Below are 144,179 nucleotides of genomic sequence, written 5' to 3'. Positions count from 1 at the left end.
CCACTCTCTATCTCTCCTTACAGGGCATACTGATAGCAGAGGGAGCCATTGGCTGCTGCTGCTGTCCATCAAATCCTATGACAGGGAGTGCCCTCCTTAGCAAGCGGCTTGATGGTGGGGGGTATTCGGCAGGGGGGAGAAACCAGGAGGGCCAGCAGGGAACTCCGGAAGAAGAGGATCGAGGCTGCTCTGTGCAAAACCATTGCATAGAGCAAGTAAGTATAACATGTTAAAACAAATGGGTCTGGTGTTCATTTAGTGGCCCATGAGCACCATGTATATTTTTTTGCTTATGCCACGTCCTATAGGTCATACATAATTGGATTTGAAAGAAAGTAATGGACTTTAAAGGCACATATAAAATTTAACAAATTTATTAGTCTACATAAAAATACAGCAGTACAGTAAAAAATATAAAAATATTAAAATACAAATTGTACTTAGATATATATCCCCAAGAAGATAGGAGGTTGTATAAAAAAACTAAGTACACCAAGTTGCTATATTGTTACATATCCTCAATTATTGGGGTATCACTTGCCCTAACTGTAGTGTCTCCTCAGCCAACACTGGCAGCCTTCAATGTACCGAGGAGAGATAGTATGTGAGGGAACGTCCATCACCCTCGGAGCGCCTCAGGTGTCTACTATATGGACTGTAGCTCAACTTGAAAATTCAGTGGACCCTAATTTTGGATCTATTGCTCTCTTTTTAAAACAATTCATCTGTTTAACTGTTCAAGCCACAATAAAGCTCCTTATGTGTCCCCACATTTACACAAATGAGACCCAAATAGCCTCCCTTGGGGGTTCTTTCAGCGTTTGGGAGTGAGTGCTGAACCTGCGACATCTAAAACACAAATCCTTTAAAGCTCCTGAAGAAGAGACAAAAGGTGCGAAACATGTACTGTAGAGTGGATTTCCTGGGGACAAGTGATACGCCAATAATTGAGGATATGTAACAATATAGCATCTTGATGTGCTTCGTTTTTTTTATACAATATCCTATCCTCTTGGGGCTATATATCTAAGTCCAATTTGTATTTTAATATTTCTATGTTTTCTACTGTACTACTGTATTTTTATGTAGACTAATAAATTTGTTACATTTTATATGTGCCTTTAAAATCCATTACTTTCTTTCAAATCCAATTATAACATGTTATTAAAAAGGTAAAGGTTTAAAATCACTTTAAGGAAAGACACATTGTGTGGGAGACATTTCAAAAGAAAGATAATATTATTGTTAATATATATTAAATCTGATTGTCTATTAAATACACTGACAAATGACACTGACAAATCGATAGTAATATTTGTCAACTGTAATATTGTTCTTGTATTTTTTTTTTTTTTTTAGATGTTGTCTATCATTCTATTCTTTTCACTGTCTGCTAATGAAGTATTATGACCTCTGGTGTCTGTGTGTAAGCTATAATTATCTCTGGGTCAGCTATTTACTGGAATCAGATATTATATGCAAATGGGTATATGCCCTTTGACTTTAATCCTCAAAATGTTTACTTGTATATTTGTGTTTATATTCAGGACCTTTTAGCTTTAGATTTATGCCTTTGTATTTTTACTTGTTTTATAGCCCTGATGAAGGGGGGGGGGGGGTGCATTTGCTCCCTGAAACTCATTGGCTTTATTCTGCTATGAATTCATTTTATCATTAAATTACTGTACCTTGGGCTCTTGGTTATTTGTTTGGTGCTCTCATTGGATTGTACTGTATGTATGCTGATCCTGGCATCACCTCTAGGTACATTCCTGATCTAAAATTAGCATGCAGCCAGTGTTGGGACACCTAATATTCACAAGCCTGCTCAGAGTCTCATAAGATTAAATCCGTAATAAAGCCAAAACCAAAAACTATAATAAATTGCAGCTTACCAATCCTTACTTTTTCGTTTAGGCTTTTTGCCCTCTGTTATCACCTGGTGAACTGGCCAGTACCACACCTCCAGTATTAACGTGTCCCAACTCTGGATGAAGGGCACAACAGAGAGCTGCATTATTAATCTGGGGGGGGGATTAGATGTTCTAGCAGATTTGGATACACTAACAAACATCAACATATATCAACATATTTTTTTTTATTTCAGGATAAAGGTCTTAAATGGATAACTAAAAGCTGATCATTGTGTAGCACGACCCTCATAGGAGTCGCTAATGTCCCGGGTCCCCACTGCTGCACAGCCAGTCACACTGCATTTCCTTCATACGTTCCAACTCAGGAAACAGTCCTTGGCTTGTTTTTGGAGTTGATAACATGGATGGGGTAGGGAATTATGAGATGCCTAACTTGAAAAATGTCCACAACTATGAACAAAGGGACATTTCCTCCCTATTTACAAAAAATCCTCTTCTTCCTTCCTTCCGCACAAACTTGGTTTTCACAGCACAGCACCTGTTGCTCACTCCCGTGAGAACTAACAGGATGTTACTAGTTCAGCAAAGGCCCATTATAGGCACAGACTCTCAGTCCCTTGACAAAGTAGTTTGAAGTGAGTGAAGAGCATGACATTCCTCCTTCTGCTTCCCTTTGGCCACTGATCCCAGCTCCACATGCTTGCAGAAAATGCTAGTCCACCTGGCTGCCACCAGCCACAGCTGGCTGTTCTTCCTCCCAGTCCTCCTGACTAACTTTCTGCCCCAGTCCTGTCCTGCCCGATTGGCACACACACATGGGGACCTCCCAAGGTTAGATGAAGACTTGGCACTATGCAGTCTTCAAGCAAGAACTGCTACTGATGGCTGTCCCTGCACCGTGCTGATCTACTCACTGTCTCTCCTTGCCCCTTGTTGCTGCCTCTCTGGTATGAATCCTTCCACTGCCTCCTGTGTTAGGATCCTTCCAGGCTAGCTTTCCTGAGCACTCTGCTCAAGGTAGAATCCCCCCCCCCCCCGTAAGAGGTCCCTCAAAGGCCAATGACAGCCTCTCCTCAGCACTACTTCTCCATCTTCCCCCAACTCCTCTGCTGGAATGGCCCATGTCTATTTATGGGGTTTTCTCAGCCCCCTGCCAGCCCACATCTGGGGATTGGCTGTGGCCCCATAACGATTCATGGCAGCTCCTCCTAACCCCCACCCTCTAGTTCCATAAGATTCTCCAACCTTCCAGATACCAGGGGGAGGCACCAGAGAGATACCAGAATGAGTCATACAGCCCTTGCCTTTAGTAACCCAGACCCAATTCAATGACTCAGGTTATTCCTGGCCAGAATATACTTTTATCTACTCTCAACACTAGTAGCACACACTAGAGGGTGCTACAATTGTAAACATCCCTGTCCATGGTAAATGATTTGTCTCATCCCTGTAAACTGATACATCTGCAAGAGAGCTTGTTCTTTTGAAAAACAACATACTTACTGGCTGGATCCCAATACTGACTGGGCTGCATGGACAGCTCACTCAATAAAGGCCTGTCATTTCTTAAATGTCCTACAGGACAACTTCCTGTCCCAATGGAAGGATTTCCCGACTAGAAATTATGCATTGCTAGATCTATTAATTATAAGTCACTCAGATCTGATCACAGATATGGAAATACGGGACAACCTGGAATTTAGCAATCACAGGACGATCACTTTCAGCATAAATTATAAGAAAAGGAGGCAAGAGGGTAGCACACAAACACTAGATTTCAGGCGAGCCAATTTTTCAAAACTGCACTCAATAATGAAAGACAATAGATAGGACCAAATCTTAGATACAATAAACACAGAAGAAAAATGGGAGTGATTTAGGAACATATTAATTAAAGGTATCGTCGAGTGCATTCCAATGGACAATAAATATAGAAGAACAAAGGTTAAACTAGGGTGGCTAAACCGTAATGTAAAAAGTCTAATTAAAGACAAAAAATGGCCTTTAAAAAATATAAAGCGAATGGTTCACTGTTAGCATTCCAACACTACAAGGAATGCAACAAGAAGTGTAAGAACGTAATCAGGGTGGCTAAGATAGAGCACAATGGACACAAAGCGGAGGAGAGGAAAAAAAAAATCCCAAGAAATTCTTTAATTATATAAACAGTAAAAAAGTGAGGTCAGTGCACATTGGTTGATGGCTTGCACCCGAGAGTCCTTAAGGAACTCAATCAGGTTTATAACCAGACCGCTATTCCTAATCTTCATGGACAGCATATTAACAGGAATGGTGCCAGCTGATTGGCGAAAAGCCCATGTGGTACCAATTTTCAAAAAAGGGCAGAGGTATATTTCTGGTAACTACAGGCCTGTTAGCATCACATCAATAGTATGTAAACTATTTGAGGGGATGATAAGGGACTATATCCAAGAATTTGCTGATGAAAACAGTATCATTAGTAGTAATCAGCATGGGTTTACTAAAGGTCATTATTGCCAAACCAACCTGTTAACCTTCTATGAGGAAGTGAGCTGCTACCAGGAAAAAGGTAGGCCTGTGGATGTGGTGTATCTGGATTTTGCAAAAGCATTTGATTCAGTCACCCACAAATGCTTAATCTATAAACTGTAGGCATGGACCATAGGGTTTGCTCTTGGATAGAAAACTTGCTACAGGGGCATGTTCAAAGGGTAGTGTTAAATAACGTGTGCTCCAGAGTGGTGAGTGGGGTACCCCAAGGCTCTGTCTTAGGACCAATTTTGTTTAATGTATTTATAAATTATATAGAGGATGGGATAAATAGCTCAATCTCAATGTTTGCTGACGACACAAAAATAAGTAGGGCAATAACATCACAACAGGATGTAGAAACCTTTTTTTTTTAAATCAGAAAGGTTTTTATTATGCATAAGAAACACAAATATATACCATACAGGTTAAAATACACAATGTATCTTGGAGTTCTCCCACATCACTTTATGGATACAGTTATCAGCTTCCCAAAGTTACTATAGGGAGGCTCTATTTACATTCTATCAAGGGTATAAACTAGTATATCTACTACTAGTTATCTTTTAAAAATAGACCCAGAGTGTCATATAACTCGCACAGAGTATGTATCTAGATGTAGTGTAATAGAATCACGTTCCAACTATGATAGTGTTACCGTGTATAATGAGAACACCAGTGATCTACAATAGCCTTGAGTTATAAAAAGAGAACATAACGATCATCTGACAAGATCATTGGGATCAACTCCACTACATTATGACTCTATTAACCCTGTTTAGGTTCGTTGTATTTAACTCAGTATAATATTCACTGGTAGAGGAGAAAAAGATAAAAGAGAAAGAAAAAGAGAAAAGAAAGAAAAAGAGAAAAACAGAAGCAAAACAAAACAAAACCATGCCATACATTACAATATAACATACTCTGCCTTATACCCCACAGAAAATGTATCGTCCTGTATATCTCTCTCCTTTGCATGTGCTCAATTTCCATACGACAGTCAGGTCTACATCAACCCAAGAGTAATCTGTCTTTAATTAATTGGTGTGGGGCCAGACCAGGAACGTCTAACCATGCCTGCCATATTGAAAGAAACTTTTGTGGGACCTTTCTATGTTGGTAGGCAATCTTTTCTCTAATTAGGAGCCTGTTAACACTGTCTATCCATTGCCTCCTGGTGGGAACTCGCGGAGTAATCCACCACTGAGCAATTAGTTTCCTTGCCATGTATAATAGGCAAATAAGCGCTATGAGAGTGGGTGGGGGTGCTAATTCATCATCTATTCCCCCCAGTAGACAAATTATTGCGGTTCTTGCAAGAGGTATCATATATACTTCCGAGATCGTATCCAGTACTTCCTTCCAATATCTGAACAGTTTGGGGCATTTCCAGACCATATGGAACAAGTCCCCATGGTCGCGTTCACATTTTGGGCACAGAGGTGAATCTCTAATTCCCCATTTATAAAGTTGAAGGGGGGTTCTATATGCCCTATGCAGTAAATAGAGGTGCGAGAGTTTCTGGGACGCAGATATTGATACCAGGGGGGCATTCACAAGGCATATATCCCAACTGTCTCCATCCATCCCTCCTATATCCTCCTCCCAACGCTGTCTACATGGTAGTCTAGAGGGGTCCTGTATTCGTGCAAGGAGAATGTTATAGCATCTAGATATCATACCCTTTTTAACTTCATCCAGAAAAACATCCTGAATAATCGGATGTTCTGTTTGTTGAATCCTGAGAGTTCTATTCTGAGTTTGCAGGGCATGACGCAGTTGGAGATACTTATAGAAATTATTATGTGGGATCTCAAACTCTATTTGAATCTGCTGAAATGATTTGAGGGTGTTATCTTGGTATAATTGTGAGATATATTTGATGCCTGCGTCATCCCAGCTCTTAAAACCTTTTAATTTTTGTATTTCTTTAAGTTGTCTGTTTCGCCAAAGAGGCGTGCAGGACAAAAAACCTGTAATGCCTAGCAATTTCTTAACAAAGGACCAGAGCAAAATCAACAATTTAATCGTAGGAGCTTCCGGGTCTAAGTGTAGGAATCCCGCCTCCAAATTTGCCAGTGCTGAACAGTTATTTTCATCTAATGTTATAAGCCTACGAATCGGGTCTTTTGGATCTAGTAAACCCCATCCTCCTAGCTATTGTAATTGGGATGCTAGATAGTACATTCTGGGATGAGGGACTGCAAGTCCCCCCTCCTCCTTGCCGTATTGTAGTGTCGATAATTTTATCCTTGCTATTTTTTTCCTCCAAATAAGCTCTCTAAATTGGGTCTCTATGTTATCGAACCATCTTTTAGGTATCCATACCGGGGAGTTATTAAAAATATATAACAGTTGTGGTGCCCAAACCATTTTAATAAGGTTAATTCTACCAACTACAGACAGGGGCAGTTTACACCAAGTCCTGCACTTTTCTCTGAATTTATTTAGCAAAGGTGTCAGATTCTGATCAATATAAGTGGCCGGATCCGAAGTCACCTGAATCCCCAGGTAGCGAAACGAGCTCACCTGTTGTACCATCTCTGCACCTAAGGGCAGTGGAGTATTCAGGGGGTCAAGCGGCATCAGCACCGACTTATCCCAATTGATGGAGAAGCCCGATAATTCTCCAAAACCCTTAATAAGGGACATGACTGTTTGTAATGTATCTTTTGTGTCTCCTAAATACAGTAAGGTATCATCCGCATACATGGACACTACATCTTTATCCATTCCTCTCTGGAAACCTGAGTCCCCTCTAATTTTTGCCCCTAAGGGTTCCAGGGCCAAGGCAAACAGCAGGGGCAACAATGGGCACCCCTGTCTGGTGCCTCTAAATAATGGAAAAGGTTCCGAAAGTTCCCCATTAATCCGTATCCTGGCAGTGGGTGCAGCATACAGAAGCTGTATCCAGCGAATAAAGTGTCCCCTAGTCCCATGTTCTGTAGCGTCTTCCACAGATAAGGCCACTCGACTCTGTCGAAGGCCTTAGCTGCGTCTAGTGAAAAAATTGCTCTGTTGCCTGTATTGTCCACTGGGAGTTGTAGGTTCAGGAATAATCGTCTTATGTTTTGGGCCGTGGATCTCGTGGGGATGAACCCGATTGTTCTCTATGTACTATTTTATGAATTACTTTGGCTAACCTGTTTGCTAGCATCTGAGCCAGCAACTTAATATCAGATGTGAGCAGTGATATGGGTCTATAAGAGCCAGGGGAGTTCCCGTCTTTACCCGGTTTTAATATGACAACTATTATCGCCTCATTCATCGAGTTTGGCAGAGAGCCCTCTCCTAATGCCTCATTGTAAACTTTCAGTAGTGTGGGAAGCATGGAGTCGACGTAGCGTTTGTATATCTCCGACGGGAGGCCATCTATACCTCGTGATTTGTTATTTTTAGTTTGGGATAAGGCAATGTCTAGTTCCTCTGCCGTTAAAGGGGCATTAAGCATGGTCCTATCTTCTATTGGCAGACTGGGGAGCTCACAACTTTCTAAGAAATCTTCTATTGCACTGTCAGCGGGTGTAACTTTGGAAGTATAGAGATCAGCGTAGAAATCACTAAAAACTTTTAGGATATCAGGAGTAGAGCATTTCAGAGTTCCCTGCTCATCGCAGATGGCGGGGATGAGAGAGGATGATTGCTGAGACCTTGCCATTACTGCAAGCATATGACCAGTTGTCTCCCCCTCCTCAAAGTGTGATTGTTGCAAAAAAAAAGTTTGTTCTCCACCAACTGTAACGCCAGCTGCCCAGACATTGTCTGCGCACTTAACCATGCTCTCCTGGTATCTTCTGTGGGGTTATTAGTATAAGTGTTCTCAGTCTCGGTGACCATATTCCGTACCAATAATTCCCAGGCCTTAGTATCTGTTTTTTATCTGTGATATTGTTTTGATAAGTTGTCCTCTCAGAAAGGCCTTCACTGCATCCCAAACCACCCCCAATTTAGCAGTACCAATATTATCCTGCAAAAACAGCTTGAGCGTACTTCGTATGGGGTCTGATTCAGTGAACAGCAAAGCCAGAAGGGATTGAGCTTCCAGATTGGGCGTCTGATCCTATTTGGTAGTGAAATGGTCACCCAGAAGGCGGAATGATCAGATACATGTCTATCTGCATATCCTGATTCCAATATTAAATTTATCATTTTGTCATTCCCCAGGCCCAAATCTATTCTAGATAATCCACCATATGAGGCTGAATAACAGGAGTATTTTTTGTCATCAGGATGCTTACACCTCCACACATCTATCAGTCCCATTTCTCCAAGCATTTTAGCAAAGGGGGTATTACCCTTTACCCGACATGCACTAGCAACGGGTACAGGTAATTTATCTTTGAAGGAGTTTAGAAAGTTGTTATAGTCTCCCATTGCCAGTAAGGGTACCTCTGGGTATTGGGCCATGAAACTTGCCAAGTGCCTGATAATCTCTGAGGTATACGGTGGGGGAATGTAAATGCTAGCAAGAATACATCTTAGACCCGAGATTGTGCATAAAAGAAATACATATCTACCAGCTGGGTCTATGCGTTTTCTGATACAATTAAATTGAACATCCTTCCTGATCAGTATACTTGCCCCCCTAGAATAGGTGGAGTAGGTCGCATGAAACTGATTCATATACAATCGTGGGCTAAAACTGGGAGCAGGGTCTGCAGAGAAATGGGTCTCTTGTAGGTAAACCACACTCGCATTCAGCGACTTGACATGCCTAAGGACCGCCATCCGTTTCACTGGATTACCCAGTCCTCTGACATTCCAAGTCACAATGGTCAATTTAGCCATCCCCATCTTGTTTTAGAAACATTGGCCAGTCCAGCGTATCCCCCATTAGGTCTCTCAAGTTGCATATCAGCATGACTCCTGAAAAAAAAACAAAAAAAACCCTGTATTGTACTTAATCTCTTCTGTCTGGAAATGTTTAGGTACCTGTAAACATGGAATCAGATTACAAAACAGAAAAAAATACTCTAGCAGGTTAGCGTATAAGCACAGAGGACAGTAAATTTTTAGCCTAATGTATATTGCTCTGTATGGCATAACTCTAAAGATCAGCAGTTCACGCAGCCGCAGCGGCTGCAGTACTAACTTTTCCCACACAACAGGTGTGGGGGGGGTAAGAGCCTTGAAAACTCCCAGTTAACCAACAGGTTAGTTCTTGCAGGGGTTTTACAACTGTGGCCGGCACATAGTCCTTCTTTAATCAAAAAGGAAAAAAAAAGGGGTTGAAATAAACAGTACTCCTCATCCTCCTGAGCAACGGATGTGAGTGCAGGAACTGTCCGCATCAATCAGCAAACTCAGAACTTAAGGCCCACTCACGACCCAGGCATCCGCCCCAGAAGGAAAAGCCGGGTCTTGTCGGCCTGTTGCAAATATAAGACTCATCACTTAAGCAGGAACATCTCTTTGTGGTCTGGCAGCTTTAAAGGCTCTGTCTTCTTGATCTAGCCATTGAGCCGCCATGTCCGGGCGATCAAAAAAACGAGTTTCCCCGAGTGCGACCACACGGAGGCGGGCAGGATACAGCATCGCGTATGACAAGTTAAGGTCCCTTAATCTTCGCTTAACATCCGTGAACTTTGCACGCTGCTTCTGGAGTTCAGCCGAGAAATCTGGGAACAGGGATATCTTGGAGTTGTCAACAGCTAGCTTACCTCCCATGATTCTGGCTTTAGCAAGAATGGCATCTCTATCTTTGTAGTGGAGGAGTTTAAACAGAAAAGCGCGAGGGTGATTGCCAGGGGGTAGTGGGCGGGATGGCACTCTATGCGCTCTTTCAAGCGCAAATAGCGGAGAGAGAGCCTCCTTTCCAAATGTAGTGAGAAGCCATTGTTCAATGAAGGTGACCGGATCTTTACCCTTTAACCTTTCCGGGAATCCCAAGGCGCGGACATTGTTGCGACGCATGCGATTTTCTAAATCATCCAGGCGAGCTGCATTCTGGTCTGTGAGATAACAGTTATACTTTAAGTCTCTCTGCATGGGTACTAAGTCATCTTCAATCACACTGACCCTACTCTCTATTGCCGCTGTGCGCTCTCTTAGCTTTTGCATGTCCTGTCTCACAAAGGATATCTCAGCTTTAATGCCTTTAACTTCATCTGTCAGAGTTTAAATGGATCTGATACATATAGTCACTGCTGAGAGTATGTCTCTGAGAGTGGGTTCAGCATTATCCGGGGGCAGGGATGGTGTCTGAGTGCCCTGATATGAGTGTGAAGCTGTACTCACTGCGGCCCAGTCAGCAGGAGATCTAGTGCCATCCTCCAGTGGAATAGTGTTATCCATCTCCAGCTGGCTTCCTTCCTCTTCACTAAGGTCGGATGTGGGTGAGGGTAGTTCCTTGGAGGTTTTATTACCAAATAGGAGTCTCTGGGCAGCCTCCTTGTATTTCTCCTTCTGCGATCTCTGTGGCAAAGCGCCATCTTGGGTCTGAGCCGCGGGCGGGCCGCCGCCATCCTTGCCCCGTTTTGGCATGTTATTCAGCCACAGATCGAGTGGTGAGATGGACCGGCTGATGCACAAATAGTGTGCGGTTCCGATCGGGGGTATCTTCGGGTTGGATTAGGAACAGGATTCTCGGCGGAGCAGAGGAGAAGTGCGTCCTGCTACATGCGCTGCCTGGCCACGCCCCCCCAAACTGGATGTAGAAACCTTACAAGAAGATTTCAAAAAATTAATGGAGTGGGCAAATGAGGTTTAATGTTAAAAATTTAAAGTAATCCACTTATAAATGCAGGTTACTTACTAAAGCCTCTTGGAGGTGCATCTTATTGAACACAATATACAGGGATATGGTAAATAATTATCTACATGAACGCACACACACCAACGTAGGTTGAACTGGATGAACTATTGTCTTTATTCAACCTTACCAACTATGTAATTATGTAACTATGAAATAGAAGAAAGAAAGCCTAAAAAAGAAAAGGGAAGCAGCCATCATATCTAAGAATTGGTAAGCTGCAATATAATAAATGTTTGCTTTTGGGTTTAATAACGCTTTAGGAACCCTCGAGCATGCATCTTTAAAATAGGTCAACATTAACAGCTCCCGTATTTTCATCCTAACAGCCATTTATAGCGTCCACAAGTTGCAAACAAAATATTTGTAAATTATAGAAAATTTCACAACTACAAACTATGGGGGTTATTTACGAAAGGCAAATCCACTTTGCACTCCAAGTGCACTGCAAGTGCACTTGGAAGTGCACTAAAAGTGCACTTGGAAGTGCAGTCGCTGTAGATCTGAGGGGAAGATCTGAAATAAGGGGAATATCTGCTGATTTTATCAACCAATCATGTGCAAGCTAAAATGCTGTCTTTTATTTTCCCTGCATGTCCCCCTCAGATCTACAGTGACTGCACTTGGAAGTGCACTTTCAAGTGAACTTGTAGTGCAAAGTGGATTTGCCTTTCGTAAATAACCCCCTATGTATTGAGTAATTAAAAAGCTTATGTTGTATTAGCCAAATAATGAAGGTTTTAGAGACACTTTATAGAATAACATTGCCAACAAATGTTGCAAACAGACCAAGAAGGGCTATGAGAATGTCCCTGGGTGGGAATGCAACTTTTCTGCCAATTCATATGTCCTCCATAATCTATTACACATAACCCCTGCCCCCTCCTTTCCGAATAATCAAAGCATTAATGATTCTAAAAGGGAAAAGGGAGGTCCAAACTGTAGAAAATTACAGTGCCTGCAAACAGAATTAGGTGGGCATATTTGGGAACATTAATTCAGCAGAATGGGGCTGAGGTGTTCCCAGAACATCAGATGATTTTTAGCAGCATGGTCTGCTGTATTTAAGCTGAGCCAAGGTAAAAAGCAGTAGCCCCAGGCAGCTGGTTTGGTTCCCCTGCATATACAGTATTTCCATGTTACATTTTCTGGCTTGATTGTAATGACATTTTTTATACTCTTGCCACTACCTAATCAGTTACATTAATGATCACACTAGTTGATTCCCAGCATCTATATTTCATTGTTTTATCTTAGCACACCTGGCTTCTTACAAGCAAATCTCATCTGTTCTTCTCTTTGATACTGCATTGCAGGTACAGTTTTATGGAGATCGTAAAGAGAAAGACTGAGAGAGGGAAAGTGAGGGAGGGAGAGCAAGCCAGGAAAATGTTGATTTGGAACAGAGAGAGAGAGAGAGAGAGAGAAACTGTATGAGCCAGCGTCTAGTATAAGCATGTGATCGAAGGGCAAAAAATAGTGTTCTCCTGGGAAATCTGGAACAAATATCGGTACACAGAACAACCTAATATATGAGCCTGAAGGGTAGAAATAGGAATAACATTTTATTTTACAATATTTTTATTGTTTATTTTAGAAAACAAGATTACATTTTAAGCTCACCATCAAATAGGTGATCAGGTATAAGGAAAGCTATAAACGTATATGCAACAGACAATTGTCTTAACAGTAATGCCCCATACACACAATAGGATTTTCCTACAAAAAACGTGTGATAGGACCTTGTTGTCAGAAATTCCGACCGTGTGTAGGCTCCATCACACATTTTCCATAGGAATTTCCGTCACACAAAATTTGAGAGCTGGTTCTCAAATTTTCCGACAACAAAATCCATTGTTGGAAATTCCGATCGTGTGTACACAATTCCGACGCACAAAGTGCCACTCATGCTTGGAATCAAGCAGAAGAGCAGCACTGGCTATTGAACTTCATTTTTCTCGGCTCGTTGTACGTGTTGTACGTCACCGCGTTCTTGACGTTTGGAATTTCCGACCAACTTTGTGTGACCGTGTGTAAGCAAAACAAGTTTGAGCCAACATCCGTCGGAAAAAAAACATGGATTTTGTTGTTGGAAAATCCTATCATGTGTACAGGGCATAATGGTATCATGGTAGGGCATCCACCCAATTTCGTGAACATCAAACACACTGGAGTAACATGTAATTTAGTAGCCTAGAGCTCCCAGAAATTCCTTTCAAGATCTGTGGGAAGATAGCACTGGGCTGCCAGCCTAAAAGATAGAGAGAAATCTACCTGGATGTTGGCTGATGCCGGACGCCAGCCCTGCCACCCCAATGGGAACTCACTGTGGACAGAATGGCTCCAGCCCCCCACACCGGATAAGAATTAGAGCTGGCTGGACAGACCGGTGAGACCACTCCCATCTATTTTGACTACTAAGTGGTGGAGACCTGATGGCCAGACTTGCAAGGAGTTCAGGGTGAAATAATACCCCGGTCACCTAGACATCCATGTTGTGACTTTTAATGTTCTACTCCACGATATGGAGATCTGTATCTACTGTAGAGGTTAAAAGATCACCAGCGAAGGTACATCTCAATGGAGAAAAACCAGGAAAGATGGTTTGATTCTGGGAGGAAAGGAAAGAGGAGGGGAAAGGGGATAGAAACAAGAAAAGGGGTGAAGGACACCTAGGGTTTTGAAATATGGGCCATACTGCCGCCTGGATGCCATGGAGTATTAATGAACGTAGCCCAAGGATCCCAGATTAAATCAAACTTACGGATTTTGTCTTGGAGAATGCTAACTATTTTCTCCTGGGCCATGATCCAGGAGATTTTGCGTTTTACTGCAGAGAGCAGTACCGATGGCCTCTTCCAGTTTCTGGCTATGGTCATTTTGGCTCCCAGGAGCATGTAGAAGATCAGAGATTGGGTATTTTTGGGTATTTCCTCAACTTTGTGGTTAAGGAGAGTTATTTCAGGAACTTGTGGAACCGATACCTCTGTGACCCTCCATAGCAAGTGGAAGAATCTGTTCCACAAGCTCCGTATTCATGGGCAATACCATCAGATGTGGAATAGAGATCCCAAATGATCGCAGCCCCTAAAGCACATAGGAGATGCGTCCGGATAAATTTTAGCAAGGATAGAGGCGGTACCAGCATGTTTGAATTTTAACTTTGGCTTCCATCAATGAAATGTTCAGGATGCCTTTGAATGAACATTGGAAGCATTGATACCACTTGTCCAGGTCCCATTCTTCCTCCAGATCCTGTTCCCAGAATCTGGCGTAAAGAGGTTTAACTAAAGCCTTGGCAAGAGAGGAATAGATGATGGATATACCCCCCCATCTGATCCTTGATGTTGGAGCACCAGGTTTCATAATCAGACAGTCACTGTAGGGGGTTCAAGTTTATTATGCCATATGGATTGTAGAAAGTGTGAGATTTGTGTTAGTCTATACCTCTCAGAGTTTGGCATCTCTAGTTTACTGATACAGTGCCTGACTGAGAGGGGCCCCACTGAGTTGAGAAAGTGTCCTATCCTATATAGGCCTTTATTGAGCCACCATTTGAATGCCAGGATGTTTTGGCCTGGGGGGGAGTCTGGGTTATGGAATAGGTGGGCAAGTGGTCAGTAAGTAGAGATCAATGAAGGATGCTTTTGTAGCCTATCCCAGAGTGCCAACGAGTGTGAGAGTGTCGGGGCTAGTATCGCTGGTCTAAGGCGGGAAGGGGAAGTAGATAATCAATGGTATATTGAGGTACTGCTTGTCTCTCTATTCGGAGCCAGTCTGGTTTAGGGCTGCATGTGTATGCAATGCAGATCTGTGCTATTTGTGCTGTCTGGTAATACCACCACATATTAGGAAGGGATAGGCCTCCCTGGGATTTAAGTCTAAAGAGTATGTCTTTGGAACAGCGCCTACCTTTAGACCCCCATATAAATTTCAGGATTGAGGACTGGAATTGTGATAGTTGAGGTTTTCTAATCAGGATTTGAAGGGATCTAAAGAGGTACAGGAGATGGGGTAGAAGCGTCATTTTGACTGAGTTCACTCGACCCAGCCAAGATAGTTCATGCTTGGACCATGTGGCCATATCTGCTACTAGCTTTTTAAACACTGGGGGGTAGTTACAGGAGTACAGGAGATCAAAATTAGAAGTTAGATTAACCCCCAAGTATGGTATGGACTTCGGGTTTCAGGAGAATGGAAAATGTACCCGAAAACATTCCAACAAGTCAGGGAGGACCGATATGTTCAGAGCCGAGGACTTCGAGACATTGACCTGGAGACCGGAGGCAGCACCAAACTGTTGAAGGAGGCTAAGAATATTGGGGTTGGAGATAAGGGGGGATGTAACAAAAGGAAGCAGATCGTCTGCAAATAGGGTGCATTTATGCTCCTGAGGACCGCAGATAATTCCCCTAATGTCAGGGTGGTTTCTGATAGCAATCGCCAAAGTTTCTATAGCTATGGAGAATATTAGGGGTGAAAGTGGGCAGCCCTGTCTGGTGCATTTTTCTATATCAAAGGAAGTTGAGTATCTGCCCTGCATTCTTAATGAAGCACTCAGGTTGGAATAAAGGGAGTGTAGTATGCCTAGGAAGTTGGGACCCAAACCCCACTTCTCCAGAACCCTGAAGCAGATATAGCGAATGAATTCGACATGATTTGGTAATTCGTTAAAGTTCTAATGAAACAAAAGGTCAACTCAAAGTAAATCTTACAGTCCAATCAGCTGATTAATTTTGTGCTGGAGGTTGGATTACTGGCAAAGTGCATTCCTGAGAACTGAGTGAGAAGGGTGTTGTATTGTATTTAAGCAGAGGAAAAGAGATATTGTCATTGTGTGTGTTAAAAGATTCAATAAACAAACGACTTTCCAAACTACGAATCATTATGATGAATATCTATACATACATAAATATCGAATTTCAACGAATACGAATGAAATTATAGCACATATAACAAATAAATTCGACATGATTCGAGATTCAGTATAACGAATATCGACACTCTACAGAAATAACGAATTATCCGAAAACGTATTAATGTAACATAACAAATATAACAGAACGAAATTATGTATTTTATGAATGACAACGAACTAAAACTAAACAAAATTTTCCGTTGTGCACAAGTCTAATTCTTATGGACATACTTGTCTATGAAGGAGTCTGTTTGCAAGAATTTTTGTTAAAAGCTTAAGATCAATATTGATCAAAAAAATTGGGCTATAGTTGCCAATCACACTTGGGTCTTTGCCCGGTTTAGGGAGCACCGATATGTATGCCAGGTTTAAGGATTTTTCTAATGGAGTACCCACATGGAGAGAGTTGAAGAACCGGACCAGGTAAGGTGATAGGATAACCGAAAACTTCTTATAATAGCCCACTGAAAACCCATCTGGGCTGGGGGCGGAACCCTGTTTGAGGGACTTAATGGCAATGACGACTTTGGGTGAGGTAATAGACTGTTCCAAGATGGCTGTATGGTCATTCGAGAGTTTAGGTATTTTATCAAGGAATTCTTCCAGTTGGGTGTGGAAGCGGGAATTATTGGCTTTATAGAAGTTAGCATAGAATTCGTGAAAGCACTCCATAACATGTTGGGGGTTCTGTGTTAAAGTCCCAGAGGGTGTGCAGATTTTGGGAAAAGCAAAAGAACATGGTTTGGAAGAGAGTTTGGTCACTAGTTTAGAGCTTCCTTTTGGGAATAAAAAGGTGCGCTAGACCATCTGAGGCACTTTTTTAGCCTCAGTGGTAAGGGCCAAGTTTAGGTTTAGTCGGGCTGCCTCCAGTTCATGAAGAGAGCCTTGGGTGGGGTTCTGTTTATGTCACTTGCTTATTGTATGAAATGCCTTGGTGAGTCTATCTATTGGGGCTTGATGCTCTCGTTTTCAGCATGATGATAACTGAATGAGCTTGCCTCTCATTACAGCCTTGTGAGCTGCCCGCAGAGTAGCTGGAGTAGTTGTGTCATTGTCATTCAGAAGAAAATAATCATTAAGGTCTTAATGTAAAGTCACCATGTAAATTCTCTGTTCGAATTGTTGGAATATTTCAGAGATAGCATTACCATGGAGTGGTCTGAGATGGGGGAGTCCCTAATAGTTGATTTAACAGCAAGCAGAATGTGTGAGGCTTGTATGAATACATGATCTATTCTGGCATAGGTGCTTGGCCACTATTCGGAGTGTAGAATGAAATGAAGGAATATAGTGTTCCATTAATCAACCTTTTACCAAAATATATCTGCCTGCGGGGTCCCTGAATACTGACGACATGGAGAAGTTCAAATGTTTGGAGAAACATATGCATACTCCATTTGTTTTCTTCATTGCATTAGAGAGGAAGAACTGGGGATAGTGTTGATGCAAAAAGGAGGGATTGAAAGAAGTGGGGAAATGGGTCTCTTGTAGCAGGATGACGTCTATCTTTTGGGATTGGTATAGCTTGAACAGTTTTCTCCTTTTGATAGGAGAATTAAGGCCCTGAACATTACAGTATGTGTGACTATGTGTGACTATGTGTAACGGTAGTGGTGATTGGTTTTCTATGTGCATGGATCAGAGAGAGGGGTAGTTGCACCATCTGTGTGTGTCTTACTGAGAGCAGACCAGAGGGATATTCAGTCCCAGAGAGAGAGCGACTTCTATGTGACCTAGGGAGAGGAGAAGAAGAGAAGAGCAAGTGGAGGAGAGGTGGACCTTCTGGAAAGAAAAAAGAGAAGCAAAACATGTGAACATCGGAGTACAATAGGCAATAAGAACCCAATCCCGATATGGTGTGAAGGGGCCTATCCCCTCTCACCATAATCCCTTTCCCAATAAACTTCCCACAGCAATGGGGGAAAGTTAGCAGTCACCGAGTGGGATTGAAAAGTATTTCAACTTGCAATAGCTGTGAAGTGTATAAGGGCAGAACCGCTAAATATCTAAAGGTTTTTGATGGGAAGGGCTAGTTCCGACCCCGGAGCCGACCAGGGGAATCCCCAGCTCGGATCAGGGGCCCCGACAAAGCCCAACCCAGCATGACATAGTGGGTGGCAAGTCAAGAGAAAACTCCCAACCTGTCACCTCAGCTGATTAAACAATTAACGACATGGTATAAAACTTTCTCTGCCAAAGCTATAAGTACGACTCTATATGTTAGGCATTAACCATAATAAACTTTGAGAACTAATTAGAACGAAATAAGAATCAGTTTAAGTCCATGGTCAGGAACAGCCTTGAGGACCTGAAAAAAAAAAAGAAGAAAAACATAAAGCAGTGCCTTCTGCACTCCCCCTTAATAGTGAAGGAGTGTGAAGGGCTGTGCCAAGCGCGGTTTGGCTCGCTGAGGAGAGGAAAAGAGTACTTCTTTAGGAGGATCCATCCTGATCAAGGAGAGTCAATTAGGGGCCTTGGATAGACCCGGGCAACAGACATGAACTAGGGTGGTCTAGAGTCTTTTAAATTCTTGGATTGGCATTTCTGCCAAAGTGGTACGATGGGACTGGACAGTGGTGGTCTCTTATAAGACGAGTTGGGACCCTTGGTGGTCGGAGCTGTCACAGTATCCTGAGAGATGAGGCCCAGGTGCAGTAGCAGTCTTTCGCCTTCTGCGAAGGACGAGAAGCCGTATGGTTTGTTGTGCAGTGAAAAGGTTAGACGGAAAGGGAATGACCATCTGTATGTGGCCGATTTCTCTGTCAGCATGAGGAGGAGCGGTTTCAGCGATCTCCGTTTCTGAATGGTAAAGGGTGATAAATCTGCAAAGATTTGTATGGAGTGCCCTTGAAAAGAGAGGGAACCCTCCTCCCGGGAGGGGTGCATAACTTCCTCCTTTACTTTGTAGAAATGTGGCTTAATGATAATATCTCTGGGGAGGCCATCTTGGCGGGGTGGTTGTAAGGCTCTATGAGCCCGGTCCATCCCCAGACTGTGTTCTGGGATGTTAGGGATAAGCTCCTTAAGGAGAGCGCATACTATTTGGTCGGGTCCTTGAATGATTCAGGGACCCCCCTAATTCTGAAATTGTATCTGCATGACCTGTTTTCAAGATCATCAATTTTTGAAAAGGCGATATCTAGCTGATCATGCAGTTCCTGAATGTGGGCTGTGTTTTGGTTCACTGTGTGTTGTCTGCTCCACTTTGGTTTCAATGACCTCAATTGTGGCACCAAACTGCTGTAAATCAACCTGGATGGCAGTGGTGATTTGGGCAGCGGTCTGGGACAGTCCTCTGGAGAGCATTGTAGAGAACATTGCCATCATGGAGGAAAAGTTCTGGGGCGTAGAGGGGAGGCCCCATGTGGAGGCACCACATCCTTCTGGGCTGTTAGTGATATTTTCCATGGGGGTGAGAGGCATGTCCCACAGAGTTCTGCCTATGAGAGATTCAGTGGAGGTGGGTGACAGATCGTGGTGATAGTGAGTACTCACTGCGTGGCCCGGTGGTCCGCCAGAGCAGACATCCTACTCTGCTATGGGTCCCGGTCTGGCATCCAGTAAGCGCAAAATATCCCTCCTTGCTGATCCCCCAGCCATCCGGGTGCTCCCTGTGTCTTCCCCTATCTGCGGGCCATGGCGTTGGCCGGGGTTCTGCCGTGAAAGCAGCTGCGAGGACACTAAACCGCCAGAGCGGTGCAGAGCTCCCGGATTAAACGTCCATCCGACAAGCATGCGCCTAGGAATAAATTGTTAAATTTAAGCCAACTCTAATGCTATTTAGCCCAGTTCCCTAGCCGAATCATAACACTTATAATTGAGATTTATTCACAAAGCAATTTTAGATGGGATACAGAGTAAATATTTCAATGCAAAGCCCTGAAATAAAATAAGCAAATGTAATATTGTACTGTATGAAAGGAAAACAAAAAAGAAAATGTACTTGTGTGTGTGTGTGTGTATTTATACAATATATACTTATATTGATATATACACATAAATATATATATGTACTGTATTTTATTTTTAAACATGAGGCGCTATAAAATATAGGTTAGCATTAGTGCAGCTTCCTGGGAACAGTTCAGGATGCTGGGATTTTCACATTGAGAAATTAATGAGCCACCAAGCCAAGGAAAGAGGCACAATATATTTCAGTTTCATCTCTTTTTTTTAATTTTTGCAGAAAAATGTACAGGGTCATATACAAAGAAGACATGTAAATGTAAATTCCCTTTAAAAGGGTACAGAGATAAATATACTACATTTGTATCAGAGAGCCTCCAGACAATGCAATAGAAATGGAAACAATACATACAATATGTGTATTCCTGGACAACTAAATGAAAATTATATTCTAAAAATGACATTTTATATAAAAGTGATGATGGAACTTTGTGTATTATTCTGGCATTTTAGGGATACACATCAGAGAAGCTGTAGGACTGTGGGAAGTTCAAATCCACCAGGCTGATCCACCCAAGGATCTCTGCCCCTCAGGGCACTTGTATTTAAGCATAAAGGAATAAATTAAGAAAAATGGAGTAGAAGAAAAGAAAAAAAGAAAGCATGTATAGATATAAACTCAGTAATAGAACTCTGCCTATCTTGTGGGATTTTGGTCACGTGTAATTATTAAGGTTGGGTAACTTTAACATTACTCCTATAGTCCAAATATGTCAATAGCCCAAGTAATCAGGCATGTATCATTAGAACCCCTAGGTTGGAATAGCATCCTTGCTATTTGATGAATGGTGCCTATCTCACGTATCCATCCTGTCAATTTAAGGGGTATTAGAATTTTGCAAATGTGGCCGCTGTCAGGAAATTACATAGTTATCTTTGTTTAATTTATTTATAGGATCCTGGTATCATATTCAATAAGCTAATTTGAAGGGTGTTAGAAATAACATCTCCAGTAAGATTGTTATATAGCTGAAAAATCTGTTCCAGAAAGGAGTGGTAAGTCTCCATATATGTGTCATTGTACCCTCAGCAGAGGAACAATGGCAGCAGATATCTGCAAGAGCGTAATTAATTTAATAAAGGATAGAAGGGCAACAGTAACATCTAGACAAGATCTTGTAATTTCACTTCTGAGCCTTTGAGCAGATCAACAACTTCTGGATAAAAACCAATGCTTTCTGGCAGTCAAGGTCTTTTGTTCTGGTCACCAGTAGCAAAGCTTGTAATAAAGAGGTTATAGATTGTAGAGATGAAGTGGTCAGGTTTGTTTGTTGAAACAGTAGAGATTTGAAGGGCATAAGAGGTCTACTAATTGAGTTCAGTTGAGTTGTTAGCGACTTTAGGAATATACAAACTCAACATTTCATATTCCTGATATGTGCCTGCTGTACCATGTACTTGTATGAAAAAGTATCCTTTTTCATATCCTGTTCTCTTTGCAATGCTTCCTTTATGTGAAATCCCTGGTGTTCCTGCCAGTCCCTCTGCTTTACTATTAATGGTGGTCAGTTCTCTGGCTGTGCTGGAAAATCAGCCTGCTCTCATCTAATGATCATACTTTTCCTGACATGCTCCCCTCTGCACAGCAATTCACTGGGAAGACCATAATTTCTATTATAAACTGAATGGGTTGCTTTACAAGGTGAGGGTTTACTTTAAGATAGAGGGAAGCCTGAGAAATTTTCAGCTAGGCTGTAGGGAAGTTATAGTATGATGGTAATAGCTGTGTTGATGAAGGAAGCTTTCTAGCTTGTAGAATTTGAGTAACCATGATGTCTGATCATTGTTATTTTAAAAGTGGGGTGTGCATGGCTGGAGAGAACCAGTGTTAATTTTGGCAGCAAATTCTGATTTAGTTTTAGTCTTAGGACTAAAATGGCATTTTAGTCCCATTTTAGTCTTCTGCAGTTATTTTAGTTTTATTTAATCGACTAAATCTCCAGTACATTTTAGTCGACTAAAATGTCCAGTACATTTTAGTCGATTAAAACTCATTTTAGTTGTCTAAAATCGAATGGGTGTAATTAAATTGTAATGCATTGGGGGTGTGGCTTGACACGCAGCGTTAATGGCAGCAAGATAGAAGAGCTCTATTTCACCCTCAGCTCCTACGGGCTTAAAGGCCAAAGCTATCTAGCTGTGAGATGAGGAGAGTCACTCGCTACAACTCCGGTAACCTATCTCGGCACCAAGCACCCCTCTCTGGGACTCGCAGCATCCCGGAGATCTTCAACTCACAGCCGCAGCGTCGAAAGGCCTCGGGCAAGATGGTGCTGCCTCGAAAGGATGATTTCAGTGAGGACTCCCAGTCAGCTTATGAGGAAGCAGGAGGGGATACTATATCACTAATACTGATATATGGCTATATCACTACAGTGGTCATATTTCAGCTAGTTAGCCACCAGAGTGGTATAACATGCACTAGGTTGTTACTTTAAATGTTATATTATGTTAAGTTGGTTTAATGATGTTTTTTCCTGGAACCCTAAGACCTTACCTGGGGGGAAGAACAGGGGCAATTACATGTCATGTTATGGTTTCTGGGTATGTCTAGTGTACCCCAAACACACGGTTACTTATCAGATCACTGTGACCTATGTTTTATTTTTTACTCTCTCTCTCTCTCTTTGTGCATACCTACCCAAAATAGGTGGGGCATATGTTGCCGTTTATAAATACACAATTTTTTTTTTCACAATTTTTCAAAAAAGCTTTACTTTTTGATAGGAGCCGAGGGGATAAAATGAAGCCCTCTCTGTAGACCTTAATGAATTTGCTCCCTTAATAGGTTAGTTTTTGACTCATGCACGTCCCTCCCACTACCCCGAAAGTGGGCACTGTGGCACTTATAGCTCACCGCATCCTTTCCAAAACTTGCATAGTTACTATTTACCCTCCCACAGTCCCAAATTCTTCATTGAACCTCTCGGATTCATTACCCAGAGGTATATTACAGGAACATTCTTCCTTTACTATTGATTCTTGGATAGGTGGAGCTAATCTCATTCCTCCTCCCCCCCTTTTTTTTCCTTTCTTTCTTTTCTCTGGAACATTAGTCCGTCCATAGTTGAACTCAACATGCCCTATTCCTCTCTGGGCAGGAGCCCTACCGTGTTCACACATAATGTCAGGGGGCTGAATTTACCTGAAAAAAGAAGCCTTAGGCAGGAGAAGCCGACCTTAGTGTATCTACAAGAAACACACTTCAAAACATCTTCAGTCCCCAAATTGACTGATAATTTTTTCACTAAAGTTTTCACGCCACTAATCAGGTGTCCAAGACTAAAGGTGTTTCCATACTGATAGGAAGAGACTCAGGATTTGAGCTTATGCAACAATTAGCAGATCCCGAGGGTCAGTATCTCTTACTTAAAGGGAAGCTGGGGAATCTTCCAATCACCCTAACCAATGTGTATTTTCCTGATACTGCATACATCTCTTTCTGTCGTAAAATAGTTCATGAACTGTCCTGGTTCGCCTCTGAATGCATTGTCCTTGGGGGGGAATTTCGATATTCCATTGGGTCCTCTTCAGGACACCTCCAATGGCAAATTAGCCATTGCCTTTCGCATACTCAAAAGAATCAAGGTAATGTTACATTCTCTGACCTTGGTAGATTCATAGAGTGTGACTAATCCACAAAGGAAAGATTTTACTTACCATTCCACGGTCCATAATAAATACTCGAGAATAGATTACATTTTTATCTCACAGAGGGACCTGATGACTTCAAAAGAAGACCACGCACCTACCTCGGTTTTATTACAACTGCATGATGCCCCTACAAAACCCTGCATGTGGTGACTCAGTCCCACTCTGCTGACTGATCCCATGACTGTGTAACCTATTTCAGAAGCCATACATATGTATTTTCACGAAAACACCTCTGATGGTGTCTCTGTACTTTCCATTTGGGAGGCACATAAATGTGTGGTGCAAGGGAAATCAATTAGCCTAGCCTCTCCTGAACAGGAACTATGATCTTTAATAGATAAAATATCCAAATTAGAAACACAACATAAGAGATCAGTAGCAAGTCTGCTAGTGAACTTCTGACGGCACGAAAGGAACTACAAGCCAAACTAGATCTCAAAGCTAAACGAATATTGTTCCTCAAAAAGGGACTTTTTTACGAGCATGGCAATAAAAGCAGAACATTTCTAGCTAGAGCATTGAGAGATATCCGATCCCCGACCCATATCTCACAGATCAAAGCCCAAGACACTAAATTGATACATGTCACGGAACAAATGGCGTCGGAATTCCACAGCTTCTATTCTAAACTTTATAATTTACCTTAACCCCACAAACCAGCATCCCTAGAGAGCCTAGAGAGCTCTAGGCCACAAATTATACAGCAATACCTAGAAGTGGGCTACCAAGTTTATCTCTCTCTGAGGCAGATGACATTGACAAGCCCATTGACATGATCAAACTTTTACAGGCAATCAAAACACTGAAATCTGGTAAGAGCCCGGGTCCAGATGGCTTTTCGGCCATATACTACAAAACCTTTACCCCGCTAATTGCAAAACCACTGCTTAACACACTGAACTTTCTAAGAAATTCCCAAGTTCTACCACCATCTTTCACTATGGCTCACATTACAGTACTTCCCAAACCCGGCAAGGACCCTACTGGCTGTTCCAGTTATAGGACAATATCCTTACTCAATTTAGTTGTAAAGATTGTAGCAAGGATCATAGCAATGAGACTTGGCACATACCTCCCAGATATCATTGGCCAGGAGCAGGTGGGTTTCATGCCGGGCAGGGAGGCGCATAATAATGTCACAAAGGCATTAAACCTAATCCACCTCCACAAGGGACACACTGGAGAGGGCCTTTTCTTGTCTACTGATGCGACGCAGAGAAGGCCATCGACAGGGTAGCTTGGGACTTCATGCTTTCAGTGTGCACGCACGTTGGGCTAATAACCAACATGTTAAACTGGATTTCAGCATTATACCAAAACCCTGCAGCCAGACTGAAAATAAATGGCACTCTCTCGGAACAAGTACGGATATGCAACGGTACCAGACAGGGGTGCCGTTTAATACCAATATTGTTTATACTCACATTAGAACCTTTCATATGCACTGTAAACTGAAACCTGTCCATCAAAGGACTGAATCTAGGCCAAGCACACTGCAAAATTGCCGCTTATGCAGATGATCTCCTTTTCACTCTTACCCAACTGCACATTTCTATCCCAAACTTATTGAAGGAGTTTGATATCTTTGGATACATTTCCAATCTCAAAATTAATTACATTAAGTCCGAGGCACTCAATATATCTCTCAACCCAAAGATGTTAAAAAATACCCAAATTGCCCCTTCAAATGGGTGACATTTTCACTTAAATATTTGGGAATATGGCTTACCCCTAATTTGGCTAACCTTTATACACAAAACTTCCACTCGATTCTACACAGTTTGAAACAGGATCTCCAAAACTGGAATTTAAAACCTTTCTCTTACTTTGGCAGGGCAGCAGTTGTGAAGATGACGATACTACTCAGAGTGCTTTATCTTTTCCACAACCTTCCCGTTATCTTACCTAAAAGGTTCTTTTCCCAACTGAATTTCATAATACGTGAATTTATTTGGGCAGGAAAGAGATCACGCATTAGTATACAGACTCTGGCTAAACCAAAAATGGCCGGTGGAATAACACTATTACTTTGCCACCCACCTGGTGCCTATTATTGACTGAAATTGTCACATTAACTCTAAAGACTGGGTACATGTCGAGGGAATGCAGACTGGGATACACTCTAAGGTTCTTACCCTGGATTCCCAAAACCACGTGTCCCGCCAAACTTAAGTCGCACCCTACCATAGGAGCGACTCTGAAAATTTCCCAAACAATAACCCAGAAATACAAGATAGCCTCTTCACCAGGCCCTTTGACACCATTGGTACACAATCAAGATTTTGCACTGGGTCATACCACGGCATCATTTCTGCACAGAGAAGACTCGACTCCCCTAGTAATCCATCATTGTATGGATAAAGGTAAACTTAAACCATTTGAACAGCTACGAGTGGAATTTAAATCATGACACTTCACACATTGGCAGTACAGGCAACTCCATGACTACATTTGCTGTTATGCAAACTGAAAACACTTCATGAGACAGATGACATATTTTGAGCAATTATGTATTGAGGGAGCCCCTATAAGCAAAGCGAAATCCCTAAATACAACTGGTTACAGTCCAATCTAGAGGACACCATTAGCAAACACAGGAAAGAATGGGAACTAGCTTTCAAAACTACCTTCACAGATGAACAATGGTTTAATGCCTGCACCCTAGCTCACAAATGCTCTATCGGTGCTAATATCCAAGAAACCTTGTACAAAATCCTGACAAACTGGTACCTAACCCCAGCCAAGCTTCATGCTTCATGCTTCATGTTGCATATATGGTGGGGGTCCCTGCTTACTTTTGGACTGACGTTTGTTCACAGATCCGCTCTATCACTGAGACGAAACTTACACTTACACCAGAATGCTGTCCGTAAAACGTATCTAATTACTCCCTACACAAACACAAAAAATCCATTATCAGGCATCTACTGAATGCGGCAAAATCTGACATCCCCAGATATTGGAAAACCACACAGGTGCCCTTGGTGTCGGAGTGGCTGCACTTGGTTGACTCCATCAACAAAATGGAGGGGATGGCAGCTATTGCCTCAGAGGACACAGAAAAATTCAATAAATTATGGAGGCTGTGGTTCCTGTTCAAATATTCTGATTCCTACGATAAATTGCGAACTGGCTGACTGGCTTTGACCCAAGGTTACCCACCCAGACTGTTTACCTCTAATGGTATTCGTATACTTAGCTATATTCTGAATTAGGTATACAAGTGAGTTTTACGCAGACAGAACATACCTTCCACATTACCAGACTTCCACCTGTTATTTGTGATTTACTGTTTTCTTTTTTTTTGTATTTTCCCCTTATTTTTTTTTTTTATTTATTCTCTCTTTTATGTACTCCTATTGCTTTCTATCCCACTTCAGAAATTGTAGAATATACTTAACACTTGCTTGTATTCATATTGTATAGCAGCTTTTCTCATTTGCACATGATACATGAACGCTATTAAGAACTGCATTATGTTAGGGTGGTGGATGACCTTGGTCACACCCCCTGTATGATCTGTAAGACTGTTTTTGTGCATGACTGTTAAATCTTTTCATATCTCAATAAAAATGTTATTGGGAAAAAAAAATTGTAATGCATTGGTTTACCTTTCTCTACAATTTCCAAACGCATTATATACTGCTGGAGTGAAAAATCTAATATGTTATTACTGTACTTATGGTATTGAGGTATGAACATGCACTACAGACCAGTGTTAATTTTGAAGTCAAATTACAATTTAGTTTTAGTCTTAGTCTTTTGACTAAAATGGCATTTTAGTTTTAGTCGTATTTTAGTCATCTTAGTTGTTTTAGTTTTAGTCGTATTTTAGTCAACTAAAATAGTATTCATTTAGTCTACTAAAATGTTTTCGTCATTGACTGAGAAGGAGGAAACCCCTAATCTTAGCAATACAAATTATGATTTTAGAAAAAACAGCAGAGAAATAAAAAGGAGATGAAAAGTAAGAATACTTGAAGTGTCCTTAGTTTTATCAGAGTTCAGTCGATGAGCAAGGTGTCATTGGCTCTCATAACTTGACAGATGTTTCTTGGTTGATAGTACATGAGAACTGTCAAACTGCCTTGGCATCTCCTTTTTCTCTGGGATCAAAGGGGTGTTTGCAGAGGCCATCTGACCAGATAAGTGTCTGAGTCGTGGTCATGGGATGTCACTGGGTTTGACAGTATCATGGCCCTCCCTTACACACAGTTTTATACTACAAAAGAGAACAGGGAGGCGGAACTTTAAATGAAATATGCAGAGGGTCAAGTGTTGTGTGGCATTATAATTGACATATCTATAATATATATAAAGGAGTAGGACATTTGTCTCATATTCGATAGAAAATTGATATACTACACATATAATTAAATACCTGCATGGAGTAGGATAATAAATGAAAACTTTATTTCGTACAGCAATACATAATACATAAATAATCCAAAAAATGAATGGCACATGATACATATAGAAAAGCCCAAAATTTCACTGTTAAAAAAAAAAAAAAGAAAAGCCCAAAATTGGATAGCACATGATTAGAATATAGTCAAATACATAATGCATGAACAGAATCCACAATGATGTGGTTGGATGAAGTATGCGATTTAAACACGACATGTGTTAGCTCAATGCGTTTCATGATTTGATGTCACTCAACAGGAGCAAGCGTGTACACGTGCAAGTTTTATATTACTATTAATACCTTCCAATATGTACCAGCTGCATTCTTGAAACTGATAGATTATGGTTCAGCATTGAATTTGGTGTCAGCGCATACTAAACACAGGGTATGTCAAGTAAGCTTGTCACCCAAGAGGTAGCTGACTGCTATCTCCCCTTCTGTATACTCTAGCTTAGTCATGTATGACCTTGATTTTTTATACTTATACTTAAAGCGGAGTTCCACCCAAAAATGGAACTTCCGCTTTAACCACTTGCTTACTGGGCACTTAAACCCCCCTCCTGCCCAGACCAATTTTCACCTTTCAGCGCTGACGCACTTTGAATGACAATTGCGCGGTCATACTGTACCCAAATGAAATTGTTATCATATTTTTCACACAAATAGAGCTTTCTTTTGGTTGTATTTAATCACAGCTGGGATTTTTATTTTTTGCTAAACAAACAAAAAAAGATGGAAAATTTTGAAAAAAAAAATCATGTTTCATAGTTTGTTATAAAATTTTGCAAACAGGTAATTTTTCTCCTTCATTCATATGCACTGATGAGGCGGCACTGATGGGCACTGATAGGCTGCACTGGTGGGCACTGATAGGCTGCACTGATGGGCACTGATAGGCACAGTTAAGGCAGCACTGATAGGCACAGATAAGGCGGCACTGATGGGGACAGATGAGGCGGTACTGATGGGCGCAGATAAGGCAGAACTGATGGGTGGCACTGATGAGCATTGATAGGTACCACTGATAGATGGCACTGATGGGCACTGATAGGTGGCACTGATAGGTGGCACTGATGGGCACTGATGGGCGGCACTGATGGGCACTGGTAGGTGACACTGATGGACACTGATAGGTGGCACTGATGTGCAGCACTGTTGATGAGGCACTGATTGTGGGCATTGATAGGTGGCACTGTGGGCACTGATAGGTGGCACTTTGGGCACTGATGGGTGGTGCTGGTGGGCACTGGTAGGCAGCACTGTTGTGTACTGTTGGTGGCACTGGCAGGTGACACAGGTGGGTACTGAGGAGCTGGCGGCAGGCCACTCGGGCACGGGAGGACATCAATAGACGTACTCCCGGCAAAGCAGGTCCGTGCTGTAGCCGTCATTTGGCTATAGCGCGGATCTGAACAGAAGGGAGGTGACCCTCTGACATGCTACATTTGGCATGTCATTTTTTTGGGAGGTCCCAGCTCCCACTTCCTCCCAGCGCACTGCGGCACCAGAAGGGAGATCACTTCTCCCCCCTCCCTCTTGGCAATCATCTTTGATGCATCACAGGTCCCAGATGATTGCCCGGCCAGTCACAGCGCAGTTACAATGCCGCAGAGAGAAGGGGGGGATGAGCGGGGCTTCATGCGCCAGCATCGCTGGACCCTGGGACAGGTAAGTGTCCGATTATTAAAAGTCAGCAGCTGCAGTATTTGTAGCTGCTGACTTTTTTTTTTTTTAAGCAGAACTACTCTTTAATATTATTGTGTCTTGGTCCTGTTTAATTCTATGAATTGTGTGTGGATTTTGTTGAGTTGTGAATTGGGCAGAGGTCTCCGAGAGGTCGCATAAAGCTTGACTGCTTTTTACGATCCCCATTAGTTCTGGGTAGACATTTAATGGCATGCTACGTAATCATAGAGCTTTAATTGCCCTATAACTATAGGTGACAGAACAAAGGATTTGGTCATAGTTTTACGATAGGACTGGTCAGCAGAAACAGACATCCTGCCAGAACTCAATTAGCTGTTTATAGCTCCGCAAAGGCACGTGTGCTAGTTTCTGCTGTCCCAAAGTTGAGATAACAGGCTCTTTTGAAGTGTGTTAAAATTAAGCCTATAGATTCCATAAATTAAAGGAGGAGGGAGGGGGTAAGATCACTGCTATTATGACAAACATTGCTGAGACCCGAACATAGAAAATTGAGTACTGTCCGTGAAACTTTTTTTATTTGAACTAGCATATCATTTTTCATGGATGAGCTTTTGGGGTGTGAGTACTGCTTGGACCTTGAAGAAGGGGGCACACCCCAAAAGCTCATGAAAAATTATGTTAGTGCAAATAAAAAAAGTATCACGGACAGTACTCAATTTTCTCTGTCACAATTGCACTAATACAGCTACAATCACCTCAAGTATGAGACCTGAACAAAATGGATGTGTCTTCCATTTTTCATGTGCTCAATGTGCACCACCATTACAAAGGGTGTGTCTATGTATCCTGGATTTTTCATGACTCCATACAAATGGTCTTATGAGACAGGTGACTTGGGAGAGAAAGTCTGATAGTGGCAAAATGGGGGCCATTTAAAAGAAATATAGATGTTTGGACAGGATGTCCATCTTGATTACTTTGATATATCCTATACTTTATATGAAAAACATGATTTGTCATATAATTTATAATATGCATGTATAAGACAGAGCAAAGGAGTATAATTCTCCACTGCTAAATATTGTGGAGTTTTGGGAATATTGATGCTCAGATATTTCACAGCAAACTTCTGCTAGTGAAATTAGAAATTCGACAGGAAAAGGGAAAGATTGTATGAGGGTATGGATATATTTAGAGCCTTCATTTTGTCAAAGTTAACTTTAAAGTTGCTGCTCGAGCCAAATGTGTCAAACTCCTTAATAATAAAGAAGGTCATCAGCATATAAAGGCAATTTATAGTAATGGTCCGCATCTTGAATCTCAGAGATGTCCTAGTTGTTACACAGTGCAATTGCCAAATGCTCCATAACAAGAATATAGAACAGCAGGGATAAGGGACATCCCTATCAAGGACCGTTATGAATCCTAATAGGGTCTGATAAAATTATTTTATTGAAAATTTTAGCAGAGGGGTTATGGAAGAGAGCCATGACATTTTATAAGAGTGAGAGGTAAAGACATCTAGGCCGGGGCTTTGGCTAGTGCCCACTTTTAAAGAGGCAATAGAGAGTGCCACTTTCTCTTCCCAAAAAGATTGCTCTGAAAATCTATGTCTAATGCTGGGATAGTAAGTAGAACCCTTTCCTCTATATGCACTATGTTTGGATTTTTGATTTGAGCAAAGAAGGATTCACATCCTCAAAGTGCCTAGATATAATGTAAAGTTTATCAATAAAATATTGTAAAAGATCCACATTTTTTTTCATATCATGAGTGAGAAAACCCTTTGGGCCTTTCAGCATAGGGATAGCCTTGCTACTATTTTTAGCATGAAGAGCTCTGAAGAGGAGTTTGCCAGGCTTGTCTCCAGATTTAAAGAGAAGGAATGGGTATGATCTCTTAAAAGTGCCCCGCTAGCGGCCAATGAAAGGGTTAAAAGCACCCTCAAAGCGCCGCTGCCGAAGCGCTTTGCAGACGCTTTGGCAGCGCTGCCTATTGATTTCAATGGCAGAGGCAGTGAAGCAGTGGTGCATAGACCACTGCTTCACCGCCCCAAAGATGCTGCTTGCAGGACTTTTTTTTTTGGTCCTGTAAGCGCATCACCCCAGTGTGAAAGCACTCGGGCTTTCACACTGGGAGATTTGAGGGGCATTTTTCAGGAGCTTTACAGGCGCTATTTTTAGCCCTAAAGCGCCTGAAAAATGCTTCAGTGTGAAAGGGGGTCTTAAGGTTTTTTGTCAAAGAGTTGTAGGAGTGATTGCCTGGCAGTGAACAAGTGTAGTAGTGTGTCCTGGTCAGAGTGCTTTTTGTGTGCTTTTCCAAGGTGATGAAGCAGGTAATTTATTTGGGTTCCAGGACTTTTCTTCAGACATGCAACGTGTTTATTAAATACTCCCCTAAATACACATTTGAGTGCTTCTCACTGTAGGGATAAGGAGGTATAATCCCCACGGTGACCTACGAGAAAATGTCTGATGGTGTCATTTATCTCACAAAGAGTATATTGTAAGAGGTTGTCATTAAGTTTCCATGTTCATATTCACTATGGTAGATCTGGGAGAGAAAAACTCAAGTAGATGCAGTACTTGCTCCTGACCTTTGTTCTCTGTGCGTTAGTTATGTCTGACCACTGCAATGCTTACCCCATAGCAGCATAGGCTCAGGTTTTATTTAACCATACCCATTTAAGCCCCTCTTATGCCCCGGACACACGGTCGGATTTTCCGACGGAAAATGTGCGATCAGAGGGTGTTGTCGGAAATTCCGACCGTGTGTGGGCTCCATCAGACTTTTTCCATCGGATTTTCCGACACACAAAGTTTGAGAGCAGGCTATAAAATTTTCCGACAACAAAATCCGATCGCGTCAATTCCGACCGTGTGTGGACAATTCCGATGCACAAAGTGCCACGCATGCTCAGAAGAAATTCCAAAACGGAACAGCTCGGTCTGGTAAAATTAGCGTTCGGAATGGATAGAGCACTTTCGTCACGATGCAATGTAAAACATGGTTTAATACAGCGCACTCTCTTCTTCTTTATAATGTGAGAAGAATGAAGTAGTTTTGCTGCTCATATTCACACAGAGTTCTCATAAACTTCTTTCTTTATTATTTATCGTGATTGCCTCAATATATTTTGATTTGTCACATCTGAGCAAATTTGTTTTTTGTATTTTTTTGGGGGTTTTGTATTTTTTTCAAGGCTGATGTTTTTTTTTTTTTTTTTTTAATTGGTTTTACTCCATAATATTTTTGGGTGTGTTTTGTGTGTCAAGTAACCACAACACCATTACTATCTTGTATTATTTAATCTCAAGAAGGTTGCTTGGTGTTGGTGTCCCTTGTTAATTTCACATTATATTTTTGAAATGTACCTGAATCCTCACAAACTGTTCTTTTTGAAGGAAAACACACATAGGCGAGTATAATTGAACCAAAAATTCCTTTATTAAGGGCTCAGAACCAAACAAAAAGGGAGGCAACGCTGGATAAACATCATAAATTGGCGAAGCCCTGGACCCCCAGGGCACACATCAATTATTTTACAGCAAAATTGGTGGCCTGAGGAGTCCATATCTAAGGGAGTGCAGTCTGGTCCAGAAGTCCCAGAGATCCTGAAAGCAGCAGATGACATCTGTGTCCCCAGGCTGTGGTACTACAAGAGGCTGCATCTTTTGCCAGACCAGATTGAACCCAGGGTCATCACTCTCTGGTCTTCCTTCCACGCTTCCTTCCCAGCTGTGGCTCTGGTGTTGGAGATGTGGCAGAAGGAGGAGTAGGACCTGGAGGAGGAGGAGGAGTAGGACCTGGAGGAGGAGGAGGAGGACCTGGAGGAGGAGGAAAATTAAAGAACTCATACAGGAGTCGTTGGCCCTCCTCCATCTGCATCATTTTGCAGGCAGTTAGACCAGAAAAGTCCTCCTCCACAGTGTGGGGGGTTCTCAGGGCCTCTGTAGCCTTCCAAAAGAGGCCTATGGCAGCCTCCTCCAGGTTACTCCTCTTCCTGCCACTTTGTCTTTGAAGGTGGAGGGTTGGGACCTGGGTATCGGGCAGCCTGCTTGGCCCGGCCACCTCCTGGCTGAGACTTCCCTGTGTATGAAAAAGGGACATGGCTTTAGTTTTTGCTTCATCAATCACAATCATAAATTAGCAATCCAAACTAACATATATTTGACATCATTGATTGGACAACCAGAAATATTTAGAAGAATGCTATACCTGGCTCAAGCTGGGCTCCTCCACATGTTGCTGCCTGGAAGGCCCAGGTTGGGCGTCAGAAGCCTCAGCTGGGGGGGAAGGAAGCGTGGAAGGAAGAGTGGAGAGTGCTGGCCTGGGTTCAGTCTGACCTGCCAGAAATGCAGTCTGTCATAGTACCACAGCCTGGGGACATAAATGTCATCTGCAGCTCCTGATCTCTGGGAATCCTGGACCTTCTTGTGCTCCCTTAAATAAGTGCTCCTCAGGTCACCAAGTAGGATCTTCAAATAGGTGATGTCTGCCGTGGGGATCACCGTCTTCACAAATTCCAACAAATTATCCAGCGCTGCCTTCCTCTTTGTTTGGTTCTTATAATCAGGGGGGTTTATCTGCCATAGACAGGGCAGCTCCCTGAACATATCAATGAAGATTGGCATAAAGTCCTTATCTTTCAAGATATCCATTTTCACTGCAAGACACAACACAAGACAAACCCTAATGTCAGCCTAAAGTCTTCTAAACTTGTGCAAATACAGGCCTCAATCTAGAAGCAGTATAGGCCCAATGTTAAATCTTACCTTCGCAATCACGACCGGTGCCTCCGTTACTCCTTCCTCCGCTCACAGATCGTACGTACTACGCACACGTGTTACGCTTTATGGACACTGCTCATGCGTGAAACTCCCCCCGCCCCTGACGTTCTTTCTAGTCTATTCCCCGCCCCTTCTCATTTGGCGCAGTGGGGGAAGAGCATATGGCAGAGTCATGGCAGGTGTCTGATAATTACACCAATGAGGAGGAGGGGGAGGAAAGCCCGGAGCCAGAAACGTCCCGATCCAGAAGGAGACGATTTAAGGCCTCAAATATGTCCTTTGGGGAGATGTTGGAGATGGTCAACATCCTGAAGAGGGCCGACTATGATGGGAAGTATGGACCTTACCCCAACCCCAATGTCCGAAAGGCCAAGATCATGGCAAAAGTGGTCAAGAGTCTGCACCAGAATTTCGGGGTACGACGATCGAAAGATCAGCTCAGGAAGTGGTGGTCGGACCTCAAATTAAGAGAACACGAGCACTACAGAAAGATCCGGAGAGTGCTGCAAAAAAGTAAGTAGTTGTGCTGTGTTCCTATTCTTTATGTTTATTACGTTCTTGCTGCTCCATGTGCTTTTCTTAACTGTTATCCAGTTTAAAATGGCAACTTTAATGTTCATGGGCACATTATTCGTTCGTATCAATCATTGTTTGTTCGGCCTAGAAAACACCATTGTTTTGGCCATATGCATTTGCCCACATTTTTTATGGCCTACTTGTCTGCAAATAATTTGGTTGTGTAGATGGGTTTGTAACTAGAATGAAATGCAAACTAGATTCTGTGTAAGGAGAGGACACTCAGCAGCAGTTTTCACATCTGGACGCTGGAACACTAGTGTGGGACACTAGAACACCCTTTTTTTTAGGGGGTCCCACACAGGTGCTCCAGTGTATACTATAGGGGTGTCTCCATCTGTGAAGCTTGTACAAAACAGGTAAAGTATTGAAGCTTGACAAAGGACACTAAAAATTCTACATCTTGGAACTCTGCCAAAATAGACAATTGTACCCCACTTCCAAGCAATATTTCATATTCCTATTTATGCCATGAAATATCTGTGTGCTAAGTATACCTATTTTCTTTTTACATAGGGGAGAAAAGACTCGGAGGACACCCCTCATCCGAGGAGACAACAGACCCCTCACCTCTGGAAGAAGGAGAAATCCACCCAAGCCAAGCAGAGCAGGAGGAGGAAGACGTGGTGGAAATTGTCACCACATCAGGTGAGTGTCTGCGACCACAGGCTCAGGTAAGAGATGGATGCCGGCATATTTATAATACATGGTGTGTTTTTGTTTCTATCTTTTTAGGTGATTGTGATGTTGTGGATCCAGGGCATTTCACCTCGGAAAGTGCACAGATCCTGATAGGGGAGATCATGGGGTGTAATAGGAACTTGGAAAACATCCTGAAAAACATCAATGATGTTCAACAAAAAATGAAGAACATCATTGATGTTTTAGGGAGAGTTTAAAACCCCTCGAAATCCCTATTTTTTGGGGGCTTTTTGTGACCTAAAAATTTTTACCATTTTTTGAGATATTTGAGAAAAGACAAATTTTGAAGATGCACACAGTGTGTCAACATGTGCTATCTGCTATCACGGGAGATCAATGGATGTGTTTTGGGGGTGCAACCCCTTCCTCAATAATAAAGTAGCTGTGAGGAAGGGGTTGCACCCACAAAACACGTCCCTTGATCCCCCGTGATTGCAGCTAGCACATGTTGACATTCGGCAATTGGTGTGCATCTTCAAAATTTGGCTTTTCTAGGGGTGACTTTACCCCATCTGAACGCAATATCAAACACAATTTATAAATACTCATGTCTGATAGTGCCTTCAAGTTCTACCAAATGTGAACTTTGTAAGTTCAAGATTTGTGTCTTTCTTGTTGGTTTTAAACATGCCTGTTTTATCTTAAATGGACATTTCTACTTTTTCTAATGTGACCCCAAAAATTGTTATACAACAAACACGTTGGTTTGTTTTATAAACCTTTTCTAAATGCACATGTGATTGTGCTAATATTAAAAAGATTGTTAATCAAGAATGTGTGGATTATTGTTTCAACGCTCCAACACTTTTGTTGTGCTCTAATTGGTGTTTTCAGTGACAATGGGGGTTATTTCCTAAGGGAAAATCCACTTTGCACTACAAGTGCAGTTTCAAGTGCACTTGTAGTGCAAGGTGTCTTTGCCTTTAGTAAATAACACCCAACAATGCTTTGTAATGTTACACAATCACGCCATTTTCAGGACTCACCACATTTCTGTCAGGGTCAGCTAAAAGAAACACAAGCAGTAAATGTCACCAAAGATTTTAGTAGGTAATTTTTTTTTTATTTGAAAAAAGTTTCAGACATTGTCTGGAATATTGATAGCCCCCCTACCCGCAAAGTATTCAAGGTATCTTAGACGGACATCACGGGCACTCAGGGGAGGAAAGCCAGGACGGCCACTTTCAAGCGCCGTCAGGGTTGGTTCATTTTGAATTCCAGCCTCAGGCCCAACTGAGCCAGCATAGTTGGCAGAATAATTCTGTAAAAAGTTGTGTAGCACACAGCACGCCAGGATGATATGATTCAGTTTGTACTCCGCCATGTGTATGGGTGTAAGAAATAGGCGGAACTGGCTGGCCATGATTCCAAACGTGTTCTCCACCACTCTTCTGGCTCTGGCCAGCCGGTAATTAAAAACCCTCTGGTCCGGGGTGAGGGTCCTCATCGGGAATGGCCGCATAAGATGGTCCCCCAGCCCAAACGCTTCATCTGCAACGAAGACAAGTGGGAGTCCTTCCAAATTGTCTTCTGGAGGTGGCAAGTCCAAGCTGCCATTCTGGAGACGCCTGTAGAACTCCGTCTGGGTGATGACTCCACCATTGGACATCCGGCCATTCTTCCCCACGTCCACATACAGGAACTCGTAAGTAGCCGACACCACCGTCAACATCACAATACTATTGAACCCCTTATAGTTGAAATAGTATGACCCCGAGTTGGGTGGTGGGACAATGTGGACGTGTTTCCAATCAATTGCCCCTCCGCAGTTAGGAAAGTCCCATCGCTGGGCAAAGTGGGAGGCCACAGTCTGCCATTCCTGTGGCGTGGAAGGAAACTGTGGAGTCAAACAAGAAAAAAAAAATTTGTCATTTTGCACATAAACAGGGAAAGCAGATTAGACACAAACATTCTTGGCCAACATCAAGATAACATTTATTTAAGGGAGTTTTTAAAGACCAAAGTATAAGGTACACCTATCAGATTCCCCCTCTCATGGCCAATTTCTAACATTATGGGGGGGGGGACTCTTGGACAGGTAACCCTCTCCACTTCATTGAGAGATGAATGCCTAAATAATGGGTATTACTTTGGCCAGCCCCTCCTTAGTTATTCACTATTGGCAGCCCACTGGACATTCTGCTATTACCTATCAAGATAATAATAGTATACAAAAACTTTTAACAGTACCATTTGAAAGTATACAGGCAGGCCGTTGCACTAAATGCTTTGGGGAATTCATCCATAAATCTGACCACAAAAGAGATGGGTATAGTGTGTATGGGTTTGGCAAAGTCAGCAGATAGATGATTGAGGATAGATAGAGAATTGGTATCAGCTGACTTAGCAGTTGGGGGGAGGGAGGGTTCCAAATGAAATGGGGACCCAAAAAAAAAGCCTCTGGCACTCTGCCTGAATTTAAAGCACAAATCACATTTAAAAACATTTTAGGGGTGTTTGGGGTAAAGCACTACTATGGAGCTGATAAAATACATTGTTAAGTGACTACATGAGGTGAATATAGGGCCAGGAGACCATGCTGGGGAGGTTAGTGAAGGCAAATATGTATGAAGGACAAAAAAAAAAATTACAGAAAAATCCAGCATGAATGAGGACAAAGGGGACATTCACAGCATATTACAATCATGGTAATTAGGGAATGAGGAAAGAAATACAATATATTATCAAACATTAAATACAATAAAATGTGATACGGCACAGTGGTGTAGTGGGTAGCACTCTCGCCTAGCAGTAAGAAGGGTCGCTGGCTCGAATCCCAACCACGACACTACCTGCCTGGAGTTTGCATGTTCTCCCTGTGCCTGCGTGGGTTTCCTCCCACATTCCAAAGACATGCTGGTAGGTTAATTGGATCCTGCCTAAATTGTCCCTAGTATATGTATGAATGTGAGTTAGGGACCTTAGATTGTAAGCTCCTTGAGGGTAGGGACTGATGTGAATGTACAATGTATATGTAAAGCGCTGCGTAAATTGACGGCGCTATATAAGTACCTGAAATAAATAAATAAAATAAAATAAATATTAAAGGATAAATCTTACCTTAATATACTCCTTCTGCAGGACCTGGATAATGGCAGAACAGGTCTCTGGGATAATGATCCCCAGAGCCTGGGGGGAGATGCCTGTCGAGAACTTCAAGTCCTGCAGGCTTCTCCCTGTCGCCAAGTACCGCAGGGTGGTGACGAGCCTCTGCTCCGGAGTGATGGCTTGCCTCATGCAGGTATCCTGCCTGCTGATATAAGGGGTCAGCAAAGCCAACAAACTGTGAAATACGAGGTCCGTCATCCAGGGAAAGTTCCTGAAATCATCAGGATTATTTTCACGGATCTCATGGAGCAAAGGCATGTGACAGAACTGGTCACGCTGAAGCAACCAATTCTTGGTCCATGAACTCCTCCCCACCTTGTTCATGGACTGGACTTGTGTCAAGTTTAGGACCACAACACCAAGCCCCTGCACAGCACGAACTCTACGAGGAGTACGTATACGCAACATGGCTAGAAAACGGTCGGCTGCTCAGAACGAAGTAACAGAACGCACTGAAGAACAGCAAGGCCTGTGAAGAGCGACCTGAAAAACAGTAACGAACGAACAAGAACACAATGACAGAGCCACGCGTCACTTGCACGCACTGAAGAGCAGATACAAACCCACAAGCACAAACTGAACAGCAGAAAACGATCTAAAAACCACGAGTCTGAAAAAGCGCGAATCGTCACTCACCAAACTTTTACTAACATGAGATTCGCAAAAGGAGCCCAAATGGTGCTGCGCTTGGTTCTGAATTGGCCTTTTCTAGTCTCGTCGTATGTGGTGTACGTCACCGCGTTCTTGGCGATCGGAAATTCCAAAAACTTTGTGCGACCGCGTGCACGCAAAACAAGTTTGAGCCAACATCCGTCGGAAAAAATCCATGGATTTTGTTGTCGGAATGTCCGATCAATGTCTGATCGTGTGTACGGGGCATTACTGTTACAGCAATTTGGCAACACCCACAATTTGCAGTATCATTTGCCCTGTTCTTGGTGCTCAAGGCATTTTGGGCACCATGTTGGCCTGCCTTGTTTCCTGTGCCAAAAGTCTGTGACCAATTGTTTCAGAGCATGTTAAAAAAGGTAGTGTGATTTTGTGGGCGTGGCTACAAATGGGGAGGGAAGTCGTTTTTGTGGGTGTGGTTTTAAAAGTGAGCATAGTCAGTAGGGTGTTCTCTGATTTATTTTTTTTAAATCTGGTAACCTTACCATCAAAAATACATTTTGGCATGTCCAATACCAACTGAAATTTCAAATCTGGCTCACAATGAAATGAACTGATAGGAAACAGTTAGTTTGTTAGTTATTTAGGAATTCATCTAAGTCCTGCTTGCTGGTATAATTTTCAGTAAAACACAGCATCCATAGGGATTAATGTAAAATGTGTGTAACTTTCCGGCAGACTTGGACTCTGTCGGACAATTCGATCGTGTGTGGGCTCCAGCGGACTTTTTTTCCCAAAAGTCCGACGGACCTAAAGATAGAACGTTTCAAATCTTTCCGAGAGACTTGAGTCCGGTCGAAAAATCAGCTCATCTGTATGCTAGTCCAACGAACTAAAACTGATGCTAGGGCAGCTATTGGCTACTGGCTGTCAACCTCCTTACTTTAGTCTGGTCGTACATCATCATGTATGAATCTGTCGGACTTTGGTGTGATCGTGTGTGTCCAAGTCCGTTCATTTGAAAGTCCGTCGGACCTACGCTGCAAAGTCCGTCGGAAAGACTGTCGGACTGTCGAAGAGTCCGCTCGTCTGTACGAGGCATTAGACGTGCCTAAAAAGCACCCTACATAATGCAGCGAGGTTGAAGTCAGGATGAAGAATTTTTGTAAAAAAAAAGGACAGGTTCTTAGAAAATGTGGTCAAAACTTGAAATTTAGTCTATACCAACTGCTTGGAAGGACACAAGTACAGAACTGGCTGTCACTTTCAGCTTGTATGTGTTTAGATAATAACTGTAAGGAATTTACTTGCTGTTAAATGGATGAAAATGATTTGTTCAGGGCATTCATTGTAGTATCAGGACATACAACTCAACATATGTTTCATTTATGAAGTGTACAAATTTCCCCTATTCCCCTCAATGACCTGTTCCACCAGTTACTCCTTTCCCCAGCCCAACTGGCCCTCCCATGCATCAAAAATTTAGTACCAGGCTACCTACAACCACACACAGGGGTTGACTTATTAAAACTGGAGAGTGAAAAATCAGGTGCAGCTTTGTATAGAAACCAATCAGCTCAGTTTTTTTATCTGTCAAAGCCTAATTGAACTAGCTGAAGTTAGAAGCCGATTGGCTACCTTGCACAGCCGCAGAAGATTTTGCACTCCCCAGTTTTAGTAAATCAACGCTACTGTCCCATAGATTTGAATAGGATGATGCTCCTGCAGTATGGTTTACATTCCATTAAAGTCTATAGGATATCAGTGTGCAGAGCTCTACAACAGATGGCCAGAGCTTCATGGCTTGACCGGAACACACCACTGTCTTACTTTCTTATGTAACTCATTAAACACATGAATATCCAAATGCTTTGAGTCTGCCTCTATTGCACTTTTTTACACCCTGCTACAAAGTTTAAAAAGACACTGTCACCTTGCCCATGCAGGGAAAAGTGATATATTTTGCCAAGGCCCCCCTTACTCACCTTGCTGCTCTGCCTTATTACTTCTTCCTCCATTGTAGCCACAACAGGACTTGGTGTTTCCCGGTATGGGGAATAATGCTCTACTGTGACAGTGCAGTGCTTTCACTACTCCCCTGGGTCACCAACACCACTGACTTCTGTACCAGCTGTAATGAGGAAGATTTGAGGAAGCACACACAAGGTAAATATCAGGGGGTTAGAGGGGCCCCTTTGCAGAGACACTGTCACTTTGCCCAGTGTCTATTTGCCTCTATACATAACATGTAACTGTAAATCAGAAATCCCAATGTGTTAATCTACCCCAAATACATTGCTGAAAACTGAAATCTGAATGTCAGCTTTGGATGATGGCAAAAGCACTGCTGTTGGCAATATGCTGTTAAGTAAAATCCTTTGTGCTGAACCTTCCCCAGGGCATATGGCACTTTCAGCATGAAATCTCTGAATGAATGTTTAAACATCAGAGGACTAATAATATGTCAGTCTGCTTGGCACAACTCTCTGCAGTTCTATAAGCTGTGGCCAAGGAGAGCTAGCCATAATGCAATTTATTTAATAGAAAATCTGCAGCCTTATGAAAATTCAGTAATTCTGTATAGCACAGGTGTATTTTTAATTATGGCTGAGCAGTGGGGACCACATGTATGGATGTAACAGTGCGTGCTAAGCAAAAATGAGCTATAATTTTTACATTTTTGTCATCACTGCTACTTTGGAATAGTATTGTTGTCATTTTTCTATTTTATTAACTCAAGATAAAATACATTTTCAAAGTTCGCAGCAATTCCCTGCAACCCCCAAGTACTCTTAGATACATAAACTCATAGGGGAAATTTCAGCATCCCTAGTCAGGGCCATGTGTTAGAATAAGCAGAATCTCTCAGCCTTATACACACAAGATTCAAAAGACAAATTGACAATTTACGATACATTAGTTACCATCACAAGACAATTACCAGCTCAAGAAACTAAGGACCCTGTACTGCTGATGTCCCTTAGCACACTGAAAACACTTTTGGTGGTTTACCATGAACACATGACTATAGTACAACAGATGTTACATAACCCACTGCTTACCCAGCCAACCCACTCCAACACTTATTACCCCCTTTCTTCCCATTAAAGGAGACCACACCATATTGGAGTACTTATCGGCCGTAGCAGCCTCTTTATTAATAAATCAATTAAAATTAACATATTTAAAACAACATCTGTTGAACCTCAACTGGTAATGTTGGTCTATGCAGGCCATACCTCGCCCCCAGCATCAACATAACGATCATCACCATGCACTGCGGTATCTTACACTGAAAATAGGCCTCCAGTTGGCAAGCTAGCTCGGAGACAACCCAAAACTGCCCGCAGTGCACCCTTTCATCAAATTTCAGCTAAATAACATTAGCTGAAATACCACCAACAGGCCCATACTACTGATGAGTCCCGCATTCACCTTATCTGGGGGGGGTTTCTTCCTTCACCTGCAACGACCAACACCCGCCAACTGCCACGACATCTTATAAATAGATCTCTGTAAAGAAAAGCATTTCATAAATACATAACCCAAACCTATCACAGGGAGGGAGGGTGGGAAGCTGAATCCTCTGCACACACTGACGCTGGGGAGGGACCTCAACCACTTACTTTTCCACTGACTCCTCCTCTTCCCTATTCTCACCAATAAGATCACTTCTTACAATTACTTCTATGTACCCCTCTTCACCCAGTTATGTAAGCCCTATGTTCATTTTCTTTTGGGCATTACTCCGGGCTTCTCTTGACTATAGTACAACAGATGTTACATAACCCACTGCTTACCCAGCCAACCCATTCCAACACTTATTACCCCCTTTCTTCCCATTAAAGGAGACCACACCATATTGGAGTACTTTTCGGCCGTAGCAGCCTCTTTATTAATAAATCAATTAAAATTAACATATTTAAAACAACATCTGTGGAACCTCAACTGGTAATGTTGGTCTATGCAGGCCATACCTCCCCCCCCAGCATCAACATAACGATCATCACCATGCACTGCGGTACCTTAAACTGAAAATAGGCCTCCAGCTGACAAGCTAGCTCGGAGACAACCCAAAACTGCCCACATTGCACCCTTTCATCAAATTCCAGCTAAATAACATTAGCTGAAATACCACCAATGGGCCCATACTACCGATGAGTCCCGCATTCACCTTATCTGGGGGGGTTTTCTTCCTTCACCTGCAACGACCAACACCCGCCACAGCAAACAAGGGTACAACCTACCCTTGAGCGCACCTCCATACCCTCAGTGCTCGTTCAATGCCATCCTGAATTCCTAAGGCCCACATATCTATCCCCACGTCATTGCGGTGAACACCATCGTCTCGAAGGTAACGCCAGGTATCTACCTCCAACTCCAGATGCCTGATAGCTAGCCCCCCATTCTTCACCACAAACCTACTGACCTCTCTATTAACCTTCTTCCTGGCCTTGTTAATTCTTTCCACCGATCTCGCCAACCTCCATGTGGTCCTGGCAATCATGTCCAACCACACAATTAGCATCCTGGGAAAGGCAGAACGGAGACGCAAAACATCAAATTTGATATCCCGTGTGATATCCAGTTTTGACCTTAGCCCTAAATCATTATCCCCTACATGTAGAATTAAAATGTCTGGGGGCCTGTCCAACCTCGCAAAACGGTGCACTTCAGGCACGATCCTGCTCCAAAGCATCCCTGGGACTCCCAACCATTTGATGCAAGCTTCCTTTCTGGAAATGCCCAACTGCCTACCCGCAGGCCTAACATCTGCCCTTCTTGCACCCCAGCAGACATAAGAATGTCCCATAATCCAGACCAAACCCTGCGGACAACCTGTAAAAGAAGAAAACAAAACATCCAACTTGACAAATGACACCTTGTCCCCATACACACATATCCCATACCTACATCTCCTTATCCCCCCATCCTCTACATATCTAATAACTCTGGCCGAACATATGACCTAAACCTTCGTGACTCCCACCGACCGATTTGTTTAACTGCCTCCTCGTCCAGACCCCACCTTACAGCTTCTGTAGCCGCCCCTATCCTAAATGAGTGTGAGGAAAATTTCAGACCCCCCCAAGCCCAGAGCCTTCAGACACTTCCTAAACACTGAAATAAACTGGAATCTTGACAACGATTCCCCATTCTTGTGTATCAAAAAGGAGCCCATCCCACCTGGACGGATCTCAAGGAAACTTCTAACAGTTGAAACTGGGCACAAGGGGGACCCCGGTATCGCAAAAACCATTATCCATTTTCCTTTGCCTTCCTGATCCGTTTTGGACTTTCTTACTCGCATAGATAACCGATCCACACCACAAATGACCTCCTCCGTCCCAATCCCCCTCTTTCATTTTTTGAAGGACTAACAAGCTCCCCTATCCTGAATGCCCCCAAAAATGCCAGGGCAAACACCGTTCTAAACAACATTGTTTCATAACGTGATGAACAGGTCTCACTTAATTGCGTAAAGATCCTTCCCAGCAATTCAAATGACACCGGATGCCTATTATCCTTGTGCTGCAACCCTCTCCTATACCCTTTCACAGCCTGCCGAACCCAAAATTCCTTTGTAAAATCCTGTTTGCCGCCAATTTTTTGTTCAAACCTGACACCGACACCCCCTCTTCCATGCTCCTACCAAATACACCACCAGCAGTCTAAAATCCAGTGTGTCATCTAGCTCACCAACCTGTGTCAACAATGACTCCCATTCTAACCACACCTTGCTCTAAGCTGCCCATATCGCCTCACTTACTGACCGTCTGATCCAGCCGGAGACGACTCCAATGCAATGTTCCAAAGACCCGGGGGACAAGGGACCCCATGCGTGTCCGCCGCGGGTGCCAATTCCCGAAACTTGTCCCACTGAAAGCGAGACAGCGCATCAGCAATGATTCTCCACTCCTGGCAAGTGCACCACATGAATAAACACATTCAACTGCATGCACCTTAGCACTAGATGTCTCAACAAACGCACCACCGGCGGAGATGCCGCTGACACCTTGTTGATGACCTGAGCCATCCCTAGATTATCACCATGGAAGCGCACCTTCAGGTCCCTGAAGGATTCCCCCCATAGCTCCACCACCAGGACCACTGGAAATAACTGCAGTAGCACCATGTTTTTCAGAAGCCCCGCCTTTCTCCAAGATTCTGGCCATGGCCCCACACTCCACTTCCCCTGGAAGAAAGCCCCGAAACCCGTGGATCCCACCGCATCCGTGTACAACTCTAAATCAAAGTTACTCACCGACCCGGACATCCACAAGGCCCTTCCATTGAATTGCTCCAGGAACAAGTGCCACGTCCTCAAGTCGTCCCCATGGTCCTTGTTCAACCGTACAAGTATTTTGGGGATTCCACTCCCCCCGTGCTAGCCAATAGCCGCCTGCTGAAAACTCTGCCCATGGGGATTATGCGACACGCAAAATTCAACTTATCCAAAACAGACTGCAGTGTCCTGAGCTGTACCTTGCGTAATCCCACAATTGCCCGAATCTCCGCCTGTAATGCCCGCAGCTTGTCCTCAGGCAGTCGGCAGTCCATAGCCTCAGAATCCACGCCGGCCCTTCTTGTCCGGAGCCAGGGGAATCCCAAAACGTTCTACTATGTGTTCCAGCGTTGTCAATAACAGCGCACAAACTTCGGATGAAGCAGGGCCTATACACAAAAAATCATCCAAATAGTGGATGATGGAATTCACTCCCGCGACGTCCCGGACTACCCATTCCACTAATTAACTGAAACGTTCAAACAGCGCACAAGAAATAGAGCAGCCCATTGGCAAGCATCGATCCACATAGTATTCCTCTTGCCAATGACAGCCCAGGAGATGAAAACTGTTCGGGTGGACAGGCAGTTATCTAAATGCAGCCTCAATGTCCGTTTTTGCCATTTTAGCCCCTCGCCCATAGCGCCTCACCCAAAAAACCGCCGCATCAAATGATGTGTATGAAACTGCACACATCTGTGGGTAAATGCTATCATTAACCGACCCCCCTTTCGGGAAGGAGAGGTGGTGAATCAGCCTATATTTTATTGGCTCCTTTTTTGGGAACCACCCCTAAGGGCGAGATCACCAAGCCAGGAATTGGCAACATCGTGAAAGGGCCTGCCATATGCCCTAGCGCAACCTCCTTCCGCAGTTTCTCCGAAACCACCTCCGGATGTTGCATCGCCGAACGTAGGTTCCTAGCCATCGGGGGAGCGATGACTATGTTTGCCGGTATCCTAAAACCCTCCAAAAAACCCCAACCCAGTATCTGCGCTGCCTCCCTATCGGGGTATCTATCTAGAAACGGACGCATCTTTTCCACTTTCACCGGCGTCATCCCTCTTGTTCGCAGACTCTCCAGCCTTGCCTTTTCCTTGTTTGAAACACCGGGACACCGGGTGGGCAACCCCACAACCAGAGCATTCGTGCTTATACTTACAGCTCCCCCCGAATTTGCAGGTGCCCTCGTTGTATTGCCAACAAACTCCCTTTTTCTTTGAGGCCAATTGTCCGGTAGAAGTTGACCCACCGGCCCCTCCTGGAAAAAACTGATTGGGTGCCCTCGTCGACGTCATCAAACGCATCCACAGGCTGATGTCCTTGTGGTCCCACCTCAGTGCTGGACGTATTGCCCTCCGCTGACGAAACTGCTCGTCGTATCTTAACCATGCTACTCCCCCGTAGACTCTGTGAGCTTCACCAATGGCATCCAGATAACAGAAAAGTGCAGAGCAATGCTGTATAGGTTTTTCTCACCTATAACACTGGCCAAAATAGCGTATGCCTGAAGCCAGTTCTGGAACGTCCGTGGTATGAGTCTGTATCTCCTCTTCTCTTCGTCCTCCTTCTTATTGTCCTCAGGTTTTACCCTGTCCAGATTGAACTTCTCTAGGGGCAGCAGGGAAAATATCTCCACATACTCCCCTTTCCAAATTTTGTCCCTAACCTCCTGCTTCAAATGAGCTCCCAGCGGGCCCTCAAAACAAACATATACTTCACACCGGGCCGCATCCGCTAATCTGATCAAGTCTTGTTTTTTAGCTGCATCCACTGTCTCCACTACTTTGTCCCCTGAAGAATTCCCGCTATCTGTACCTGGAGTAGCCACCACAGTGTCCCCCACCGCGGGCGTAGGATTCGTTGTTGAGGGCCCTGGCTGTGTCCACGGTACCGCCTCCCCGGACACCCCGCCCCTAGGAGCCACCCATGCCGCCGCTGGCATGACAGACCTGGTAACCCCCAGCTCAAACCTACTAACCAATACCTTTAACCCCGCCAGGAACCCCTGTAAACCACCCTCCTCCGGAGAGTGGTCATAGACCCTCGTGGCCAGAGAAGGAACAGCGGGGGAAGTACCCCGCTGGGAAGGACTCCACGACCCGCCCACTGCAGCCCCCCTCGCTAACACCTCACTATCCCCTCCCTCTAAATACCCCAAATTGACAGTGGACTTACCGGGCTGCCTGGAAGAAGTCCCACCAGCCGAAGGGCCTGCCTCAATCGGTGGCATGGGTCTGCGCGGTCCTTCTTCCTCCGACATGAACAATTCCCCCTCCGATCGATCCGCGATCACCTCCTCCGCTCCTAGTGACAGCCCTCCAGGGGATCCCTCCCTGGATGCCGGAGATCCGCCTCCTGGACGGCCACGCTTCCTACCTCCTGGCGACTTGCCTGTAGCTTTTTTCTGGCCTCTGGTCTGGTCCTTTTCTTTCTGCCTCAGTGCACCTGATGTCCTCCTCATCCCCTGCACGGCGCTGTAGCACTGGGGGCCGCCGGCTGAGGAATCGGATGGCCCGGCGGCCGTGGCTGCGCTCATCCCCCGCCGAAGCCCCGCCCCCGCTACGGCTGAGCCAGGGTGGAACCCGAATGCTCCGTGTCCTGCCACATGGTGGGCCTGTTGTGGGACCCAGGTATCCTGGAGGGCCCCCCCCCGCCACTTCCGATCTCTGTCTCCAGTACCTCCCAGAGCCCCCCCTGCCTGGAACCGCCACTCGTTTTGCAGGGGGCTCTGAAGGGACGTGTGGGGCTGCTTGCAGTCCTCTGTGGTCTGGGAGGTGAGTCGGGGGAGAAACGATCCGGCGGGAGGGACCGCGGCACCCGGGGCCGACTCCCTCCTCTCGTTGCTGGCTGACGCTGCCTGCTCCCCCAGGACCAGTGAGACCTGGTCCCGCAGCCACCGCTCACCTCTCACCGCCGCCTTCAACTTTCCCATCAGCTCCTCCAGGGACGACATGCTTCCAAGCTGAATCCTCTGCACACACTGACGCTGGGGAGGGACCTCAACCACTTACTTTTCCACTGACTCCTCCTCTTCCCCTATGCTCACCAATAAGATCACTTCTTACAATTACTCCTATGTACCCCTGTTCACCCAGTCATGTAAGCCCTACATTCATTTTCTTTTGGGCATTACTCCGGGCTTCTCTGGAACATGTGCAAACCTGTGCTAAGGGTTTTAAAGACAACCCAGAGTGAAAGTATATAGCAGGCCCACTAAGAAATCTGCTTTTACCTTAATAACTTTACCCAAACTGCCTGGCCTCACCCTCCAAAAGTCATATTTAAGTAATGACTTTCTGAAATTCTAAAAATACATAGTAATAAGGCTGCCCTTTGCTTTCCAAAGTTCTTGGGGCTGGCAAATTGGCTATTCAGGTGTGCAAAAAATCTAAAAGTACTTGGATTTTGACACTAAAACTAAAAATGCCAGCAAACTATTCTCCTAAAATGAGGCAAATGAATAACTAACTACTTATCTGTCTAACTGCCTGAGCTATTCCACTTTGCTCCAATGAAGAGACTTTTTTGGAGGTACGTTTCACAGCTATTGTATATTATTGGTGCATGCAGATGTCAGATAACAGTTAGTTTACGCAACTATATCCATGCATGGGCTGCCTTATGTGCATGTTTGTTTTTGGATTGACATTGGCCATGGAAGTATATGTGGTAATGTACTTTTAATTGGTAGCCACTCATAGACCCAAAATGAAAAGGAGAAAGCACTCAATAGGATAAAATCCAAATTTATTTCAACAACATATTAAAAAAACATATAAAATCAAGAAATAGTATCAAAATATGTAGACACATTTAGTATACATGATATGATCTCACATGGGTTGAACCAATGTGTGTACAAAAAGAAACCTGCAGGTATGCCCACAAATGTAATGCACTAGAGACTTGTGTCAAAGATAATCTGAGTATAAGGGATCACTACGCATTTCGCTTTTAGCTTCCTCAGGGGATCCTATTGGTACCAGGTTTCAATGGTGTATGTGAGATCCCCAACCCAAGACATGGTGGCGCAGGAGGAATAGACAGCGCACGAACAGCCCCAAGATGAGACCGCATCCAAAATACTTCAGCCGAAAAAAAGGGGGACCGGCCAAAAGGTCATAAACATATACCATATGCAAACATTTTTTGTTATCCAGAGAAGGGTGATGGGTAGAGTGCTATTTATGTATAGTGTTGCAACCAAGTTGTCTTCAGTGGGTTAAAAAATTTCCATATGTCATGTATAGTTTTGAGTGGATGTTTCAGCTCCCACCCTGACAGAGGGATCTGACTGTAGCCAGGGTCGGCACGGGCAGTAGGAGAGTGCACACAAACAAGTGTATACATGACATATGGGAATTATTTGACCACATATACCTCTGCTCTCTGATTTCATTTAGATGTGGTGCCACAATCTGAGTTATGTCTCAACATCTTTTTACTATGTATTGGCCATGGAAGGCATAGGTTTTAGATGCATATACCCCTAAAATTCTGTTTTACATATCTGCCGCTTTTAAACTCCAGAGCCTTTCTTCACCCTGCTTTCCTTTCCATCCTACAATAAGTTATTATTATTATTATTATTGTTATTATTATACAGGATTTATATAGCGCCAACAGTTTACGCAGCACTTTAAAAATTTAAAAGGGAGACAATACAGTTACATAGCTACATACATAGTTAGTCAGGTTGAAAAAAGACAAGTCCATCCAGTTCAACCTTAAAAACAATAAATAAAATAAAAAATATCGTACAATCCAATATACCCAATTGTATACCCTCAGTTGATCCAGAGGAAGTCAAAAAACCCCAGCAGAGCATACTCCAATTTGCTACAGCAGGGGAAAAAATTCCTTCCTGATCCCCCAAGAGGCAATCGGATTTTCCCTGGATCAACTTTACCTATAAATGTTAGTACCCAGTTATATTCTGTACATTTAGGAAAGTATCCAGGCCTTTCTTAACCACTTCCCGCCCGCCCTATAGCGGATTGACGTCCGGGAAGTGGTTGTGTTATCCTGACTGGACGTCATATGACGTCCAGCAGGATAACATGCCGCAGCGCGCCCCCGGGGGCGCGCATCGCGGCGATCGGTGGAGCGGTGTGTCAGTCTGACACACCGCTACACTGATCTTGGTAAAAAGCCTCCGGCGGAGGCTCTTTACCACGTGATCAGCCGTGTCCAATCACGGCTGATCACGCTGTCAATAGGAAGAGCCGTTGATCGGCTCTTCCTCACTCGCGTCTGACAGACGCGATTAGAGGAGAGCCGATCGGCGGCTCTCCTGGCAGGGGGGGTCTGTGCTGATTGTTTATCAGCGCAGCCCCCCCTCAGATCACCACACTGGACCACCAGGGATCGCCACTAGGACCACCAGGGAAGGGGCAACATGTGGATGGCCAGGTATGTACCCCATGGCCATCCACATGTGCCCAGTGTGCCCAGTCAGTGCCAATCAGTGCCCACAAATGGGCACTGATTGGCACAATTATGTTGCAGTGATGCCCAACAATGCCACCCTTAGGGGCATCACTGCAAACAACCAGTGCCATCAGTGCCACCCATCAGTGTCCATTCATGCCACCTGTCAGTGCCCATCCATGCCCATCAGTGCCCATCTATCAGTGCCCATCCATGCCCATCTGTGCCAACTATCAGTGCCACCTATGAGTGCCCATCAATGCCACCTATGAGTGCCCATCAATGCCACCTATGAGTGCCCATCAGTGCCGCCTATAAGTGCCCATCTGTGCCACCTATGAGTGCCCATCAGTGCCGCTTACCAGTGCCACCTATCAGTGCCCATCAGTGCTGCCTATCAGTGCCCATCAGTGCCGCCTATCAGTGCCCATCATCAGTGCCCGTCAGTGCCACCTCATCAGTGCCACCTCATTGGTGCCACCTCATCGGTGCCCATCAGTGCCGCCGTATCAGTGCCAGTCAGTGCCCGTCAGTGCAGCCATATCAGTGCCCGTCATTGAAGAAGAAAACATACTTATTTACAAAAAAATTTTAACAGAAACAAAGAAAAACTTGTTTTTTTTCAAAATTTTCTGTCTTTTTTTATTTGTTGCGCAAAAAATAAAAACCGCAGAGGTGATCAAATACCACCAAAAGAAAGCTCTATTTGTGGGAACAAAATGATAAAAAATTTGTTTGGGTACAGTGTAGCATGACCGCGCAATTGTCATTCAAATTGTGACAGCGCTGAAAGCTGAAAATTGGTCTGGGCGGGAAGGTGTCTAAGTGCCTGGTATTGAAGTGGTTAAAGCAATCTACTGAGCTGGCCAGAACCACCTCTGTCGGGAGTCTATTCCACATTTTCACAGCTCTTACTGTGAAGAAACCTTTGCGTATTTGGAGATGAAATCTCTTTTCCTCTAGACGTAAAGAGTGCCCCCGTGTCCTCTGGGTTGACCGTAAAGAGAATAACTCAACACCAAGAACACTATATGGACCCCTTATATATTTGAACATGTTGATCATATCCCCCCTTATTCTCCTCTTCTCAAGAGTGAATAAATTCAGTTCCTCTAATCTTTCCTCATAGCTGAGCTCCTCCATGCCTCTTATCAGTTTGGTTGCCCTTCTCTGCGCTTTCTCCAGTTCCCCGATATCCTTTTTGAGAACTGGTGCCCAAAACTGAACTGCATATTCCAGATGAGGTCTTACTAATGATTTGTAGAGGGGCAAAATGATATCTCTCTCTCTAGAGTCCATACCTCTCTTAATACAAAAAAGGACTTTGCTCGCTTCGGAAACCGCAGCTTGGCATTGCATGCTATTATTGAGCTTATGATCTACCAAAACCCCCAGATCCTTCTCCACCACGGATTCCCCCAGTTGTACTCCCCCTAGCATGTATGATGCATGCAAATTCTTAGCCCCCAAGTGCATAACTTTACATTTATCAACATTAAACCTCATCTGCCACATAGTCGCCCAATCAGACAGTGCATTGAGGGTGGCTTGTAAATTGGAGACATCCTGTAAGGACGTTATTCCACTGCATAGCTTGGTGTCATCTGCAAAGACAGAAATGTTACTTTTGATCCCAGTCCCTATATCATTTATAAAGATATTAAAGCGGGGGTCCACCTATCTAACGTTTTTTTTTTTTTTTTGAGTTCATTCACAAACTTTTCTTCTCAGCATTACATACTCACATATTGTGTGTAATATGTCCGCCTGTGTCAGATTTCGTCGGAAAGAATAACTTATATTATTCACTGCAGGCGGTTTCCATCTTCATTGTGGGCATTTGAAGCCCACAAGCATTTATTTCCTGGATGTGGTGAATGCTGTGCTCCCAGCATTCACCGCTCGTTCCCGCACATGCTCAGTGGTATCCTGGGAAGCCTGAGACTAGCTCCCAGGAGTCTGGGAGAGGCTAGAAACACGCCTACTCCCACGGGAGGAGAACCAGGAAGTGCAAAGAAGAATAGAAAAATAAAAGGTAATTACGGCGATTTACATTTTTTTAAACGGCATGTCAGCATCTAGGCAAGGAAGAGAATACATACAGATATTGTTCAAAATTTGGGTGGAACTCCGCTTTAAAAAGTAAGGGTCCCAGCACTGAACCTTGGGGTACACCACTGATAACCTTAGACCATTCAGAGTAAGAATCATTAACCACTACTCTCTGAATTCTGTCTTTTAGCCAGTTTTCTATCCATTTACAAACTGATATTTCCCAGTAGTCCCAGTAGTGCCATTATTCCAGTCAATTTCTGGGTAGTAAAAATCCCCTATTATTATCTCTGTCCCAGCCCTTGCAGCCCTTTCTATCTGTGCAAGGAGCTGAGTCTCCACCTCCTCGTTAACATTGGGTGGTCTATAACAAACTCCAATGATTAACTTTGAACTACGCACATCTATATGCAGTTCCACCCATAATGCTTCAGACTCATCACACTCTCCTTCAACCAGGTCCTCTTTCACACTTGCTTTGAGATCACTTCTCACATAGAGACATACCCCGCCACCTTTCCTTTTTACCCCGTCTCTCCGAAAGAGTGCATAGCCAGGAATATTAATAGCCCAGTCATGTGAGGATTTAAGCCAAGTTTCAGCAATACCGATTACATCATAGCTCTCCTCATGCACCAGAGCTTCCAACTCGCCTATTTTGCTTGGCAGACTTCTGGCATTGGTGTACAAACACTTTAATGCATTATTACATTTTGCTCTGGTGTTTTTCATATCATTTTTAGTAGTACAAATGGCACTATAGTTTACAATGGCTGTTTGCAACATGGGAAATTTCTTGTCACCTGCTATAACCCTCCCCCCAACTATCCCCATTCCACCCTCCATTAATGTCTGACCCCTAACTGACCTGTCTGCCCGATGTAAATCTAGTTCACCCTCCCTCCTCAACCCTAGTTTAAATACTCCTCCAGCCTTCCCCTAAACCTCTCCCCCAGCACAGCAGACCCCCTTCCATTTAAGTGCAAACCGTCTTTAGCATATAGGTTGCACCCCAATGAAAAGTCAGCCCAGTGCTCTAGAAACCCAAATCCCTCCTCCCTACACCAGGTCTTTAGCCATGCATTCAGCTCTCTACTCACCCCCTGCCTTTCCTGTGTTGCGCATGGCACAGGTAATATTTCAGAGAATATCACCTTGGAGGTCCTTCCCTTCAACTTGCAGCCTAGTTCTTTAAATTGATTCTTAAGGAGCCTCCACCTTCCATGTATACTGTCATTGGTTCCAACGTGGACCAAGACAGCTGGGTCATGCCCAGCCTCTCCCAGTAATTTATCCACCCGGTCCACCACATGCCGAACCCTGGCACCAGGGAGACACAAACCATTCGGTTGAGGTGATCCTGGCGACAAATTATTCTATCAGTCCTTCTGATTATAGAATCCCCTATAACCATCAACTGTCTAGGCCTACCTGCATTCCCCTCACCACCTCTACTAGATGGGCTGCTCTCCCGGCTGTTAGGGGTAGCAGGGACATCTAGGGCCGCCACCTCTGTGTTTGCCACCTCCACATCTTCACCCAACTCGGCAAATTTGTTTTGATGCACAAATACAGGACTGGCCTTCCTTTTCTGCGAGCCCCTTCCACTCCCTCTAACTACATTAACCCATCTTCCTATCTGATAATCCTGACTTGCCCCTCCACCCTCCACATCAACCCTACTGACCACCTGCTTGGCGAGCAGAGGACCCCTTTCAAGGTTGTCCTTTCTGCCCAGTGTTGCAACTTGCTCCTCCAGATCTCTAATGCGAGCTTCCAGAAGGGCAACCTACTCACATCTGTCACAGCGGTATCCATCCTGGAGCTGTTGCACCAATTTTGCATACATGTGGCACACTGTGCACTGAGCGAAACCTTCAACCCTGCTAGCACTCATTTCCCAGTTACAATACAGTTACTTAAAGGTAATTTAAGATGTTACTTACAGGTTAGAAGACTCCTGTTTTAACTTCTGTTTTCAACTCCTGGTTATTAACTCTCCATTTATAATACAATAAAATACAGAAGGATTAAGAGGGCCCTGCTCAGAAGAGCTTACAATCTAATAGGGTGGGGCAGGTGGTACAAAAGGTTGTAACTGCGGGGAATGAGCTGATGGAAGTGGTAAAAGATTAGTTAGAGACGTGATAGGCTTTCCTGAAGAGATGAGTTTTTAGGGATCGCCTGAAGGTAGCAAGAGTAGGGGATAGCTGGACAGGTGAAGGTAACGAGTTCCAGAGGATGGGAGAGGCTCTGGAGAAAACCTGGAGACGAGCATGAGAGGAGGAGATGAGAGAGTTTGAGAGTAGGAGAGGTCTTGAGAAGAGCAAAAGGACGATTTGAGTGATATTTGGAGACAAGATTGGTGATGTAGCACGGGGCAGAGTTGTGAATGGCTTTGTATGTTGTGGTTAGTATTTTGAATTTAATTTGCTTGGTGATTGGGAGCCAGTGTAGGGATTGGAGGAGAGGGTTGGTAGACACTGAGCAGTTGGTAAGGTGGATAAGTCCGGCAGCAGCATTCATGATAGACTGAAGAGGGGATAGCCTATGGAGAGGCAGGCCAATGAGAAGGGAGTTGCAATAGTCAAGGCGAGAGATAACGAGGGAGTGAATGAGGAGCTTGGTGGTTTCATTTGTTAGAAAGGGGCGAATTTTAGAGATGTTACGGAGGTCAATTCTACAAACCTTTGACAACGATTGGATTTGAGGCTGAAATGACAAGGCAGAGTCTAGTATTACACCTAGTACCCTGGCGTGAGGGGAGGGACTGATGGTTGCATTGTTGATTTTGATGGAAAAGTAATGGAGGGGAGCACAGGTGGGGGGAATATTAATAGCTCAGTTTTAGAGAGATTTAGTTTACGAAAGTGGCAAAGTTCAGAAGTTCAGGAAGTTCATAGAGATTCTGGGAAGTGTTTGCCTGTTGTTTCACAAATGGAACTTCTGCAACCAGATTTGGTATGAATTTGTGAAAACATGTCATTTACAAGTGAACTGTAGATACCTGTATTTTAATATTTACAAGATGCAGTAATGTTATATTTATCTTATCTGTTATTTTTATTTGAATGAACAAACATCAATGCCTGATGACGTCAGTTGTGACGAAACGGCCGTAGGGTCACAACGTTGATGCGCAACGCGCATGCGCGGATTGATTTTAAACCGCTAAGGACCTTTTTTCCTTTCTTTCCACTGTCATTTTGCTGTTTTATGCTTTAATGCATCCTAGTTTTTAATAAATTGCCCCCAATTTTTTACAATCTACACTATTGGAGTCCTTGTTCTATTCTTTTCCCCTGGGAGCTGTGGCTTACCTGTGCCTGAGCCTTTCTGAGAAGGAACAGTAGAGGATTTCCTGTGAACATACTTCCATATTATTGTCCCCGTTGCGGTGGGCTGCCGGTTTGACGAGGAGAGAGGGAGTTCGGAGGGTCCATCATCCTTGGAGATTTCCACTACTAAGCCTGTTTTGACCCCCCTGAATAAGGGCGGTCGCAGGCTTGTCGCTGTGGCTTACCTGTGCCTGAGCCTTTCTGAGAAGGAACAGTAGAGGATTTCCTGTGAACATACTTCCATATTATTGTCCCCGTTGCGGTGGGCTGCCGGTTTGACGAGGAGAGAGGGAGTTCGGAGGGTCCATCATCCTTGGAGATTTCCACTACTAAGCCTGTTTTGACCCCCCTGAATAAGGGAGGTCGCAGGCTTGTCGCTGTGGCTTACCTGTGCCTGAGCCTTTCTGAGAAGGAACAGTAGAGGATTTCCTGTGAACATACTTCCATATTATTGTCCCCGTTGCGATGGGCTGCCGGTTTGACGAGGAGAGAGGGAGTTCGGAGGGTCCATCATCCTTGGAGATTTCCACTACTAAGCCTGTTTTGACCCCCCTGAATAAGGGCGGTCGCAGGCTTGTCGGTAAGCCTTCATTTTTTCCATTTGGTGGTGGGCCGCACGAAAGGTGGATCAAATATTCCCGAACCCTGCAAAAACATCTCTTCTGGATTTCTTTGGAATCAACACAGTGTTATTTGGGACACTTTTTGAATTTTTCTTTTACCACTTATTTGAACTTTATTCAGATTTAAATTTTAGATGATTAATTTATGCTAATTTTTTTGGTATTGTATTATTAATTTAATGCTGCACCTTTTACTTTTTACTTTCTCACTGAGGTTATCCTGTTTAACTGATATTTAGCCACATTAGAGATTGTGCACAATATCTTTGTAGTCACCAGTCACATTAACTATTTAGCTCTATATGTCCAGCGCTACACTCATTAGTATGTATTAAAAAACAAATAGCAGAGGACAGGAATCTCGGCAGTACGATCATTCTGGCCAGCGGCCATAGTGCGTGGTGACGTCACGTCTGGTACCGCCCAATGTGTTTCCTAATAGGTTTGACGTCATCGGGGGTGACTTGTGCATGGTGGCTTGAGGATTTATTATTTTTTTTAACACTGTCATTTTTATATGTTCACACATTTGTTCTGCACTTTTGTTTTTCGTAATATTTAAAATGAATTGAAAAAAATATTTGGAGTTTTAATTTAAATATTTATATTGTAATAGGTAAATTATATGTTATAAGTTGGGCAGTTAGTTGCAGCAAATATGATAGTTATGAAAGAAATTTGGGGATTCTTAATTGCACAGGCATCTATATCAAACGCAACTTTGTTCAAACACAGCACTGCTCAAACGCTTGTATTAGAATGTGGAAAGCAGCATCTGACCAATATAATCAATATGACCTGCTGCACCTGAATTATTGCAGCACAAAGCAGGTTACACACAGCCTGGCCCTGAACTAATTTCATATACTTGTCCTAGGCTTCCCAACTTATGTGAAAAATCCCATAAACCAAGTTGCTGTATTAACTAGATGATTATGCAAATAAATAATCAAAAGAATACACAGTGCTCCCCAAATTCAAAAGCAATTACACTCATTCAAAATACAATAAAATAAATGAACCAGTGCACAGTACAGAGCAATCATACAACATACTTCAAATATTGTGAAAGGTCCTCCATTATTTGTGAATTCCATTTAAAATGTTCCCATCAATACTGCTGTGCAAATAAACTAAAGCAATTCATTCTTCAAAAGTGTTTTTTCATTGCACACCACAGTGATTATCCCCCTATGGCCAACAAAACTCACCAGATAGCACTGACCTCTTATGCGATAAGAAGGTCAAATAGTACTCAGATCTCTTCCACGTACAGGAGTAATGGTGTCCTTCCTCCAATGTTACTTCCTCCCACAAGCATCTACTAGGAAGAGTTAGAAAAAAATAATCCCATAGTGTAAAATTGTATTTTATTAGGGCCCATTCACACCAGAAACTGCATTTTTTGCATGCGCAGTGACGTGTATTTGACACACCTTTTTACTTGCATTTGCAATGCATTTTTCCTAAGCTTGCATTTCCTTTGAGGCCACTTCCGTCTTCTTTCCTTTTGGGTTTTTATGTGCATTGTACTGCATTTTCGGGCATTTACCTGTATTTGTAGTGCAGAAATATGCAGCATTGCACTACAATAGTGTAAACTATGCCCATAGGATAACCTGTTTTTTTTTTTTTTACTGTCTATGCAGTTACAGTGCAGTCAAAAATGCATTCCACTGCACCTGGTGTGAATGGGCCTTTAAAGAATAATTCCAGGCCTTGGTATGTTATACATAGTTACATTGGTCCATGTTGGACCAATGATAACTATGTATACAACATCAATTCAAATATAGGGGGTTATTTACTAAAGGCAAATCCACTTTGCACTACAAGTGCACTTGAAAGTGCACTAAAAGTGCACTTGTAAGTAAAGTCGCTGTAGATCTGAGGGGGACATGCAAAGAAAATAAAAAAACAGCATTTTAAGCTTGCGCATGATTGGATGATAAAATCAGCAGGGCTTCACCTCATTTCAGATCTTCCCCTCAGATCTACAGCGATCTACAGCGAATGCACTTACAAGTGCACTTTTTAGTGCACTTGTAGTGCAAAGTGGATTTGCCTTTAGTAAATTAACCCCATAGTGTTGCACTGTCAAACAAAATCAATAAGTGCAATAAATAATCTATAGTAAAAAATATTTTGATCAATAATAAAGTCTAGTTGTAAATCCATTTAAAAAGTCCACTGTGAATGTAAAAAATATTCATATATCCAGTGTGCACAATCCACCATGTGAATATAAAGTTGCTTACCGGATATTTAGACCCCACATCTTAAGAGGTCTAAATCAGCATTTAGATGGTAACAAATCCCGGATGGATGGTTGTGCTCCAGCTCACAGCCAAATATGCCTCAAGCCTCTCGCACATAAATACGGCAGGCCTCATAGCAGTCACTGGATCGCTTCCCATGTACTGGTCTCACCACCACAAATACATACCAAGAAAAGAGCAAGGATATCACCACTAAACTCCCTACATATGTTTTGTCTAACAGAACCTTTTCCAGAGGGAATGGGTTACTTTGGATTAAACGTACGTAGGGCAGAACATGTCTGCTCAGAGCAATGGCGGCGCTGTGTGATATGCTCTTAACACTTCTCTGCTTGTGAGTACCTTATTTGGTTTATTATTAAATACATTTTATACAGTACTTCACTATGGGATATCCTTGCTCTTTCCTTGGTATTTGTGGTGGTGAGACCAGTACATGGGAAGTGATCCAGTGACTGCTCTGGGGCATGCCATATTTATGTGAGAGAGGCTTGAGGCATAGTTGGCTGTGAGAGGAAGCAAGCTGGAGCCATCCATCCATGTGGGATTTGTTACCATCTAAATGCTGATTTAGACCTCTTAAGATGTGGAGTCTAAATATCTGGTAAGCGACTTTATAATCACATGGTGGTTGGTTACACTGGATATATGAAGATTTTTTTGCACTCATGGTAGACTTTATGTATTGATTTAACACTGGACTTTATTATTGATCAAAATATTTTTACTATAGATTATTTATTGCACTTATTGATTTTATTTGACAGTGCAAAACTATTTTTGAATTGATGTTTTGGATATCTATGTCTAGATATCAGTGAGTTCTGCGGTCTATAATTTACACTATTTTATGATGTGGTTGAATCACTTTTTTTAAGCCCAGGATATACAGTATCTCACAAAAGTGAGTACACCCCTCACATCTTTGTAAATATTTTATTATATCTTTTCATGTGACACTGAAGAAATGAATGGACAGCAAATTTACTGTTATACAAGCTGTACACTCACTACTTTACATTGTAACAAAGTGTCATTTCTTCAGAAAGTGTCATTTCTTCAGAAATGAGGGGACAGCAAATTTACTGTTATACAAGCTGTACACTCACTACTTTACATTGTAGCAAAGTGTAATTTCTTCAGTGTTGTCACATGAAAAAATATAATAAAATATTTACAAAAATGTGAGGAGTGTACTCACTTTTGTGAGATACTGTATGTATTATTTATATATATATATATATATATATATATATATATATATATATATATATATACCATACCTGGCTGAATGAATACAAAGCATTCTCTGAATGGACAAGGTGAAGAGCATGATGTCATTTTCTAAATGGCACCCATGGCAAGTGGTCAACCTCCTGTGTTCACAATCCAGGAGAGCACCACTCGGCGCAGGACATCAACAGCAAGTGGAGCTCACTGGAGTAGCGGTGTCTACTTCAGTGATTTCCAGCTTCCAGGGGCATTGATCAGATATGGTACATACATAAGTAAGCTGGTAAGCTGGGTCAGTGTAACTATGTACAATATACTGATGCCTGAAATTATTCTTTAAATAAATAAATAAAAAAAATAAATAAATCACTACCACTCACTGAAAACAGTGCTCAGCCCAGCAATCAGAATCAAAGCATATTGCTGCTAATAGCATGCCCCACTACTCATACATCCATCTATGTGCATGCAAGCATCCTCTAGTGCATAACTACATCATGATGCTTTGCTCCGCCCACCACATTTCATTTCTGAAGACTTCATCAGGGACAGTCCTCTGAACTGTGATATACACTACCATACTGAGGTCAATGGGAATCTGCTGAATTGTGTTTGACATGCCTTTTAAAATGCATGTAAATGCAGGAAAATGGTGCCCCTGTGCACAAGCCTTTATTCAAACATACGTGTAGTTAAGGCCTCATGCACACGAGACACCAGTGCAAACTCTGCTGGACCTATGTTTTTAAATGCTGAAACTGGCGTTTAGAAACCGCGTTTGCATGGCGCGTTTAGCCGCGTTTTACCGCGTTTGCGTCTAGAAGCGTCTGCAGAGCAGAGAATGACATTTTGCAACCTGGCTTTGGGGCCCCATATCTCGGGGCCACTTAGTGCTAGGAACCCTATATTTGGATATGTTGTAGTGTTAGTTCCACTGTGTTAGCAAACCTAATTTGGGGTTCCTAGCACCAAGTGGCCCCGAGATATGGGGCCCCAAATTTGGGTCACTAAATGTCATTCTCTGCTGCAGAAAAATGCTTGACATTTTGGGACCCGACTTTGGGGCCCCATATCTCGGGGCCACCTGGTGCTAGGAACCCCAAATTTGGATATGTTGTAGTGTTAGTTCCACTATGTTTGCTCACCAAATTGGGGTTTCTAGCACCAAGTGTCCCCAAGATATGGGGCCCCAAATTTGGGTCACAAAATGTCATTCTCTGCTGCAGTTTACAATCATATTTCTGTGTTTTCTGGTCCAAAAAATAGGGTTCCTTTAAAAACACTTATAAGGGCAAACACGGCTAAATGCGGTACCAGCGTTTAGCCACGTTTGGCATCTGAATCGTGGAAAACTTTTGTGTCTATACCCATTTTTGTGCTTCTGGAAAAACGAGGTTAAATGCAACTGCCTAAAAACACCAAAAAAACTAGACTGTGTACATGGACACATAGGATAACATTGAATGAGTTCAGGGGCAGTTGAAAAAAGTGTCCAACTGCCTCTGAACGTGCATTTAACAGCGTCTCGTGTGCATGAGGCTTAAAGCACAATCATAAATGTGTGCATGTAAAAAGCAATACATATTTATGCAAAAAGAGAAACAATGCATTTGCTTTGTTACATAGTTACATAGTTAGTCAGGTTGAAAAAAGTTCATCTAGTTCAACCATTAAAAAAATAAAATAAAATAAAAAATATCATACAATCCCATATACCCAATCCTATACCCACAGTTAATCTAGAGGAAGGCAAAAAAAAAAAACAGAAAAGCAGGATCCAATTTTCTACAGCAGGGGAAAAAATTCCTTCCTGATCCCAGAGAAGCAATCGGATTTTCCCTGGATCAACTTTACCTATAAATGTCAGTACCCCGCTATATTATGTACATTTAGGAAAGAATCCAGGCCTTTCTTAAAGCAATCTACTGAGCTGGCCAGAACCACCTGCACTTTCTCCAGTTCCCCGATATCCTTGTGAGAACTGGTGCCCAAAACTGAACTGCATATTCCAGATGAGGTTTTACTAATGATTTGTACAGGGGCAAAATGATATTTCTCTCTCTTGAGTCCATACCTCTTAATACAAGAAAGGACTTTGCTCGATTTGGAAACCGCAGCTTGGCATTGCATGTTATTATTGAGCTTATGATCTACCAAAACCCCCAGATCCTTCTCCACTATGGATCCCCCCCCCCCCAGTTCTACTCCCCCTAGTATGTATGATGCATGCATATTCTTAGCCCCCAAGTTTATAACTTTACATTTATCAACATTAAACCTCATCTGCCACATAGTTGCCCAATTAGACAATGCATTGAGGTTGGCTTTTAAATTCTGTAAGGATGTGATTCCACTGCAAAGACAGAAATGTTACTTTTAATACCAGAACCAATATCATTTATAAAGTTATTAAAAAGTAAGGGTCCCAGCAGTGAACCTTGGGGTAGACCACTGATAACCTTAGACCATTCAGAGTAAGAATCATTAACCACTACTCTCTGAATTCTGTTTTTTAGCCAGTTTTCTATCCATTTACAAACTGATATTTCCAAGCCTATAGACTTTACCTTACACATGATCCGTGTGTGGGGAACTGTATCAAACGCTTTTGCAAAATCCAAGAATACCACGTCCACTGCCACCCCTCTGTCCAAGGTTTTACTTACCTCCTCATAAAAAGAAATCAGGTTTGTTTGACAACTTCTGTCTTTCATGAACCCATGCTGTCTGTTGCTTAAAATATTTTTTTCCAGCAAGGACTCTTCTATGCAGAGGCGGCTCTCTAATTAGGCGAAATAGGCGGTGGCCTCAGGCCTCGCAGTCATAGGGGCCTCGCACAGCTGGCTCGTTTACCTAATTAATTTACCTAATTAGAGAGCCGCCTCGTTCAGCAGCAGAGATCTCCGTCCTGAGTCCCCTCGCCCTGCTACAGGGAGAGATAACAGGCTGTGAGTGAGATGTGTGTGATCGGAGCTCACGTACATCTCCGGATCACAGACAGGGAGGGAGAGCCGCTCAGTGTAGAGCTCTGACAGATCTCCCCCCTCCTCCTGCTGCCCGCACAGCCAGACAGAAGAGGAGAGAGAGCTTCTGCTCCTCCTCCTCCCGCCCTCTCCTCCTGTGTCTGCCCCGCCCACTCTCCTCGGCAGTGTTCTCTGCTCTGCCTCAGAGAAGGGGATGTGTGGGCGGGAAGATTCAAGCTGGAGCCCAGCAAAAGGAAAAGGACAAGGGGAGTCTGATCCATCCATCCATCCAGTCCCTCCTGCCTCCCAGTGAGTACACTGATGTAGGGGATGCTCTTCCTTCCCTTCTTCCTCCACCCCCTTCTCTTTCTTTCCATTCTTTTTGTCTCTTTCTTTCTCTTTCTTTCATTCTTTCCCCATCCCCCTCTCCTTCTTTCTTTCTTTCTTTCTTTCTTTCTTTCTTTCTTCCTTTATTTCTATTCTTTTTGTCATTCTTTCTTTTTCTCTTTCCTTCCTTCTTCCTCCATCCCCCTCTCTTTCTTTCTCCTTTCTTTCTTTCCTTCCATCTCTTCTTTCTTTCTTTCTTTCTTTCTTTCTTTCTTTCTTTCTTTCTTTCTTTCTTTCTTTCTTTCTTTCTTTCTTTCTTTCTTTCTTTCTTTCCTTCCTTCTTTCTCCATCCCCCTCTCTTTCTTTTCTTTTTCTTTCCTTCTTTCTTCCTTTCTTTCCATTCTTTTTGTCTCTTTCTTTCTCTTTCCTTCCATCTGTCTTTCTTTCTTTCTTTCTTTCTTTCTGTCTTTCTTTCTTTCTTTCTTTCTTTCTCTCTCTCTCTCTTTCTTTCTCTTTCTTTCCTTTCCATCTTTCTTTCTTTCTTTCTTTCTTTCTTTCTTTCTTTCTTTCTTTCTTTCTTTCTTTCTTTCTTTCTTTCTTTCTTTCTTTCTTTCTTTCTTTCTCTTTCCTGTCCATCTTTCTTTCTTTCTTTCTGTCTTTCTCTTTCTTTCCTGTCCATCTTTCTTTCTTTCCTTCCATCTGTCTTTCTTTCCATCTTTCTGTCTTTCCATCTTTCTTTCTTTTCCATCTTTCTTTCTTTCTTTCTTTCTTTCTTTCTTTCTTTCTTTTTTTCTTTCCTTTCCATCTTTCTTTCTTTCTTTCTTTCTTTCTTTCTTTCTTTCTTTCTTTCTTTCTTTCTTTCTTACTTTCTTTCTTTCTTTCTCTTTCTTTCCTGTCCATCTTTCTTTCTTTCCTTCCATCTGTCTTTCTTTCCATCTTTCTGTCTTTCCATCTTTCTTTCTTTCTTTCTTTCTTTCTTTCTTTCTTTCTTTCTTTCTTTCTTTCTTTCTTTCTTTCTTTCTTTCTTTCTTTCTTTCTTTCTCTTTCCTTTCCATCTTTCTTTCTCTTTCTTTCCTTTCCATCTTTCTTTCTCTTTCTTTCCTTTCCATCTTTCTTTCTCTTTCTTTCCTTCCATCTTTCCTTCCATCTTTCTTTCCATCTTTCTTTTTCTTTTTTTTTTTTTTCTTTTCTTTTCTTTTCTTTCTTCCTACCAGAATAGGTAGGATCTGTGAGAGCAGCTTCCCTGTGCAGCTCTGCTTGAGGAAAATATATCTTTATTATGCCCACTTACCTACCCCCTGTACTGTCCACTCCCCTATACTGTACCCTCCTAATACAGTTCATAATACAGTGGGGCCTCATGTCTAAGTTTTGCCTAAGGCCTCACAAAGTCTAGAGCCGCCTCTGCTTCTATGTGGTCTTTTATTAAACTTTTCAGTATCTTCCCGATTATAGAAGTTAAACTAACTAATAACACTATGACCCCCATTATGGACATGAGCTCCCCCATGCTCCTTTGTATACACAGAGCTGAAGAATGTATTTAATAAATTTGCCTTCTCTTTGTCCCCAGTCACCCATTCAAGATTACTTTGTAAAGGGCCTACATGCTCAGACCTGACCTTTTTACTATTAATATATTTGTAGATTTTTTTGGGGATTGTCCTACTATCTTTTGCAATCTGTCGTTCGTCCTTGATTTCCTTTTTACATATTCTGTTATATTCTTTGTAACATTTAAATGACACTAGTGTTCCTTCATTTTTATATTTTTTAAAAGCTCTTTTCTTATTGTTTATAGCTTTTTTAACTTTGGCCGTGAGCCTTTTGAGCCGTTTTAGCCTTTTAAACTTATTGCCCATGGGAATATACTTTGCAGTGAGTTCACAAACAGTCAATTTGAAGAATTCCCATTTCTGATCTGTGCCCATTGATGCCAATATTTCCTCCCAGTCCAAGTCCTGGAGAGCAGCCCCCATCCTTGGAAAATTAGCTCTCTTGAAATTAAGTGTTTTTATCTTTCCCGTATGTGTTTTTTGCTTACAGCTAACATCAAATGAAATCATGTTATGGTCATTGCTACCAAGATGTTCCTTTATATGAACATGAGTAATAAGCGTTGCATGATTTGAGATTACCAGGTCCAACAGAGCATCATTCCTAGTTGGGGCCTCAATAAACTGGACCATAAAATTGTCCTGTATTAGGTTTATAAATTTTTGTCCTTTAACTGTCGCAGTCAATTTACTCCAGTCAATTTCTGGGTAGTTAAAATCCCCCATTATTATCACCGTCCCAGCCCTTGCAATCCTTTCCATCTGTGCAAGGAGCTGAGTCTCCACCTCCTCATTAACATTGTGCTTGTGCTGTCAATTGTAAGGTCTTAAAGTTATCCTTGTGGTCTGTTTGTCTCAGGTTCATTCTGTAATTTAGACATAACCTAAAGATTATTTTTCCTAAGATTGAAGTAAACTGGAGCCTAACTTAATCATATGGGACCAATAAACATAGCTCAGGCAGCTTTCAGAGGAAGCAGAATTAAATTTTTTGTTTTCTTAACTTCCAGGCAGTTTCTATAAATTAACCTCAAATAATTTACTAAGCCCCCAGGCTTGCCCTGAGCCTAGGTGTCCCACTCATATAAAGAATTCATCAGGCTTTGGATAGATGAATTCCTTTAACAACGATAAATCACTACATGCAGGATGTGACCCAGCAGAAGCATAACTACAACTGACATAGCTCCATCACAAAATCCTGGACCCTGGTGTATATAATGCAGACAGTAAAATGCAAAGGTAAAATATATATACAGGAGTTGTTTTACCTGCTAAAGAATTACTAATTCTTTCCAGCCAGCTCTGAGATATGCAGTACAAAGCAATACCAGATAGCAGAGCCAGGTGAGAGGGCTCTAAATTTTACCAGATAGCAGAGCCAGGTGAGAGGGCTCTAAATTTTCTCTGCTGTAGTACAGACAGGTCACCTCTATGCCCTAAAAACTGATTGGACATTGAAAAAGCAGTAGATGATTTAGAGATGAGTCATTTCTCTCACTCTGCTCTCTCCTCCTGTCAATTCCTTGCCCTCATGTGCACCATAGCACACCTAACTGGTTCCTAGTGCTCTGCCTCCCCTCTCCCAGTGCAACTATGCAGGAGATTATAAAAGGTTGGTACAAAAATAATAATCATGTAATTACACTAATTACATTTAAATGTACATGCAATCGTGTTTTAACAAACATTTAACCATTTGTTTTTCTTTTATATTCTTGGAAAAACCCTTTTTTGGCCCCCCCCCCAATATATCCTATTGTGTTTAACAATGTACTAGTTCTACAAGAGACATTCTGAAAAGCATATTGTTTGGTTAGCTGTCTGTAGGATTTCACAATAAATTTGCAAACATACAGTATGTTATTTGTCTCCGCTATCTGTTTATATTTTCAGACAGTAAGCACTTTCCACACTAGCGGTCTGATCAGGTCTGCTTATTTGTTTTTCAGGTGGACTCGATCAGACACTCTATTCTCCTCCATGGAGCAGCGGGTGTAAAAGGACATGTGTCTGTTTACACCCATTTACATCCAATTCGATCTGCTAAAAACAGATGGATGGGGATCTGTTCCCCTTCCGTCTGGTGGATTGGATTGGATGACAGTAGGGTGTAAACGGACAGGCAGCCCTTAAATCCATCTGCCCATAGAGGAGAGCTGGCTGTGTCTGTGTCCACTCTGCATAAGCCAAGCGGACACTGACTGTTCATCCATCAGCTCAGCATGGCTCAGCGGACAGATTCCCTCTACCCAAGTCCACTCCATGTGCAAGAGGCCTCAGAGGAAAAAGGTTTTGGAAGGCATAAAATAAATGTTCATTGAGCCCTTCACGCCAACGTCACACAAATATGCCGCGTCACTGCACTGGGCTTTTTGCCGCGGGGCTGCATATTTGCATGCCTCCCTTTGTGCTGCACTCCCAGCACAGAGACCAGGGTCTCACCATTAGCCCAGGGCCCCATACTAAGGATCGGGACCCAGAACTCCAGATTGGGGGTCACCTGATCACTGTGATAGCCTCTAATTGGCTATCACAGTGATCAGTCACGGTGAAGTCCGCCGCTGGGTTTTCTTTTTCTGTGACTGGAGGAGAGAGACACATTGTATCTCTCTTTTTGTCCTGGCACACACAAAAAAAGTGTGTTTAAAAAAATAAATAGGGTTAGTGTTTTGGTCAAGGTCAGGGTCAAAGGTCAAGGTCAGGGTCAATATTTTTTTTTTTAGAACAGAATATTTTTTTTTTTTTTTAGTTAGAAACAGTGTCAGTTAGTGTCTTTTCTTTAGTGTGTTTTAGGTAGGTTAAAAAATAAAAATAAAAGCAAAATGCGCACTATTGTTTTTGGGCTGTACTTCGTCCTGTGCTGATATCCCTAAAACTGACCTTAAAGTGTAACCAAAAGCAAAACTTTTTTTGTTGTTGTTTGGATAGAGTGGACAGGGACTAAAACACGTCATTTTCTTATTGCAATCTATGCCCCCAACATTAGGGAGATTTACCCAATATACTTGTCCCATTTGCCATTATTACTGATAGTGAAAGTGAAAGAAAATTCCAAATTTTCGGTTGTCACCAGAACAGGAATAGAGGGAAAGAACTTCCAATAGGGACACTATTTCTGGTGGTGACCCTTTTGAAAACCAGGGATTCCCTCACTCTAGAGGGATTTTTTCTCACTTCCTGTTTTGGCTTTGAGACAAGCAGCGAAGGGAAATCTCCCCAATATTACAGAGATGGCAAAAAAAAAAACCTGATGTGAGCTATAGCCCTCCCTTACTCTATCCAAAAGTTTTTTTAAAAGTTTTGAGTTTAGTTCTACTTTAACAGTAACTAGGGATCAGTGTTAATTTTGGCAGCAAATTTCGATTCAGTTTTAGTCTTAGGACTAAAATGGCATTTTAGTTTTAGTCCCATTTTAGTCTTCTGCAATTGTTTTAGTTTTAGTCGTATTTAGTCGACTAAATCTCCAGTACATTTTAAGCAACTAAAATGTCCTACGTTTTTGCCGACTAAAATCTCCAGTATATTTTAGTCAAATAAAACTCATTTTAGTCGTCTAAAATCTAATAGGTGTACTTCAATTGTAATGCATTAGTTAACAATTCTCTACAATTTGCAAACTCATTATATACTGCTGGAGTGAAAAATCTAATATGTTATTTATTATTACATTGCGGTATGAACATGCACTACAGAACATGCACTAATTTTGAAGTCAAATTTCAATTTAGTTTTGGTCTTAGTCTTTTGACTAAAATTGCATTTTAGTTTTAGTCCCATTTTAGTCTTTTGACTAAAATGCCATTTTAGTTTTAGTCATATTTTAGTCATTTCAGTTGTTTTAGTTTTAGTTGTATTTTAGCAGACTAAAATAATTTTCATTTAGTCGACTAAAATGTTTTAGTCAATGAAATTAACACTGCTAGGGATGAGCTGAACACCCCCGGTTTGGTTCGTGGCAGAACATGCAAACAGACAAAAAATTTGTGGGAACACGCAAACACTGTTAAAGTCTATGGGACTCGAACATGAAAAATCAAAAGTGCTAATTTTAAAAGCTAATATGAAAGTTATTGTCATAAAAAGTGTTTGGGGACCCGTGTCCTGCCCCAGGGGACATGTATCAATGCAAAAAAACATTTTAAAAACGGACGTTTTTTCGGGAGCAGTGATTTTAATAATGCTTAAAGTGAAACAATAAAAATGAAATATTCCTTTAATGCCTGTAAAGTGGCGCATTTTTTCCATGTTTAGAACAGTCCCTGCACAAAATGTCATTTCTAAAGGAATAAAAGTCATTTAAAAGTGCTTGCGGCTGTAATGTAATGTTGCCCCCCAGCCCAGTATCAGGCCCTTTGGGTCTGGTATGGATATTAAGGGGAACCCCGCATCCAAATTAAAAAAAAAAAAGACATGGGGCCCCCAGGCCCTATATACTCTGAACAGCAGCAGTATACAGGCGGTCCCTGGTTAACAAACAAGATAGGGACTATAGGTTTGTTCTTAAGTTGAATCTATTTGTAATTTGGAACTGGTAAATTTTGTAAGTGTAGCTCCAGCCAAAAAATCTATTTTTAAGCTTTTTGGATAACATAGGGAAGGGTTATCATCACCCCTTTAAGATTTGTTTTGCTGTCTGTGCCCCTGTTAGAAGATTTCACCTCACTTTCTGTGCCAATGACGATTGGATTTAGAAAATTTTGGGTTATTAGGGAAACAAGGATTGGTGATAAAGCATCAGTGAAGACACCTTTTTCCCATATTAACTCATACAGGAGAGAATTTCCCTTCCTAGGGGTAGATTTCCTCTCACTTCCTGTTGTCTCCCTCCGTTTCTAAGTAGGAGTCATTTGTAAGTTGGATGTTTGAAAATAGGGGACTACCTGTATATACTATATGGCCTGTCCTATACACTCTGCGGAAAATTGGGCCTTAGGTGTTGGTGGTACCAGAACACCGTAAGCCCTCACAGTTACTCTGGTGGGCGCTGGAACAGGCCCTGCTGTGAAATATATCAAGAATTGTAATTACATGCCCCTGTTAAACAGGGGCATAAAAATCGGGCCTTAGGCAGTGGTGGTGGTGGTGGTGGCACAACACTGTAAAGCCTCACAGACACTTTTGTTGAGCGCAGGAACAAGCCCTGCTGTGAAATATTAGATCAAAAATAGTAAATACGTGCTCCTGTTAAACAGGGGCAGAAAAATTGATCCTTAGTAGGGATGAGCTTTGAGTTTGAGTCAAACTCATGTTCGACTCGAACATAGGCTGTTCGCCAGTTCGCTGAACAGGAAACAATTTGGAGTGTTCGCGGCAAATTTGAAAGCCGCAGACCACCCTTTAAAAGCCTATGGGAGAAATCAAAAGTGCTAATTTTAAAGGCTTATATGCATGGTATTGTCATAAAAAGTGTTTGGAGACCTGGGTCCTGCCCCAGGGGACATGGATCAATGCAAAAAAAAGTTTTAAAAACGTCTGTTTTTTCGGGAGTCCCGTGTTTAGAACAGTCTGACAGCAAAATGACATTTCAAAGGAAAAAATGTCATTTAAAAGTACTCGCGGCTATATGAATTGTCGGTCCGACAATACACATAAAAGTATATTGATAAAAATGGCATGGGATTTCCCCAAAGGGGAACCCCACGCCAAAATTTAAAAAAAAAATGGCGTGGGGGTCCCCCTCAAAATCCATACCAGACCCTTCATTTCTGGTATGTATTTTAAGGGGAACCCCGTGCCAAAATTTTTTAAAAAATGGCGTGGGGTCCCCCAAAAATCCATACCAGACCCTTATCTGAGCACGCATCCTGGCAGGCTGCAGGAAAAGAGGGGGGTGAGAGAGTGCCCCCCCCGCTGAACCGTACCAGGCCACATGTCCTCAACATTGGGAGGGTGCTTTGGGGTCCATGTTGATGGGGACAAGGGCCTCATCCCCACAACCCTTACCCGGTGGTTGTGGGGGTCTGGGGGTGGGGGGCTTATCGGAATCTGGAAGCCCCCTTTACCAAGGGGACCCGCAGATCCCGGCCCCCCCCCTGTGTGAAATGGTAAGGGGGTACAAAAGTACCCCTACCATTTCACAAAAAAACTGTCAAAAATGTTAAAAATGACGAGACAGTTTTTGACAATTCCTTTATTTAAATACTTCTTCTTTCCATCTTCTTTCTTCTATCTTCTTTCGGTTTCTTCCTCCATCTTCTTCTTCCTCTGGTTCTTCCTCCGATCCTCTGCTTCTTGCTCCGGTGTTCTCGTCCGGCATCTTCCTCCGCGGGTCTTCTTCCCTTCTTCGTTCTCGGGCCGCTCCACATCCATGATGGGAGGCTCCCGCTGTGTGACGCTTCTCGTCTTTTGACGGTTCTTAAATAACGGAGGGCACACCCGGTGGCCCCGCCCCCCTCTGACACACGGGGACTTGACGGGGACTTCCCTGAGGCTTTCCCCATGACGTCAGAGGGGGCGGGATCACCCCGTTACGTAGGGAAGAGGCCATTTTTTTTTTAATTTTGGTTCGGGGTTCCCCTGTGGGGAAATCCCATACCGTTTTTTTCAATGAACTTTTATGTGTATTGCCAGACCAACAATTCATTAATAGCCGCGAGTAGTTTTAAATGACTTTTTTCTTTTGAAATGTCAGTTTGCTGCCAGACTGCTCTAAACACAGGAAACATGCGCCCTTTTACAGGCATACTATAGACACCCCCCCAGGTACGAAATTTAAAGGGATATTACACTTTTATTGTTTCACTTTAAGCATTATTAAAATCACTGCTCCCAAAAAAAGTCAGTTTTTAAAACTTTTTTTGCATTGATCCTTGTCCCCTGGGGCAGGACCCAGGTCCCTAAACACTTTTTATGACAATACCATGCAGGCATGCATATAAGCCTTTAAAATTAGCACTTTTGATTTCCCCATAGACTTTTAAAGGGTGTTCTGCGGCTTTCGAATTTGCTGCGAACACCCCAAATTGTTCGCTGTTCGGCGAACTGGCGAACAGCCGATGTTTGAGTCGAACATGAGTTTGACTCGAATTCGAAGCTCATCCCTACCAGCCACGTACAACTCCATGGGTTTCTGGGGACTGCAAACGATCCTTTGAAGACTGCTGCTGATGCTGAGTGTTATCCTCCACCTTCATGTTGATACAATCCTCCTCCTCCTCCTCTTTTTCTTCCTGTGTGATCGGCGGGCCTGCAGGAATACTAGAATCTGGATAAAGGGGGCCTTGAGAGGTAAGGAAGTCTTCTGCCCCGTACACACGGTCGGATTTTCCGATGGACAATGTCCGATCGGAGCGTGTTGTCGGAAATTCCTACCGTGTGTGGGCGCCATTGGCCATTTTCCATCGGATTTTCCGACACACAAAGTTGGACAGCAGGAGATAAAATTTTCCGACAACAAAATCCGATCGCGTCAATTCTGACCGTGTGTGGCCTGTTCCGACGCACAAAGTGCCACGCATGCTCAGAAGAAATTCCGAGACGGGACAGCTCGTTCTGGTAAACTTAGCGTTCGCAATGGATACAGCACTTTCGTCACGCTGCAATGTTCAAAATGGTTTAATACAGCGCACTCTCTTCTTCTTTATAATGTGATAAGAATTAAGTAGTTTTGCTGCTCATATTCACACACACTTCTCACAAACTTCTTTCGTTACTATTTATCGGGATTCCCTCAATATATTTTGATTTCTCACATCTGACAACATATTTTTGTATATTTTAATTTTTTTTTTTGTCTTTAATGTAGAATCTTTTTTTGTGTTTCTCTTTTTTTTTTTTTTTTTTGGTGATTTTGTTTTGTACTCCCGAAAATGTTTGTGTGTTTTTTGTGACAAGTTCCCACAACACCATTGATATGTTGTTCTATTTAATCTGTAGGAGATTGTTTCGTGTTGTTGTCCCTTGTTAATTTCACATTTTATGTTAGAAATGTACCTGAATCGTCACCAACAAACTGTCCTTTTTGGATGAAAACACACACAGGAGAGTAGAATTTACCTAAAAAAATTTTATTAAGGGGTCACAACTATAAAAAAACAAAGAGGGAGGCAACGCTGGAGAAACTGCAGAAGTGGGCGAAGCCTTGGACCCCCAGGGCAGACATCAATTATTTAAAAGCAAAATTGGTGGCCTAAGGAGTCCATATCTAAGGGAGGGCAGTGTGGTCCAGAAGTCCCAGAGATCCGGAAAGCAGCAGATGACATCTGTGTCCCCAGGCTGTGGTCATACGAGAGACTGCAGCTTTTGTCAGACCAGACTGAACCCAGGGCAATCACTCTTTGGTCTTCCTTCCACGTTTCCTTACAGGCTTTGGCTGTGGTGGTGGAGTTGTGGCAGCAGGAGGAGGAGGAGGAGGAGGATCGTCGATCTCAATGACATCCGTCTTGGGTGTCAGTTCCCCACTCTCCCCCTTACGTAGGACTTTATAAATCAGGTCCTCAGAGAGCTTGCGTTGGCCCTCCTGCATGCCCTGCAATTTGGTGGCAGCCATGCAGGCAAAGGCCTCTGCAGGACTGGGGAAGGCTCTGAGGGACGCAGAAGCCTCCTGGATCAGCCTGTATGCTGAATCCTGCACAGGACTGGGAGTGGCCTTCCTGGCCCTTTTGTATGGCAGGCAGAGGGGAGGAACCTGAGACTCAGTCAGGCTGCGACTTGTCCCAGGCTTCTCTTGGCTGACACATAGCCCCGCCTCCTCCTGGCTGCCACTAATCCCCGCCTCCTTCTGGCTGCCACTAATCCCCGCCTCCTCCTGGCTGCCACATTCCACAGCCTCCTCCTGGCTGAGGTCTTCCTGTGTATGAAAAAGGGACATAGTTTTAGTATTTTTTACATCAATCACACACAATTTTCACATCCTGACTGCTGCAAATTGAATGTTAACAAATATAACAGACTATCCTTCTGAGCCCGGCATTTTGCATTCTTGTCCCAATTTTGGGTGCCCACTACTGTCTATTGATATGTAAAACACTTTTTTTAATTAGCAATTAATGATCAATAATAACATCTAGTAAACATCATTTATTTATTGCCCAGAAATCTGTAGAACAATGCTATACCTGACTCCAGCTGGGCTCCTCCACTTCTTCCTGGCTGGAAGGCCCAGGTTGGACATCGGAAGCCTCATCTGGTATGGAAGGAAGCGTGGAATGAAGAGTAGAGAGGGATTCCCTGACTTCAGTGTGGTCTGACAGAAATCGCAGTCTCTCATAGTACCAGAGCCTGGGGACATAAACGTCATCTGCTGCAGCTCCGGATCTCTGGGAATCCGTGACCTTCTTGCGCTCCCTAAGATACGTGCTCCTCAGGCCACCAATTTTGGCTTTTAAATAAGGGATGGTTGCTGTGGGGACCACCGGCTTCAAAAACTCCAGCAGTTTCTCCAGCGCTGCCTGACTCTTCTGTTTGTGGTTATAGTGGGGCTGTCTCACCTGCCACGGACAGGGCAGCTCCCTGTACTTGTCTATGAACAGGGGCAGGAAATTGTGGTCGTTGAACCCATCCATTTTCTCTGCAAGACACAACACAAGACAAACCCTAATGTCAGGCCAAACTCCCCTAATCTTGTTACAATATAGGCTTCCATTTCGAAGCAGTATAGGCCCAAGTTTAGATCCTACCTTCGTTATCACGATCGGCGTCTCCGATGCTCCTTCCTCCGCTCACAGATCGTACGTAAGACGCGCGCATGTTACGATTTATACACACTGCGCATGCGTATAACTCCGCCCGCCCCTGACGTTCTTTCTAGTCTATTCCCCGCCCCTTTTCGTTCGGCGCAGTGGGGGAAGAGCACATGGCGGATAGACAGCAGGATCGTGCTAATTGTAGCAATGAGGAGGAGGAGGAGGAGGAAAGGCCGGAGCCTGAAACGTCCTGATCCAGAAGGAGATTAAAGGACTCAAATATTGTCCTTTGGGGAGATGTTGGAGATGGTGGACATCCTGAAGAAGGCCGACTATGATGGAAAGTATGGGCCTTACCCCAACCCTAATATCCGAAAGGCCAAGATCATGGCGAAAGTGGTCAGGAGTCTGCACCGGAAATTCGGGGTACGACGATCGAAAGATCAGCTCAGGAAGCGGTGGTCGGACCTGAAATTACGAGAACATGAGCAGTACAGAAAGATCCGGATGCTGCAAAAAAGTAAGTAGTTGTGCTGTGTTCCTATTTTTTTTGTGTTTATTACGTTCGTGCTGCTCCATGTGCTTTTAGGAACTGTTGTACAGTTTAAAATGGCAACTTTCATGTTCATGGGCACATTATTCGTTCGGATCACACATTTTTATTTCGGACTATAAAATACCATTGTTTAGGCCATATGCATTTGGCCACCATTTTGACGCCCTATACTTGGCTTCAAAGAATTGGGTTGTGTAGATGGCTTTGTTACTAGAATGAAATGCAAACTAGATTCTGTATAAGGAGAGGACACTGAGCAGCTGTTTTCACATCTGGACACTGGAGCACTAGTGTGGGACACCAGAACACCATTTTTATAAGGGGGGCCACACAGGTGCTCCAGTGTATACTATAGGGGGGTCTCCATCTGTGAAGCTTGTACTAAACAGGTAAAGTATTGCAGCTTGACAAAGGACACTAAAAAAGCTACATCTTGGAACTCGGCTAAAATAGATAATTGTACCACACTTCCAAGCAATGTTTCATCTTTATAGTTCTGACATTAAATATCTGTGTGCTAATTATACCATTTTTGTTTTACATAGGGGAGAAAAGACTCGGAGGAAGCACCTCATCCGAGGAGACCAGAGCCCCCCCCCCCTCTGGAAGAAGGGGAAATCCCCCCAACACAAGATGAGCAGGAGGAAGAGGACGTGGTGGAACTAGTCAACACAACAGGTGAGTGTCTGCAACCACAGGCTCAGAGAAGAGATGGATGGCGGCATTTGTTTGGAAACCTAATTTATTTTGGGGTTCCTCTCTTTTTAGGTGATCGTGAGGTTGTGGATGAAGATCCTTTCACATCCGAAAGTGCCCAGATCCTGATCGGGGAGATCATGGGGTGTAATTTACAATTGGAAATCATCAAGCAAAACATCAATGATGTTATTCCAAAATATAAAAACATCATTAATGTTTTGGGTTGAGTTTAAAACCCCTCCAAATCACTTTCTTCTTTTGTCTGCTACAATGTGCGAAATGTTTTTGTGATTTTTCCCAAAGCCAAATTTGGAGGATGCACACAGTGTGTCAACATGTGCTATCTGCCATCACGGGAGATCAATGGACGCGTTTTGGGGGTGCAACCCCTTCCTCAATAATAAAGTAGTGGTGAGGAAGGGCTTTCTCCCCCAAAACACGTCCCTTCATCCCCCATGATGGCAGATAGCACATGTTGACATTGTGAAATTTGTGTGCATCTTCCAAATTTGGCTTTTCCTGGGGTGTCTTCCCCCCATCTGAACGCAATATCAAACACAGTTCCTAAATACTCATGTCTGATATTGCCTTCCAGTTCTACCAAATGTGAACTTTGTAAGATCAAGATTTGTGTCTTTCTTGTGGGTTTTACACAGGCCTGTTTTCTATAAAATGCACATTTTGATTTTGGATAATGACACCACAAAAATTGTTATACAACAAACATGTTGGTTTGTCAGAAAAACCTTTGGTAAATGCACATGTGATTGTGCAGGTATTAAAAAGATTGTTCATCAAGAATGTGTGGATTATTGTCTCAACGCTACAACACTTTTGGGGTGATGTAATTGTTGTTTTATGAGAAAATGGGGGTAATTTCCTAAGGGCAAATCCACTTTGCACTACAAATGCAGTTTCAGTGCAGTTGCAAGTGCACTTGTAGTGAAAAGTGTCTTTGCATTTAGTAAATAACAGCCAACAGTGCTTTGTATAATAAGGTTACACAATCACGACATTTTCTGGACTCCACACATTTCTGTCAGGGTCAGCTAAAACAAACACAAGCAGTAAATGTCCACAAAGAAGAGCCTGGGGGGAGATGCCTGTCGAGAACTTGAGGTCCTGCAGACTTTTCCCTGTGGCCAAATACCGCAAGGTAGCGACCAACCTCTGCTCCGGAGTGATGGCTTGCCTCATGCAGGTATCCTGCCTGCTGATATAGGGGGTCAGCAAAGCCAACAAACGGTGAAATACGGGGTCCGTCATCTGGAGAAAGTTCCTGAAATCACCAGGATTATTCTCACGGATCTCACAGAGCAAAGGCATATGACAGAACTGGTCACGCTGAAGCAACCAATTCTTGGTCCATGAACTCCTCCCCACCCTGTTCATGGACTGGACTTGTGTCAAGGTCAGGACCCCAACACCAAGCCCCCGCACAGCACGAACTCTACGAGGAGTACGCATACGAAACATGGCTAGAAAACGGTCGGCTGCTCAGAACGAAGTAACAGAACGCACTGAAGAACAGCAAGGCCTGTGAAGAGCGACCTGAAAAACAGCAACGAGCAAGCAAGATCACACAGAAAACTCTGATACGAACTGACTGCACGCACTGAAGAGCAGATACAAACCCACAAGCACAAACTGAACGGCAGAAAACGATCTGAAAGCCACGAGTCTGAAAAAGCGCGAATCGTCTCTCACCAAACTTTTACTAACACGAGATTAGCAAAAGGAGCCCAAAGGGTGCCGCGCTTGGTTCTGAACCGGCCTTTTCTAGTCTCTTCGTACGTGGTGTACGTGACCGCGTGGTTGTCGATCGGAAATTCCGACAACTTTGTGCGACCGTGTGTAGGCAAAACAAGTTTGAGCCAACATCCGTCAGAAAAAATCCTAGGATTTTGTTGTCGGAATGTCCGAACAAAGTCCGACCGTGTGTACGCCCTATTCCTCTTCCTCCCGCTGTTCTGCCTCAAGTGCCCTGTCCATTATTCCATGAAGTGTGTGCTCCAACAGATAGACAAGAGGGACAGTGTCACTGATGCATGCACTGTCACTGCTCACCATCCTCGTGGCTTCCTCAAATGGTGACAGGACAGTGCATGCATCCTTGAACAGTAGCCACTGGCGTGGTGAAAAAAAGCCAAGCTCTCCTGACCCTGTACTGGTGCCATACTCACACAGGTACTCATTGATGGTCCTCTGTTGCATGTGCAGCCGCTGCAGCATTGCCAATGTTGAGTTCCACCTGGTGGACATGTCACTAATTATATATATATATATATATATATAAATATATATATATATATATATATATATACACAAATATATATATATATATATATACAGTATATATATATATATATATATATACACACACGAGACTGGCTGTATATATATATATATATATATATATATATATATATATATATAAAATACATTGCAGCTAACTGAATAACCTGCCTGCCTGAAGTATATTAGAAAAAGTACACCAGGAATGGCCTGCAGTCAGATATAGCTAAACTGGATACAGTGGATATATATATGTATATATATATATATATATATATATATATATATATATAAACATATATAGACAAGACTGTATATATTTATATATATATATATATATATATATATATATATATATATATATATATATATATATATATATATATATATATATATATATATATATATATATATATATATATATATATATATATAAAATACACTGCAGCTAACTGAATAATCTGCCTGCCTGAAGTATATTAGAAAGAGTACACCAGGAACGGCCTGCAGTCAGATATAGCTAAACTGGTTACAGTGGATATATATATATATATATATATACACGAGACTGTCTGTATATATATATATTGAATACACTGCAGCTTACTCTCCATCCACGCCAACAACACACTACACGGGGCCGACGTGCAGGCAGCCTTATCTAGTGTGGGGCGTGGACTTAGTCCCCCTGAGCCATGATTGGCCAAAGGCACCCTGCCTTTGGCCAATTATGGCTCTCTTAGCTGAAGGCGCTGGGATTGGCCAAAGCATGCAGGTCATGGTGCACGCTTTGGCCAATCATCAAACAGCAATGCACTGCGCTCCCGCAGTGCATTATGGGCCGTTACGCTCTGCTTGAATTTGGAGCGAACGGCCCATAATGTTCGGTTTTCGATGAATGGGCGAGCAGCCAATGTTTGAGTTGAACTCACGTTCAACCCAAACAGAAAGCTCATCCCTAACAGTAACTGTCCTGTAGTTTGAGAGGCAGATTAGCTATAGAGCGCTTTATACACAAGTTCAAGCATCCAGAAAACAGGAACAGATACTGGAACTTGTACTGAGCATAGAAAGTATTAAACATGTAACTAATGTAAATAGTGATATCTACAGGCCAGAGGTATGAATGCAATAGGAATGCCTTCACAAACCAAGAATTGCTCATAAACATACCATCATTAATCAAACTACTATCAGCAGGATTGGGCATTGATCAACCATATTTCACTGGTTACTTTGTAGCAGGTGTAAATTCTAGCCATATGATATTTAGTATAATATACAGTTGTGCTCAAAAGTTGACATACCCTGTCAGAATTTATGATTTCTTGGCCATTTTCAGAGGATATGAATGGGCGGCACAGTGGTGTAGTGGTAGCACTCTCACCTAGCAGTAAGAAGGGTCACTGGTTCGAATCCCAACCATGACACTACCTGCTTGGAGTTTGTATGTTCTCCCTGTGCCTGTGTGGGTTTCCTCCAGGTACTCCGGTTTCCTCCCACACTCCAAAGACATGCTGGTAGGTTAATTAGATCCTGTCTAAATTGTCCCTAGTATGTATGAACGTGAGTTAGGGACCTTAGATTATAAGCTCCTTGAGGGTAGGGACTGATGTGAATGTACAATGTATATGTAAAGCGCTGCGTAAATTGACAGCGCTATATAAGTACTTGAAATAAAATTTAAAAAAAAAACACAAAAACATTTCTTTCACTCATGGTTAGTGTTTGGCTGAAGCCATTTATTATCAATCAACTATGTTTACTCTTTCTAAAATCATAATGGTAACAGAAATGACCCATGACCCTTAAAAGTTTACATACCTTGGTGATTTTGGCCTGATAACATGCACACTAGTTTGACGCAAAGGGGTTTGAATGGCTATTAAAGGTAACCATCCTCACCTGTGATCTGTTTGCTTGTAATTAATGTGTGTGTATAAAAGGGTCATTGTGTTTCTGGACTCCTGACAGACCCTTGCATCTTTCATTCAGTACTGCACTGACGTTTCTGGATTCTGAGTCATGGAGAAAGCAAAATAATTGTCAAAGAATCTGCGCAAAAAGGTAGTTGTAAAAAACAGGAAAGGGATATAAAAAGGAATTGAGAATGCCAATCATCAGTGTTCAAACTCTAATCAAGAAGTCAAAATGAGGGATTCTGTTGAAACCAAACCACGGTCAGGTAGACCAACTAAAATTTCAGTCACAACTGCCAGGAACATTGTTCGGGATGCAAAGAAAAGCTCACAAATAACTTCAGGTGAAATACAGGACTCTCTAAAAACATGTGGTGTGGCTGTTTCAAGATGCACTATAAGGAGGCACTTGAAGAAAGATGGGCTGCATGGTCGAGTCGCCAGAACTAAGCCATTACTACGCAAATGCCACAAAGTATCCCACTTAGAATACACCAAACAGTACAGAGACAAGCCTCAAACCTTCTGGCACTAAGTCATTTGGAGTGATGAGACCAAAATTTAGCTTTTTGGAATGCTATGGAGGTGGATCGCTAATGTTTTCAGGATGTGTGAGCTACAAAGGCACAGGAAATTTGGTCAAAATTGTTGGCAAGATGAATACAGTATCAAAAAATACTGGAGGAACATTTGCATTCATCAGCCAGGAAGCTGCACATTGGACGAAAATGGACATTCCAACATGACAATGATCCAAAACACAAGGCCAAGTCTCTATTGAAAGCCTATGTGACAGGGTGAAGATGCATATTACAATTACGAGACAGGGACAGATCGTTATCACTCTTACACGCATGTGTCAAACACCAGGCCGTGTCTGAATCCAGCTTGCCAGGCCATTTCATGTGGCTCTCGCACCTTGCCTGCAGTTGCGGTACCTCCCTCATCTCTGCCCTCACCTTGTCTTAGCAGTCACCAGCAGAGAGGAGGACAGAACTCCTCCACCCGTTCCTGCACTTCTCAGTGCAGCTAGCTGCAGCAACCCCTTTTCTCCACCTCCCTGGTCTCAGCATTCAGCAGATACTGGCAGCTGACTTCAGCCCTCCTCTGGTATTCCTCCAGACCCTGCGCTTTCTGCTTCCCAGCTATGCCTCCAGCTTCTTCCTGGCAGCAGCACTGTGATGTAAGGGATGGTGGGGTATTCTTCACTTGTGACGGTAGGGGGGCTCTTCACATCTGATGTAAGGGAGAGTGAGTTGTTCTGGACATCTAGTCTTATAAATACAACTAGCTCTTTGCGGGCAACCATAATGCTAATGCAGTACACAATGAAATTGAGTTTGACACCCCTGCTTTAACAGGAAATGCTTAAACAAGTACCTTCATGTCAGGATCACCAGGTTTTATTTGATTTAAAGCTGCAGATTAAACAATACTGAAAATGCCTTCTTAAATTACATACCATGTTAGAGCGCATATGAAATATTAGTGGTTGTCAACATATGCTTTAAAGCAAAACCAACTTTGCTGTATATAGTTTGCTTTTATAGAATTCCGATAAAGCTTCCTGAAATATATATATATTTATTTTAGCCACAATTATTTAGTCAATTCTGCTGTGGGCTTAATAAATCAGAACACAGCCAGATTGTGTTGTTCCTAGCAGTCACAAGGATTTCTCTAGCTGTAATTATGCCCTGGCGGGCCAGCTTACTGTATTTCAGTAATTAGGCAAGAGTTGCACAATTGGTCTTTTGCTTATAAAATTACTACTGTCCATTTTACTGCTGTCGTAAATGCAGTAAATAATAGCAACGCAATTATATTGCCCTTTCTATTGGTAACCCATAGATAGTAGAACTATTAAGAATTCACTTCATTATTTTTCCATGGTTATATATATTGATTGTATTATTTTGCTTCAAGCATATATATATAATGGAAGGGCATCAATTACTTCTACTGTTATGGAAGCCTTAAAAACAAGTGAAGTAACCTGTGATTCATTGAAGCAGACTCTATTCCCCGTCTGCCTATAAAGTGCATGCTACAAATGAATTAGGGAAAAGTATCAGCATTCCCATTGTAAGCCAGCCATAGATGGATAACATTTTGTTCCCCTTTTCGGCAGGCTGATTGTACAGAAGTTGATCTCTCTGCTGACTTCTGTACAACCAGCCTGTTAGTTTTTTTTCATTGCTTGATCTGTGTTGCCGGCTTTAGCTGGCAACACTGATCACTGTATTCTGACAGTGGGATCTCTCTGCGCTCAGAATGCAATAGCTCAGCGGGAGTGATTCCCTCATCAAGAATGTGTTGATGGAGGAATTTAATTTTTTTTAATGAAAGTTCAACCCGCTGGATGAACATTAAAAAAAAATGCATAATTATACAATTTTCTTTCTTCTTCATTTTACCAGATCATACGATTTTCGTTTAATCAGTACAGTTGCTGTCTGAAAATACAATACAAATATAATATAACACATTACATTTCTTCCAAAATGCATAAAGCAAGGTCCATAAAGACATGGATGATCGAGTTTGGGGTGGAGGAACTTGACTGCCTGCACAGAGTCCTGACCTCAACCCGATAGAACACCTTTGGGATTAATTAGAGCAGAGACTGCTAGCCAGGCCTTCTCGTTCACATCAGTGCCTGACCTCACAAATGCGCTTCTGGAAAAATGGTCAAACATTCCCATAGACACACTCTTAAACCTTGTGGACAGCCTTCCCAGAAGAGTTGAAGCTGTTATAGCTGCAAAGGGTGAGCCAACTCAATAGTGAACCCTATTGACTAAGACTGGGATGCCATTAAATTTCATGTGCGTGTAAAGGCAGGTGTCACAATACTTTTGGTAATATAGTGTATGTGTTGTTTATTTGTCATATTTCACATTTTTGAGTCACTTTATTTTTTTTTTTTATATTATTGCATTCAATGCGGCAACTTATATATTTCCACTTGTTTATATAATTTATCTGACTATTTTTGACAACAGCTTTTTTCTTGTTTATACCTACCATTGCGATTTCTACCATTGCTTTATGTAAATATTATGCAACTTTATTCATCAGTGGCTACACTCTGAAAATAAGAAAAATGGTCTTGATGCAAACAGAGCAACAAGTTCAATAATCAAAAGTGTAATCACAGTATTGACATTAGAACACAAGCTAACTATACTATAAGTCCCAAACTTGTTTGTTCATGAGCTTACACATCTGGCTCTGAGCACACGTGTATTCAACATTACAAAGCAATAAAGTAGTAGCTGATGTACTTTCTCTTTAACCATTTCAGCCCCGGAAGGATTTACCCCCTTGACCAGGCCATTTTTTGCGATAAGGCACTGCGTTATTTTAACTGACAATTGCGTAGTCATGCGACGCTGTACCCAAATAAAATTGATTGCCTTTTTTTCCCACAAATAGAGCTTTCTTTTGGTGGTATTTGATCACCTCTGCGGTTTTTATTTTGTGCGCTAGAAAAAAAAAAAAAGACCGACAATTTTGAAAAAAAAAAAAACAATAGTTTTTACTTTTTCCTATAATACATATCCAATAAAAAAAATGTAAAAAACAAATTTATTCATCAGGCTATGCCAATATGTATTCTGCTACATATTTTTGGTAAAAAAATTGCAATAAGCATAAATTGATTGGTTTGCGCAAAAGTTATAGTGTCTACAAAATAGGGGGATAAATGTATGTCATTTTATTTTACTAGTAATGGCAGTGATCAGCAATTCTTAGCAGGACTGCGGCAGACAGATTGGACACCTTTGACACTTTTTTGGGACCAGTGACATTATTACAGTGAACAGAGCTAAAAATATCCTAATCACCGTATAAATGTCACTGGCAGGGAAGGGGTTAACACTAGGGGGTGATTAAGGGGTTAAGTGTGTCCTAGGGAGGTGTTTCGAATTGTGGAGAGAGTGTACTGACAGGGAGTACAGAGAGATCACTGTTGCTGATCACTAAGAACAGATTATCTCACTGTACTCTCCTGTCAGAACGAGGATCTGCTTTGGTTACATTGACAGATCCCTGTTCTGCCTTTCTGAGGAGCGATCACGGGTGGCCGGCGGATATCGCAGGCCACGGACCCACGCATTGGCTCCCCTGCTGTGCAGCGGGTGAAAGGAAGAAGTCCTCTTAGCAAAGAATCCGGTCGGTTTCTTGCTATCGCGTTCCTGTTTACAGTATCGGGATGTTTTTATAGAGGCCGTTGTATACAACATTGGTTTTTATCTGAACAAATGTAAGTGCAATACAAATGTAAGTGCAATACTTTTTATTAAATGAGTCCTTTGGGATTTTACACTAGCTGGCATCTCCTTCATTTGCATGTTTAAATCTGGCCGTGAGGTGAATGGAGCCTGGTTTGATTATCTAAACTAGGTTCTTAATTTGATCTGAGGACACATCTCCAGCTGATGACCCCTGTAAAGATTATTACATCAAGCCTGTTTGATCCTCTGTAATAAAGAGTTCAGACTCTATGGTAAGAGTCCATATTGCTTGTTGTGGCAGTATCTGCACGAGGTGGAGGGTCTTCTGGATTCATCTGCAATTTTAGATTTGTGTTTTTTGATTTTTTTCACAATTGCACTTTTTGTAACACTCTGTGAGCAAAATGTATGTTTAGCGCAACACTGTTTTTGGTATATGCTATGTCATGTGCTTATATCTCACTTTAGTGGTGCTGCTGGATATTTACACTGTAATGGTTTAATTCCATATGTATGATTTTTTTACACAAGCGCAGCATTTCTTTTGTATGAATACATCATATGTTTGCTGCATCAAAATATAAAATATATAACATTTATTTTTCAACATATTTGACTTATACCCATAACACATTTACACTACCTATCATTAATGTAGATATCCATAGATTTTTCCATTACTGTATGTACACAAATTTTTCTCTCTACATGTTTCACGAACAAGGTCCACTTCTTCAGGAAATATATGTGAAGAAAAATCTAAAATTATACATATAAACGTTTTATTAATACATAATAAAGCATATTACAATCCAAAAACCATGTGTAACTAATGATTATTACTTACACAAACATACAAGGAAACCAACCAGTGTACCTTTAAAACAATTGTTGGACGCCACTTGCTGTTTGCACATCACCCATATGGGGTAATGAACAAAGAATTAGCTTCACTGGAATTTCTAAATCTGTAATTTCTTGGAAAAATCTATTTCACTAAAATCCTTGGGAGGATTGGTGGGTGATTTTTAATTAATTCAAAAATAAGCATTTTGCTATACAAAATGATTAATCCTTTTGTTGCCATGACATTTTTATTTGATTAGTTTTTTGCATTTTTTAACACATGTCAATACACGGCATACCCCACTTTTAAGTACACAATGGGGTTTATTTACTAAAGCTGGAAAGTGCAAAATCAGGCTAACTTTTGCATAGAAACCAATGAGCATGCGCAGGGACTCTGGCGTCATAAGGGGGCGTGACCCCAGAGTCCCTGCGCATGCTGGGACCGTGACATCACAAGGGGGCGGGGTCACCGCCTATATAAATGGCTCCGCAGTACGCACACAGCATTCCAGCCGGAGAGAGCGTTGTGTCAACATCGGAAGAAGAGAAGAAGCGAAGAAGCGGCAAGACAGCGGCAGCAGACCAGGCCCCTCCCTGGCAAAAGAGCTGGAAGAAGACAGCGGAGGGGCCCGGGAGAAGACAGCGGCGACAAGACAGTGGCAGCAGACCGGGCCCCTCGCTGGCAAAAGAGCTGGAAGAAGACAGCGGAGGGGCCCGGGAGAAGAGGCCGAACACCGGGAGAAGTCGGAAGGAGACCCCTCGAAGTCGGAAGATTAAAATCTGTGTACTGTGTTTTTTTTTATTGACACTTTTTTTCCCTAGGTGAATGGGTAGGGGTACCATGTACCCTATACTCATTCACATAGGGTGGGAGGCCAGGATCTGGGGGCCCCCTTATTAAAGGGGGGCTCCCGGATTCCGATAAGCCCCCCGCCCGCAGATCCCGACAACCAACGGCCAGGGTTGTGGGGAAGAGGCCCTTGTCCTCATCAACATAGGGACAAGGTGCTTTGGGGTGGGGGGGCCGCAGGGCGCCCCCCTCCCCCAAGGCACTCATCCCTCCATGTTGAGGGCATGAGGCCTGGCAGGGCCGGGGGGGGTGCTCGCTCTTCCACACCCCCTTTCCTGGCCGGCCGGGCTGCGTGCTCGGATAAGGGTCTGGTATGGATTTGGGGGGGACCCCTTACAATCCATACCAGACCTAAGGGCCTGGTATGCCCCCGGGGGGGAACCCACGCTGTTTTTTTATTTAAAATTTGGCGTGGTGTTCCCCCCTCAGGATTCATACCAGACAGCTGTCAGCACTGCCTATCACTCATCGCGAAAGGAAAAAAAGTTTTCCTTTCCCGATGAGTGAGCCATCTCGGCGCTGGCTCCCACGACGGGGCTCGCAGGTGTCAAATCTCGCTGAGAAATGCGGCGAGATTGACACAATATCGCGGTCACCTACTGTAACTATTTAATTATAGGTATTGTAATTCCCTTTCAAATTTGGCTGTTAGTGAACGTAACAAATACGAATTTATCCGAAGTTACAAATTATCCGAAATAACGAATGCTGCATCTAAACTAATGGAACAGAACAAATTATTAATAAATAATAATAAAAAGTTTTTATTATTATTATTGTTATTTATTATTATTAATTCATTACGTTCCATTTGTTTGGATACGGCATTCATTATTTCAGATAATTCGTAACTTCGGATAAATTTGTATGTGTTACGTTCACTAAGAGACAAATTTGAAAGGAAATTACAATACCTATAATTTAATAGTTAGTAATAGTTAAGTTATTATTAGTTAATTATTATTTCAGATTTCCAAATTTCCGAATTTCCGAATTCACTAATTTACTAATTTACAAATTTACAAATTTACAAATCTACGAATGTACAAATTTACGAATGTACGAATGTACAAATTTACCAGTGTACAAATGTATGAATTTACGAATGTACAAATTTATGAATTTACGAATGTACGAGTTTACAAATTTTCGAATTTTTGAATTTACGAATGTTCGGAAAAATTCGCTAACCTCCCTGACGGTATTCCCGAGTGTGGCTCGGAGTGGATTTTCAGCACCAAAAGCGGTATCCCCGAGCCACACTCGGGATTGCATCGCAGGATCCAGGTACAGCAAACTTACCTTGTCCCCAGGATCCTGCGATGTCTCCCCGCTCTGTGTGAGAGCTGTGTCCTCTGCTAAATCTATCACGAAGCCGAGCTCCATTCCCTGCGAGCGTTGTGACGCACGGGGATGGAGAACGGCGCCAAATTCAAAAAGTAAAAAAACACAATACATAACTGTACACTGTAATCTTACAGATTACATTACTATATGAAATCATTTCACATCCCCTTTGTCCCTAGTGGTTTATCCAGTGCCCTGCATGCAGTTTTATATTATATATACTGTTCTTTCTGCCTGGAATAATAAATTAGAATCACTTGCAGAATTGAGCGATAGTGATTTGTGGGGAAATTCATCATCAAACACTGAAAGTAATGACAGTGACAATTCTGCAACTGAGCAAATTTCAGTGTTTTTGATTTGATTACATTATTGAATAATTTTTATTATTATTATATTATTATTTGTTATTATTATTTAAAGTTACTTATTATATTATAATTTATCATTCAGTTTTTCAAACTACTAGACTCTTGTTTGGACAGATTTAAGTGAGTTATTCCTAAGAATTACAGGCCTACAATATAAAACGCCAAATTTCCATGCAAAATAATTGTACCGCTTTCAGCATCATAAATCTGAAATAATCATACCACCAGGGAGGTTAAACGGAGGTTAAACGTTTTTCGTTAATTCGGATAGTTCCAAATCAATGAATTTGTCGAAATTGGTTAAAAAACTAATTTGGAACGAAACGAATTGCATATGTCTAGCAGAGACCCTTGAGAATAAAGTGGTGGCAGTTCCAGTTTTTAATGTTACACAATATTAGCACAACAGTTGATTTGATGCATATTTTCAGTAAAAATCCACTAATGTTAATTTTAGTGCACACAAATGCAATATCTAAAATGTTTTTGGAAATGTTTTTAAATGAAATGCGCCCCTGATATGGCAACAAACTTCAGTACCCATAATTATCCATAGATGATGTTCTAAAAACCTTTACAGGTTATCATTTTAAGATTAGCTGTGAATATTGGCCATAGAATTATTGCTGTCACTCCAGCATGCCACAGCGATTTATAACTTGGGTGGCTCAATTGTTTTCATATGTAGCCACACCCAACACCTGCATTTAGACATGTATGTGCATGTACAGTATATGGGGGTGGGGGGCTTTAAGTTTTTTTTATACATACTTACGTTTTTTAAACCCTTTTTCACATAACTTGGGACCAATATCCCCCATGAGATAGCATTTTACCAGTGAGACAAAGAGACAGCATGGATCTACTAGACCCCTGTTGTCTCTCCTGCACTCCACAGAAGTTAACAGAATGCAGATTGTGCTACATTAGCTTTTTCCCTGGCCTTACAGGGCATGACAGTTCTGACCCATGAAGTGATATAACACATGTTGCTTCCTGGCTCATTCACCGGAGGGAGGATCCCTATGCCCTAATCAATGATACCTGCCATGCAAATGGCAGAGTGGAGCCTAAGTTATATGGCGGTGAGGGGGGGTCACGTGGGGGAATGATGTGTTTTTGTGTCCAAGAAAGTGATCGGGTGGCTTTGTAGATGTCAGGAGTGTCTATAAAATTCATCACTGCCACCAATTTTAGTTTTAGTATAGACTTTAGCAAGATAGGGGAGTATTTAATGTCCTCTTTTGTACAGTGTCAGGGTTGCTTTGAAAAGTGAATTAATTGTTTATCATGTCTTAACAGACCTGAACCAGGACAATAGCATTACATTTTACAATGTAAAAAAAAAAAAAAAGCAAATAAAATGTTTCCATGATAAAATTTAACAAAAAACAAGCAAATGTAAAAAAAAAAAAAAAAAAACACAAAAAAACAAAAAACACAAATAGGACAGGGGTCTTCTTTTTGGGTTATCCATTGCTATGTTTTTACCTCTCTGTTTTCTCAAACTCCAAGACCCAGGAGGAGAACTATGCGGCACACTTTTTTTTGTTTGTTTTGCGTACACACGGTCGCACAAAGTTGTCGGAATTTCCGATCGCCAAGAACGTGGTGACGTACACCACATACGACGAGACTAGAAAAGGCCAGTTCAGAACCAAGCGCGGCACCCTTTGGGCTCCTTTTGCTAATCTCTTGTTAGTAAAAGTTTGGTGAGAGACGATTCATGCTTTTTCAGACTCGTGGTTTTCAGATCGTTTTCTGCTGTTCGGTTTGTGCTTTTGGGTTTGTATCTGCTCTTCCGTGCGTGCAGCAAGTGATGCCTGACTCTTGTCATTGTGTTCTTGTTCATTTGTTACTGTTTTCAGGTCGCTCTTCGCAGGGCTTGCTGTTCTTCAGTGCGTTCTGTTACTTCGTTCTGAGCAGCCGACCATTTTCTAGCCATGTTGCGTATACGTACTCCTCGTAGAGTTCGTGCTGTGCGGGGGCTTGGTGTTGGGGTCCTTACCTTGACACAAGTCCAGTCCATGAACAGGGTGGGGAGGAGTTCATGGACCAAGAATTGGTTGCTTCAGCGTGACCAGTTCTGTCACATGTCTTTGCTCCGTGAGATCCGTGAGAATAATCCTGATGATTTCAGGAACTTTCTCCGGATGACGGACCCCGTACTTCACCGTTTGTTGGCTTTGCTGACCCCCTATATCAGCAGGCAGGATACCTGCATGAGGCAAGCCATCACTCCGGAGCAGAGGCTAGTCGCCACCCTGCAGTACTTGGCGATGGGGAGAAGTCTGCAGGACTTGAAGTTCTCGACAGACATCTCCCCCCAAGCTCTGGGGATCATTATCCCAGAGACCTGTTCTGCCATCATCCAGGTCCTGCAGAAGGAGTATATTAAAGAGGAGTTCCACCCAGGGCGTCCAGTAAAAAAATAAAAAATTAAAAGTCAGCAGCTACAAATACTGCAGCTGCTGACTTTTAATTGGACACTTACCTGTCCCTGGGTCCAGCGATGCGGGGGATCGAAGTCCCGCTCGTCTCCCCCTCCGTTCAGCGGCACCGGCATTGCAACTGTGGGCGCCGGGCTGTGGCTTCACAGCCTGGCACCCACTGCGCATGCGCGAGCAGCGCCGAGCGCCGTGATTGTCCGCTCAGTCACCTGGGACCTGTAATGGGTCCCAGATGATTGACAGGAGGGAGGGAGCAGAGCTGAGCCCTTCCTGTGCCGAGGAGGAAGTGATGTCACCAGCCCAGGCACTGGAAGAGGCAGACTACGAGGGACCACCTAGCAACAGGCATTTAGAGGTAAGTAAAAAAAAAAAAAATATCCAAATGTTTTTTTGTATTTTTATTTTTTATTTTTCATGTAGTTTTTTTTTTTTTGGGTGGAACCCCACTTTAAGGTAAGATTTTTATCCTTTAATATCACATTTTATTGTATTTAATGTTTGATAATATATTGTATTTCTTTTCTCATTCCCTAATTACCATGATTGTAATATGCTGTGAATGTCCCCTTTGTTCTCATGCATGCTGGATTTTTCTTTATTTTTTTGTCCTTCATACATATTTGCCTTCACTTACCTCCCCAGCATGGTCTCCTAGCCCTATATTCACCTCATGTAGTCACTTAACAATGTATTTTATCAGCTCCATAGTAGTGCTTTACCCCAAACAACCCCTAAAATGTTTTTAAATGTGATTTGTGCTTTAAATTCAGGCAGAGTGCCAGAGGCTTTTTTGGGGGGGTCCCCAAATCATTTGGAACCCTCCCTCCCCCCAACTGCTAAGTCAGCTGATACCAATTCTCTATCTATCCTCAATCATCTATCTGCTGACTTTGCCAAACCCAGACACACTATACCCATCTCTTTTGTGGTCAGGTTTATGGATGAATACCCCAAAGCATGTAGTGCAAGGGCCTGCCTGTATATTTTCAAATGGTACTGTTTAAAGTTTTTGTATACTATTATTATCTTGATAGGTAATAGCAGAATGTCCAAATGTGCTCAAATGTGTACAATGTGTATTTATATCTTTGTATTATGACACTTCTTACCTGTCCAGTGGGCTGCCAATAGTGTAACTAAGGAGGGGCTGGCCAAAGTAATACCCATTATTTAGGCATTCAGCTCTCAATGAAGTGGAGAGGGTTACCTGTCCAAGAGTTCCCCCCCTATAATGTTAGAAATGGCCCATGAGGGGGGGGGGGGGTCTGATAGGTGTACCTTATACTTTGGTCTTTAAAAACTCCCTAAAATAAATGTCATCTTGATGTTGGCCAAGAATGTTTGTCACATGTCTTCTGTCACATGTCTTTGCTCCGTGAGATCCGTGAGAATAATCCTGATGATTTCAGGAACTTTCTCCGGATGACGGACCCCGTACTTCACCGTTTGTTGGCTTTGCTGACCCCCTATATCAGCAGGCAGGATACCTGCATGAGGCAAGCCATCACTCCGGAGCAGAGGCTAGTCGCCACCCTGCAGTACTTGGCGATGGGGAGAAGTCTGCAGGACTTGAAGTTCTCGACAGACATCTCCCCCCAAGCTCTGGGGATCATTATCCCAGAGACCTGTTCTGCCATCATCCAGGTCCTGCAGAAGGAGTATATTAAAGAGGAGTTCCACCCAGGGCGTCCAGTAAAAAAATAAAAAATTAAAAGTCAGCAGCTACAAATACTGCAGCTGCTGACTTTTAATTGGACACTTACCTGTCCCTGGGTCCAGCGATGCGGGGGATCGAAGTCCCGCTCGTCTCCCCCTCCGTTCAGCGGCACCGGCATTGCAACTGTGGGCGCCGGGCTGTGGCTTCACAGCCTGGCACCCACTGCGCATGCGCGAGCAGCGCCGAGCGCCGTGATTGTCCGCTCAGTCACCTGGGACCTGTAATGGGTCCCAGATGATTGACAGGAGGGAGGGAGCAGAGCTGAGCCCTTCCTGTGCCGAGGAGGAAGTGATGTCACCAGCCCAGGCACTGGAAGAGGCAGACTACGAGGGACCACCTAGCAACAGGCATTTAGAGGTAAGTAAAAAAAAAAAATATCCAAATGTTTTTTTGTATTTTTATTTTTTATTTTTCATGTAGTTTTTTTTTTTTGGGTGGAACCCCACTTTAAGGTAAGATTTTTATCCTTTAATATCACATTTTATTGTATTTAATGTTTGATAATATATTGTATTTCTTTTCTCATTCCCTAATTACCATGATTGTAATATGCTGTGAATGTCCCCTTTGTTCTCATGCATGCTGGATTTTTCTTTATTTTTTTTGTCCTTCATACATATTTGCCTTCACTTACCTCCCCAGCATGGTCTCCTAGCCCTATATTCACCTCATGTAGTCACTTAACAATGTATTTTATCAGCTCCATAGTAGTGCTTTACCCCAAACAACCCCTAAAATGTTTTTAAATGTGATTTGTGCTTTAAATTCAGGCAGAGTGCCAGAGGCTTTTTTGGGGGGGTCCCCAAATCATTTGGAACCCTCCCTCCCCCCAACTGCTAAGTCAGCTGATACCAATTCTCTATCTATCCTCAATCATCTATCTGCTGACTTTGCCAAACCCAGACACACTATACCCATCTCTTTTGTGGTCAGGTTTATGGATGAATACCCCAAAGCATGTAGTGCAAGGGCCTGCCTGTATATTTTCAAATGGTACTGTTTAAAGTTTTTGTATACTATTATTATCTTGATAGGTAATAGCAGAATGTCCAAATGTGCTCAAATGTGTACAATGTGTATTTATATCTTTGTATTATGACACTTCTTACCTGTCCAGTGGGCTGCCAATAGTGTAACTAAGGAGGGGCTGGCCAAAGTAATACCCATTATTTAGGCATTCAGCTCTCAATGAAGTGGAGAGGGTTACCTGTCCAAGAGTTCCCCCCCTATAATGTTAGAAATGGCCCATGAGGGGGGGGGGGGGTCTGATAGGTGTACCTTATACTTTGGTCTTTAAAAACTCCCTAAAATAAATGTCATCTTGATGTTGGCCAAGAATGTTTGTGTCTAATCTGCTTTCCCTGTTTATGTGCAAAATTACTAATTTTTTTTTCTTGTTTGATTCCAGTTTTCTTCCATGCCACAGAAATGGCAGACTGTGGCCTTCGACTTGGCCCAGTGGTGGGACTTTCCTAACTGCAGAGGGGCAATTGATGGGAAACACGTCCACATCGTCCCACCACCCAACTCGGGGTCATACTATTTCAACTATAAGGGGTTCAATAGTATTGTGATGTTGGCGGTGGTGTCGGCTACTTACGAGTTCCTGTATGTGGACGTGGGGAAGAATGGCCGGATGTCCGATGGTGGAGTCATCGCCCAGACGGAGTTCTAAAGGCGTCTCCAGAATGGCAGCTTGGACTTGCCACCTCCAGAAGACAATGTGGAAGGACTCCCATTCGTCTTCGTTGTGGATGAAGCGTTTGCCCTGGGGGACCATCTTATGCGGCCATTCCTGATGAGGAACCTCACCCCGGACCAGAGAGTTTTTAATTACCGGCTGGCCAGAGCCAGAAGAGTGGTGGAGAACACGTTTGGAATCATGGCCAGCCGGTTCCGCCTATTTCTTACACCCATACACATGGCAGAGTACAAACTGAATCATATCATCCTGGCGTGCTGTGTTCTACACAACTTTTTACGGCAACATTCTGCCAACTATGCTGGCTCAGTTGGGCCTGGGGCTGGAATTCAAAATGAACCAACCCTGACGGCGCTTGAAAGTGGCCGTCCTGGCTTGCCCCCCCTGAGTGCCCGTGATGTCCGTCTAAGATGACTTGAATACTTTGCGGGTAGGGGGGCTATCAATATGCCAGAGAATGTCTGAAACCTTTTTCAAATAAAAAAAAATTTAACTACTAAAATCTTTGGTGACATTTACTGCTTGTGTTTCTTTTAGCTGACCCTGACAGAAATGTGGTGAGTCCTGAAAATGCCATGATTGTGTAACATTACAAAGCATTGTTGGGTGTTATTTACTAAAGGCAAAGACACTTTGCACTACAAGTGCACTTGAAACTGCACTTGTAGTGCAAAGTGGATTTTCCCTTAGGAAATAACCACCATTGTCACTGAAAACACCAATTAGAGCACCACAAAACTTTTGGAGCATTGAGACAATAATCCACACATTCTTGCTTAACAATCTTTTTAATATCAGCACAATCACATGTGCATTTAGAAAAGGTTTTTAAAACAAACCAACATGTTTGTTGTATAACAATTTTTGGGGTCACATTAGAAAAAGTAGAAATGTCCATTTAAGATAAAACAGGCATGTTTAAAACCAACAAGAAAGACACAAGTCTTGAACTTACAAAGTTCACATTTGGTAGAACTTGAAGGCAATATCAGACATGAGTATTTACAAACTGTGTTTGATATTGAGTTCAGATGGGGTGAAGTCACCCCTAGAAAAGCCAAATTTTGAAGATGCACACCAATTGCCGAATGTCAACATGTGCTAGCTGCCATCATGGGGGATCAAGGGATGTGTTTTTGGGGTGCAACCCCTTCCTCACAGCTACTTTATTATTGAGGAAGGGGTTGCACCCCCCAAAACACGTCCATTGATCTCCCGTGATAGCAGATAGCACATGTTGACACACTGTGTGCCTCTTCAAAATTTGGCTTTTCGCAAATATGTCAAAAAATACTAAAAATTTTTAGCTCACAAAAAGTTCCAAAAAAAAGGGATTTTGAGGGGTTTTAAACTCTCCCTAAAACATCAATGATGTTCTTCATTTTTTGTTGAACATCATTGATGTTTTTAAGGATGTTTTCCAAGTCCCTATTATATCCCATGATCTCCCCGATCAGGATCTGTGCACTTTCCGAGGTGAAATGCCCTGGATCCACAACATCACGATCACCTAAAAAGATAGAAACAAAAACACACCATGTATTATAAATATGCCGTCATCCATCTCTTACCTGAGCCTGTGGTCGCAGACACTCACCTGTTGTGGTGACAATTTCCACCACGTCTTCCTCCTCCTGCTCTGCTTGGCTTGGGTGGATTTCCCCTTCTTCCAGAGGTGGGGGGTCTGTGGTCTCCTCGGATGAGGGGTGTCCGCCGAGTCTTTTATCCCCATGTAAAAAAAAAATAAGTATACTTAGCACACAGATATTTGATGGCAGAAATAGGAATATTAAATATTGCTTGGAAGTGGGGTACAATTGACTATTTTGGCAGAGTTCCAAGATGTAGAATTTTTAGTGTCCTTTGTCAAGCTTCAATAGTTTACCTGTTTTGTACAAGATTCACAGATGGAGACACCCCTATAGTATACACTGGAGCACCTGTGTGGGCCCCCTAATTAAAAGGGTGTTCTAGTGTCCCACACTAGTGCTCCAGCATCCAGATGTAAAAACTGCTGCTGAGTGTCCTCTCCTTACACAGAATCTAGTTTGCATTTCATTCTAGTTACAAACCCATCTACCCAACCAAATTATTTGCAGACAAGTAGGCCATAAAAAATGTGGGCAAATGCATATGGCCAAAACAATGGTGTTTCCTAGGCTGAACGAACAATGTTTTATACGAACGAATAATGTGCCCATGAACATGAAAGTTGCCATTTTAAACTGGATAACAGTTAAGAAAAGCACATGGAGCAGCACGAACGTAATAAAAATAACGAATAGGAACACAGCACAACTACTTACTTTTTTGCAGCACTCTCTTTCTGTACTGCTCGTGCTCTCTTAATTTGAGGTCCGACCACCACTTCCTGAGCTGATGTTTCGATCGTCGTACCCCGAAATTCTGGTGCAGACTCTTGACCACTTTGGCCATGATCTTGACCTTTCGGACATTGGGGTTGGGGTAAGGTCCATACTTCCTGTCATAGTCGGCCCTCTTCAGTATGTCGACCATCACCAACATCTCCCCAAAGGACATATTTGATGCCTTAAATCATCTCCTTCTGGATCAGGATGTTTCTGGCTCCGGCTTTCCTCCTCCTCCTCGTTGCTGTAATTAGCACGCACCTGCTGTGTCTCCACCATGTGCTCTTCCCCCACTGCGCCGAACGAGAAAGGGTGGGGAATAGAATAGAAAGAAGGTCAGGGGTGGGCGGAGTTTCACGCATGCTCAGTTTGTATAAAGCGTAACACGTGTGCGTAGTACGTACGATCTGTGAGCGGAGGAAGGAGTATCAGAGGCGCCGATCGTGATAACGAAGGTAAGATCTAAACTTGGGCCTATACTGCTTCTACATTGAGGCCTATATTGTAACAAGATTAGGAAAGTTTTGCCTGACATTAGGGTTTGTCTTGTGTTGTGTCTTGCAGAGAAAATGGATGGCTTCAATGACCACAACGTCCTCCCTCTGTTCATAATCATAAGCAAAAGAGGCAGGCAGTGCTGGAGAAACTGCTGGAGTTGGTGAAGCCAGTGGTCCCCACGGCAACCATTCCCTATTTAAAAGCCAAAATTGGTGGCGTGAGGTGCACTTATCTTAGGGAGTGCAAGAAGGTCACAGATTCCATGAGATCCGGAGCTGCAGCAGATGACATTTATGTCCCCAGGCTGTGGTACTATGAGAGACTGCGATTTCTGTCAGACCAGAATGGAGTCAGGGAATCCCTCTCCACTCTTCATTCCACTCTTCCTTCCACCCTATCTTCCACCCCAGTTGAGGCTTCCGATGTCCAACTGGGACTTCCAGCCAGGAAGAAGTGGAGGAGCCCAGCTTGAGCCAGGTATAGCATTCTTCTACAGATTTCTGGTCAATAAAGGAATTATGTTTACTAGATGTTATTATTGATCACTAATTGCTGATTTAATAAAGTGTTTTACATATCAATAGACAGCAGTGGGCAAAAATAATTGGGACAAGAATGAAAAATGCTGGGCTTAGAATGATAGTCTTTTATATTTGTTAACATTCAATTTGCAACAGTCATGAGATGTAAATTGTGTGTGATTGATGAAGTAAAAACTAAAACTATGTCCCTTTTTCATACACAGGAAGACCTCAGCCAGGACGAGGCTGTGGAATGTGGCAGCCAGGAGGAGGCTGTGGAATGTGGCAGCCAGGAGGAGGCGGGGGTAAGTGGCAGCCAGGAGGAGGCGGGGGTAAGTGGCAGCCAGGAGGAGGCGGGGCTAGGTGGCAGCCAGGAGAAGCCTGGGACCAGTAGGAGCCTGACAGAATCGCAGGTCCCTCCCCTCCACCTTCCAAACAAAAGACCCAGGAAGGGGAGTCGCTGGCAGGATTGAGCACTCAGGCTCATTCAGGAGGCTTCTGCGTCCCTCAGAGCCACCCCACTCCTGAAGAGGCCTTTGCCTGCATGGCTACCACCAAACTGCAGGGCATGCAGGAGGGCCAATGCCAGCTGTGTGAGGACCTTCTTTATAAAGTCTTAACTAAGGGGGTGAGGGGCGAAATCACACCCAATACCCACGTGATTGAGTTGGAACATCCTCCTCCTGACACAACTCCACCACCACAGCCACAGCGTGGAAGGAAGCATGGAAGGAAGACCAGAGAGTGATGACCCTGGGTTCAGTCTGGTCTGGCAAAAGATGCAGTCTCTTGTATGGCCACAGGAAGGAAGACCAGAGAGTGATGACCCTGGGTTCAGTCTGGTCTGGCAAAAGATGCAGTCTCTTGTATGGCCACAGCCTGGGGACATACATGTCATCTGCTGCATTCATGATCTCTGGGACTTCTGGACCAGACTGCACTCCCTTAGATATGGACTCCTCAGGCCACCAATTTTGCAGTAAAATAATTGATGTGTGCCCTGGGGGTAAAAGGCTTCACCAATTTCTGCTGTTTCTCCAGCGTTGCCTCCCTGTTTGTTTGGTTGTGAGCCCTTAATAAAGGTTTTTTGGTTTCAATTAGACTCGCCTATGTGTGTTTTCATTCAAAAAGGACAGTTTGTTTGTGAGGAGGCAGGTACATTTCAAAAATACAATGTGAAATTAACAAGAGACACCAACACCAAGCAACCTCCTTGAGATTAAATAATACAAGATAATAATGGTGTTGTGGTAACTTGACACACAAAACACACACAAAAATATTCTGGATGTTAAATAACTAAAAAAAAAAAAAAAAAACAAGATCAGCCTTGAAAAAAATAAAAACCAAAAAAAAAAATTAAAAAAATCACATCAGGCTTTAAAAAAAAAAAAAAACACAAAAAAATGATATAGATTTTTGGTCAGATGTGACAAATCATAATATATTGAGGGAATCACGATAAATAAGAAAGAAAGAAGTTTGTGAGAAGTCTGGTGAATATCAGCAGCAAAACTACTTCATTCTTCCTGCATTATAAAGAAGAAGAGAGTGTGCTGTATTAAACAATTTTAAACATTGCAGCGTGACAAAAGTGCTGTATCCATTCCGAACGCTAATTTTACCAGACCGAGCTGTTCCGTCTCAGAATTTCTTCTGAGCATGCGTGGCACTTTGTGCGTCGGAATTGTCCACACACGGTCGGAATTGACGTGATCGGATTTTGTTGTCGGAAAATTTTATAGACTGCTCTCAAACTTTGTGTGTCGGAAAATCCGATGGAAAAAGTCCGATGGAGCCCACACACGGTCGGAATTTCCGACAACACGCTCCGATCGCACATTTTCCGTCGGAAAATCCAACCGTGTGTACGGGACATTACTGTACAATTTTAAGCTTTAATATGTTCAGCCTCCTTGGGTCCTCAACAGAAGTGCTATACATGGCATACTTTTGTGATCACATATATTCAGGTTGTTCGGCTTGTTAGTACATGGACTGAATTTGTTACCTTTGTCTATTGCAATAGGAATGTTATCTGGAATTGGTTTGATGATGCGCTTTCTCTGTCTGTATTTACTGGAAAAAAAAATAGTTAAGAAAAGAAGGGATTAGTTATGGGCTTGGTGTGGTTCATAAGGTGTCAAAAGAAACCGCCACATTTTTATAATAATAATATAGCACAAATAGTATAATTGCTACACAAGGCATTTTTTAACATGACCTTTCCATTTCCCTTCCTTGCAATATGGAGACCTGGAGGGCATTCTTTTGTATGTGTCAGAACTCCCCCAGAAAGTCGATGCCTTGCTTGTGAGATTGGCTTACTGCCTTCCCGTCATCACTGAACTAAAAGTCAAATTACAGGCAACTTCTGCAATATGATTTTTTTTTTTTGGAGAGTTACTTTTAATACACCACCTTGCCTGAAGGGTAGCAAACACTGCAGCTTGTGTTATTACAACACTGAGATTGCTCAGGTGATTATAATGAAGACAGAGCATTCCATTCTGAAATCAGTTTTAGAAAGTACATGGTAAGACAAAAAGCAATTTCTTCAAAACTGAGAAAGTTAAGAATGTACAAAAATTTAAATCTAAAGTTCAGTTTTAGATGGGGTGTTGTTTTATCAATAAAAATAGAAGTTCCTTTGATTAGGACTTAGGCTCCATGCACACTGGCTTAAAAAACGTTGCTCCTACTGGAGTTTTGTGTTCTGCCTGTAGTAGCAGCTCAATGTTATCCTATGTGTCCATGCACATTAGGACGATTAGAGGCATATTTTGAGCTCAACGTTTAAAGGCAGAAAAATAAACTTCTGGTTCACGTTCCTGATTTTAAGAAATATTTTGTGTTGTAGTAAGTCCTAAAGTGTGTTTTTTTACTGATCTTATGGTTTTGTTGAAGAAAAGTTCACTTGCTTTTTTGATACAGAGGGTGTTTTTGTCAATTTTTTTGAAGGATTTATTTATGCTAGTTAATTGTATTTCATTTAGCGTTCTTCATATTTCTTCCTATTTGTTTGGTTTGCATTTGATTATAGTTTGGGCACTGTCACCTTTAAGTTTTGTGCTTACTTTTCTCCACTGTTTCTGTTTTCTTTATGTGAAAAAAGTAAAATAATAAGGCTAGTGTCAGTCTGTTTTCTGGTACAAGACGAGGTCCACAATAGAGATGGGTTACAGGTCTGGATCAAACTTGAGTTTGACTTAAACTTAGCCTGTTCGCAGTTTGGCAAACCGCTGAGCACATTTTAGAATGTGGTTACTTAAGCGCTAATATGAAAAAACTGAAAATTATATAAATTAAGACTCATTAAAAGAAAAACAGCTGCAACTATTCACATGTGTGCTGACACCACATAAAAATATATATAAAAATAAGAGTGCGCTAAATTTCAAAATGACTAACTAACAATAGCCTCCAGTGAATATGTGATAAACTATAATAAAGAAAGAAAAATACACATACACAATAATAAGCAAACAAGCTCTTGATTGCTGAAAAAACTTAAATCCAAAACAATTCGTGCTCTGTGACAGTCTTTGCGGAAAATATGTGCTGACAGATGATCACCACCACCTCAGTGTGTAATGTCTGCTCACCTCAATTCAAGACCCCCTTGGGTCTAATGACACTTTCAATAATAATCCTCACAAAGATCAGCTTATGATCAGCTCACAAATACTCAGGTTCCAGCTAATGGCTCCAGGTTTACAAAACTTCTCCACAACCAGTTGATTTCTCCAGGTTCAATTTCTTTTTCTTAATCGATATACAGCTGTCACATGGCCCAGTTCTTTCCCAGCCTGTCTGTAGGGAAACAGCGACAGCTTTAAGTCCTCTGCTTCTGGTCACATGTTCAACCCAATAAGAAAAAAATTAATGTCCGTCTTCAGTAATCCAGCTTATTGAAAGACTCCTACAACAGTAGATATGATTTCCTCCTCTGTCCTCAAATTCCTTTTGTCTGGCTGCTTAAGTAATCTCTCCTCAAAGCATGGCTCAATAAGCTGGAGGTGTGTTTGGGGTCAGCTTGGAGGTGTGTTTGGGGTTGTTATGTTGGAAATCTGCCCTGCGGTCTCTGAAGGGAGGGGATCATGCTTTGCTTTAGAATGTCACAGTACATGTTGGCATTCATGGTTCCCTCAATGAACTGTAGCTCTCCAGTGCCGGCAACACTCATGCAGCCTCAGACCATGACACCATGCAGCCCCAGTCCCACCACCATGCTTGACTGTAGGCAAGACACATTTGTCTTTGTACTCCTCACCTGGTTACCGCCACACACGATTGACACCATCTGAACAAAATAAGTTTATCTTGGTCTCATTAGACCACAGGACATGGTTCCAGTAATCCATGTCCTTAGTCTGCTTGTCTTCAGCAAACTGTTTGCGGGCTTTCTTGTGTATCATCTTTAGAAGAGGCTTCCTTCTGGGACGAAAGCCATGCAGACCAATTTGATGCAGTGTGCAGCATATGGTCTGAGCACTGACAGGCTGACCCCCCCCCTTCAACCTCTGCAGCAATGCTGGCAGCACTCATATGTCTATTTCCCAAAGACAACCTCTGGATATGATGCTGAGCACGTGCACTCAACTTCTTTGGTCGACCATGGCGAGGCCTGTTCTGAGTGGAACCTGTCCTGTTAAATCACTGTATGGTCTTGGCCACCAAACTGCATTTTCGTTTCAGGGTCTTGGCAATCTTCTTATAGCCTAGGCCATCTTTATGTAGAGCAAAATTTTTTTTGTTCTTTGCCATGTCGCAAGTTCTGTGCAGTGTTTTCGCACAGAGCAGCCCTGATCCTCCTCTTTTTTAGTCCCCCGCTGGTGCTCCTGGCTCATCCTTTCTGCTGAGTGCCCCCAGAGCAAGCAGCTTACACTGGGGGCACCCAGGCAGGTTCTCTCCCAAGCAGCTACTCTGTGTATCCATTCACATATAGAGCCACGGATCGGCTCGGCATGTTCCAAATCTAAAGTCCATCAGATTTGCGACTGGAAAAGTCCGCTGAAGCCCACACACGATCGGATTGTCCGCCGGATTTGGTCCGTCGGCGTCCGTTGGACAAGTCCGGTCGAAAAGTCTGACCGTGTGTACGCTGCATAAGACTGTGACTGCTCTCACAGGTCACAGGTTTATTTAGCTGTTCCCTCTTTGTAAACATTACTTTGTGGCTGCTATTAAAATGCCTGCTAAGGCTTGGATTTTTCAGGAAACTGTCCTTAGAGTTTTTCTTGTCCCTGGGGTATCCAACACCCTCCTGCATTTTGTTTAAGATCTGCAAAAAAACAGTAAAAACAGTATAAAGAGTAAAAAGATCCCTGGACTGGAGCCATATTTTGTTGGTGAGCTACAGGAACTGGAAACATGGTGGGCAGCCTCCTGACAGGTATGGGAGCCCATGAATTTCCAGCGATTCCTTTGGGGAGTCATTGCTACACAATGGTCTGTTATGTCCGAAACACACACAAAGGGTTTATGTTGCTATTAAATCATTTTTTTACAATTATAAATCCATTCGTTTTTGCAGACATTTACTTCTGCCAAACAATGCATTCAGAATCCAAAAAACAAGGCACAGGTAAACATACTATAATTCTTACTAATGCTAATGTTTAGTCTAGGCTCTGGAGTGTTCTAAACATTGAGATTTGTGATCCATTACAGTCACCACTGAACTTAAAAGGGACTCTAAACCAAGCACAAAATCAGTAACAAATTTAGCATCATGCTTGTTGAACGGGGCAGTGCAGTGATAGAGTGCGGTAGTAAGCAACACAAAACTATTCGATTTTACCTTTATCATCTCAGAGAAGTGAAATGTGAAAGACGCACAGGTTGATTATTATGAATTACTGTAGTTTGCTATATCAAAGATTAAGCTCCCATTCACACCTGTATGACTTATCATGTGAATTGACAGCTCCAAATAACATGACAAGTCACACCCCGGCAATGGAGCTGTTCATATTGTCACAAATCATGACGCAGCGTTTATGAAAAAGGTTCCTTCACTACTTTTTACTCAGTTCATTACAACTTGCATAGACCTCTGTAGCCGCTAGCCACAATGAAATCATCAGTGCAAATCGCACTGATGTGCGCTTTGGAATTGCGCTGAAGTAGCACAATTTCAAAGCCGCACTGGTGTGAACCAGGGCTCAATGTACTTAAAGTGGAGTTCCACCCAAAAGTGTCATTTCCGCTCATTTGTCTCCTCTCCCCCTCCGGTGCCACAATTGGCACCTTTCGGGGGGGTACCTGTCTTTGACAGGTACCCTGTTCGCACTTCTGGAAGTCCACTCCGTGGCCCACAACGTCACCACGAGGCTCCTTCCTCCTCCCCCTGTCGCCGGGCCAGTAGGAGAGAGGAGCAGGGCCTCGGGCATGCGCAGTAGGGTTCACGGCATGAAGCCATAAGGCTACACTGCCAGGTTCCCTTACCTGCAATGGCGGTGGCAGCACCCGAAAGCTGATGAAAACATCAGCTGTAGTGCCGACATCGCTGAACTCCAGGACAGGTAAGTGTCCTATTATTAAAAGCCAGCAGCTGCAGTATCTGTAGCTGCTGGCTTTTAATTTTTTTGGGGGGTGGACCTCCTCTTTAGGAAAAAACAAAACAGCTTATTTGCAGTGTTGTTTCTCTTACATTAGATTTTATTCATCTGCAATGTGCTAGAAATTGTAACTGTTCAATTTTCTCACTTCTTACATGTTATAGCTCTCTCCTCTGCTGGGAGTGTCTAAATACTGTGCTGGCCCAGTTCCTCCCCTTCTTTCACCTCTATACATAGGCTTTTATGTAGCAGCCAGGTGTTCAGTTTAATGGAATACTATTGAGTATCACTTGAGTGAGAGCTCTGAGACTGCTGGAGCTACCGAATAAAATCCAAGATGGTGACACCCAGCAGCAGTTTCAGGGCTTTTAAATGTCCCCACAAGGGAGATTTTTACAGGTAAATAACATGCATCATGTTGAGGTTTTTCTTCTTAGTAAAGTATGTTGTCAGGGCATACAAGAGAAGCAGGTCTAACGGAAGATAGAATGGGGACTATCTCAAATAACTAGTTATTGTTTTTTCTGTGTATGTTGTAATGTTTGGGGGACCAGCTAGATCGCAGGACACAGGCTTTTCACTCAAAAGGAGATTTATTGAACTTAAATAGCTTTACAGCAGCAAAAACAAAAGAAAAAGGTTTTAGTCTCACCGACTTGCAAAGTCCAGAACTGCTATCGCAGTTAAACAGTCCTTAATTTCTGTTGCAGCTAGCTTCCCCTGGCAGGAGACTTCCAGGCAGGACACTGCTATTCACTTTTGTTGCTGCACAACAAACACCATCCACCATCCACATTCTCCTTTACACTCCTCCACACCCTCTCCAACTTCCTGTCTTGTTTTAAACCCACTTCCTCTGACAGGTGAGTTAACCCTTTTTGTTCCCTTAAAGGGACCACAGTCCAAACAGAGGGGAAACATAGCGTCCTTCCAGGACCCAGCCACGGCGTCCTGTACATATCCCCCCCCTGTGCCCCAACGCCATGGAGGTGGAGGCAACAGTGGAGCTCAAACAATGGACTCGGGAGAGGGCATCTGCATTTTGATGCAGTCTCCCGGGCCTATGCTCCACTACTAATTTAAATTCCTGGAGTGCCAGGAACCACCGAGTAACCCTGGCATTATTCCCTTTACCCTGTCTCAACCATGTTAAAGGGGCATGGTCAGAAATCAGCCTAAACTTCCTCCCCAAAAGGTAATATCTGAGGGATTCCAGAGCCCACTTAATGGCCAGACACTCTCGTTCAATTATAGCGTAGTTTTTTTCCGCTGGCGTTAACTTCCTACTGAGGAAGACTACCGGGTGCTCCTCTCCATTAATAACCTGTGACAACACCGCTCCCAATCCTACATCAGAAGCATCAGTTTGGACAACAAACTCTTTTGAAAAATTGGGTGCTACCAGGACAGGGTGTTGGCACAGTGCCGACTTGAGCTCCAAAAAGGCCTTCTCAGCGTCTGCATTCCACTCCACCATGACCGATTTCCGACCCTTAGTCAGATCGGTCAATGGAGCCGCCAACGTGGCAAAGTTGGGTACAAACCTCCTGTAGTATCCCACCATGCCCAAGAATGCACGTACCTGCTTTTTTGTGAGGGGACGGGGCCAACTCTGTATAGCCTCTACCTTGCTGACCTGAGGTTTCACCACCCCTCTACCCACGATATAGCCCAGGTATTTCACCTCCTCCATTCCCAAAGCACATTTTTCAGGGTTTATTGTAAACCCCTCCTTCCAAAGAGAGTCCAGCACTGCCTGGACTTTGGGCAAGTGTGATTCCCAGTCTCTGCTAAAAATGACTATGTCGTCCAAGTACACTGAGGCATATTTCTGGTGAGGTCGTAAAATCCTATCCATTGCTCGCTGGAATGTGGCTGGAGCAGTTTGCAATCCAAAAGGCATCCTTTTGTACTGAAAACTCCCCTCTGGGGTAGAAAAAGCAGTTTTCTCTCTAGCAGCCTTAGTCAACGGGATTTGCCAATATCCCTTGGTAAGGTCTAATGTAGTGATATACCTGGCTGGACCTAGTCTCTCAATAAGCTCATCTACCCGGGGCATGGGGTAGGCATCAAACCGTGAAACTTCATTAAGTTTCCGAAAATCATTGCAGAATCGCAGAGTCCCGTTGGGCTTCGGTACCAACACAATCGGGCTCGACCACTCACTCTGCGTTTCCTCAATAATCTCCAGGTCTAACATCTTCTTCACTTCCTCTGAAACAGCCTTCCTTTGGGCCTCTGGGATGCGGTAGGGCCGGACAAAAACTTTGACTCCTGGTTCCGTGATGATATCATGCTCTATGGTACTCGTGAGCCCTGGCAAGTCTGAAAATTTTTCTTTATTTCTCTGCAAGAACTCCTTTGCCTGCTGGCTTTGGGTTTTAGACAGGGTATTTGCTACTTGGACACTCTCCACCCCAACCCGAGGCTCCAATCTTGCACTAGCCAGGGAGGTCACTGGTTCCCTCTCTGTCCAGGGCTTTAACAAGTTTACATGATATATTTGATAGGGTTTCCTCTTACCCGGTTGGTGGATTTTATAATTCACCTCTCCCACTTTTTCTACAACTTCAAAGGGGCCTTGCCACCTGGCTAAGAATTTACTTTCCACAGTGGGAATCAACACCGCTACTCGATCCCCCACTTGGAAATTCCTTATTTTAGCAGCCCTATTATAGACTCGTCGTTGAGCCTCCTGAGCTTTTTGTAAATGTTCCTTGACTAGTGGCAACACAGTTCGGATCCTCTCCTGCATTTGGGAAACATATTCAAGAACACTCTTATGCTGACTAGGTTCACTTTCCCATTCCTCCTTAACAAAATCCAGTAGTCCGCGAGGTCTCCGCCCATATACCAACTCGAAGGGCGAAAACCCAGTGGAGGCCTGGGGCACTTCCCGGATAGCAAACAGGAGAGCTGGTAACAGACAGTCCCAGTCTTTCCCATCCCTTTGTACAACTCTCTTAAGCATAGATTTAAGGGTCTTATTAAAACGTTCCACTAACCCATCCGTTTGGGGATGGTAGACCGATGTGCGCAGCTGTTTAATCCGGAAGAGCTTACACACGTCGGCCATAACTCTCGACATAAACGGGGTGCCCTGGTCCGTTAGTATTTCCTTGGGAAAACCAGTCCGTGTAAACAACTGGAATAATTCCCGGGCAATAGCCTTAGAGGAGGTATTTCGCAGGGGTAGCGCCTCAGGATATCGGGTGGCATAGTCGAGAATCACCAGTATGTAGGAGTGACCTCGAGCCGACTTCACCAAGGGACCTACTATATCCATGGCTATCCTTTCAAATAGGACCTCAATTATGGGCAGAGGGACCAAAGGATTCCGGAAGTGGGTCACCGGAGCGGTCAACTGACAGGTGGGACAAGAGGTACAGTATCTCCTTACCTCTGCTTTCAGACCTGGCCAGTAAAACCGGTCGGTGATCCGTGCCTCCGTCTTTTCAACTCCCAGGTGTCTCCCTAAAACATCATCATGGGCCAGGTCCAGGACCTTGCATCTATACTGTTGGGGTACCAATAATTGCTCTACCACATTTTCTCTCACTTTGGTAACCCGATAAAGCAATTCATTACATATTGCAAAGTGTGGCCACCGCTCATTCGCACCTGGCTCTTGGGGAACCCCATTTAATACTACCACCTGTTCCCGTGCATGGGCCAAAGTGGGGTCCTGCATCTGGGCAGTACCAAATGCCCCCTGCGGAACACCCAAATCCGGCAGGGCAGGGGTAACGGCCACTTCCTCATCCTCTTCCCCCAGCATTACCTGAAGTGGGAAAGGTTCCCCCCCCTCTTCAGTGTTCAGGTAGGTCTGTGAACCACACATTTTGACACCCTTAATAACATCAGCACTACTTTCATCACCATTAACCAAATCATTAGCATTTTCAAGAACATTCGGCATTTCAGGGTTATTTCTCTCAACCGCAGGAACAGAGGGACTAGTTTCTCCCCAGTCTCTGGACCGTTCAGGTAGTTCTCCTTGTCCCCACAGTTTTGCAAATAACGGACAGTCTCGTCCTATGATAACATCATGTACCAAGTTTTTTACCACCCCCACCTCTTGAGTACCAGTGCCACATGCTGCGGAGATGGTCACCGAGATGAGAGGGTACTCTCTAGTGTCCCCGTGAATGCACACCACCCGTAAAGTTTTTCTTACCGGACCCATCTTCCCAATCACTCTAGGATGGATCAGGGTTACCATGCTTCCGGAGTCCAGCAAAGCCCGGGCAGGGAGGTGGTTCACTTGGACTTCACACTCGAATTTCTCTTCTCCAAGATCGATATGTGTTGTACATGCTTTATGGGCATAAAAAGACCCCCTCCGAAGAACCCCGCATTCCATGGGCTCCTCTTGCAGTGGGCAGTGGGCCCGGGTATGGCCCCAGGAATGACATCGCCAACATTGTAGATCCCCTCCTCTCCGAACAGGAACAGGTCGCTGAGAAGGTATCGGGAGTGACTCTTGACCTTCTGGGGTGTTGGTTCCAGGGCTCCGGGGAACGTCCTTTCGAAGGGCAGCAGTCGAACGAATAGGCCGTGGCAGACTGGGTCCTTGGCGCTTGGTAGGGCCAAGCAGATTCTCCACCACTGTGTATCGTTCTACCATCTCGACAAGGAGGTTCACTGTTTTGGGGTCTCCATGGCTGACCCACCGTTGAAGGTCGTCTGGCAGTGACCTTAGGTATCGGTCCAGCACGACCCGCTCCATGATTTGGAGGCCAGACAACATTTCGGGCTGCAGCCATTTTTTTACCAGTTGCACCAGGTCATGCATTTGAGACCGTGGTGGACGATCTGGACGATACTTCCATTGGTGCACTCGTTGGGCCCGAACAGCTGTAGTTACCCCCAAACGAGCCAATATTTCTGCCTTTAATTTTTGATAGTCTTTAGCGTGATCTGGTGGCAGGTCGAAGTAGGCTTTTTGCGGATCTCCGGTTAGGAAAGGAGCAATTAGGCCGGCCCACTGGTCCTGGGGCCACCCTTCTCTCTCTGCCGTCCTCTCAAATGTAGCAAGAAATGCCTCTACATCATCACTCAGGGACAATTTCTGCAAAAAATGGCTTGCCCTCACGGTCACCTGGTTGCCAGGGGCAACAGCCGCTTGCTCACGGCCCTGAGAAAGCTGCTGCACTACTTCTTTTAAGGCAGTCACTTGAGCCTGCATAACCTCTTGCTGGGTCGCTTGCTGGGCTGCCAACTGGGCCACCAACAGGCGAGTGTTTTCTTGCTGTACCTCATGGCGCGTCTGCGCTTGTATATTAGCCAAGGACAGCTGTTTAATTAGCTCCTCCATTGCTTCAGCTTTCAGGGTTTGTGCGGCTTTAACCCAGGACATAAATCCACTCTACTGTCCCTTTAAATGTCAGTTTTAAGTCCAATACACAAAAAAAAAAAAACAGCAAGAAAAATGCCTGTTACTCTGTCCTGCCCGCATTCGAGCACCACTTGTAATGTTTGGGGGACCAGCTAGATCGCAGGACACAGGCTTTTCACTCAAAAGGAGATTTATTGAACTTAAATAGCTTTACAGCAGCAAAAACAAAAGAAAAAGGTTTTAGTCTCACCGACTTGCAAAGTCCAGAACTGCTATCGCAGTTAAACACTCCTTAATTTCTGTTGCAGCTAGCTTCCCCTGGCAGGAGACTTCCAGGCAGGACACTGCTATTCACTTTTGTTGCTGCACAACAAACACCATCCACATTCTCCTTTACACTCCTCCACACCCTCTCCAACTTCCTGTCTTGTTTTAAACCCACTTCCTCTGACAGGTGAGTTAACCCTTTTTGTTCCCTTAAAGGGACCACAGTCCAAACAGAGGGGAAACATAGCGTCCTTCCAGGACCCAGCCACGGCGTCCTGTACAATGTATATAAGATAGGAGTAATGCTGTTAATTGGATTTTGAATGGATTCGTTGGAGCTCATATGATTGATGGATTAATGAAATAGTTTTTTTTCTCTGTATGTATTACAAATAAAATAAAGACATTTTTAAAAAATGCATAAAATATGTTAAATGTGCATTTAATCTTATAGGAAATAGTTGAAATAAATGGTGTTGCGACAGGGAATCTTTTGGAAATAAAAAAAGCTGCCCATGGGCATAAATTGCAGATAAAGGTGCCTTCGCATACCTGCTGCAGCTTCTTCCAGAGGGTAAACTAAGGCACTTCCCTGCTGAAGCTTGACTGCCCCTCAATGCCCTCTTCATGGGAGAAACAGATGTTTTTTGGTTAGGCAGCTCAGTATGTGGGGAGGTGCAGTGTGGTCAGGCAGCAGTAGACACTCAGAGTCCAATTGCAGAAAACAGAACTTATATTAAAATTAAAGTTTGGCAATTCACAACAAGCCCGACGGGAAGGCACCCGACCAGGAACAGTCACAGAATGCAACAGCAATGGGTAGAAAAGCAGGTCTCGGATGTTCCAACAGCATCTGTCGTGAGGGGCATAATGTAGCCTGGCCGGTCCAAGCCTAAATGAGGAGGTCTCCAAGAAGGATGGCGTGTCCCTATCCTTTCCCTACTAATCTGCAACCTCTCCCTGATGATAATCACTGTCCCTGTCAGACGGGTAATCTGTACTTACACTACCCACATGCGAAATACGTACCAAGCCTGGGAGCCAAGGCCTTAAATAGGCTCTGCCTGTCCCAAGATGGCTGCCAGAGTCACATGGGATGGCAGCATCCAATTGGATAGCTTCAACCAGTGACCAAAGAAACCATAGAGGAACCATGTTCCTCTTGACTTCCCCGCTAACTGCATTGCTGCTGCGGTTGACCACCACCTACAGTGGAGAAAATAAACTTCACCTGCCTACACTCCCCCACTCTTTGACAGATGGTGTCCTCGGCGGCATCTTGGCATGACAAAACAACACGAGAAATGCAATGAACATAGTTAAGGCACAACAGGAAAAAGTCCAAACAATATAATCAGAGTGAAAAATAAATAAATAGAAGGTACTTCTGTGCTACTAATAATGAATAACTGTGTGATTAAATAATTAAGGTTGCTGCTAGACACTAACTGTTATTAGCAGGAAAAGTGAAAAAAGATAAAAGATAAAAAGATGAAGCACTACCTTGTATCATATAATGATCTTTTTATATATGTTTTCAACATAATCAGAGTATCAGAGTATTTTTCAGGGAGCTGCCCGTGGTTAAACCGCAAAGGCCGGCAAACAACATTATCCTTTGTGGAGCCATGTCGCAGGTAATCATCTTCTGGTTGTGACTCCAGGGCCGCAGGTAGATGGGGGTTGACTGAATCCTCTATACCCCCTTTGTCTGGACCCAAGACAGATTCCTCGGTCACGTCTGGACAGTTTGTGAGGCTTACAAAAACCCACAAACTGCAACCAGAGCACAAGTCCCAGCTTGCCAAATTCCAGCCAGTCAAGTTAAAAAAATCAGCTTAGATGAGGACACACATCACAAGGAATGGTTTCTAATAGGCTTGCATCTTCAGATGGACTGCAGCTTCTCATGAGATGCCGGGTATATCCAAAACAGCTCAGAAAACAGAAGCACAATCCCATTAAAATATACAAAGTAGTTTATTAGAATACAAAAAAAGCACACTTACATCAGAGGCTTCCAAGGATTAGCTGGATTCAAGGTGTATTACAGAAGCTACACAGGATCCTATGGCCAGCACAGGGGAATCCATGGGAAGACAGATGAAAACCGTCAATGGCCATATCTAGACGCGCCACCTTGGAACTTCATGACACTGACAGCATGGGGATGAAAGGCTGGTAACATGTTTCAGAGTAAAAACACTCTTTAAGTATGCTTTGTTTTGCATTCTAATAAACTACTCTGTATATTTAATTGGGATCGTGCTTCTGCTTTTCTGTTCTCTGTGGAACTTGCAGGAGTGGCTGGACTGCCCATAGTCACAGCCTCTGTGTATCCATAGTATTCTGGTCTTGTAACAAAGGCCAGTAGGTGTTTTTCCAGCAGTTGGTGAAGCAGCCATTGTTGTGGCAGAGGGTAGTCTCATAAGGGAATGTCCAGCTGTTCTAGCAGTAGTTGGTATTGAGACTCATCCAACGAAGCCATGGCTTCTACTGAGCCTCTGAGATACATTGACGGGGCGCTACATACAGGTCTGCTAGGATGGCATGGTTGGTGAGTGAAATTGGGGTCATCCCCAGGTTGATGAGCTGCACCAGGACCTTCCCCTTGTGGACCTTGGAAAGAGTGCGAGCAACCAGCCACTCCCCGGGTGCAACTGAGTTTTGGTGAGGTTCCACCATTATGGTGACTCCTTGAAGTTTCCTGTGAGTCTCAATGGGAAGGGACCAGACTACCTTTTTGAGGGGTTCCAGGAGTAACTGTTGGTTCGAAGTGTACGGACACCCCTACTTGTTCTGGCTTTTTCCTTGTTGCTCTTTGTTGAGCCTCATAAACCTGTATCAGGTTGAGCAACACAGCTCGCAGGCCACAGCCCCTTGTCCACAGGCCAGAATGCTCAAATTTAGCCAGTAAGTGGAGTAAGTTCAAGTATTTCAAGACATTCATGCCCAGGACAATAGACAACGCTGAACTTACTAGGCCACAAGTCATCACCATCCCTACTCAATCCACCACCTGGTCATCGATCTGGATCTTCACACAGGTAATGCCTTCTACTAAGATAGGCAAGCTATTGTCTGCATTGAGGAATAGCCATTAGGGGTCCAATTGGTTTTGTCTCCCGAACTGCTGGGCGTAGAAGTCATACTCCATGACATGGACCTTGGAACCAGTGTCATTCACTTATGGGACCCCCTAGTCCATTAATGAGAGGGTCACCACTGGACTAGGTGTGACCATAGACTCTGGTTTTCTGGGGCCTTTTGCTGACAGTTCAGGGGGTTGTCCCTCGGCTCCAGTAGCCATGTACAGTGGGGACGGAAAGTATTCAGACCCCCCTTAAATTTTTCACTCTTTGTTATATTGCAGCCATTTGCTAAAATCATTTAGGTTCATTTTTTTTCCTCATTAATGTACACACAGCACCCCATATTGACAGAAAAACACAGAATTGTTGACATTTTTATTACAAAAAGAATAACTGAAATATCACATGGTCATAAGTATTCAGACCCTTTGCTCTGACACTCATATATTTAACTCAGGTGCTGTCCATTTCTTCTGATCATCCTCGAGATGGTTCTACACCTTCATTTGAGTCCAGCTATGTTTGATTATACTGATTGGACTTGCTTAGGAAAGCCACACACCTGTCTATATAAGACCTTACAGCTCACAGTGGATGTTAGAGCAAATGAGAATCATGAGGTCAAAGGAACTGCCTGAAGAGCTCAGAGACAGAATTATGGCAAGGCACAGATCTGGCCAAGGTCAGAAAAAAATTTCTGCTGCACTTAAGGTTCCTAAGAGCACAGTGGCCTCCATAATCCTTAAATGGAAGACGTTTGGGATGAACAGAACCCTTCCGGCCAAACTAAGCTATTGGGGGAGAAGAGCCTTGGTGAGAGAGGTAAAGAAGAACCCAAAGATCACTGTGGCTGAGCTCCAAAGATGCGGCCGGGAGATGGGAGAAAGTTGTAGAAAGTCAAACATCACTGCAGCCCTCCACCAGTCGGGGCTTTATGGCAGAGTGGCCCAATGGAAGCCTCTCCTCAGTGCAAGACACATGAAAGCCCGCATGGAGTTTGCTAAAAAACACCTGAAGGACTCCAAGATGGTGAGAAAAAAGATTCTTTGGTCTGATGAGACCAAGATAGAACTTTTTGGCCTTAATTCTAAGCGGCATGTGTGGAGAAAACCAGGCACTGCTCATCACCTGTCCAATACATATATAATTTTTAGCGCAGCATATTCAATTAAAGTAGCCATGTAGTTTAACGGTAATTGAAATTGAAGCCCCACACCACTGCTAAGAGGTCCAGAAACAATAAAACACATTAAAAGTCAGGAGTATGATCCAAAAAAATTGCCAACATGTTTTGGGGGTCTAAGCACCTCCTTTTTTTTATCAGGGCTTCACTGACAACAATGTGAACAAGCAAACTGAACTGGACCTGCTATTGTATTTTTTCCAGTGTGAAATACTATACAAGCACAGGCTTTATCAGCAGCTTGTTTGGATCTGCTCTGCTGGAGAGCCATGCTTAAACTGTAGAACTGGGCTGTTAGTGTTACTGCCTGGTCCTGCAGTAGATGACCAGGGAGATGCAGAAACAGGAGACAACATCCACTCTTTAAATAAAAATACTAAATCAAAGCTAAACAATAAACCATTTGAAGAAAAGAAAATACTGACCTTGGCAATAACAGCCTGAAGGAAGAAACCACCTACCTGGGACAAATAATAGAGAAACTAGAATCAGAGCATAAGGAATTAATAAACAAAGTTTAGCTTTTAAGAGAAAAATCACAGAAGCAGGACACTGTTATTAACACTTTATTGTGACTAGACTATAATGAGAACAGGAATAGGAGACAAAATATTCACATTAGAGGTCTCCCATTTGCTCAGAACCTCATCCCAACCCTACAGGATATCTTCTAGGAGATTTTGGGAGATTCAGCGCTTCCTCATATAGAAATTGACCAAGTTCATAGAGCGCTTCTACCTTTCTTCCTCGATGCTCTATGACCCAGGGATGTGTTTTGTAAGACACATAAATATTCCATCAAATGGCTATGATGGTAGCTATGAGGGGAAAGCAGTATGTAGATTTTGATGGCATGCACCTCTCTCTGTTCCCCCAACTTGTTGTAGCGAACCCTTAAGATGCAGCGAACACTTTGTCCAGTGCTTGAGGTGCTGCAATGTGAGGAAGTGTACCAATACTGGGGCTTCAAATTTCAGCTAATCACCCACAAAAATGGGAAAACAGCATCCCCTATGGGATAAGGATGATTTACCCTCTTTTCTTAAACAACTTGACCTGCCTCGTAAGGACTTCCTGATTGGAGACTTCTGGATGATATTCAAATGCCACAACGCCAAGAGACCTGGCGTCCAGTCCTGACACAGTCTTGTAACTAGAACCCTCGGGGCTCCCAGGTGCAAGAAACCATGATGGTCCCCCTGACTTCCAGGGCCCTTTCCATTGGTCTTTGGGCCCTTTCCATCAGTCCCAGGGTCCTTCCCTCTGGGCCTGGGTCCTTTTTCACTGACACCTGGGCCTTTTAAATCACAAAATTTACAAGTGTGAGGATGCGCATGTGTACGTAGCAAATGGCATGCATGCTTGCCTAATGGTCAATTTAAACTGGTGTGTCACTGAGAAAAGTTGCTGAATGGTCTTTAACTTGTTCTTGTGTGTCATGAGACCTGATTGGTTCTCTGCATTCTGCCTTAACTTTCCTCATCTGGTTACCTTCAACCTCTGCCTGATTACTGGACTTATCTCTGCTGATTCTGTACTGCTTTGCCCAACTGTTACTGGCCTTGGCCTGCTTCTTGGACTTGGTCTGTCTGCTGAATTTGTCCCATGTTGCTGGGCTGTTAGGGACTTCGCCCTGCCCTCCAGTTTCCTCTGCTACCCGCTGCTCTGGTGCCAAACTCTCCAAGTGTCCTGAGGTTTGTGGTATCCAGTTCTACCCAAATGCAGTGCAGATACAATCAGTCAGTTACCACGTCACTTCTGCCACTCTATGCCTTCACACTTTCTGTCTCCACCTTCAGGAGTGCTGGCCAATAGGTGCAAAAGAAGCCCCCACAACATTCCAGTCTCCACCAGGTACGTGATAATAGGCCTCCAACAGCATTCTTCCTCCATAGGCCTAGACATGCATGTTCAGCAGATTTAAAGTGGAAGTTGAGGGAAAGATCTTTCACATAAAATATCATTAAATGCTGCGATGTACAAAGACAATATCATTTCTGCAAAGAGCTGTACAATGTGAGTTCAGCTTGAGACAGTTTGGACAGGTGTTACTCTGGCAAGATGGCTCAAAAATATAATAGCAGCAATGACCCTGAAGCAGATTTCCAGATCTTACTTCGTCCTTCTTTCCTACGACAGTACTCTTCAGCCTCTGTCTTGAATTATTTACATAGATTTTTTTAGATATCATCAATAATGCGTCTACATAAACCTGATTGCTTTTAGACTTATTGATCTTTTAACATACATTTACTTGTTCAAGTTTGTGATCTATAAAGGTTTGCTTAAGATGGATAATAGAGATATTAATCATGATGGAACCAGATGTCTCCGTCGTTAGATTAATTATATGTGTCAGGATAACAGAGAAGCCACACCTGTTCTTCCGTTAGTGGTTTCACAGCTTGTCCGCACCAAAGGAATTCAAATAATCTCTCTGTTTAATTTAATGTATTCTTCACATCTTTTTTATCGAATCTCAGGTGGCTATACAATATTGTGTGCCATGATAGATGGTCTTATAATACGAGACTCATGTATAATATTGGAGGATAGAAAATGGATTGTAGTTCACAGCTATTAACCAGCTATCTGCTGTTATTTTTTCAGTACAGTGTACAGAGTAAAAACTGACATGTTGACTGCTTTGGGCAACAGTAGAAGCAAAAGCTACTCAGAACTCCCATACTATATATGAATAATACGTAGTAGTTGTGGTATGTTGTAGCAATGTGCAATGCACTATGCATGCGTTGTGGTGTCAATCATCTTCAATGGTGCACCAAGCCACCTTTGATGCACATGCTTTGCAGCTTAACACAATGCATAGTATTGCACTACTGTGCATTTTGATGTGCTGCATCAGAAAAAAATGGGCTGCCTTAAAGCAAAACTTGTTAACATGTGATTTAGCACACATATATTAATGCAACTAGCTGCCTAAGTATGAATATTAATACCCCCTTATCCTTCTTCTTAAAATAACTGCATGACAATGTTGTTTGTCATTATAATCCTACATATGTTGTTGTGCACCACTTATTTGTGCAATGCATATGTGATGTCTAACCTAGTTTTTTCTATTTATAAGAAAAAAACTCTTCTGGTAGGTTTTGCGACATTAGCAATTCTTTGATTGTCCCTTCTCGCCTTCAGCTGATTTTAGCACTGTAATGATTTTAGAAAAATAATTCTAACTTGATATGTTTTTTTCACTGAGATGCTTGATTGCACTGTGGGAGATGCAGGGCTGCCGGTGCTTCTACCTTGCTTGCATGTTATAATGCCTGACTTCTGCTTTATAGGTCTTTGTGTCATGTGACAGGAGCCTTTCCCTGGCTATACCCTGCTTAACATATATTTAATTATCAGAAATCTCTTTGTGCACCCCTATTTTGTTCATAAAAATCAAATACAAAAATATTAAAAATGTGCTGCTGACAAAATCCACAAGTATAGCGCACACGCCAAAGCAGTAATGAAAAATCAATAATTTAGCACTACACTGTAACCAACAATATACTGTATAGGTTTATTTACTAAAGGCAAATATACTGTGCACTAGAAGTGCACTGCAAGTGCAGTTGCTATAAATCTGAGAGGAAGCTCTAAAATGAGGGAAAGTTCTGCTGATTTCTTTTATCCAATCATGTGCAAGCAAATATGCAGTTTTTTTATTTTCCTTGCATGTTCCCCTCAGAACTAGAGCAACTGCTTGCAGTGCACAGACAACTTACCTTTAGTAAATGAACCCCAAAGTCCACTGAATGTGTAAAATAAAACAGAACACATGTCTTTGACAGGTCATGTGACCGACTCTTTCTCTTTTAGTTTCAATCTTTATTTATTGAACTTTCATAGTTTATACAAAACACAAAAAAACATACACTGCTCCTATAGATGCCAGTAATGAACAATCTAACCAAAATGACTCAAGAGGTAACAAAATAGTTAAAACATAAAAAGAATCATACATAACACTTTGGCATATTTTTAGCACAGTCAAAAAGTCATATATAATAGTCTTCAAACTCCAGTGTGAGGAGAAGTTTCAATGCTTGTTAAGTGTATATTTCATTAGTTTGAATTGAGTGAAGTAGAGATACTGGAGGTCGTTTTGGAGATGCCGTAGAGTCTATTGCTGGATCTGGGGTGATATTAAAGTCTCCACATAAAAGCAGGTCTCCCTGCTGAATTTTGCGAACTTTGCGGATCAGCTTGTTAAAGAAACAGAGTTGGTGTGTGTTTGAAGCATACACATTGACCTGGGTATAAGTTGTGACGTTGATGTCACATACAGGTATCTGCCCTCGGGTCCTTAATTGCACTATGCAAAGTGAAAGAAACAGTATTTCTGATACTGTCATTCCTCCAGATGAAGCCACGTGTGAGGTGGTGAAACTAGTAGTGGTGGAGCCTGGCGGTGCAACCTTATCCTAAACGAGTGAGACCCTTGATGTATTATTTATGCTTTTAAACTTTAAAATAAATGTGAGTTGCATACTAGCTTGGGGTGGAGAGGATCATTTTTAATGCTAATGATATTGCACTATTGGAGGCACTTTTTTTCTCTTTCCATGTATTATTGAAACCATCGTTGGCCACTGTGGATCATTTTTTGGATCCGAGTTGGAATTAGCAGTGGGAGAAATCTTTATCAGTCCTATATCATTCTCTGTGTTCATGAAGGTCAAAATTTAAAAACCAGCAAGGAGCAGTGGAGTTGTCTTTGGAAGGATTACTGCACATTGTGCAAGGTGTGTTTGACCCCCTCAGGGTCTTGCAAGGAGGTGAGCGACTACTGTATGTGGTGGCGGGAGCACTTTTTCATTTAGAGGCTGTGTGGAGTAAAGAAATACTCGGCATCTCTTCGTGTGTCAACAGAGGAGTTTTTCACTTTATTTTGGACTTTGTTTCTTAATTTCTTTTACATTTTCTATTGTGCACATCATTATTTATCATCATCGTTTGTTTTCAGTATATCATGTTATGCACAGGATCACTATTATTGGTATTATCTACATTTGTGAATTATTTTGATGCAGCGCTGTCACATTTTTCATTTTAATAGTATCTCTGATAGCTGTTAAAGTTCCACACTTCTTATGGGGCGTACACACGGTCGGACTTTTCGTCTACAAAAGTCCAACGGACGCCGACGGACTAAAGCTGGCTGGTAATGCGATCGTGTGTGGGCTTCTCCGGACTTTCAGCGGACTTTTTCAGCCTCAAATCCGACGGACTTTAGATTTGAAACATGCTTCAAATCTTTACGTCGTAACTACGACGGACCCCGAAATCCGCTCGTCTGTGTGCTAGTCCGACGGACAAAAACCCACGCTAGGGCAGCTATTGGCTACTGGCTATGAACTTCCTTATTTTAGTCCGGTGTACGTCATCACGTACGAATCCGTCGGACTTTTGTGTGGTCGTGTGTAGGCAAGTCCGTTCGTTAGAAAGTCTGCCGCAAGTCCGCCGAAAGTCCGCCGGAAGTCTGTCGGACAGGCTGTCGGACTTTTGTAGACGAAAAGTCCGACCGTGTGTACACCCCATTACAGTCTGCATTGGCAGTTAACACTTGCGGGGAGGGGGTTCTTTGGCGCAGAAATGCGTCTCTTGGACACATAATATGTCATAGTTATATTGAAGGGCTTCTTGCCATAAAGATTTCCGTTTAACTGGGTAATGGAGACCCTTGGCATTTATAGTAAGAAATGTCAATCACATGTTTGTTTGTAGAATATTTGCTGCCTTGGTAGATGTTGAAAAAGATACTCACACATTGTGGGAGCCGACCCCCCATGCTCATTGGTGTCATTACACTGTTGGTTGGTTTCCATCCTGTTGGAGTCTTGGAGAGGCAATTTGGTCCAACTCTTTCTCTTTTGACTTTTTATTTCCCATTTATTATTTGATTGAAGTTCTGATTGCCTTGGGATCCTGAAACTAGCAAAGTGGAGGGTATATTTGTAAAGCAGTTATGAAAAATCAATGATTTAGTGCTGCACTATAACCAACAATATATAGAGAAAATTTAAACACAAGTCCACTGAATATGTAAAATAAAAAATAAAACAACACAGTGGGAGTTTTTTACGAAAGGCAAATCCACTTTGCACTGCAAGTGCACTTGAAAATGTAGTCACTCTAAATCTAAGGGGTAGAGCTAAAATGAGTGGAAGCTCTACTGATTTTATCATCCAATCACGTGCAAGCTAAAATGCGTTTTTTATTTTCCTTGCATGTCCCCCTCGGATCTACAGCGACTTTACTTCCAAGTGTACTTTCAGTGCACTTTCAAGTGCACTTGCATTGCAAACTGGATTTTCCTTTAGTAAATAATCCCCAATGTGTTGTGTCATTCATTGATTATCCTCACCTTTTTATTTCTTTCATAAAATAGACATACAATGTGCTGCACACCCCACCACCATTAGCAGCTCACCTCACTTTTTGACCTACAGTATGTTCAATATGTCACTTGCACATGTCCCTTTAAGGGATGTAATCAGATGTATCAAATGGACAGGTTTCTCCCATGATGCAATCTAACTGTACAAGTGCTCCCAAAAAATCCAAAGGTAATGCTCAGGAATAAAACATATACTATATTGTCAAAAGTATTGGAACACCTGCCTTTACACACACAAGAACTTGAATGGCATCCCAGTCTTATATTCAATATTGCCTTGGTCCACCTTTTGCAGCTATAACAGCATCAACTATTCTGGGAAGGCTGTCCACAAGGTTTAGGAGTGTCTATGAGAATGTTTGACCATTCTTCCAGAAGTGCATTTGTGAGGTCAGGCACTGATGTGGATGAGAAGGCCTGGCTTGCAGTCTCTGCTCTAATTCATCTCAAAGGTGTTCTATTGGATTGAGGTCAGGACTCTGTGCAGGCCAGTCAAGTTCATCCACCCCAAACTCGCTCACACATGTCTTTATGGACCTTGCTTTGTGCACTGCTCCAAATCATTTGGTGGAGGGGGGATTAAGGTGTGAGGTTGTTTTTCAGGGGTTGGGCTTGGCTCCTTAGTTTCAGTGAAGGGAATTCTTAAAGTGTCAGCATACCAAGACATTTTGGACAATTTCATGCTCTAAACTTTGTGGGAACAGTTTGAGGATGGCCCCTTCTTGTTCCAACATGACTGCGCACCATTGCAGATAGCAACGTCCATAAAGACATGAATGAGCGAATTTAGGGTGGAGGAACTTGACTGCTCTGCACCTCAACCCAATAGAACACCTTTGGGATAAGTTATGCCGCATACACATACATGGTCAGTATTTCCGACAACAAATGTTCGATGGGAGCTTGTTGTCGGAAATTCCGACCGTGTGTAGGCTCCATCGGACAATTTCCGGAATTTCCGACAAACAAAATTTGAGATCTGGATCTCAAATTTTCTGACAACAAAATCCGTTGTTGGAAATTCCAATCGTGTGTACACAATTTTGACGCACAAAATTCCACGCATGCTCGGAATCAAGCAGAAGAGCCACACTGGCTATTAAACTTAATTTTTCTCGGCTCGTCGTACGTGTTGTACGTCACCGCAATCTTGACAACCAGAATTTCCGACAACATTTGTGTGACTGTGTGTATGCAAGACAAGTTTGAGCGGAATGTCCGATCATGTGTACGTGGCATAACTCTTGTTGGACGCAGGAATGGGCCCTGCTGTGAAATATTATATCAAGAATTGTAATTACATGCCCCTGTTAAACAGGGGCAGAAAAATTGGGCCTTTGGTTTTGGTGGTGCCAGAACATTGTAAGCCCTCACAGATACTCTTGTTGGGTGCAGGAACAGGCCCTGCATTTAAATATATCAAAAACTGTAATTACATGCCCCAGGTAAACAGGGGCAGAAAAATTGGGCCTTGGGCAGTGGTAGTGGTGCCACAACACTGTAATCCCTCACAGATACTCTTGTTGGGCGCAGGAACGGGCCCTGCTGTAAAATATTATATCAAAAATTGTAATTACATGCCCCTGTTAAACAGGGCCAGAAAAATTGGGCCTTGGGTGGTGGTGGTGCCAAGACACTGTAACCCTTCACAGATACTCTTGTTGGCTGAAGGGACGGGCCCTGCTTTGAAATATTGGATCAAAAATTGTAATAACATGCCCCTGTTAAACAAGGCCAGAAAAATTGGGCCTTGGGTGATGGTGGTGGTGCCACAACACTGTAACCCCTCACAGATACTCTTGTTAGGCACAGGAACGGGCCCTGCATTTAAATATTATAACAAAAATTGTAATTACATGCCCCTTTTAAACAGGGACAGAAAATTTGGGCTTTGGGTGGTGGTGCCACAACACTGTAACCCCCTCGCAGATACCCTTGTTGGGCACAGGAACGGGCCCTGCTGTGAAATATTAGATCAAAAATTGTAATTACATGCCCCTGTTAAACAGGATTAGAAAAATTGGGCCTTGGGTGGTGGTGGTGCCCTAAACCAAAAATATTGTTGGAAGCTAGCATCATCAAGATTGAGAAGGAATAGGATAGTCAGCATAGGCAGTCTTCAAGGGGTCCCACATCCATAGCAAATTCAATCAGTTACATCAGCATTAGGTGCTTGATAGCTGCTGATCCAAGACTGATTCATTTTTATGAATGTGAGCCTATCATCAGAGTCTGAGGACAGGCGCACTCTTTGATCCGTTACAAAGCCTTCAGCTGCACTGAATGTGCATTCAGGAAGCACGCTGGATGCAGGACAGGCCAGTAGCTCAATTGCATATTGAGCAAGTTCTGGCCAGTGGTCCATCCTCAAGACCCAGTAACCCAGTGGATGCTCTGTTGGAAAGGCCTTGAAGTCAGCTCTTGTCCCTAGATATTCCTGCACCATGTAATGCAGACGCTGGTGATAGTTGCTTGAACCGATCGGACCTTGGCTCTGAGGACTGAAAAATTGTTTAAAGGCATCGGTCAGCCGGCCACCTTCTCCACTGCTCTTCCTCTGACTGAACAAAGCCTCAGCAACACGCTGTCCTGCACCAGGAAATTGTAACCTCCCAGGGTCTGGAAATGCGTTGCACAAACCATTCTTCAAGGACTCCTGAAGATGTTTCACTCTCTGCTCCCTCTGCGAAGGCAGGATGAGTTCTGCAAACTTACCGTTGTAATGTGGATCAAGAATGGTTGCCAGCCAGTAATGATCCCTCTCCTTGGTACCACAAATCCTAGGGTCCTTTCACAGGCTTTGCAGAATCAGGGAGGCCATGCAGCGTAAGTCTGCAGAGGCATTCGATTCTTATTGGTCACTAAGGATCACATGATCTGTAACTACCTCCTCTCAGCCACGTACAACTCCTTGGGTTTCTGGGGACTAGAAAGCATCCCTTGAAGACTGCTGCTGAGCGTTACTCTCTACACCCATGCTGACACAATCCTCCTTCTCCTCCCCTTCTTCCTGTGTGTTTGGCAGGCCCGCAGGTATGCTATCTGGATAAAGGGGGACTTAAGAGAAAAGGAAGTCCTCCTTTTCCTCCCGCTGTTCTGCCTCAAGTGCCCTGTCCATGATTCCATGAAGCGTGTGCTCCAGCAGGAAGACTACAAGGACAGTGTCATTGATGCATGCATTGTCACTGCTCACCATCCTTGTGGCCTCCTCAAACGGTGACAGGACAGTGCATGCATCCTTGATCAATAGCCACTGGCATGGCGAAAAGAAGCCAAGCTCCACTGACCCTGTCCTGGTGCCATACTCGCACAGGTACTCATTGATGACCCTCTGCTATGTGTGCAGCCACTGAAGCAATGCCAACCTTGATTTCCTCATGGTGTGCATGTCACAAATGAGGCGGTTGGTGACCACAGACTTTTCTGGCCTGCCTCAGGAGATCCCGTAAGCCTAAGTAGCGGCTCAAGAACCGTTGCACCACCAAATTCAGGACGTGTACCAAACATGGAACATGGGTCAAGTGTCCCTGTTTGAGGGTGGAGAGAAGGTTGATGCCATTGTCGCATACAACTATTCCTGGCTGAAGCTGGCGTGGCATTAACCACTTCTGAGCCTGCCCCTGCAGAGCTGACAAAATCTCTGCCCCAGTGTGGCTCCTGTCCCCTAGGCAGACCAACTCAAGCACCGCATGGCATCTTTTGGCCTGACTGCAGAAGAGGCTATAGAGATAGAAGAAGGACGGGGTGGAGGAGAGAGCTGTGGCAGAATCACCACTAGCATTTTGGAGGCGTGGTGGCGGAACAAGCTCCAACAACACTGAACCCTGTCCTGCATCCTTCCAGCTACCAGCAGAGTTACCCAGTGCACCGTGAAGGAAAGGTAACGTTCCTGCCCATGCCTGCTGGACTATAAGTCAGCAATAATATGAACCTTACTGCTGACTGCCCTGTGCAATGAGGCCAAATCATTGCCTTCCACATGCCGGTAGAGAGCCGGAATGGTCTTCCGTGAAAAGAAATGGCATTTTGGAACCTGCTATCGTGGTACAGCACATTCCACAAATTCACAAAAGGGAGCAGAGTCTACCAGCTGAAAAGGCAGGAGTTGCAGTGCTAGCAATCTGGCCAAGCTAGCATTTAGACGCTGAGTATGTTGATGGCTGGGACTGAATTTCTTTTTACGGTTCAACTGGTGGTGTACTGCTAGCAGATTGGCTGCAAGTACTTTGGACACCTATTGTTATACCTTCATATACCTTCATTCCTCTCAGTGCAGGTTTCTGAGATGACTAGAGGTATAGTAGGTTTGGAGATCCCAGATGAGGAGCAAGGAGAAGTCTGCCTTTTTCTTTGATGTGGGTCTTTCAAGTGCTGTTGCAAATGGACTGCATGCAGGTCGTCATATGTTTGGTCAAGCATGTAGTGTCCAACCGGCTGCTGTTCTGGCCATGCTTGATCTGCTTCAGACATAGGTTGCAAAGAGCAATCTGCTGCTCACATGTCGTAAAAGGGCCACACCAAGGAACTTTTAAAAGTCAGCGGGAAGTCAGCAGCGCCCTGCACCTGCAGAGCTCTGCGGTGTGATGCAATAGGGTGGCTGCACTTAAGCTGCCCCCTAGAGGATTTCCTGCCTCATTGGATTTGTGCCTCCTTCTCTCTTCTCTCAGGCACCCAAGTATAGTCAGTGACTTCATCATCCCTCCTCGTCACTGGAGCAAACTTGGCAGTATGCTGCAGCTGGGGGAACATGACTGCCAGTTTCTTGGCCTTCTGTGGCACCCCCTCTCTCTAGGCTCACGTTACTCCCTTCCTCAACCTGGGAACCAACATCAGAGCCTTCAAATCGCTGCACATCCTCCAGCAGCATGTACCCAACACTGTGGTCGAATAATTCTGGGGACTCCTCCGTGCATGATGGTGGGGCTAAAGAAGAAGTGACTGTGGACAAGGAGCCGGTGGAATAGGCCATTTTGGCAGCTGCGTTGGAAGGCAAACTACTCTAAGCCTGGGTGCCAGAGGAAGAGGAGGATGAGGATGACTTTGTTATCCACGCTACCAACTCTTCTGCATGTTGTGGCTCAATAACATGGCCAGCAGCAGAAGAAAAAAAGGACAAGTGTGCCCCATGGCCACCTGCAGAGGATGCACAATGTCCATGACCACCACTGTTGACTGTAGACACAGAGGTTGCTTGCCCTCTTTTAGTGGCCTGTGAGCATCTGCTTCTCCTTGGTGGACTTCCGGACATGATGTATTATTTGTTTTGCAACACCACACTACACTGTATTAGATACTGTGTACACTGTCTGCACTGTATTAGAAACTGTACAACGGCTGTACTGTATTTTGTACTGTGTACACCACCAGAAGTGTAGTAGAAACTGTACACACTGTATTAGATACTGTGTACATGACCAGAAAAGTAGTAGAAACTGTACTACAGCTGCACTGTATTGTGTACTGTGTACGCCACCAGAAGTGTAGTAGAAACTGTACACACTGTATTAGATACTGTGTACATGACCAGAAAAGTAGTAGAAACTGTACTACGGCTGCACTGTATTGTGTACTGTGTATGCCACCAGAAGTGTAGTAGAAACTGTACACACTGTATTAGATACTGTATACACCGTCTGCACTGTATTAGAAACTGTACTAAGAAATGGGGGAAGCTGCGCTAAAAAATGAAGTCCATAACGGTTGACATCAGGGAAAACAAAATGTCCATTGGGAACATGCAAAGAAATAATAACACCACAGTGTGCATATACAAGCAGTGTGCCCAACCACCGTAGCTGTTGATTGAGCTTACCAAACGGCAAGCTTAAAAGGCAGATGGCTATAGCCCAGTCAAGGCCTTTGAGCTTGCTGATGATCACGGTGTTCGGATGACAGGGGATCAATCTCTAAGGTCCACTTCCGGTATCCACGTATCCACGTACTCAATTGAAAACCCAGGTAGCCCAGAAGAGAAGAAGACTGGCCATAGTGTGATATCAAATGGCAAGCTTAAAAGGCAGATGGCTATAGCCCAGCCAAGGCCTTTGAGCAGCGCTGCTATCCTAGAAGGAGGGATGAGACCTACTATCTCTGATCTATTTACAAGTCTTCTTCTCTTCTGGGCTACCTGGGTTTTCAATTGAGTACATGAATACGTGGATACTGGAAGTGGACCTTAGAGATTGATCCCCTGCCATCCGAACACCGTGATCATCAGCAAGCTCAAAGGCCTTGGCTGGGCTATAGCCATCTGCCTTTTAAGCTTGCCATTTGATATCACACTATGGCCAGTCTTCTTCTCTTCTGGGCTACCTGGGTTTTCAATTGAGTACATGGATACGTGGATACCGGAAGTGGACCTTAGAGATTGATCCCCTGCCATCCGAACACCGTGATCATCAGCAAGCTCAAAGGCCTTGGCTGGGCTATAGCCATCTGCCTTTTAAGCTTGCCGTTTGGTAAGCTCAATCAACAGCTACGGTGGTTGGGCACACTGCTTGTATATGCACACTGTGATGTTATTATTTCTTTGCATGTTCCCAATGGAAATTTTGTTTTCCCTGATGTCAACCGTTATGGACTTCATTTTTTAGCGCAGCTTCCCCCATTTCTTAGACTTTTTGGTGTTATCGCATTGTATGCTGCTGCTTTTTGCCACTGTTTTGCTAGCGCAGTATTTCCACATTCCTATTAGAAACTATACTACAGCTGCACTGTTTTGTGTACTGTGTACACCACCAGAAGAGTAGTAGAAACTGTACACACTGTATTAGATACTGTGTACACCACCAGAAAATTAGTAGAAACTGTACTACGGCTGCACTGTATTGTGTACTGTGTACACCACCAGAAGTGTAGTAGAAACTGTACACACTGTATTAGATACTGTGCACACCACCAGAAAAGTAGTAGAAACTGTACACACTGTATTAGATACACCGCCTAAAGTGTATTAGAAACAGTACACCACAGGCACCTCCATGGCGCTCAAATTTTCCGTGAATGCCCCATAATGTTCACTGTTTGGCGAATGGGTGAACACCCGATGTTTGAGTCGAACTTATGTTTGACCCGAACATCGAACTCATCCCTAGTGGTGGGGTGTGCAGCACATTGTGTGTTTATTTTGTGGAAGAAATAAGAAGTTGACGATAATCAAAGAGTGACACAACACATGGGCTTTTTTGTTTTATTTTTTATTTTTATTTTACTTATTCAGTGGATTTCGTTTTGAATTTTGCCTATATATTGTTGGTTATAGTGCAGTGCTAAACCATTTTTTTTCATTACTGCTTTACAAATATACCCCCTGCTTTGCATGTTTCAGGACTTCAAAGCAATTGAAGCTTCAATCAAATAATAAATGAGAAATAAAAAGTCAAAAGAGAATAAAAAGTAATGTAACCAACCTCTCTTCCAATCATATGTTATGAAGAGAACACTGACAGCGCAGGCTCCGCAACGTGCATTTTATAAATAATGCAGTATGGAGTAAACTGCGGAGTCTGTCAGATAGCCATATCCTCACTCCTTTATATATCAGCCCCTTATTCATTCTGCTAGGGGCCATGCGGATTCCTTGTCTGAATGAGAAGGCATGGAGAAGCTTTACATTGACAGTACAGCAAGTAATCTGTCACAATAGTGCCATTTGCTAGAGAAAAGGGCTCCTGTATACTGTACTGGCTTTCCAACCATGAAGAATTGATATGCAAAAAATGATTGGCTTGTCAAAATAACAAATATAATAATTCAGACGTTGGGTGTTGTATAACACTATTGGTAGTTTATTAGTGCATTTTATAGGATTCCAAATATCAGACTGAAAAAGAGAAGAATCCAAGGAGGAAACAGGAACAGAGAGATTTGATTCCTGTAGTTAAAAAAGTGGGACAGTCTCTCCAAATAAGGGACAGTTAGGAGCTTTTTTTTTTTTTTTTTTGTGGTGTGTTTGCCTTGTGAATATATTTGCTGTGGTGTACTACTTCTTTTTGTGGATTAGGAAGCATTGGCACCTCTTTAGAAATACACTCATTGGCTACATTATTAGGTACACCTGTTCAATTGCTTGATAATAGGGATGGGCTGAAACCCCCCCAGTTCGGTTCACACCAGAACATCTCGAACAGGCAAAAAGTTCTTCCAAACATGCGAACTCCATTAAAGTCTATGGGACACGAACATGAAAAATCAAAAGTCCTAATTTTAAAGGCTCATATGCAAGTTATTGCCATAAAACATGTATGGTGGCCCAGGTACTGCCCTAGGAAACATGTATCAATGCAAAAAAAAAGTTTTTAATCCGATCATTTTTAAAGGAGTATAGATTTTAATGATGCTTAAAGTGAAACAATAAAAATGAAATATTCCTTTAAGTATCCTGCCTGTAAAGTGGCGCATCTGTACAATGTATAGAACATGCCATAGCATTAATGACATTTCTAAAGGAAAAAATGGCATTTAAACTTGCTCACGGCTGTAATGTATTGCCTGCTCATGGCTGTAATGTATTGCTGTCTCCCAGCAATGCAAATTTAAAGAAATGGAATAAAAACAGCGTGGGGTCCCCCCAAAATCCATACCTGGCCTTTTGGGTCTGGTATGGATTTTAAGGGGAACCCCACACCAAAATTAAAAAAAAATGACATGGGGTACCCCCCAAAATCTATGCCAGACCCTTATCCGAGCACGCAGCCTAGCAGGTCAGTAAAAGTGGGGGACGAGCGAACCACACTAGGCCACATGCCATCAACATGGGGGGATGGGTGCTTCGTTGATGGGGACATGGGCCTCTTGCTGACAACCCTGGGCTGTGGTTGTCGAGGTCTGTGGGCAGGGGGTTTATCGGAATCTAGAAGCCCCCTTTAACAAGGGGACCCCCAGATTCCGCCCCCCCATGTGGATGGGTATCGGGTACATCATACCCAACCCATTCACCAAAAAAGTGTCAAAAAGTAAAAACCACAAGAGACAGTTTTTGACAAATCCTTTATTAAAAAAGAAAAAAAAGGAAAAATGTCCCGTGATGTAAATCCACTGTCAATTATGCCACTCAAAAAAATAGCAAAAATGGAAAACGTTCTGCCTCCATGGGAGGCCTCCCGCCGATTGATCTTCGCTTTGACAGCTCTTATATAGGCAAGGGCGGGGTCACCCGGTGACGTAACCGGGTGACCCTGCCCCCTTCTGACATCATGTGACAGCCCAGGGTTGTCGGAAAGAGGCCCTTGTCCCCATCAACATGGGGACAAGGTGCTTTGGTGGGCACCCCAAAGCACCCTACCCATGTGGAGGGCAACTGGCCTGGTATTGTTCAGGGGGGGGGGGGGGGCACTTATTCGCCCCCCCCCCCTTTCCTGGCCTACCAGGCTGCATGCTCGGATAAGGGTCTGGTATGGATTTTTGGGGGACCCCACGCCGTTTTTTTTTTTTAACATTTTGGCGTGGAGGATCCCTTGAAATCTATATCAGTCCCAAAGGGCCTGGTATGGATTTTGGGGGGGTCCCATGCTGTTTTTCTTAATTCTGTCATAGGGTTCCCCTTAACCAAAATATATTCCTGGGAATTACAAACCAGTTAGCCTAACATCAATAGCATGTAAACTCTTGGAGGTATGTAAACTCGTGGTGGCAAGAATATGTATGCAACCTATGCACAAGGGGAGAACCTCTGGGGGAATCTAGGATGGAAAAGGACCTGGGGGTCCTAGTAGATTATAGGCTCAGCAATGGCATGCAATGCCAAGCTGCTGCTAACAAAGCAAACAGAATATTGGCATGCATTAAAAAGGGGATTAATTCCAGAGATAAAATGATAATTCTCCCGCTTTACAAGACTCTGGTTGGGCCGCACCTAGAGTATGCTGTCCAGTTTTGGGCACCAGTCCTCAGGAAGGATGTACTGGAAATGGAGCGAGTACAAAGAAGGGCAACAAAGCTAATAAAGGGTCTGGAGGATATTAGTTATGAGGAAAGGTTGCGAGCACTGAACTTATTCTCTCTGGAGAAGAGACGCTTGAAAGGGGATATGATTTCAATATACAAATACCATACTGGTGACACCACAATAGGTATAAAAACTTTTTCGCAGAAGGGAGTTTAACAAGACTTGTGGCCACTCATTAAAATTAGAAGAAAAGAGGTTTAACCTTAAACTACGTAGAGGGTTCTTTACTGTAAGAGCGACAAGGATGTGGAATTCCCTTCCACAGACAGTGGTCTCAGCGGGGGGCATCGATAGTTTCAAGAAACTATTAGATAAGCACCTGAACGACCACAACATACAGAGATATACAATGTAATACTGACATATACACATAGGTTGGACTTGATGGACTTGTGTCTTTTTTCAACCTCATCAACTATGTAACTATGTAACTACTTCAATACACTGTATTATATACTCTGCACTACACTGCATTATATATTTTGCACTACACTGTATTATATACTCTGCACTGCACTAAGTACTCTGCACTGCCCTACATTATATACTCTGCACTATACTGCACTATATACTCTGCACTGCACTATACACTCTGCACTGCACTGCGTTATATACTTTGCACTACACTGCACTATATTCTCTGCACTGCGTTATATACACTACACTGACTGCACTATATACTCTATACACTCTGCATTGCGTTATATACGTTACATTGACTGCACTATATACTCTGCACTGCATTATTTACACTACACTGACTATACACTCAATCCACTAACTACCCTGCCTAATCTCTCTCCATTAATGCACACTATACACAGCCGCCATGTAAGCAGCCTTATATATTGTGGGGCGTGGACTTAGCCTCTGAGACTTTATGGGCCAAAGGCACCCTGCCTTTGGCCAATCATGGCTCTTACTGTACATCGCGCTGTGATTGGCCAAAGCATACAGGTCAGGTGCATGCTTTGGCCAATCAGCAGCCTTTAATGCACTGCAATCTTGCAGTGCATTATAGGGCACTCCGTGATGGGCGGACACCCCATATGTTCGTTCTATGAACAAACGAACACCCGATGTTCGAATCGAATGTATGTTTGACTCAAACATTGGGCACATCCCTACTTGATAACACAAATTGCTAATCAGCCAATCACATGACAGCAACTCAATGCATTTAGGCATCTAGACATGGTGAAGATGACTTGCTGAAGTTCAAACTGAACATCAGAATGAGGAAAAAAGGGGATTTAAGTAACTTTGAACGTGGCATGGATGTTAGTGCCAGACGGGCTGGTCTGAGTATTTCAAAAACTGCTGATCTACTGGGATTTTCATATACAACCATCTCTGGGGTTTACAGAGAAGAGAAAATATCTAGTGAGCGGCAGTTATGTGGAGAAAAATGCCTTGTTGATGTCAGAGGTCAGAGGAGAATGGGCAGACTGGTTTGAGATGATAGAAAGGCGACAGTAACTCAAATAACCATATGCATATGCATATACAGAATACCATCTCTGAAAGCACATTGCATTGAACCTTGAAGCAGATGGGCTACAGCAGGGTGCCACTCCTGTCAGCTAAGAACAGGAAACTAAGGCTACAATTCACACAGGCTCACCAAAATTGGACAATAGAAGATTGGAAAAATGTTGCCTGGCCTGATAAGTCTCGATTTTAGCTGCGACATTCAGATGGCAGGGTCAGAATTTGGTGCAAACAACAATGAAAGCATGGATCCATCCTGTCTTGTATCAAGGGTTTAGGCTTGTGGTGTAATGGTGTAGGGGATATTTTCTTGGCACACTTTGGGCCCCTTAATACCTGTTGACCATTGTTTAAATGCCACGGTCTACCTGAGTATTGTTGCTGACCATGTCCATCCCTTTATGACTACAGTGTACCCGTCTTCTGATGGCTCCTTCTAGCAGGTTAATGCACCATGTCACAAAGCTCAAATTATCTCCAACTGGCTTCATGCACATGACAATGAGTTCACTGTACTATAAATAACCTCCGCAGTCACCAGATCTCAATCCAATAGAGCACCTTTGGGATGTGGTGGGACAGGAGATACGCATCACAGATGTTCCACCGACAAATCTGCAGCAACTGCGTGATGTTATCATGTCAATATGGACCAAAATCTCTGAGGAATGTTTACAACACCGTGTTAAGTCTATGCCATGAAGAATTAAGGCAGTTCTGAAGGCAAAAGGGAGTCCAACCTGGTACTAGCATGTTTTTCCCTTATAAAGTGGCTGGTGGGTACATATTGGATGCTTTTCCTTTTCTAGTATTTCCCACCATTCAAGTTATAGACAGTATTTATATAAAAAAGATGTTATTGTCTGCTGGTTCTTTAATGGTGTATAATGTAATACTGTAAAATCCAATACTTTATGTGTATATATATTTGTATGTCAAAGTTTTACTTTTTGAAAGTGTATTTTTCAAACGTATACTATACAGTTTAACAGTTAGAGCTCATTTACATGGGTGCAGAGGCCCATACAGCATGCAGAAGGGCACAGAGAAAGCACACCTATTCTATACAGCTGCCAGCAGCAAACTTTTAACAATCAATAACAGGCTGACGGACGCAGCAGCTCTATAGATCTTCTTGCACATCCAAGCATTTATATCCATATAGGGATGAATGCACAGCCCTTGCCCCTTGTGCATGACCATGCATCTGTCCCTGTGTGGATGTAAATGGGTGGATGTGCAGGAAGATCTGTACACCTACTGCATCTACACCCACTTGTGTCTGTCAGCACATGCAACTCTAGACACTGTATGGACCTACATGTCTGTGTGAATAAGTCCTTAACTTAATGTTTATAAAAAGTGTATTTTTCACCACAACATTTTACTGTACTTTTAAATATGACCTCATTCAACTAGTTAGGAAGGGAATGTTTTTTGCTGGGCAGGGAAATTTTTTCTATTGCTTCCACCCTAAGTCTGGACAATGCTGATTGGCCCTGTGCTGATCACATGCATAGTGTCATTAGTACAGTGACAGTTTATAGTATTATCACTGATCACTGTATTAGTGTCACTGGCGATGTTAATCAGTTCTCATTCAGTGTAAGTTAGTGTCAGTTTGGCCGCCACACTTTCACAGTCCCACTATAAGTAACTGATTATCCCCATTAGTAGTATAACAAAAAAAAATCCTGTATACATATCATAGTTTATACACTATAACTTTCATGCAAGCCAATCAATATACACTTAAAAAAAAAATCTTCATAAATTTAAGCCAAAATGTATTCTGCTACATGTCCTTTTTTTACCAAGGACATGTAGAAGACTTTTTTTTATTATTACTTCATTAGAAATTTTTATTTTTATGTTTTATCGCAGAAAGTAAACTTTTTTTATGTTTTTTCAAAATTTTTGGTCTTTTTTTTTTATATAATACAAATTAAAAACCAAGTGATGATCAAATGCCGCCAACAGAAAGTATGACTGTGCAATTACCAGGAAAAGTAGTGCTGTGCTAATTAGCAAAAAAAATTGCCTGGTCATGAAGGGGGTAAAACCTTCCAGAGCTAAGGTGGGTAAAGCTAGAGCTGTCCTCCACAGTACCACGTTTTCACCACAAGATGGCCTCAGTGTCCTCAAATGAATGACATCAAAGTCACACAACCTGAAAGACTAAGGACAATACTGTGAAAGCAGAGCTGCATGATTAATCGTTAAAAGATCACAATCTTGATTCAACCCCACACACAATTTTAATCCAGCATCTCCAGAATTCATGTAACAAGTGCAGAGCAGTTCCCCTGCTCACAGCTGTCAAAAAAAAGCAGCCGGCAATGTTTATCAACAACAGTACTTGCTGAAAGAGAGATAAAAAGAAACATTGTATCTTTCTGTTCATTTACAGATCAAAGGGATGAACTTTGGTCTGTAAGTGAAGTCAGTTTAAAGCAACCTTGCCAAGTAAAAAAATATAGTTTTTTTTTGGTTTTTAATAAATTGTTCCTCTGTTTAACCCCTTATTAACCCTTAATTTACTCTAATCATCCTTATTAACTCCTTATTCTCTTTCACCATTTAATTATTATTTTCCTGCTGATTTTTTTTATTTTTAATTTACTTCTATTTTATAAACTAATAATTAAAACTATTTTTTTTTGTTTGCTTTGTTCATTAATGCATTTACACCTTTAACATATATTTACACGTTTCACGAAAAAAGCGCAAAATTTAAAAAAAAATATTTATTTCATTTGTAAAATAACTTTTCAATGCTTTGTACCATTGCTGACAGCTGAAGTGTAAACAAAAAAGTTGCAGTAGCTATCAGTAATTGGTATCGGCCAATACTAAAAAAAAAAAAAAAAAAACCCTAATATAACCAAATAGTAATTTTTTTATTTCTTGACACATTACATTATTTTTCATTACATTTTTTTACATTTGATTGAATATGTCTTATTTTATTCCCATCTTAATTGATAACCTAATGTTCAGGGGCTGTAAATCTTTCAAATAAAAAAGTTCTTCAAGAATCATGAGAGAATCATCATCTTTGTTCTAAGCAAAAAAGTTGTGATTCTCATTTTATTCAGAATCGTGCAGCTTTTCTGTGAAGGAAGAGCATCATGGGCCCCACACCATTTATTTACAGTATAATGATGCAGAGAGTGGTGCAGACATCATCACATCAGCAGTGATCTATGCATCTAAAGGACTACTCACCACTGGGAGGACTAAAGCGGACCCACTGCATCACATGAAGAGACTGAACTAAAGACTTCTGTAAAAGGTAAGCATATTAAACAAAGTATACACATACAATACAGAGTGGAAGACTCGAAACAATAGGGGGGTTGATCATCTGGAAAATGTATGGAAGAGACGGTCCTGTTGCTGGACTTTACAGGATTTGAGAATCTTGTGAGTGAATCTGTTTTAGTTCAACTGTCCCAGTAAATATTCTAAAGCAGAAAGATAGCACACATGTGCTTTAACTCCTAGAGTTTGTATTTTACTACAGACAAGTGCAGTTTATACCCCACCTCTTTGTGTCCAGGCAATGTCCACAACATAATTTCAGGGCATGGAGTACAATAAGTGAATAGCAGAAAATGTAATATAAACTGTAGTAGAGATGCTGTTCTTAGTGCTTCTCCCGAGAGTCTCCTTATTATGAAGAGGAAAAATATCATAGGTCTAGACATGGCAGAAAGTAATTAAGGAGAAAAGAGGACCATAGGGAATTCTGTCCCTGTAGTACAGACAGAGCAAAAATGGAACATCCTGAGTCAGATTTTTTGGGGATGACATTTGCATTTATTTAAATGTCCCTCTATTTTTACAACCCCTAACAAAGAAGAGGTATTCACTGTACAATACAAATCATGTTCTTGGTATAATAATGTTACTGATATAAAACCCTTTTTATGGGCCTGCAATGAAAAGCTTTATGGTCAATGAAAAAGCACTGGGAGGGGGATATGAATGTAAAGCAAACTAGAAAAGCTGTATTTAAAAAGGAAAAAAGCTTAACTATGATAATATCTATAGCAGAGTTGTTTTACTTTCAGGGCAATAACCTTGGTAGATTCTTCAGTGTACCTGTCATGCAACACTAATATTACAAATATCAGTATTAAACACTCAAGTACCGATATGAAATTTTGGCATGCAATGAAATTTCAAGGTCAATCTTTTTATTGATATACAGTGAGGGAAAAAAGTATTTGATTCCCTGCTAATTTTGTACGTTTGCCCACTGACGAAGAATTGATCAGTCTATAATGTTAAGGGTTTTAATTTTAATGGTAGGTTTAACAGTGAGAGACAGAATAGAAAAAAAATCCAGAAAAACGCATTTCAAAAAAAGTAATACATTGATTTGTATTATAATGAGTGAAATAAGTATTTGACCCCTTCGCAAAACATGACTTAGTACTTGGTGGCAATCACAGAGGTCAGACATTTCTTGTAGTTGACCACTAGGTTTGCACACCTTTCAGGAGGGATTTTGTCCCATTCTCTTTGCAAATCCTCTCTAAGCCATTACGTTTTTGAGGCTGATGTTTGGTAACTCGAACCTTCAGTTGCCGCCACATATTTTCTATGGGATTAAGGTCTGGAGACTGGCTAGGCCACTCCAGGACCTTAATGTGCTTCTTCTTGAGCCACTGCTTTGTTGCCTTGGCTGTGTGTTTTGGGTCATTGTCATGCTGGCATACCCATCCACGACCCATTTTCAATGCCCTGGCTGAGGGAAGGACGTTCTCACCCAAGATTTGACTGTACATGGCCCCGTCCATCGTCCCTTTGACGTGGTGAAGTTGTCCTGTCCCCTTAGCAGAAAAACACCCCCAAACACCCCCACCTCCATGATTGACAGTGGGGATGGTGTTCTTGGGGTCATAGGCAGCATTCCACCACCTCCTCCGCCAAAAACGGCGAGTTGAGTTAATGCCAAAGAGCTTGATTTTGGTCTCATCTGACCACAACACTTTCACCCAGTTCTCCTCTGAATCATTCAGATGTTCATTAGCAAACTTCAAACGGGCCTGTAAATGTGCTTTCTTGAGCAGGGAGACCTTGCGAGCGCTGCAGGATTTCAGTCCTTCACGGCGTTGTGTGTTACCAATTGTTTTCTTGGTGATTATGGTCCCTGCTACCTTGAGATCATTGACAAGATTCTCCCGTGTAGTTCTGGGCTGATTCCTCACTGTTCTCATGATCATTGAATCTCCACAAGGTGAGATCTTGCATGGAGCCCCAGACCGAGGGAGATTGACAGTTGTTTTGTGTTTCTTCCATTTACAAATAATCGCACCAACTGTTGTCACCCTCTCACCAAGCTGCTTGGCAATAGTCTTGCAGCCCATTCCAGCCTTGTGTAGGTCTATAATTTTGTCCCTGACATTCTTGGACAGCTCTTTGGTCTTGGCCATGGTGGAGAGATTGGAATCTGATTGATTGATTGCTTCTGTGGACAGGTATCTTTTATACAGGTAACAGGCTGAGATTAGGAACACTCCCTTTAAGAGAGTGCTTCTAATCTCAGCTTTTTACTGGTATAGAATACACCTGGGAGCCAAAAATCCCGCTGATTTGATAGAGGATCAAATACTTTTTCCCTCACTGTATGTGTGAAAAAAATGCACATTATAAATAATAATAGTGTGAGGTAATGTATTGAAAACCTTGATTCTGCATATGAAATTATAAATATGCATGTACATGTGGGCAGCTATTATTGTTTATTACCTATTCTGGTCCTTAGTCATACTTAGTAGTGCTGCATTGTGGTTGTGCCTTGCTGATTTTCTTTTTTTGTCACATGTGCCCCAGGTTGCCTAGGATTTTGCTCAAAAGAGACTTGGAATAATTTTTTTATTATTATTATTTACTGCAAGCAAAAGGTATTTACTGAAAATAATGATGTACTTTGATAATGCTGACATGTTTAATATCTAACCTTTCAAATCAAGAACCTAAGAAATGATAGAGATGACATGCAGTGCACACAGCAGGCCCTGGTGGAAAAAAAGTGTATGTGGCTACTTTGCGCTGAATACTGGGTGTGGATTATTGGGAAATGGTTAAGCCTAACTTATTTATCACTTTATTGCAGTAAGGTACATGTACAGCAATACATATAAAATAAATAAGTAAAAAATGAATTGTGCTAACAACTGAATCTTTAATTTCTCCCATAAGCTCATCCCTCATAGTTATTACCTTTTTTTTTTTCACTTGCCCCTCCTTATTAATTGTAAGCTCTCAGGAGTAGGGTCCTTCTAACCCTCTTGTATTGAATTGTATTATAACAGTACTGTTTCCGTTTATAATGTAAAGTGCTGTGCAAACTGTTGAAGCTATATAGACCTGAATAATAATTATGCTGCTCTTTTACTTTTTTTAGCTGCTGCAGCAAGGGTTGAAATACCTTGCGCTGAAAGAAGGTAGGAGAGTTGGACCATTGCTCCTACATATGGATGGGCCTAACACCCCCCCCCGGTTTGGTTCGCACCAGAACATGCGAACAGGCAAAAAATTATAGTGAACATGCGAACCCTATTAAAGTCTATGGGACACGAATATGAAAAATCAAAAGTGCTCATTTTAAAGGCTTATATGCAAGTTATTGCCATTAAAAATTGTATGAGGACCCAGGTACTGCCCTAGGGGACACGTATCAATGCAAAAAAACGTTTTTAAAATGACCATTTTTTCAGGGGCAGTGATTTTAATAATGCTTTAATTGAAACAATAAAAATGAAATATTTCTTTAAATATCATGCCTGGGGGTCCCCTTATTCTGCCTGTAAAGTGGCGCATCTGTGCAATGTGTAGAACAGTACCGCAGCAAAATTATATTTCTAAAGGAAAAAAATGTCATTTAAACTTGCTCACGGCTGTAATGTATTGCTCGCTCCCGGCAATATAGATGTAATATCAGGGAAAAAATTGGTGTGGGTCCCCCCCAAGTCTATACCAGGCCCTCCGGGTCTGGTATGGATTTTAAGGGGAACTCAATGCCAAACTTTTAAAAAATTGGCGTGATTTCCCCCCCAAAATCCATACCAGACCCTTATGCGAGCATGCAGCCTGGAGGACAGGATGGGGGGGTCGAGCGAGTGCCCTCCCCCCTCCTAAACCATACCAGGCCCTTTGCCCTCAACATGGGGCACCAAAAGAACCTTTTTCCCATGATGGGGACAAGAGCCTCTTCTCGACAACCCTGGTCGTTGGTTGTCGGGGTCTCTGGGTGGGGGGCTTATCACAATCTAGGAGCACCCTTTAACAAGGGGGCCCCCAGATCCCACCCCCTCATCAAAAAAAGTGTCAAAAAGGAAAAACCACAACAGACAGTTTTTGACAATTCCTTTATTAAAAAAGAAAAAAAAAGTATCCCACGATGTTCATCGATCATCAATCACGCTGCCTGACAAACCTGAAAAATAGAAAAAAAAACTCCACCTCCATGGGAGGCCTCCTGGCGACTGCTGTCTTTTGGCTTTGACAGCTGTCATATAGGCAAGGGCGGGGCCACCCGCTGACGTAACCGGATGACCACCCCCGTCTAATGTCACATGATCTCAGAAGGGGGTGGGTTCATTCGGTTGCATCACTGGGTGGCCCCGCCCTTGCCTATATAACGGCTGTCACAGCCAAGAGACAGCAGTTGCCGGGAGGCCCCCTGTGGAGGCAGAGGTTTTTTTTTTTCTCTGGTCCGTCGGGAGGCATGATTGATGATGGATGTACATCACTTGAAGTTTTTTTTTTTTAATAAAGAAATTGTCAAAAACTGTCTATTGTGGTTTTTACTTTTTGCCACTTTTTTGGTGAATGGGTAGGGGATACCCATTCACATAGGGAGGGCTGGGATCTGGGGGCCCGCTTTCATTTTCTGATAAGCCCCCCACCCTCAGACCAATAGCCAGGGTTGTAGGGAAGAGGCTCTTATCCCCATCAACATGGGGACAAGGTGCTTTGGGGGGTACCCCAAAGCACCTTCCCCATGTTGAAGGCAAGGGGCCTGGCATGGTTCAGGAGGTGGGGGTGCTTGCTCACACCCCCCCCCCATTTCCTGGCCTGCCAGGCTGCTTGCTTGGATAAGGGTCTGGTATAGATTTTAGGGGGAGCCCACGCCAATTTTTTATTAATTTTGGTGTGGAGTTCCCCTTAAAATCTATATCTGTATCTATTTACCATCACTAAACTGCCTGCACGCCAGTAACTAACCTGCCTAATCTAGCTCAAATTCTCTCAATCTCCACATTATCACACTACTTACGGCCACTGTGTAAGCAGCCTTATATAGTGTGGGGCATGGACTTGGCCCCTGAGCCATGATTGCCCAAAGGCACCCTGCCTTTGGCCAATCATGGCTCTCACAGCAGATCACACTGTGATTCGCCAAAGCATACAGGTCAGATGCATGCTTTAGCCAATCAGCAGCCGTCAATGCACTGCAATCTCAGAGTACATTATGGGGCACTCCGCGATGCTCGAATTTGCAGCGAACGCCCCATATGTTTGGTTCCTTCATGAACAAACAAACACTCGATGTTCAAGTCGAACTTACGTTCGATTCGAACATCAGGACCATTCCTACTTCCACACACAATGCAGAGACCCAGCTATCCAGCGAACACTGCTCTCATTAAAAGTATTGCTGTTAATTTTTTCCTTGTCAAAAGAAGTTTATTGAGTATACAATGTTATAAAGATACATAAAGTAAGTTTACAAGGATCTATAAAGTAAGCTCATTGTTTTACAGTAGGGTTTATATAGGTAAATATCATGAAATTTCAAATATTAAACATTGGGTTCACGTAAACCTAAATTAAAGATATATATCATTTCCTTAGTTACTTTTGTAGGTATTTAAATGATTTATACCTACTATACATATTGTTTACAAGTAGAGTGTATATAGGTCAAATAAATTCTGATAATGAGCTTTAATCGTAAGGTGGAGAAAAGGAAAGAGAAAGAAGAAAAAGGGTTAAAAGGTAGAGGTATGGTCCACAAGGTTGTTCCGCTCGTCAGTTTATTATTCTTTTTAGTTCTCTTTGAAGCCTTAGAATGGGTGTCTCTGTAAGTCATTTAATCTGTTACCATGGCAACAGGACAGAGTCATTGAAGTTTGACAGGAACTGTTGTTTTATCCAAGGATGCCAACGTTTTTCAAATTTTGGAATTTGATTTTGATCGATGGCTACCATCTTAGCATGGGACATTGTATTATTCATTCTGCTGTTAATTTTTTAATGATAACAACAAATTACCAAAGCAATCTATTGATGCTTGGCAAGAGCGGTTGACACTCTTGATGTCCTTATCCAAGCAGGAACCAAATCGTTTTTTCTCCCTCAAATTGCAGCCTTTTGAAGTATTTCTTCCAACAACCAGCATGTAAGCCAAAGATTCCTCCACATATGGAGGAGGGGAGGCTCATCCTGGAGATCTGGTGAAGCATATCCCCAAAGATGTGCACGCAGTAGTGTAAGGCCATGGGTAAATGCTCCATATGGTGGATAATGGAGGGATCTGTTAAGATGAGCTCGCTTCTGACATCCTTTAAATACAGCCTCCAAAAAAAATGAGATTTTACCCATTTTCAGATATTTTGGCAGAAAATGCCTTCCTAAATTAGCAGGAGGAACACTGTGCGGCTAAAGGCCCTGCAGAGTGCTGGGAGTAAGGGAGTCAGGCTGGGGTCAAGTATCTGAAGAGAGGGTACTGGGGCCCTGTTGAGAGAGAAATACACCCCCCACATTGAGCCATGCGCCAATCTAAAGCTTGTCTGAGAGTTCAGAAAAAATGGGGGTGGAGAGCTGAAACTACACACTGTAGAGCTCAGTGAGGAGATCTCTGAGAGCTGGTTGGAGGGAAGAGACACCCCCCCACCTTTACACAGCTCACAGGAACAGAGCTAAAGCTGTTAATCTGCTGGAGGTTCCCCTCCCCCCCATCAGCACGTTTCTCTTGGTGTCGAAAACTTGTCAGAAGGGACTCTTGCTGATAGCAGAAGAACGAGGCAACAGACAGAAATTACACTTAGTGCTCTGGATTTAGACAAGTACACACTATATGGGGATATGCTTTGTTCATATTTCATATCTGAGCTTTACAACCACTTTAAGTTAATCATGACATGCTTAAATTCGGCCTGTTATCAATGTCCTCTGGTGGCGAAAGGGTTAAAGAATAATTGTTAGGAAGGAGCCAACCAATCAGCAGCTTTTAATTAATTCTGAACCTCTTCTGAGGTATGCAAAGTGTAGTTACCAGTGGTAACCAATTAGAAGTCATCTTTTGTTATGAATTCTAATTTTATTAGTTGCTATGTATCACCAAATGCCCCCCTTGTTTGTTGTTCTGTTTAACTGAGCATGCCTGACTGGTTTATTTCCTGTATATATTTTACATCTAATATAACAGTTTCTAATTATTCTTATTCAGAGAAACAAAAAGAACAGAGCTATAAAGGAGAGCATGTGTGCTTATTGGAAGAATCCCACAGCTGGGAGTTAACATCTGATTTGTACAGATGATGTTCAGTGCCCTTACAAACAAGTCCCTCAACATTTCCTAATGAGATTATTATTATATCACAACGACATCCCTTTTTTCTTACACAACTCTCTTTATGACAATCCAATTAAAGCCAGCTCCTATAATATTAAAGCTTTATTTTTACTGTGTACCCAGTAATGCCAGGATGACTGCATTATTCATTTCCAGAAGTACACAATTTGACCAAGCGTTTCGTAGATGTCATGTTGTATTAAAAGGACATCAGATTGAACATGCAGCTGTTTAGCATTTTTGCCGCATTCATATGTTTATGTAAATCATTAAAGGAGAAGTGTTGAGAAATTACCAATAATCCCTTATAATACCCAGTTATGTGCACTTGACTATGAGCTGCAGCAGTACCTGAACACTGAGGCAGGCCATAGATAATGTGATCTTCTTTCCTGCAACCATGGGCTGCAGGAAAGGAAATCGCTTGATTCGCCCACTACAGTCAGTGTTGATAGGGTAATCCCTTCCATGGAGCTGTTGTGTTCTCTTGGCAGGGGAGCCGTCCCTGCTGGGGGGAACACAATGATTATTGCTAGCGATTATAGTCGTTGGCAACAATCGCATGTAAAAATCCAACATGTTGGTTGTATATATATATATGGTTTGACTTGGGTACAATCAGCTTGCCCATAGATGGTTCGAATCTCGGCTGGTTCAGCAAGGACCGGCCGCGATTCAAACCATCTATGGCCGGCTTAAGGGGTCCATTCAGAAAGGAGAGCGACTGTCACTATCCGCTTTCCATTTTACATTCATATAATTCAGGTTGCAGTGTGCTTAACACAGCAGAAAGAACTCCATGATTAAAGGAGAGCTGCTCGTGTGATTTTGACAGGTCACATGACCAGACCCTGGCTCGTACTTGCCTTTACTAAATCAACCCCTATGTCTTACTGACAGCTTTTTAATAGCACTGAGCTGGCTGCAGAGTCCTGATTCTTTGGTAAGGCCATACTGTTACTTTAAAAATTAGATCCTTAGACTTTCAAAGTCCCTGATGAGCATTAGCTTCCACTTGTTAAAGGCCAGAGATTCACTGCTGGGTAGAGGTTCACAATTTGCAATGCATAGTTTTTGACCACAGAAGGATATTGTCGTTTTAATCTTCTAAAATGAACATGTATACAGAACCCTTTACAAAGACCCATTTAGTGTCTGCTAATGACTCTGCAATAAGCACACCCACGCATTACAGTCAGTTTATGTAGAAGCCAATTAACCTTTCCGTTTCTGGACTGTGGAAAGAAACCATAGTCCAAAAGTGAGAAATTCTTCATAGGGATTGGTCCCTTGCTAAACAATTGTGACAGCAGCACATCTATTGCTTTCAGTTTCTCGTCTATCTCCAACATGCTGTAAAACATATACATTTATCAATTTAGCAAATAGGTAGGCTGCCATTGCTGTCCTCTGTCCTTAAAATTTTACTGAGATGTCGATCCTCTATTTTGAATACTCCCCAGTCTTTGACCATGAGAAAAATTATGCAGCAAGTAAAGATGATGTGCATATTTATTTTGGGTCAGTGACTCATAACAAACAAGTATGGAAGCCATTGGATCATCATAACAGCAAAGCAACCAGCATTTTTAGATCAGTAATGATTTTTTTTTTTACATCAGCATTGTAAAACAACACAAACAATAGTTATATTTGCCAATCCAATATCAGTTTACTTG

The sequence above is a fragment of the Aquarana catesbeiana genome, linkage group LG03, assembly GCF_042186555.1.
Source record: "Aquarana catesbeiana isolate 2022-GZ linkage group LG03, ASM4218655v1, whole genome shotgun sequence".
Lineage (NCBI taxonomy): Eukaryota > Metazoa > Chordata > Amphibia > Anura > Ranidae > Aquarana > Aquarana catesbeiana.
Note: the sequence above shows the minus strand (reverse complement) of the source record.